This window comes from Uranotaenia lowii, chromosome 2 (genome assembly GCF_029784155.1).
Source record: "Uranotaenia lowii strain MFRU-FL chromosome 2, ASM2978415v1, whole genome shotgun sequence".
NCBI lineage: Eukaryota > Metazoa > Arthropoda > Insecta > Diptera > Culicidae > Uranotaenia > Uranotaenia lowii.
Genome location: NC_073692.1, coordinates 18740195 through 18883734, shown reverse-complemented (window position 1 = coordinate 18883734; position 143540 = coordinate 18740195). Strand labels below are relative to the sequence as shown.

The 143540-nt window shown below is 40.0% G+C and overlaps 10 protein-coding genes and 1 long non-coding RNA gene across 12 annotated transcripts; 8 read left to right on the top strand and 3 right to left on the bottom strand.

The window, feature by feature from the left end:
* The first annotated feature begins 36106 nt into the window (after window positions 1–36106).
* LOC129746267 (dynein axonemal heavy chain 8) lies at window positions 36107–61472 on the top strand. Its single transcript, XM_055739849.1, has 15 exons — window positions 36107–36719; window positions 36784–36964; window positions 42577–44366; window positions 44426–44594; window positions 44661–44915; window positions 44974–45130; window positions 45190–48201; window positions 48263–48418; window positions 48551–50702; window positions 50761–51433; window positions 51498–51631; window positions 51691–55456; window positions 55515–55693; window positions 55751–56296; window positions 60880–61472. The coding sequence occupies exons 1-15, from the start codon at window positions 36195–36197 to the stop codon at window positions 61003–61005; spliced, it is 13821 nt and encodes a 4606-aa protein (XP_055595824.1). The 5' UTR covers window positions 36107–36194; the 3' UTR covers window positions 61006–61472.
* Window positions 61027–62554, bottom strand: LOC129746268 (derlin-1). Of its 2 annotated transcripts, XM_055739851.1 has the most exons (5): window positions 62470–62554; window positions 62220–62399; window positions 61803–62155; window positions 61532–61642; window positions 61027–61457 (listed from the first exon to the last, which is right to left on the bottom strand). In XM_055739851.1, the coding sequence occupies exons 2-5, from the start codon at window positions 62367–62369 to the stop codon at window positions 61301–61303; spliced, it is 771 nt and encodes a 256-aa protein (XP_055595826.1). In that variant the 5' UTR covers window positions 62370–62399; window positions 62470–62554; the 3' UTR covers window positions 61027–61300. The 2 variants fall into 2 exon arrangements, with proteins under 2 accessions (XP_055595826.1, XP_055595825.1); XM_055739850.1 differs by having other exon boundaries at window positions 62220–62552.
* Window positions 62555–68722: 6168 nt separating this feature from the next.
* On the top strand, window positions 68723–69959 carry LOC129749452 (protein ABHD11-like). Its single transcript, XM_055744427.1, has 4 exons — window positions 68723–69047; window positions 69116–69289; window positions 69346–69716; window positions 69780–69959. Exons 1-4 carry the CDS (start codon window positions 68808–68810, stop codon window positions 69916–69918), a joined length of 924 nt encoding a protein of 307 aa, XP_055600402.1. The 5' UTR covers window positions 68723–68807; the 3' UTR covers window positions 69919–69959.
* A 194-nt stretch (window positions 69960–70153) lies between these two features.
* On the top strand, window positions 70154–71361 carry LOC129749451 (protein ABHD11-like). Its single transcript, XM_055744426.1, has 4 exons — window positions 70154–70383; window positions 70460–70633; window positions 70693–71063; window positions 71124–71361. The coding sequence occupies exons 1-4, from the start codon at window positions 70189–70191 to the stop codon at window positions 71314–71316; spliced, it is 933 nt and encodes a 310-aa protein (XP_055600401.1). The 5' UTR covers window positions 70154–70188; the 3' UTR covers window positions 71317–71361.
* Window positions 71362–72370: 1009 nt separating this feature from the next.
* On the bottom strand, window positions 72371–109646 carry LOC129749450 (nipped-B protein). Its single transcript, XM_055744425.1, is given in 24 exon segments — window positions 72371–73252; window positions 73255–73317; window positions 73319–73499; window positions 73501–73622; window positions 73686–73703; window positions 73706–73865; window positions 73936–73955; window positions 73957–74033; window positions 74036–74101; window positions 74164–74208; window positions 74211–74473; window positions 74543–74694; window positions 74752–74987; window positions 75044–75319; window positions 75382–75557; window positions 75623–75798; window positions 75863–76156; window positions 76246–76338; window positions 76409–76603; window positions 76665–79868; window positions 79936–80696; window positions 81257–81616; window positions 81678–81892; window positions 108844–109646. Coding segments are annotated over 23 exon segments (7119 nt in total). The 5' UTR covers window positions 81745–81892; window positions 108844–109646; the 3' UTR covers window positions 72371–73138.
* Window positions 109647–110478: 832 nt separating this feature from the next.
* On the top strand, window positions 110479–112470 carry LOC129741132 (uncharacterized). The gene is made up of 3 exons (XM_055732836.1): window positions 110479–110862; window positions 110921–110987; window positions 111044–112470. Exon 3 carries the CDS (start codon window positions 111298–111300, stop codon window positions 112468–112470), a length of 1173 nt encoding a protein of 390 aa, XP_055588811.1. The 5' UTR covers window positions 110479–110862; window positions 110921–110987; window positions 111044–111297.
* A 13-nt stretch (window positions 112471–112483) lies between these two features.
* Window positions 112484–117358, top strand: LOC129741131 (uncharacterized). Its single transcript, XM_055732835.1, has one exon. The coding sequence runs from the start codon at window positions 112484–112486 to the stop codon at window positions 117356–117358; it is 4875 nt and encodes a 1624-aa protein (XP_055588810.1).
* A 16-nt stretch (window positions 117359–117374) lies between these two features.
* On the top strand, window positions 117375–118143 carry LOC129749454 (uncharacterized). Its single transcript, XR_008738050.1, has 4 exons — window positions 117375–117635; window positions 117700–117758; window positions 117817–117883; window positions 117940–118143. It is a non-coding gene; the product is annotated as an uncharacterized LOC129749454 (long non-coding RNA).
* A 37-nt stretch (window positions 118144–118180) lies between these two features.
* Window positions 118181–120052, top strand: LOC129749453 (methylosome protein 50-like). Its single transcript, XM_055744428.1, has 3 exons — window positions 118181–118412; window positions 118479–119020; window positions 119085–120052. Exons 2-3 carry the CDS (start codon window positions 118704–118706, stop codon window positions 119287–119289), a joined length of 522 nt encoding a protein of 173 aa, XP_055600403.1. The 5' UTR covers window positions 118181–118412; window positions 118479–118703; the 3' UTR covers window positions 119290–120052.
* A 149-nt stretch (window positions 120053–120201) lies between these two features.
* On the bottom strand, window positions 120202–126261 carry LOC129741130 (uncharacterized). Its single transcript, XM_055732834.1, has one exon. The coding sequence runs from the start codon at window positions 126259–126261 to the stop codon at window positions 120202–120204; it is 6060 nt and encodes a 2019-aa protein (XP_055588809.1).
* Window positions 126262–128114: 1853 nt separating this feature from the next.
* LOC129746483 (coatomer subunit gamma) lies at window positions 128115–138518 on the top strand. Its single transcript, XM_055740141.1, has 8 exons — window positions 128115–128370; window positions 128460–128590; window positions 129197–130832; window positions 130894–131078; window positions 131142–131316; window positions 131387–131572; window positions 131651–131803; window positions 137664–138518. The coding sequence occupies exons 1-8, from the start codon at window positions 128331–128333 to the stop codon at window positions 137792–137794; spliced, it is 2637 nt and encodes an 878-aa protein (XP_055596116.1). The 5' UTR covers window positions 128115–128330; the 3' UTR covers window positions 137795–138518.
* The last annotated feature ends 5022 nt before the right edge of the window (window positions 138519–143540 follow it).

The window sequence follows — 143540 nt, the reverse complement described above, 5'->3', positions numbered from 1 at the left end:
TTTAAAACGATTTGAAAATTAAAATTATTTAAAAATGATCAAGATTTAGTTATGCAGGTACCTGTTCAATTTTGGCGGATATAATTCACCTAGTATTTAAAAAAATGTGTTGAATTTCTGTTTCCTTTTAAAACATGAATTCGTTTTATTTTCCCCTTTGATCGATGGTGTCTAAACCCTTTTTCAGGTCTAATAATAGCACGCCCATAAATTTGTCGTTATAAAAAAAAACGTCATGCTCTGGAACAAAAGACAAAATTATGAAAACAAGCTTCTTTGAAATCCAATTGTAAAATTTAAAATTCAGTTTTGTAACTGATCTACTTAGAACCTTCAACAAAGTTTCAAAATGGATACATGACAATTCTCAAGGATACTTAGCTTTGAGGGGCTTCAATACTCAACCCTCACTTGTTTTTCAACAATTTTCATTTGAAAAACCAAAGTAGTTGTATCAGCATAAAACAAGATCACATGTGGGGGACAACAGCAAAAAAACACTTCTCTGATGGTAGAATTACTTTCTCCCCAACCACACCAAACATATTTTGCTTTTCCGAGCTTATACTAACTTGGACTGGAAACGAGTGTGCTCAATTTTTTTTACTATAACCGATTCCTTGTGTCAAGCCCACTTTCCTACATAGCACAACGCGTTTTAATTTTACCAAATCACAGTAAGTACGTTGTAACGCTGTAACACAAACGTCGCATAGGTTCCATAGTTTAGATAACCGACTGAATATGAATAGATATAAACCTGTATTTTCTAGATACTGTCTAAAATCCTTTTTCCAACCATACAGCACAAATTGATTCATTCATTCCTAGGCACCTATATAAATTTTTAAATTAAAAATTGTTTTCTTATTTTCAACCACAACACTAAAAAGTAAAGCTCCGACCAGAGTTTCCTTCATAATTTTTGGTGTTCGGTTCCCTTCAAAGCTACAGAAAGTACAAATTAAACACCAGAGAAGCACTAACAATTCTCTTTCCAGCTGCTCATGATCATACTGAATTCTAGCCTTTTTCAGCTTTATAAAGGTTATGTTAATTGAAAACATTTTCCGATAATCACCAAAAAACACAAGTTTCCGAAAATTATCACGAACGAAAAAAAACACGTGCGTTTGCCGTGGCGCAACGCCTACTAGAGAGCTTGAAGATTAGTATCCTTCCAATCAAAAATGTATTCATTCAACTGATTCTAAAGTAAAACAGCTTAACTCTATAAAAGGGGGTTATTGGGCGGTTGGACGATCGGAAAACTGATATACAATGGATTGTGGGTTCAAGACAGCCGGGGTATCTCGGCAAATTTGGTATCATGAGGTAGGTACCTTAGGCACCCTTTAAGGACATTTTATTTGTTTCGAACATTTGGAAGGGAGTAAGATGAGCCAAACCTGTCCCAAGCCAGTGGTAAGAAACCACTTGCTAGTGGTTCAATCATTGTTGATGAGTTAGACATGAACAATATTTGTATGTACGATCGAAACTTGGGTCGAAAGACCTATCAGCAACTACTGGTAGGTCGAACACATACATACATACAAAAATTCCAACTCATGCTTTCAAACTTTGATTTTCAAATAAAAACTCTGACTATTCTGGATTAAGAATCCTATTTTTTATATTCTAGATATAGGTATTCCTAAATTTTTCTTATTGTTCACTTTTGAGATTGCATCTTCTAACAAACTTAAAATATAGAAATATCTCCCAATAAAAATGGCTTGAATATCCCAATGAAACTGCCCCCTGTTATACGTTTATAGACAAATTGAGTCACCCCAAATGGTGTTTTATTCATGGCAAAATTATACGCCGCTTATCGAAGTTCAATCATCCTATTAAAATGTCACGATTGGAGCAATCGAAGCCTGAGGCACTTTCTTCATATATCACTACCTACCTACTTCTCACAAAGGAACATTTTATCTGGCGGATTTCATCTAATATGTAAATTATCTGCTCACCGATGAAGCAACGAAATAGACAACGTAGTACGTACCAAACCCCAGATCGTTCGCTTAAGGGCGAGGGTGGACGATCCTTCCCAAAGAAAGAGCTACCTAATAAAGTCCTTCTCTGTGAACCACTTTTCCACCAGCAACGTGATAATTATGCACGACTGGTGAGATAACAATTTCATCGCCCCATCGAGTGAGTTGAAGAAATTTTCCGCTAAGGTTCACAAAACGGACAATGGTTGAAGGTTTGCTTGAGGGCCGTCCATAGGCTACGTTATTTTTAATTTAAAAAAATATTACAACTTACTTTCTATTGAATAGTTTAGGTTTTCAACCTAGTAGCAATAAATAGAAAAAATATTTCACAATTTATAGACGCTCCCTCATAGCTCGGCGATGCCCATAAACCGATAAGACCGTGAAAAGCGATGAAAAATTAGCTTTGAGTTGGATGGTTGGACGCGCGTGATTTTGGTCGGATTTCCGCGCGCCAGCCAAGTGAGTAGAGTTCCTATCTGTTTTATCACTTTTCTTCCAATACTCGAGCGAAAAATAGGCCAATCGCGTGACCTATCTGCCCACTTGCAGGTTCGCGACTAGCTAGCTGATACATACTTACGAGGCCCGAGCAGCCGAAAGGTGTAAAATGCGGACCCCTATCGAAAGAATTTGATCCTACTAAGGATCCTCAAACGGGTATTCTTGAGTTGATTTTTTTTCCACTTCTTTTGAGGCAATCCTGAAGAAAAGCTTTAAACAGACAGGTGCTGCGATAAGTTGGAACCTAAACGAAATGAAAAATGTTGGCGCGGAAATGCTTCTCGGAATGAAATGGAATGGAATGGGGGAGTGAGTTGTGCCAAGTGGCCGTGACAGCTGAATTGATTTGTTTGGCAAACGTGCCCTTTTAGCGCTGAACGGCTCTTTTATTACCGATGCAAAGTGAGACCGTTTTTCGTTGCACTCGTATGGGGTTATTTTTTTATAAACGTTTAATGATTTTTTACACGGTACCTGTACTGTTTGATTTAGAGTAGTCTTCGCTGTAATGAAGTCACACCTTTTATGGAATGTTTTGCATAACAGGTATTTTTTGTAACATCTTTATTTGAAACTGCCCATACCTTTAGGCTTTAAGGAGCGAAACTCGTTTTGTTTGTTTACAATTGTGTGCTTGAATCTTGTTCATCACTTTTTATTAGAATAGAAAAGAAAATAGATAGGGAAATATGAAATAACAAGAATCATAGACGAATAGATTAGAAAAAGTTATATTCCGAACATGTTGGCCAAGACTTTTTTTAAATTAAATCTCGGTTTACGGATTGTATTCCAAGGCACGACGAGGCATCGAGTCCCCCCCCCCCCCCCCCCAGTTTGCTACTCTGGGTCCATGGGTACAATGGGAAGCCCTTTTTTTTTGGGGAGTGGGAGGTCTATTCGCGCTAGAGCACTCCAAGGCAATACTCATTATCGAGACCACTTTCAGCAAAACCTCTCATCCTTACGACTCGACGCCTGAACTCTCCTCTAACGACTTGAGAACCGACATCTCCTCGCAATGACTCGAGATTCACACACAAACCTCTCCTCTTTGCGACTTGACGCCTGATCTCTCCTCTAACGACTCGAGATCCGACCCCTTCTCGCATCGACTCGAGGTTTACCTCTCCTTTGCACGATTCAAGGCCCGATATCTCCTCTAACGACTTGAGATCTGACCTCTCCTCGTAACGACTCGAGGTGACCACTTGTACCCCTCCTCTTATTGATACAGAGCCTGGTCCCTCCTCTTACGACTCGAGACCCGACCCCCTATCGTAAAGACTCGGGGTTGACCACACAAACCTCTCCGCCTGGAGGTTCGAGGCCTGACCTCTCCTCTTACGACTCGAAGCCCAACCTCTAATCTCCAGGATTCGAGGTTCGCCACCTTGCCCGTCGTGTGCCAGATCGAGAGCAGCTTATCCTAGACTCGCGCCTGTCACGGCACACGCGCGGGTCTTAACGCAACGACTCGGATGATTCCCGACGAAGACGTCATCCTACTCCGACTCGAATGGTTCGCCCGGCGTCGAGAGCCACTCTACCCTTGGGTATTCCCCGATCGTGGAATAACCCTTTCCCAACGATTCCCAACGGTAAAGTCTTATCCCCGCAGCTTCTGTCGTTGGAAACCGCCCAACTCGAATACTCCCCGAAGGTGGAGCATCCTACGCACGAACGCGGCGCAAGTCCAAGCCTATCACGACCAGCGTTATCTCATTGGAACACAGGATGGTTTTCCTCGGGCCCGAAGGGAGTCTATGAAATTCGTTCTAGCGACAAGATGGACCTCACACGACCAAAAAATACGCTCGATGTCTCGGTAACTTTGACCACATCCACACAAATTGCTGCCAGCAATGTCAAAACGATAGATTACCGCGTCTTAGCAATTACGATTGGACATGAGACGGGAAAATACGCCAATAAAATCCCGGTTTAGGTTCAATTTATTGAACCAAGGCTCACCTTGGGGATAATCGAGTGGAGCCACCGACTTATCTCCCACGTCCCATTTGATCTGCCAATTGACAGGAGAGTTTCTTCGAACCAAAAAGTAAAATTCGTTTAAGTCGATTTCACGTGGATACGAGATCGGAGAAAATGGATTCATTGTTGACATTTTCCTTTCAGATACTCAATGTGGGCTCTCCAGCTACATTTGGAATCGAACCAAACCCCAAGATACTTAAAACACCTCGATTGCGTGATCTTTGCTGTGCGACGTAGTTCCACCTCCCCGTGGTGCAGAGTGGAAACGTGTCTGCAAGTCCGGCGTATTGCAGATGTACGGCCAAGAGAACTACACCAAACCCACTACAGGCCGTCGACGGGTCCCGCCAAACCCGCGCGGAAGAAGTGGTGCACCCGGGTACTTAGGTACCAGTACTTGGGTGTGAGTGTGATGGTCCAACACGCTGTCGGGGGGTCATGACCCTGATATGCGGATGCGACCGGAGGGAGAGCGATCGCCAACTTGTTTTGCGCTTCGGTGGGTATAGACCCGTCTCGCAAAATGAGTAGATGCGCAAAGTGGTGGCCAATGGTGGGCCGATCACTTAGGGACGTGTTTACACGTCAGTGTCCGAGAGGCACATTCTGCCGGAGGTGTCAGGGTTCGACACGCGTTTCGGGAATTGATGCGCCCAAACCGCGAGTGTGACCTGATGAGGGCGTTCTATAGCCCGATCTGCGCTTCGGGTGGTGAAGCGCCCGACTTGAAGATCGGGTAGTTGCGCTGGGTGGTGACTTAAGTCAACACTATTTGTGAGTTCGGAGGAGTCTGAGTCCTACACGTGGCCTAGGGGGCTTACCCCCCCTACCCGCGTGTTTGAACAGAGAAAGTGCCGTCGACAACTCGCTTTGTGTTTCTGGATCTTGGACTGGATTCACAAAGTTAGTAGTTGCGCTACGTGGGGACCTCATTCACACGATGAGATGTCGGGTCCTAACTCGTCAGAGGAGGGGTCGCGCATCGAGTTGTGTTAGAATGAGGCTATGCTATCAGAGGGTTCGGAAACGAGTATTGCCTTGGAGCGCACTAGCGCGAAATGACCTCCCACTATTGAAGCAAAGTGTGTCAAACAGTTCGAGGTGGAAACAAAGGTCAGTGGCCCCAGGTGGACTTTATGGCGTAGGGGGTACAGTGTTCCTTAGCATTGTATCATGAGTCGTCCAATTGCACCCATGGACCCAGAGTAGCAAACTGGGGGGACGCGGTGGCTCGCCGTGCCTTGGAATGCAATCCGTAAAATGGATTTACCACCTGGGTTAACAACTAATAAAAAAAAAGTTCAAAATATTTTACCAACCTAATTCCAAATTTATTTCTCGAAACTTAATGACCCTAAAGGGTGAACACGAAATTATTGCGACACATTCAACAGGGCATAACTTGTTTACCATTGGGTAAAAATCAACCAAATTTTGCACACTTTCTCATTGATGTGTATTGTTTACATGCTGTCAAACTCGAAGTCGTGTTTTTCGATTCAACGAAAATAATGGTGAACCAACGCAAGTCGAGAAAACAAACTTATTCCAAACACCTGGAATTTTCTGAACAGTCGCACCGGCAGTTGGGAAAAATGTTGAACATTCATCATTCAACCGTCTCCAGAGTGTTGAAGCGATTCCAGGAGCAGTTGACGTTGAACCACGGCAAAGGAGCTGCAAGAAAACCGGACCGGAGAACAAAAAGACGGAGGGAAAGGTGAAGCGGATGATTAAAGCAAATCTCAACGTCCCAAGCCGTGATTTGGCTAAAAAGATCGGCATGTCGCAGAGCTACGTCCAGAATGCAAAGGAGAAAGCTGGACTACATACATACAAGGTAGAGAACTTCCCAAATCGCGATGAGCGGCAACAATCGACGGCTAAAACTCGGGCATGGTAGCTCTACGGGAAGATGCTGAAAAAATATGGCTGGTGTGTGATGGACGACGAAACGTATATAAAAGCCGATTTTAAGCAAATTCCGGGGTTGGAGTTTTTCACCGGCAAGAGCAAGTTTGATGTGGACGACAAATTTAAGAAGAAGAAAATGTCGAAGTTCGCCTCCAAATATCTCGTTTGGCAGGCCATTTGTCTTGCGGACTGAGGAGTGAGCCTATCGTGACAAAGGGCACAGTAAATGGCGAGATCTACAAATTTGAGTGTCTCGAGAAGCGCCTTTTTCCGTTCTTGCAGCAGCACGACGAAACTCCGCTATTTTGGCCAGATTTGACATCGATGGAGATCAACACAGGAAATCCCTCCAGCTTCTTGGTAGCTGGGCAACAGGTTGAGAGAGTGGAGTGCTTCCAGTATCTTGGTAGCCAGATAACGCCTGATGATGGTACCAGGAAAGACATCGAAACCCGGATCAGAAAGACCCGATTTGCGTTTGCGAGTTTCCGAAACATCTGCGGTAACGACGCGGAAACTGCAAGTATTTGTAAACCGCTGCCTGCGGAGTATCATCCGCGCTTGATGGCCTGGCAACTGGATCTCGAATGAGGAACTACATCACCGGTGTCATCAAAAGGCGCTAGAAATCGAGATTCGGGAACGTAAGTGGAGATGGATTGGGCACACGCTGCGAAAAGATGAAAACGAGATTTGCAGAGAGGCGCTAGATTGGAATCCAGAAGGACATCGAAGAAGAGGCAAACCCAGAAACTCGTGGCGGCGAAGCCCAGACGCTGAAATCCGAACTGTCGACGAGAATCTTGACTGGGACCAGGTGAAGATGCTGGCTCCGGATCGTCAGCAGTGGAGGTCTTTTACCGTGGCCCTATGCACCGGAGGAACGGCGCGGGAACATTAAGTAAGTAAGTTATCAATAACTTGAAAAATACAATACGACCAGAGTCAATAAGTCATCGCCTACTTCTCAAAAACATTTGAAGTAAGTCAAAGACAGAAAATCTGTTCGTTTTGGTAACGGTTGTAACATGACAATATTTCACCAGTTTCAGAAAATAACGGACCACAGAAAAAAAAAACTCGTGAGCCCTTCCAAGCCTCGGCAGCCTCTCCAGAAAAAGGTATGCTCATTATTTTTTTTCCGTTTATGTTTTTCGTTGCACCAAGGCAGGAGCATGACCCGGTCTGATGTTCTCTCCACTATCAAATGTACACATTATAATTATTTTATCGGCAATTACGGTCTTCGAGATCTGGAAACATGTACCGAGTGTAATGATGGCGTGTATATTGTCCTAGACCCAGAACTGTTTGGTACTCTTGTATATGGAAGGTGCCTTCGTACAAATAGAAATTGCTCGTTTATGATTTCGATCTCGGAGGGGTGAGATTTGCTCTTCATTTTGATCGGAGCGAGAAAAAAAGGCAAACATGTATACTTTCAACTGCTTTATAGAGTGTTGTTGTTGAATTCATTGCGTTCGGTTCAGACCTACATACGTATGGAGGCGCATGCATTTTAGTTTTATAATACAGCGTGTGATGGGCCAGAATCTGGTGAAACAGGAAGTGTTTGGAAGTTGGTGTGCGATTTATTTTCGTTCTCGGGCTGGTTGGGCGTTCTGGAAGTCGTTGATTTGAGTTTGATCCTCTCTCCTCGGTGTGGATGAGTGATTCCCGGGGAAAAAGACCGATCTGGCAGCTGTCGTCAGTTGTTAGCAGTTGTCCTCTTTTTACAAATCACACTGCTGAGCGCGCGCCATATGTGGCGGCAATGGTTCAAATATACAACAGCTTGCGCGTTGCGCCCTTTTTGCGATTACCGTTACGCAGCGCCGCAGCATCGGAGACTTCCCGGGGCCATGACGCACGTTCCAGCCAGAGAGATTTTCGACGGTTTTTCATCCAGGAAGCACCTCCAGCTGATTGGAATTGCCATCAATTCGAGAGGTCTTTTCGATTGTTTGCAGAAATTCTCAGCACTGATACATATTAGATGTGTTGTGTTCTGGAGCTAAAAAAAAAGGAGAAAAAAATGTATGGGAAATGTTCATTTGATGTTGATGCTCTGTTTGATCCGGGAATTTCGTATTGTAATGATTATGTCCCGTGGATGGGTCATTCGGTGGGTTTCCTTTTTTTTGCCTTATTTGTTCCATTGCTGGGAAAAGGGTATCTCAATTGTAAAATATTGTAAATTCAATGAACTCATGCTGGTCGCACTTCAAACCTAAAATCCGGTTGTGCATTTTGGGGAAACTGAAAAATATCGTTAAGACAGTCATTTTTGTTTTCGAGAGTTTAATGAGCATGGAAAGAAGAATTCCTTTTGCGTTCAAAAATTTTTCCTTCACACCCATTCTTTTCATACAACTGAAAAAGTGGTAGAAATTTTGTCACTTTTTGCACATTTTGAAAATTTTGCCATGCAAAAACATTTCAAGATCTGTGGCCTTCAAGTTTTTAAACAACACGTGTTGTAGTTTCTTGCTCTTAGAGCAAGTTCACTGGTGTTGAGAAAAAGTGGTAGAAATTTTGATATTTTGAAAATTTTAGCATGCAAAAATGTTTTCAAGATCTTTGGGCGTTGTATTTTTTATAGCACTGTTTCTATATCAGCGGTATGTGATATAAATAAAGCTTAGTTCTTTTAGAAATGGGACAGTTACGAATGCCTGTATCTAAAAAACTATTTGTTTGAACGAAATACTTTCTATGAAGAAAAAGAAGGTAATGTTATGATCTTTCATGAAAAAATTTGAAAAAAAATATTTACCGTTTTTTGTTAAAGAAATTTCTACTTAATTCTTGGTATCACCCATTGGCCGGCGCACACTTGTTTCAGTCATGGTATTGATCAGTTTCTCCAACTTATACTTCGTAAAATCTATATTTTAGGTGGCTTCACCCTCCTTCTTCAATTTGTGATACTTTCTGGTCCAACACTTCTCTTGAAACTGGAAATTGGAAGCATTTTAGTGGATACAGTTGTTTCGAAATGAACAGATTTGATTATTTTTGACCACATTTTTGAACGTTTTTTTTTTCGGTACCGGTTTCATAGCTTAAGAGCTGTGGAACTATCAAAAAATGGTTGTTTGAGGTTGGATTTCAATTAGTCATCACTAGGCAACACTTTCAGCTTATCGGAGAAAATTGTTTTGGACATTTCAGCGATCTACCCTTAGTTTTTTGTTTATTGAAAATTAAAAAAGCTGCTATAAGACTTGACTTCCTTGATGATCCTTAACCGTTGTTGCCGATCATGTGCTTCTCTCCAATGCTTGATTTGAACTTTGTGGACATTATTGACAGTGTTTGCATACTTATCCACCACAAAAACTCAGTAATTCTTTGAATAATCAACGGTTTTGTCAGCTATCAATTTGATATTGACGCATTTTCAAGGAAACTGTGCAAAATTATTTTTTTCTTTTTCTCTTGCATCGTACATATCTCAAAAACGCGTAAATTTTAAAATTTGAAAAAATTAGGTCGAATATTACTTTTTACAGGCAACAAAATGTTGTCAAAAATTTGGACCTCCGATAACTAGTTAACGAGCTATTAGCAAATGAAAGTGTCCCATTTCTAAAAGAACTAAGCTTTATTGCTATTTTTACATCACAGCATGCGAAACTACAACACGTGTTGTTAAAAAACTTGAAGGCCACAGATCTTGAAAATGTTTTTGCATGGAAAAATTTTCAAAATGGGCAAAAAGTGACAAAATTTCTACCATTTTTTCCCAACACCAGTGAACTTGCTCTAATTTATCAAAACCTACAAACTTCTCGAACCCTTCACTGCAGTCTCCCGTCAGCTGTCAGATTGCATCCGCCCACAACTTCAAACTGGAACATTGTTGTGGTCGTATTGAATCTGGAACCACCTTTGTTATAATCATTTCTCTCTTTATTCCGGAGACAGGCCATGTGCTCATTACTGGAAGCGACACGGAGTCAGCTTCCGGATCGATTGATCGAAACTGCTAGTTTAGTTTTCCTATATGTACATGGGTACTTCTGGACATTTTCAATTGACGGAGCAGCAATCAAAAACGCCCTTCTGTCAATGTGTGACATCTTCAAATCAAACTGTTATCGTATTTAATATTCAGTTATCTCAAACTTTGAGCTCAACTTCGAAATAAAGCAGGATAGGTTTACACCTCTACTGCATGGACTATGAATTCTTCGACAACAAAAATGTCACTGGAAACAACTTTTTTTACTTATAAATAAATCCTTTTTTAGATTTAATAATGGCTAACTGAATTTTTGATGCATTAAAATTGTTTGAATTCTTTTAGAGTACTGAATTATTTATGATGAAAAAATTTGAAAAAACTATGAGGACATACAGTTCCGAAATATTGTACCTCGCGTAACTTAAATCACGAATCGCTCCAAACAACATGTTAATCGATGTAATGTTTGGAATGTTTGAAATGTTTATAAATCATCTTAAATTTTCATATTCACTTTGATGGTTCATCCATTCTAAAATAGCGTGGTCTAAAATTAAAAAAAAAACAAAACAACGATAAATTAAAACGAGTTCTCTTAAAAATATGGGGTAGAAATTCAATTTAAATGACAATTACACCGAGTTTTGAACAAAAATTACATATATGATCAATGATGTGACATAATTCATAAATAAGAAAAATTCAAAAAAAAAATTAAAAAGATTATAAAAATTTTAAAGATAGGTATATTTCACTACCAGAAAAAAAATTGCAAAAATTACAGAAAATAACAAACATGACAAATGACAAAAAACTTGTTACAATTTTTGTTCTATAGTAGTTTTAATTTTTTTCATCATTTTTCCCCTTTTTTGTATTAGTCATATTTGTTTTTTTTTTTTTTTTGTCACTTTTTAATGTTTTTTATTTCATCATCTTTGCATCACTGACCATATTTGCATTATCGTAATTTTGGCGTTTCCAGTATTCTCATCTTTTTTTTTATATCTTCAATTTTTGTTATTCTGTGTGGTTCTAAGGGTTCTAAGTGGTAGAAATTTTGACTTTTACGGCACATTTTGAAAATTTTGCCATCTGTGGCCTTCTAGTTTTTTTACAACACGTGTTGTATTTTCGCATGCTGTGATGCAAAAAGAGCAATATTTCTATCACATACGGCTGAAATAGAAACAGTGTTTCAAAAAAATACAACGCCCCAAGATTATGAAAACCTTTTTGCATGGTAAAATTTTCAAAATGTCAAAATTTATACCACTTTTTCCCAACACCAGTGAACTTGCTAAGCCAACGATGAAGATTGACGGTTTTAGCATTAGTGAAGTGCTAGCCGGGTATACGAGGAGAAGTAGGCGATGGTTTGTTGGTATCGCACGTGTTTTTTTTTTGCGCTCCGTGTCACAGAGGAAATTAAATTTTTGAAGTTTAAGTAGTTTCCTATTGAAAGATTGTGAATTTTTCCTGAATAAGTGGATCAGAGTGATCAATAATTGCATGCTTTATTGTTTGTGCCCGATCCGATTCTCCGTTGATTTCGTCCACCTTCAGCAGATTAATTCGACGTAATCGTCGTACAAATAAGGGGCTTCTTTAAATTATGTTGTGGCTTGGCTTTGTTCATATGCTCGTTTTCTAAATCATGTTCCAGGTTTGATATTTCCTATAGCTTAGCTTAGCTTAGCTTGTTTGACTACTCATATCCAACTTAAATCATTGAACTCGAAATGTTATTTAATTACGTACTTAAAAAAAAAGATGACTTTTTTGTTATTTTTTATCAATTCATGCGCATTTCGAATTCCATGATTACTGGCGTGGCTAAGCAGACAAGTTCCACGTCGCCAATGGTTGCTACTCCGTGATTAATCGAGGACATCAATTTTGCACAAAGTCCAAAAGAATGGTGCTTGGGATTAGCAGTTCATTCTCAATGTACAAAACTCATGCTCTCCGTTTTTGAAATGATTAATAACGGCGCCGGCCACGTCCTAGTAGTCAATGGGGAAAAGGAAGGAATGTTAGTTTGATACTCTTTAGGTTCAACTAGCAACTTCATGCTTCTGCATACTACAAAAATAATTTTGAAATAGTCAGAACCAGAAAAAAGTAAGTATCACCAACTATGCAAACCGTCTGTACGTCTTCGAATCTATATTCAAGTATCAAAGGAAGGGGTTGTGTTAGTTGGAAAAAGGTAAAGATCAGGATCTATTTTGGTCAATGGTGCGATCGTATTTTCCTACACCTTCTATGCTCCTAGACATTTCATAAGTAAACTCCTACTTCTACGAGGCATTCGATAAACGTTAAATAAATATATATTGAGTTAAGTATTGAAAGAAAATTATTACCATCCACATTTCATCCCTATCCAACTAGCCTTTTTTCCCTAACAGCGATCCCTGTTAAATCAAAGAATTATCAAAAAGCTTTTATGGTTGAAAAAAAACAATATTTTGAATTGAATGTATTTTTCATAGTATGCCGACAAAAACTTCTCAAACTATTTTTCGTGATCAATACCATTTTGAAAATTCTTCAATTCTTTCTTCTCTTTGCCTCTTTTTGAGCTTCATTGCATGTACAAAATAATGTTCAAATTTTTTTTGATAGTAAATTATTTCAAAATAAAAAGTAGTTTTGCATCATGGATCAACTTAGAGAAGCCTTATTTTAATAACTTAAATTTGATACTGAGGTATCAACAATGTCAGTTTGAAATAAAAACAGGAAATCTTTAAGATACACTTAATTTAAATACGAATGTTGCATTGTTTCAAAAATAAAACTGAAAAGTCAAACAGCAATAAAAAACAAAAGTGAAAAATGGAACGGGCTCACCAAAAATGTTATAAAATATGCTAAATGTTGATCTGAAAGTCCTCCTTGAAACGCTGGTCCTTGAATCCACGAAGGAGTCCACTTTTTGAAGCTCCGAAGGTGATGGTGGTCACTGAACTCGTTCCATCCGTCTAGATTAACCTATCACTTGATCAATTTCAATCTTCCGGATTTTAAAAATTGTTAGCACTTTTTCAGTTAATCAGGATCAGGATCCATTTTGGTCAATGGTGCGATCGTATTTTCCTACACCTTCTATGCTCCTAGACATTTCATAAGTAAACTCCTACTTCTACGAGGCATTCGATAAACGTTAAATAAATATATATTGAGTTAAGTATTGAAAGAAAATTATTACCATCCACATTTCATCCCTATCCAACTAGCCTTTTTTCCCTAACAGCGATCCCTGTTAAATCAAAGAATTATCAAAAAGCTTTTATGGTTGAAAAAAAACAATATTTTGAATTGAATGTATTTTTCATAGTATGCCGACAAAAACTTCTCAAACTATTTTTCGTGATCAATACCATTTTGAAAATTCTTCAATTCTTTCTTCTCTTTGCCTCTTTTTGAGCTTCATTGCATGTACAAAATAATGTTCAAATTTTTTTTGATAGTAAATTATTTCAAAATAAAAAGTAGTTTTGCATCATGGATCAACTTAGAGAAGCCTTATTTTAATAACTTAAATTTGATACTGAGGTATCAACAATGTCAGTTTGAAATAAAAACAGGAAATCTTTAAGATACACTTAATTTAAATACGAATGTTGCATTGTTTCAAAAATAAAACTGAAAAGTCAAACAGCAATAAAAAACAAAAGTGAAAAATGGAACGGGCTCACCAAAAATGTTATAAAATATGCTAAATGTTGATCTGAAAGTCCTCCTTGAAACGCTGGTCCTTGAATCCACGAAGGAGTCCACTTTTTGAAGCTCCGAAGGTGATGGTGGTCACTGAACTCGTTCCATCCGTCTAGATTAACCTATCACTTGATCAATTTCAATCTTCCGGATTTTAAAAATTGTTAGCACTTTTTCAGTTAAGCTTAGCAGGCCACCAAAAAAACCACTCCCACCGGGCGCTGGAATTTGAGTTTTTTTCTCTCCTACCACATGTTTCTTCCTGTCACAAAACGCACAATCAGGGTACTTTTCAATAATAAGTGGAAAGTTTCCCTTTTTATCACTATTTGAAAAGAAATTTAACTGGATACGCGATTCAAATCGACTGAAATCGTATATTTTTCACAATTCCAGAACGTGCATTTTCTTCTCAAATCTACACAAATGCAAGTTAGAATCCAGTAGCTGTAGTCAAAGCTGTGAACCGTGTAAAAATATATTCACATTGAACAAAAACGCCGATGATGTAAAAGAATTCACTGCAACTTATTGAAACTTGGTCATGAAGGTAATGAAAAAATATATTTTGAGGAATCACGAAGCAAAACGCGACCACGGAAAAACATGCGACCGTACTCGAGCAAGGCCAACTTAGCACTCTGTTCCAGGTTTGATATTTCCTATATTTACCAAAGTTAGTTCAGTTGGCGGTAAGTTATTAATTTATTCGTTATGATTCATATCTACACGCAAAATAATTTGCACGTCGTGGCTACGTGAAAAACTACATAGTTTTTATCCAATTGAACTTCACGTACATGCTACGAGAAGAATATGAAAACGCGCTCCTATAAGAATTGGTGGTTTATGAAAATCACCTACAACTTACGCGAAATTTTAATTGGAGGAAGTGTTCCTGAATGCGCATATTGGGAAATACATATGTGCATACGGCCGATTGAGGAAATGGCTGATAGATCAACATATCAAATCAGTGCAGTTTGAGAGTAATCCGCTTCTGACACATGACATGGAAATGTTATTATTTTACAAAGACAAAAAAAAATAAAAATTCAAACAAGATTTTTAACAGTTTTGTTAAAATATATGTAATCAAAAATGTTTAAAATGGTTATGGTTTATGGTTTTTCTTTCTTATTCATCTGAAAATCAGAAATCCCAAAAATTAAAGCTTTTAGCAAAGCAAATTCTATAAGCTATAATAAAACATCTAACAGAATAGTTTTATTCGACCCAGGGCCGGATTAAGCCATCGGGGGGCCCGGGGCAATATTTCTCGGGGGGCCCCTATGATTCGATTTTTTTTATCAAATGCTATCCCAGAGAATACAAAACATTTCAAATGTGTAAAAGAACTGTAGATGAGTTCAGTATACTGTCTTCATATGGCCATGTTGTCTGCCTAGAAGATAGTTTTTGGTAACTTTAAATAAAAATTGTTAATTAATCACATCCAAACATCGCGGAAGAGTTTAGAAATTTAAAAAAAAAATGAATGCTCTGATATGAGCTGAAAAATGCAAAATTTATTTCTCATTTTTGTTTCATCGGGAAATATTTACCTCATGACAATTCAACCATGATTTAAAAAAATAGAAGACAAAATTCAAAAAAATAAATAAAATAATTAAACTTAAAATCCATAGAGATACAAATATAAAAGTTTAAGAATTCAAGAATAAAAATCAGGTTATATTCCGAACCACAATTTGTTGTCTCAACTCTAATTCATAATTTCAAATTAAGTTTTGAAGAAAAAATATTTATTTAGTTTGAAAAAAAAAGATTCAAAGTTACAATCAGAGCCAAAGCAGAAATTTCACCTCATGTGAACTTCAGTTTTATATCTTTGAAACACAAAAAAAAACGTTTATGAATATGTTTATGAATATGATTCTCATCAGATAAAAAAAAAGGTTATCAAATTATTATTCTAAATGTGACAAAAATTTAATTGAATGCCTTTTAAGCTCAAGTGCAAAAATGAGCGATTGAAAATAAAATCGGAATAGAGATTAAATGTTTAAATTTCAGAATCAGTTATCATTGAAAAAAGGAATCCAAATGAGTTTATTACCTTAAACAAAGATCCTGAGTTCAGGAAAACAAGGAATCTGAACTTCAGTAACTGAAGAAACACCACAAGAAAATCTCAATTAATTGAATCTGGATAAAGATAAGATTAAAAACATTGAAATATTTATGTTAAGAAAATTACTCAATGATATTGGCAATTCAACTATTAGATCGTTTTTATGATAATTTGAGAATGATCATTTGGGAAATGATATACTGAATTCAGAATATTTACTTCAGTAAATGATAAAATTTTGAATTAAATCAGTTGAAAATGTTCTAATACGAATTTTAAGTCTAAGGCAGAATTTGTGATGGAAATTCAATAAAGAAACTCTGTAGTGTCGACCGGTCCAATATAAGCAACTACAGATTTTTAAGCATTTATTTTCAAAAATAGAAAGCGAAAGCGGTTTACAATTTATAAACCAACGGAAAGTTCAATAATAATGATTGAAAGTGATAATTTATAATAATACCCGGTATTAACCCGGATACTGCCCGGGTAAAATTCTTAAATGTGTATCAGAAAGCTTCTCTGTTCTCTATTAGCACTGTGAGCTAACACGTTTCGATGAATAAAAAATGAAAATTGGGGATGTTTTGCCTAATATTCTTTTTTAATTTTTTCGAATTTGGTTTACAATATTTTTGCCCAGATTATGAGCTGAAAATTTTGAAATACAATACCTAAATTTTGATATTCTCATCCCGCAAAATGTGGGAGAACTTCTTCCCTACTTTCTCTAGGGGGCCCCCTTAACTTGAAAAACTTTTCTCGATATTATTTCACGGAGGCCCCTTGTTGTTATATTTCAAGTTTTCGTTCCGGTTTTCTAGTTTTGATTTCTTTCCATAGATTAGAAGAAATTGAAGTAGTATGATTTAAGTAATGTAGAACTTTTTTTCCTCGGGGGGCCCCCCTGAGCCGGGGGGCCCGGGGCAATTGCCCCTTTTGCCCCCCCCCCCCCTTAATCCGGCCTTGATTCGACCTTATAGACATAGCTTTAAGAAATCCATCAGAACTCTCTTAAGACTACCCACAGCTCTTTTAAAACTACATCGTGGAATCTGATAGGAATTTTACTGTGGGAGCTTTTTGTTCCGTGATTTTTTTTTTCTCGTGTTATCACTTACTTTCCCAAGCGTTCGGTGATTTGTGAAGATTCCATTTAAATTATTTAAAAAAAAAATTCATTTCAATATATCTTAACATGAAACTTCCTGCAACCTCAAATTTCTAGTGAAATATATACGAAATAGCATCAAAACATAAGCGCGACTCAAAGAAAATCACGGTTGACAATATTTAAGCATTTTTTCATTTAAAAAATAATAATTTAAGGAACATATTCAATTGCTCTAATGATGCAATTATTGTTTTGTGCATTGAAATTCATTATCTATACAACAAATAGTATCGCAAACATTGTCAAATTTGTTGAAAATGTCTAGTATTTTTCATTTCGATTGAATTCCACAATCAACAGGGCGTTTAGTAAGTAAATATTGAAAATCTTTAAGCAGTTGTGAAACAGTTTTAACATTGTTTTATGCCAGTTAGAAAAATGTTGTAATAAAACAATTTCAATAAACAGTTTTAAGATCGTTTTAAGAGACCTTGAATTACAACTTCGTTCTCTAAATGGAATACACGCTCATGATGGATTTATCCATTTTTGAGTAAGAAAAGTTTGTCGCAATAAATGAAATCATTTAAACTTGTTGCTTGGCAAAAGGCATTCATGCAACTTTTCGTTTTTTTTCCCTTTTGACTATGAGGATGGTCAATTGTCTTGAAATAACAAGTTGGTATTATTATCAAATAACCTCAGACTGTTTTGGAATAGATCAGTGTAAATTTTTTTATATGCAAAGTGTATGTTTGTTTAATTTTTCTTATTCAAAATCTTTGCTTACGCAAAGACATTAAATTGTGGCTGTTTATCATAAATATATATTTTTTTTAAGTTGAATGTTGCTGTTCCTCCTAAATCTGTTCAAGAAACCTGCAAAAGAATCAACACACAAAAAAAGTTCAAATTTGCTTATCTGAAGTATAGGTTTGCTTTTGATTGTTGAGCTGGCCTCTAACCCCTCAAAAATATCATTAATTCTAAATCAATCAATTCAACGGTCGAATTCCTGTTGCATCACATCGAACGTACTTATCCACAGAACGATAAAACAAATAAAATATGAAATATTTCAATCATGTTGTGTAGTGACTGATTGATTCCAATCCCTCTCTATATCACCGGTAAACGAAGTACCGTTTATCATTACTCGAAATGTATATTTCCTAAACGCCAGTAAATCGCAAATAGACGACTCCTGACCTCGCCCGAATCCATCATAATTCAAGGCGCCTGCCGTTTGTCGCCTTCCACGCCACCCACCTCCCTGTTATTTTGGAACGATTTTCGGAAGTCAATTGAGACATCAAATCAACAGCCTTCCAGCTCTTCGACTTCCATCCAGGACGGAAGCTAGTTTTCGTGTTAGCAGTTAATAATCCCATTTCCGTGCCAAATGATCCACCCTCGCGCCAATTCTTGGGAACGAAATAAACCAACTACCAGGTACCAGACAGGCCCTTTAGCATTGGTGCCAGGAACAGAGTCGCACGGAACGATTCAATGTATATTTATGTATGTGGGTGCGAGGTTGGCCGGAAATTGGCTATTGAGAAAGAAAACTTTCCTATATCGTGTGAGGAACATCAATACACCCCGCCTCCGAGTCCAGGTTTTTCCTTCCGGATTATTTTTCCTGGCCACAGCTCCTATAGATGATGAAGTGTGCGAGTGGAATATTGCGAACGACGTTCCGGCACGCGGCCGCTTCCGATAAGCTCATCTTTATTATCTCCGGAACCGGTGTGTGGCAGCAAAACGGAAGTGAGGTTATGTTATTTGCAAATGATTTGTTTGTAATATTGTTTAAATGGTTTCCTCGATTACGGTTGTTTGGTCTTCGCTTGTTGGATCGGTGGTACTCGAGGGGTGATCAATCATAAATATTCCGCGTGCTTCAACAAGAGTGCGGGGTTGTTTATTTTTGGGCAGCAAAGGTGGGGGGCTATATTTCTTCTTCGCCGAGAAGGTAATCAAGCGTTCAAATTTATGAAAAACAATATGCATTGTGTATGTAGTATGGTGGCAATGGATGTATGGGAAAATTTCGTCATCGAATTTCAAAAACCGACCATAAAGATTTTGTAGATTGGTCCAACCAAAAAACTTACCTGTGTAAATTTTCAGCATAATCGCACTTGGGGACAAAAAGGGGAAAATAAAATTTCAATGACTATTTATACCAAGTGTGGAACACAAACGGGAATAAAGAAAAAAAATTACATTTTTTTTTTAAATTCCGAAATGACGGAATTGATTAAAATGAGAGAAATGACAAAAATGATTAAAATGACAATAGGTGGTATGAATAAGAAAATAGCAATTGCTTCGATAGCTTTTACTTAGCTCGAACTTTAGAATGGCAAAATTTAAAACCATTTGCTCAACTAGATATGAAAAGAGTAGAACATTTACTTTCAACCAGCTCCGGATTCAAAATATTTATGCCATTCGAAGTATTTGACTCACAAAACTGCTCGAAAATAGCAAAAGCAATTACTAGAGCTTTATTCATATCAGCCAATATTGAAGAAAATATAGCACTGACAAAAATTACAAAAATGAAAATTATAAAAAAGAATCTAAAATGGCAATATCGATTTAAATAATGGACATACATACACTCTAAATCACTAGCCCTCCTTTAGGAGCTCCTCCGCTCCAAACCAGAGTAAAGAAAAAGAAGATTAAAATAATTAAAACTACATTGATATGAATAAATTGATATAAATCACAAAAATGATAAAAAAGGCCGATATTAAACTTCCAAAGCTGTTCGGGTAAATATAACCCGAAACGCACATTCCAATCATCATAATGATCCAACCAATATACTGAAGAACTGAGATTTTTGACAAAGTATGTTCTATGAAAACAATAATCACATTATCGAGAAAAAACTAAAATTTTAGTTTTTTTTTTATTGATTCATTGAAAAAATGCGATATGGCGAAACAAAGCAAAAGTTGAAAGTTTTTTTAAGCGAGACTTTTTTCTACCGGAAGATCGGAGATAGCGATCAAAACTTTCATTGACCCCAACATACACTGAACGAAATTGGGCGATTAATTTTATAGGGTCACTAGCTGACCCGGTGTGCTTTGCTACACCTTTCAAATTCAAATGATATTTTCAAAAATTATTAAAATTTTTATTGTTTTTTTATTATTATTTTAAATCAAATTTTAACATAACCGCAACCGCTATAAAATGAGGGCTGCAGCTGGAGTTTCAAATTGCAACGCAAAGATAACTTAAACTTATATTCTGAATCTTGCTCTACAAATTTGTGTTAATGATTTGATAATTTTAATCTGTCTGAAATGTCTCAAATTAATCGTTCTCAAACAATCTTATTTATATAATATGATTGTTTTTTCTTAATATGTTCTGGATTCATGCTAAAAAACTGATCAGAGAGCCCTCTCCCCTGTCCTTCCCTTCACCCCCTGCTGAATGGAGGTCGTGATCTTTAATAATCATACCCATTTTTTTCGTTCCCAAAAATTCTCTTATATCAAGTATAGTTCCATTGGTTGATAAGTTTTTAAGCCTTACAACAAAATGTATATGTAGCCTCCTCCTTTCTTCCCCTCTCTACACTGTAAAGCGTAAAGGTCTATAACAATCGTAGAAACATATCTCGTAATCAAGTACCTTTCCATGCCATATTTGTCTTCATTTGTTGGCATCATTAGCATAAATTAAGAACTTATGCTATCAAAATTGTATTGAGCTCACCTCCATTCTCCTATGTAACTACTCACTGAAAGGAGGATGGTAAGTCAGATAATCATAGAATCATACCAAAATGATTTTCCATGTTAAGTTTTGTCCATTTCTCGGATTTTGTAAAAAAAAATTAAATGTAAGCTTCCTCTTCCCTTCCAATAATCCCAATTCCATCATTCTACTGCAAGAAAGGTATTGTTTCACATAGAAAAAGTATTTTTCGTACTCAAATACTTTTTGATGCCAAATTTGGTTTAATTTGTTGGAATTGTATGGAAGCCCCCCTTTCCCCTGTATACCTTTCCACTGAAAAAAGGTGGGGCTTCAATTTATGATAGAAACATTTCTTGTATCCAAATATCCTTACATGCCAAATATGGTTATATTTGCTCGATCAGCTCTCCAGTCAGACTAAAAATTGTAAGGAAGATCTCTCCTCCCCCTTTTCATCCACCTCTTTGAAGGAGTGAGGGATACCAAATATTCATAGAAGCATTGCTCGTACCCAAATATCGTTCCATGCCAAATTTGGTTCCATTTGCTGTTGTAGTTCTCGAGTTATGCAGTAAAAATTGTATGATACTCCCCTCCCTCTTCCCTTTCTCCCCGCTGGAAGAAGGAAGTGGTCTCAAACAATCATTAGAACATGTCACGTTCCCAAATACCCGCCCATGCCAAATTTGGTTTCATTTGCTTTATTGGTGTTTGAGTTATATAAAAAATTATAAAAGAGGCCCCCTCCCCCCTTTATATCTCCCTACAGGGAAGAGGGATGGGTCTCATAAAATCATAGAAATATTTTTCGTATCCAAATACCCTCCCATGCCAAATTTCGTTCCATTTGCTTTATTAGTTTTGGAGTTATGTAAAAAAATAACGAAAGAGACCCCTCCCCCTTTCTACTGAAAAGAGGGAGGGGTCTAAAATAATCATTGAAATATTTTTCGTATCCAAATACCTTCCCGTGCCAAATTTGGTTCCAATATCTTGATTAGTTTTCAAGTTATATAAAAAATTGTAAGGTACCCCCCCTCTCTCCTTCCTATAACCCCACTGAGAGGGAGGGAGGGGTACCTTATATTCATAGAAATACTCCTCGTTTCCAAATACCACCCCATGCCAAATTTGATACCATTTGCTTGATGGGTTTTCGAGTTCTGCAAAAAATTGTCTTTTGTTTGGGAGGCCCCTCCCTCCCTTCATGAGAGTGGGAGGGGTCTCAAATCATAATAGGAACCTTCCCCTGCCTCCAATACCCCCACCTGCCAAGTTTCAAGCAAATCGGTTCAGTAGTTTTCGAGTCTATAGGGAACAGACAGACAGACAGACAGAAATTCATTTTTATATATATAGATTACAATAATTGTTATCATTTACGGTACGCATACAAGCTAACGATTTACTCACAAAAAAAGATAGGGAAATTGTTGCATCTTTTTTCCAGTCAAAGCACAGTCTTCAAATTTCGTGGAGTATTAGTTAGTTAAATAGTTGAACTAGATTTTGTGAAAATTTCATGAAGAAATATCAACCCAGGTCCCAGACTGTCACTGAACGGGCATACAGTACCGACGGCATTGAACACACTTCAGTTTTGATGACTGTTCTCGGATTGAGATACTGCTATAGCAACCTGTATACATATCTCAGGTGGCGCTGTATATCCCGTGCTAAGAGCAAGTTCATTGGTGTTGGGAAAAAGTGGTAGAAATTTTGATACTTGTGGCACATATTCAAAACTTTATCATGCAAAAACATTTTCAAGATCCTCAATTGAGTTCGGCCTTCAATTTTTTTTACAACACGTCTTCTATTTTCGCATGCTGTGATGCAAAAATAGCTCGATTACTATCACATACGGCTGAAATAGAAACAGTGCTATAAAAAATACAACGCCCAAAGATCTTGAAAACCTTTTTGCATGGTAAAATTTTCAAAATCTGCTAAAAGTGTCAAAATTTCTACCACTTTTTTCCAACACCAGTGAACTTGCTCTAAGTCAGTGTTAGTAGAAGTTTTTTTTTTGGGAAACATTCTTACCATGACAATTCGTGACGTCAGTTGCATTTTCAAACAAACAACCAACAGCGAAAACTAGAGAAAAAAAATCATTCTCAACTGCTGTTTGCGATTCTCGCCTAGGATACAAGTTATGAGTTTTCGGCTGTGATATACTTTTTAAAAAAGCAACTATCAATCTGACGGTCAACCAAAAACTGAACTGGTCAATCAATTTTTATTTCTATTTATGTCAATCGCATACATATTTTTCTTACTACTAATGATACGGTTTTCCCACGCGCCGATAGCGTCAGCATAGAATGTGTCTCTGGATACGCGCAGCTAGCGTCAGCATAAAATGTGCCTCTTGATCCCGATGCGTCGCTGGATTTCTTCTGTCGTATGATTTAGGCTGGCTTAGATTGAAATGGTGATAACTGCTCACCCTCTAAGTGTTGAACCTCCTGGTTCAATATTAAACTGCTGATAAAGATGAATGAGCGGAAGCCGGTTGGTAATAATGATAACTTTTGGTTTCTACTGGTTTCTGAGGTTCCTTTGTTTGTTCAATCTGAACGATTGCGCCTTGGGAATGCGATTTTTTCAGAGTGTAAACTATGATCATAATGATAATCATGGATGAACATGAAAATCCTCCTAATAGCGACCAGCCATGTACTGTGGTTGTTGATTTTAGATGATCCAAGTGCTTTAGGTGTTTTTGTTGCATTTGGTGAAGTGTTTGGATATCGATTTTATATTCGATGTTTTCTTGCATCGCTACCAAACTAGTTGATGGGATGAAGATTCGTTGGCTTATTGTTTTGATGATATCATTTGTATACGTGAAGTTTTCAACTGTTATTGAACAGTTTTGGAATACAATGATGAATGATCCTGTTAAGTTTCTGTTGGCGATTCCACATGTGGAATGTAAAGTTGTACTGACATCGTTTACAAGTACTGTCGTTTGGCTCATCTCGACTGTAGGTGCATGTTGAGAGAAATGTTCGTAAGAACAACTGCTTTCGACTCCTTTCACTATCTTTGAAATGCAACGGTCATTGGAAACATCTTCTAAGTCTGATCTGTGACATAAACTCCAATTTCCGAATCGTTCGCAATGGCTTGTTTGGCGGAATAGTTCAATTGATCCTCTGATATAATCGTTACCCTTCAGTTGGATGCGTTGAGAGTTTTTGTAGATTGCCTCAATTTTTAGTTCCTCGTATGTTTCCGGATAGAATTTTGGAATTTTTATGATGTAAAGTAGTGTGTCTTTGTGCGATCCGATGGTGATTCTCGCTAGGTTGAGCGCTTCTTCCAAGAGTTCTAGATGTACGCCTTGACTGCTCATGATCCCGTCAATTTGATTTATCTCCTCCGTTGTTAGTAATTTGTAATTAACTATGCCTATCTTTGCTAATGTTATCGATTCTTGGATAGCTGCTATTTCATCGTTTAACATATTTATGTTTAAAATAAGTTTTAAAATCGTGTTGTCTTCAATAGTTATTTTGGAATTGACTGACTCTATTTCAATAAGTTCATTTATTGTTTTTGTTAAGTTGTTTATACTACTATATAATTGATCATTTATTGATATCTGTTTGTTGCTATTATCGGATATGGAATTAATTCCATTTGTCATCAATATCAAATCATCAGCGTCTGGTGAGCCGGACATCCATTTCCAAGCTCGTCCGAGGGCATCCCAGCGACTTTGTCTTGTTCTGGGTTTAAGCCTTCTCACATTGTCAATTAGGTCATTAGTTTTTTGGTCGAGAAGTCTTTTTAACTCGGGGTTACTAATATTCGTAGATGCAGCTTCGATTTGGTATATAGTGTTTTCTATGACTGTAATGTTTATTGTATGTATAAATTTTTGATATCCTTCAATTATCTTAGCCTCTCCTGTTTTGACAATGGCGACTACATCTTCTCTCACATTGTGAATCTCGATATTTTGTCCACTAATCAGCGGTAGCCTGTAAATGTTTAATATTTATATTTTTGACATTAGATTTGTGTAATTTCGCATTATGTTCATTTCTAAAAGTGACTTCGTTATTTAGTTGTACATAGTTTTTCTTAAATCTCGGCTTGTGTTTAGCTTTAATAATTTTGTCTTTTACAAATACCTTTTTCCCTACTGTGAACTGAGGAGCATCTGCTCGATTTTTATTAACTTTCGATAGTTGATTTTTTTGAGTTTTTGTCAGGCTTGCTAAAACGTCATCGTATCGTTTTTGTCGGATTTCTTCTAGTTTGTCGGGGTCAATTTGTTGGTCAGTATTTCTCGTCTTCCCAAATACAATTTCTTTGGGGGTCATGGATGTTGAGGAATGTATCGTATTGTTATATTTTTCGACGACAGTTTGAACAAGATTTCGAACAGTTGCGTCTGGGGTTATCTGTTTTTGAATACGGTACATTTCGATAACAGTAGAATGGAATCGTTCTACTGCGCCGTTAACTTCTGACTTATGGGTAGGTGTCAAATACACTTGAATTCCTAAATCTATCATCCAACCACGAATATTTGGTGATTGAAGACTTCTTTCATTGTCTAAAACGATCGATTCCGGTACTACATGGGATGTAAGAGTCGTCCACATTCCTTTTTCAATGTGTGGTGCGTTTCTGGACTGTACGGGCACCATACGACCATATTTACTGAACTTGTCAATACTTGAAAGAAAGTATTGTTCTTGAATAAGAAAAATATCAATATGAACAATTTGGAATGGATATCTTGGAATGGGCGTTTCCTGAATTGGTAAAACAAGTGGGTGTCGATCGTATTTTGATTCGTTACAGACGTCACAGACTCTGATAAATGTTTGAATTTGATGCGTAATTTTTGGAAAGTAGAACTCACGCATAATTTGTTCTCGATTTTCATTAACACCGCGATGAGCTCTCAAATGAGTTTCTCTAATGATTTTTTGTTGTTCCTCTGGATCTGAGACGTCTTTCAGAATTCTTTGTGTAAAGCGGATTTTAAGAAGACCAGCCTGACTGAAAAACTGTTTGTATACTTCTTGAAGTTTCCCCAAAATCTCCTCGGAGGTATGCAAACCGTTTAATTTTGTAGGATCAAAAAATTCCTTAAGTAATGTTGCCAAAGTTTGGTCAGTTAAGCAGGTTCTCTTAATGACAGTCCGTCTTATTCCTGGAAAAGGATGTGTTACTATTGTGTTCGGTTTATCGTTTACTTTCTCGATAATTACTTGGTTTCTAAATGCGTTGAGTGGGGCCTCTGTTGATAAAATGTAATTACTATCATCGTTCTCTGCGGAATGTTGCGTTGGCGTGAGCGAGTGAATTTGAATGCGACTTAAAGCGTCTGCTACCACATTGCTTTTTCCGGGTTTATACACGATTTCATAGTCGTGCTCTTCTAAATACGATTTCCAATTCTTCAATTTTGCATTAATATTTCTAGGTGACAATGAAAATGTCAATGGTTGATGGTCCGTGACAATCTTAAATGTCTGACCATAAATGTAATTCCTAAACACTTTAAGAGCCCAGTAAATGGCAAGCATTTCTTTCTCCGTTGCCGAATAATTCTCTTCAGCTCTATTCAATGTTCTTGAAGCAAAATGAATTGGTTTGTCTTTTCCCATTTCACCTTGACTTAACACGGCACCAATAGCGAAGTTTGATGCGTCGGTAGTTATTAAAAAGGGCTTTTTGAAGTCTGGATAAATTAAAATGTGACTTCCAGTTAGTATCGTTTTCATGGTTTCGAAACAATCTCTTTCCTGTTGGTTTAACGTGATTTTTTTCTTGGAACTATTTGAATCCGAATTCCTCTCACCTCTCAAAAGATTTGTTAAAGGTTTTGCTACCTTAGCGAAATCTTTCACGAATCTCCTGTAGTATCCTACCATGCCTAAGAATCCTCTTAGTTGTTTGAGGTCTTTAGGTTCTGGATAGTTTTTAATTACTTCATTTTTTTTCTCATTTGGTTTAATTCCATTGTCGGCAATTACATATCCTAAAAATTCAATCGAGTTATGTAAAAATTCAGATTTGTCCAATTGGACTTTGAGGTTGGCATTTTTTAGAGTTTGTAGGACAACTTTCAAGTTTTGATTGTGTTCTTCTAAATTTTTCCCAAACACAATAACGTCGTCAATATAGACATAACAACGTTTTCCAATTTCTTCTCGAAGGACATCATTCATAGCTCTCTGAAAGATCGCAGGAGCGTTTTTAAGGCCAAATGGCATACGAAGGAACTCGTATTTGCCATAGTTGACAGAAAAAGCAGTTTTTTCAATGTCCTTTGGGTTCATCTTAATTTGATGAAAACCAGAAGCTAAGTCCAAAGTAGTAAAGTATTTGTTCCCTCCAAGTTGGTCATGAATGTTGGATATTTCCGGCATCGGATATTTATCAGATACCGTTTTTTGATTTAATTTCCTATAGTCTATGACCAGTCTAAATTTTTTCTCTCCGGAGGCATCCATTTTTTTGGGTACAATCCATACCGGAGAATTCCATGGTGATCTAGATGGTCTAATTACACCAGAATTAATTAGTTTTAACATTTGCTTGTCCACCTTATCTTTGTACGCCATAGGGTATGGGTATGATTTTTGGTAAATAGGTAAATCATCGATGGTACGAATGTCACATTTAACATTTGTAGTACACGACAGGGTATCATCCGGATCGTGGAAAATTTCTTGGAATTGTTCTAAAATTGGGACAAGTTCTGACACTTCTTGCTTTGTAAGGTGTTTAAGTCGCAATTTTTCAGTAACAAGTGCCGAATTGATTTTTCGTGGCATTGGCGAGGGTTTATAAAAATGAATTGGAATATTCAGCGTATAGCCTTTGCCAAAAACTTGTAGTACTTCTTGATTAGATATTAGATTGAAAGCGTTATTGAAAATAATGCCTGTTCCAATGATTCCGTCAAAAAATGTATGGAAATCAAAAATGGAAAATTCGAAAGTGTCCTTAATTACTGGTTCAAATATTGGAAGATGAGTTACTTCTGAAATAACGTTTTTTCCAGTTACTCCTTTTACAGTTTGTTCTGGAATTTTCAATATATTAGTTCTACTATTATATGCCCATTTTTTTGAAATTATATTAATATTGGCTCCACAATCAACTAGTAATTTTATATCGCCTTTAGTTGTAGGTATTTTTATATATGGAAGTGGGGAAATAGGTTTCAGTTGTACCATTTTGTTACCCAATGAGTTTTTTCTAAAAAATTATTTTCATGTGAACTTGCATTTTCTTCTTTATCTGTGTTTCTTAAATCTAGATTCGCCAAGGATTCCAAATTCTCTTCATAATCAAAATAGTTTTGATTTGATTGAGATTGTTTATCGTACCACTGTTGGTACTCTGCGGAATTGGCGGTTTTCTCTAATGTGTGTGCTGTTCGCTTGGGTTGAGGGTCATGAACTCTCATAGAGTCACTTGCCCTTCGGCGTTGGGCTACTGGCCGATTGCCATAATTAATATTATGAGTCCGAATAGTACTCGTGTCCATAGGTTCAGGACGAGGTTGAGCCTGAGCAAAAGTCCTATTTGGAGCAAAAACATTCCTTTGAGCTTGTGGAATAAAATTTCGATGATAATGACGCGGTGGAGCTTGTGGGTGTGGTCTTTGTGGAAAGTGTTGAATTTGCCGAGGGGGTAGTGGCGGTTTATCATGATAATTTCTAGGAAACACCGGCGGTGCATTGTGCTGCCTTGGTGCTGCTGATGGAATGGGGTGCCAACTTGCGATGCCTACTGGGGCATTTCGTGCGTCTAAATTTAGATAATCAACACAATAACTGTATGCCTGTGCCAAGCTTTGCGGTCTAAAATTTTTGCAAAACCTGGAGAGTGGATCTCCAAGTCCCCTAATAAAAGTATCCAATGCTATTTGGTTATACAATTTCATCAAAATAATTTCATTACCACGCCACTGGTCATCCATCGAGATGGCTGAGCTTATAAGGGTGACAAGCTCCCTTACTCTAGAGTAATAGCTCTCGATGCTTTCCTGCTTGTTCCTGCTCAAAGATTTAAGCTGGTTGTCGAGGGTCATAAGGTCCCTCTTATCAGCGTAATAAAGTTTCAGAACTTCTTTAATATTTTCCCATTGTGTGGGGGTGTTGCTGGTTATGAGCGCATTATTGGCCTCACCTTTTATCTTCCTACGGATGGTTTTGATTAACAGGTGATACTGAAATGTATCCCTTAAATCGTCGAAAAGTTCAAGAACGTCTTCGACGTCCAGCATCCACGAGCTTAAATCTCTCGGATTGCCATTAAAATCAGGTAAATCCCTTACAACTTGAGGGATTTTACCGCGATCTTCAAAACTAATATTCCTATCAACTTGGAATCGGTTATTTTGGCTAGCGGGCCCCGGGTTTGGAACCGAAAGCCGTGGTGGCCTAAGAATCTGGCTAGGTTCCACCATCTCAATAAAAAATAAATATTTTATCGTTATTACACTCGCGGTTCACTATCGCTGTTGCTGTTTGATCGTTATTACACTCGCGGTTCACTATCGCTGTTGCGTCGCGTCGCGGGGAGGTTTTTTTTTTTGTTTTTGTTTGGATTAGTTTGTTCACTTTGTGATATTATAGCAGGTCGCTTACGGTTGGTCCGGGCTTGCTGCTGTGTTATTAGTATGCGATTTCGCGTTTATAAGGTTTTAATTATTTTCAAAAGATTTTTAGTTTGTTTCAACTTTGGTTTAGTAAATCACTTTGTGATATTTTAGCAGGTCGCTTACGGTTGGTCCGGGCTTGCTGCTGTGTTATTAGTAGGCGATTTCGCGTTTATAACGTTTTAATTTTACTTAAAATTATTTCTTTCATGAAAGTTATACTTACAGGAAGTACAATAAAGTACTGCGGGACATCGCTTAGATCCTTTTGGTCCTATTTAGTTTGTCCGGGTTGGTTCCTTTTTTCCAGCGTGCGTCTTTGCCTTCCTTCGGGGACGCAAGTCGATCGGCTTGGCGATGATGGAGCTGGGTCCGGTCCTCGAAGTCCTACTCGGTGGCTCAGGGCAGCTTCGCTTACTAACTTAGTTTTGCTAAGTTTTGGGCTTATCCTTTTACTGGAAGATGGTCCCGACTTTCGGGCGCCAGTTATGAGTTTTCGGCTGTGATATACTTTTTAAAAAAGCAACTATCAATCTGACGGTCAACCAAAAACTGAACTGGTCAATCAATTTTTATTTCTATTTATGTCAATCGCATACATATTTTTCTTACTACTAATGATACGGTTTTCCCACGCGCCGATAGCGTCAGCATAGAATGTGTCTCTGGATACGCGCAGCTAGCGTCAGCATAAAATGTGCCTCTTGATCCCGATGCGTCGCTGGATTTCTTCTGTCGTATGATTTAGGCTGGCTTAGATTGAAATGGTGATAACTTACATAAACATCCTGGCAAGTGACGTAGGCTTCGTTTACCTTTTTACTTTTTGAGTAACGAGTTATGTAATACCTAGCAGGGCTCGGCATCGTCGAAAGGAAAGAATGAAATTGAAATTTCCCTTTATTCGACTCACTCCAACAAATTTCAATTTCGAGCAGTTCACTGTCATTACTCGAATGAAAGTGAATCCTCTCATATTCACTGCTCGGGTGAAAGAAAGACATTCAAAAGTCAGCAGAAGAGAATTTCAATGATGCTTGAAACTGCCCGCAATCAGTAGTCATCAATTTCGACGTCAAACGAGACTTTCAATGCAGCAAAACAGACAGCAAATAGCATACACACAACACACACACACACACACACACACACACACACACACACACACACACACACACACACACACACACACACACACACACACACACACACACACACACACACACACACACACCAGTCGCGTGGCAACAGATTTCTTGATGTGCCTCGTGCGATTGTTCGTATTTTTGTTGATGCGTCTACCGGCCGTGTCGGCCTGGCACCATGTGCGTCTTCAAGCAATTGTTGGTATTTTTTGTAGGTGCGTCCGGCCGTGTCGGCCCGACACCGTGTGCATCTTCAAGCAATTGTTGGTGTCTTCCTTGGGCGCCAGCAAATTGTTGGTGTATATTGTTGTTTTACAGCCGGCATCGGCCGGCTTTGTTTTCGGAGGTATGCGAGTATACGCAATGAAACTTTCACTGAAAGGGATATGCTCGAATTTCGTTTTGAAATGAAATTGACGATTGCCAGTTTCGAACGAAGGAGACCGAGGTGAAAGCGGAGTGAAATTAGCGTTTGCCGAATGTGAAGAGAAGCTGCTGTGAGAGGGAATTGACAGTGAAGCTCTTTCGAATGACGCGTTTTGTGCTCATTTTTGAGTGACGATTGACGATTGAAAGTGAAATTGCCAGGGCCTGATACCTAGTGTGCGTGTTTGTTCATCACTTTCTTTGTACCACATTGCTGCTATTAGGATATATTGATAGTTCTACACGAACACCACCTTAGCAGGAGGCCTCAGCCATAACCTCAAACCATGGAAGAATTGAATCGATTTTTGAGAAGGGCGCACGATAAACGCGGTTTTCCTGTACTTATATCGACAAATTCGTCCTGTGGAAAAGCGATACATAGATGTTCGTGTTTTGATTTTTTTGGGTAATCAGGGTCGCCAAGTGCATTGATATTTCGAAAATGATTATATTTTTTTTTGATTGATTGATTTTCATGAGTACTGAGAATTTGCAACTTTCCCGTATTCGAATGTGAAATTAAACGCATCATTTATCGGAACGAAATTACAACATACTGTATCGCACACTTAAACGATTTAGAGAATTATGTGGATATGTTTAAAATAACCAGAGCATGTAGGCGATTATTTTCAAAGTTAGCATAGACAAGACTTTCATTAATTTACTGCTGTAACAGTGGATGATTTTGCATTCGTTAAGAAGTTAGAAACAACGCTTTTTTAATTTTCCAAGCAGTACATGAGAATATATTTCAGATGTTTTGAAATCACCTTGAAAATTCATTAGCAAAAGATGGCTTATCCTCTTCCATTTAGGGATGCCCCGTAATGAATTCAAACGTTAAGCTGTTGATAGATTAAAAAAAAAATCAAATCAGAAATATTATAATTAGTTTAAAACAAACGAATACTGATTTTAGTAACGCGCCTAGCATTAATGGTGAGGCCGCCAGCAAATCAAAATTTGAGGTTATGACTGAGGCCAATTGTTCCCCAATACTATCGTCCGTATATACCCTTATAGGCGTGAGGAGTGAGATTTATCGAATAGGCGGGAGACAGTAGAACGTAAACAATAGCTTCGTTCAACGGTTGGTAAAAATAGGTTTCAACTGGTTTCTGTCAACTGGTAGGTGTTCAACGAGCCAATGTTTTGGTCAAAACTAGTCAGGTCGTTGTTCAATGGAGCAAGTTGAAACTAGTCGAAACCAATCCAGCTCGGCAGTAGGATTCGTTTCGACCTGGTAGAAATCGGTCGAAGTCAATTGGAAAGAGAAAAATGATCAACTGTCAATCCATTTCTACTTGTTTCGACCCGTTTCGACTAGACTTCATTGAACAGACATAATAGTACCGAAAATATCAATGGTTTTTCAAAACGGTTTGGAGTTTAGGAAGTTCTTTGCACAATAGCAGATTGTTTTTGAGTGATTCTAAGAGCTTGCTCTGAATTTACTAAGGTAGGCCATTGCAATTAAATGGAGTGTGTGCATATCTAACCAAAGACATTAAATCTTGCACTAAATGCGCAATCGGATACTGCAGGCACTTTTCTCTCGAAAGTACACGAATGCTACATTGCTGTGCTGATCAGAGGTGAGAAAGTTAAGAAACCTGCATTGTAACTGAGTTTTCAACAATTTTCATAATTTTTAACAGTTCTTACTAAAAGAACACGCAGATCACGGTTAGTTATGTTTGATAAACTAACCGTGGTTTAACACTTCATAAACAATTTTAAAAAGTAATATCGAAACATTGATGAGTGATAACTTTCGTAACATTGGAAATAACGTCTTCAAACCTGTTCAGTTTTATTGTTCGAATTAAAATACGACAATTTTACTGCTCCACCATCATCAAGTTCATCAACAATTCGTCAAAACAAGTTTTCAATGCTGTTTGAAAATAACCGACACAAAAACGCCGAGGAGCATTCAAATAAAGGAAAAAGGATAAAATAAAAAAAAACGCTTTTGTTATTTTCTTAAATATTTAACCAAACATTAGGTCGAATATTCGGATCACCACAGAGAACAGACGTACAAGCTAGCCGAAACTTGTGTAAAATTTCCAACGACCGTTTTGGACCATTTTTTGTTTTTTGGCTGGGCCACCAGATGTCTCCAAGCACACCTCAGAGAACTGTCAAAACCAAACTGAGAATCAAAAAAAAATTTTGGTAAATTTTGAACAGGTCGTGTGAACTGTTTGGCATGTTTCAAGAAAATAGCTGTTAAAGTTGCGTAACACTTTCGTCACGTTGCATAATGGAAAAATATCTTAAAAGTTATTAGCTATTTTGTTCAAGCTAGAAGTACTGAATTTTGGACAATGGGATGCTAAAAACTTGCTTGAAAGTAATCCGCTCTGAGATGTCTTGAACCAGTTCTGATGGGTAAGGCTAATCGTCAAGAATGTTCTTAATTGACTGGATATAGCCGATTCGTCCTCTAACGATAACCGTTCAAGAAGTGCAAAAACTTATTCCAAAACTGTTAGTTATTTTGCCTGCATTAGAAGTGCAAAATTAAAAGAAGTGAAATTCTGTCCAGTCAAAAGTAACTCTTATTGCATTTATCTAGCAATAAACTGAACCCGTCTATTTTATAGCGGCATTAGTTTAACAATTAATTCCTATACGATTATGCCTTTTTGAAAATCCAAATTTGAAAATTTGATCTGTAACTTTTGAACGGCGCAATAGATGGCAATATTTCAGGTCAATTTTAAACGTATTTTTTTGGATGACAGTATTTGAAATTTAAACACTTTTTTGAAGATTTTTTGTTTGAGCTTGTACGTCTGTTCTCTGTGGTATCACTGAACAGTATAAACTCACTTATTCGCTATCCGCTCGGGGCTTATATACTACCATTCAGTTCAATTCCAAAATTTTCAAAAAAAATCCTTTACAGAATTGACCACACAGTACATATTTTTTCGAAATTCGAAATTACACTATAGCTGGTGTCCTCTCAGGGCTGTTTTAAATCTTCCGCCTTATTCCTGAGAGTTTGTGTTTCCTTGAAGGTTCTTGCCCTTTTACCCTTTTACTACAAGTGCTTTTTAAAAAGCCCTGAAATCTAGATACATCAAGGCTTTTGGGAGTATTTTACTACAGTCACTTTCATTGAATATGGGTGCTGGGGGTCATCGGCATGCCATTTTGGACAAAATAATCACAAGGCGTCTGCCTTGTGATTATTTTGTCTAAATTTTTTCCCTTTGAAAAGTCACGTTATGTCGGAGAACGTTCACATAACCCATCTTGAGTCTACAACTCTATGATTTTGTTTTTACAGTTAGAAAATCACATTGACCTAGCTGGGTCAGTGTTGAACAGTAGTGTGCATTTTTGCTTTGAAGATTAAAGATCTTTTATTTTCCATTGAGTATTCAAGATTCAAGAAACAGATTCGATTTGTTGGAAGCTAAGATCTCTGAAACGGCTTACATGCCAAAAATTTAAACTAACCTTAACACAACAATTTTTAATTTTTTGGTTTTTAAGCTTTTTTTAAGCTTTTAAGCTGTTTTATCCATTCTATTAAGTTGTATATGTACTCTAAAAATCATAATTTTAATTGAAATTACATCGTTTTTGTAAACCCCAATAAATTGTCTCGATGGTATCTTATTTAGTATGTTTTTACATAGTTTAAACTTCTTTGGTACTGGAATTTTATTCAGTTCTAGAAACACTCTATCATTCAATACAAAAACTTGCTGGTAACACCACACATCTTCCCACATACATACATACCTACTATAAGCTGGTAACGAGCAAAACTAGCCTAGAAAAGATCAACGTTATATTTGCACATGATCCACTTTTTCTCTTTCCCAACCTAACATATGCTCACACTGACGACGGTATTGCTCTACTCATTCGCACATTGGATGGACTTTTCCTTCCCAGCCTGGAGGTAAATAAACCAACTCTATTGCATTGACATTTTCAGCAAAAAAAAACCACAGAATGACGACAAGATTTCCCTTTTCCCTACTTTCTTTCAATAAGCTGTGTGGCATCTGTGCTAGATCTTTTTTTAAGAACTTGAAAAGCTGCCATTATCAACTTTTCTCCCTCCATTCGAGAAAAGAGAGTAAAACACAAATCAAAGTGACCAAGAAAGAGATGGACTCGTCAAAGTCAGCAAAAAAAACATGGAAACAAGGTATCAATTTATCGCAGCAACAAGAGGAAGCGAGAGGGCTGCATAGGTCCTATATGTATCTTTTTCGGCAGCGCACCACATTGGCCACGCCCTCTGAAAACGGGAAAATTATGATTAAACATCGCACCGTTCCATCACTAACACTGTTGCAGATCAAGGTTCGATGTTTAATTTTCCACCAAACGTCTGTATGCGGTCGGTCGCTCGGGCAAATATTGTGCAACAGTTTGGAATTTTGCTTCTTAATGAACTGAACTCGTGCTTGATGGAATCAATACTTTCTGCTGCAAATACCTAACTGGTACTACGTCCGATGAGTAATGATTCTTTGTTTCGGGAACGACTGATGAAGTTAAGATGATTTTTTGTGGGTAGAACATATTTAACTTAACTGGATAAATGACTGAATATTGTCCAAATTATTAAGCTAATTAATTCAATTTGATGAAAAACTTGATAAAATTGCGACTTGCAGAGTACCTACATCAACGAAATAAATGAATCTAATTTAAGACGTTTGATTAAAACATTTTACGGTTTTATTTTAACAGAAATCAATCAATTTTGTATGGAATTTTTAGATTTTTATTCAGAGCACTTTACAAAGTTTCTAAAGGGTCATAGCAGTCGTGGCGTTTGCAACTTTCGGTTCCGTCAAATGAGCTCCGGAAGATAAATTTTGCTAGTTTTTTCGCTCCAAAGAACTTCTGCCGCTCCGTTTAACCATGGATCCAGAAGTCGATCCGGAGAAGCACCTCCGCAAGGTGTACGAGGTGGTGGGAATCTCGACGGTGGTCGATGGCTTGGCCCAGCTAGTGAAACGCCGTCGAGGAAGTCCCCCAAAGATCACCAAAGAACAGGAGCTGCAACAGCAGCTGGAGCGTGCACGTTTAGAGCGAGGCGGCCGGTTGAATGCCATCGGCCCGAAGCACCGATTCGTCCTCGAAACCGCCGGCCATATCCTGAACCTGGAACAGGAGTTCTTGATCGATTGCACCGCCGACAATAACTGGTCAGTCGAAATGATGGAGCAAATTTTCGAACAGGAGGGTACGAAGGGTTTATTGCTATTCTATGGGATGTATCCGGCTCCTGGAATCGATTCGGGTCGTTACAACCCGAAGCTGAAACGGCAACAAGTTATGCAAACGCTAGTTACCAATGGTGCTGATTTTAAGGTTACCGAAATTTGCGTCGGCGTTTATAGGCATAACAGCGCAAGGCCAGTTGAAGTTAAGGGTTTGGGGGAGGTAAATTTGAACAGTTATAAAATTTAAACAAGAATTTCTTAACCAAAGATTCTGGCTATTGCAGGAAATATTCTTGATAACAATATCAATCCCCGAAGGGTCTTCGGTTATCTTTACGTTGACTTCCCTGCTCGAAAATATCCTCAAGCCGGCACTCGAGAGTATCAAGGACTACGGTCAATGCTCGGACCTGCAGAAAAGCTACTTCTTCCATGGAGTAGAGACGTACATGAAGTTCTTGAAAAGTAGGTGACATTTATTTATCTATAATTATAGGAAATACAGGTAACAATGGGTTCCTCTTCAATGGGTGAGGTTATAATGTGGGCGAATAGGACATTAGACAAATTCGACAACCGAACAAGCTAATTGGGTCAAGTGAACCATTTGGTTGAATGTCCATTTTAGCTTGAAATTTCAGTCGACTAAGAAGTTACGACTTTCAACCCTCCTAGTTCCAGCAAAGATAAACCTTCAGAATTGTTTTTTTAGCTTGATGAAAATCTTCAGAATGAAGATTTGACATAATACAGAACTGTGTCCAAGCAATCAAGAATTCCGTATTTACTTAACCCTTCGCTCCAAATACTAACAATTTATTCACAAAGGTGGACCTATAGGTATTATTTATATGCTACAGGCTGATCGCGTACGAACTTCGTTGTCGCTTTTTCGTTGCATGGTTATCCGAAATTGAATACCTAAAATTCCCGAAAAATAACTGTGTTTAAATTTTCCTCATCGATCCTGTGCATTAACTTTCAACTCATAACTCCATAATACGGATCAATTTGTCATACGTGAAAGTACCATAAACAGTTAATATGGACGACCCCCTTTGCAGATCCTTTACACCAAATTTGATACCTGACATCGATTGATCGACAATGAATGATAACGTTAAAATTGCAAAACAGTGATTAGGTAATACAGAAGCCACTTTTGGAAAACCCTTGTCCCGAAATTGGATAATTGGAATCATTTTTTTGTTACTAAAACTCCTGTGTGTCCATTTTTATCTGAATCCGGTGTATAATAGCGTCAATATCGCAAAAAACAGTGAACAGGTAATATTGACGACCCATTTGGTCGACACCTTTTACAAAATTAGATAACTGAAATCAGCTGCTCATCTTTTAAAACCTACATGCGTGAATTTTCATAGCATGCCTGAAATAAAGTACCTCACTTAACTTTTGATCCAATCGATATACCTTTTCAAAAACTTCAGACATGCTAGTTCATATTTCAACAATCACTCTGCAAAATTTAAAGAAAAAATGTAGCGTGATTTCTGAGATATTGCAGTTTGAATGATAAAAGTCCAAAAAGTCCGATTTTCGTAGAAATACTGTATCTCAGGCCACACAAACTCCAGAAAGCTTAAATTTTGTGATATAATAGTGTGATAGTTGGTCTATCTAACGTAGAAAATTTGATCAAAAAACACCATCAGAGTAAATAGTTACTGAAGTTCAAAGTCAAAGTGACAGTGCGCGTGCTTTGAATTTCTATACAATTAGGAACGGTACTGTACATAGATTTGCATGGACGCTAAAAATATCAAAAAGATGAGCTACTGTCGTACGAATATAATTCAAAAACAAAATCGAATCTTATATGTTAAGTTTATGTTTTACAAATAAGACGTATCGACATTGCACAGTGGTCCAAATCAAATATTTAGAAAAAAAAATTAATAACGCAAAACCGGTGCATTTTAGACAAATCATTTGTTCTACACCGTTACTTCATATAACAAGCACATTCTGAAAAAAAAGTAAATTACACTAGTTAAAAAATTTAAAAAAAATCGTGAACTTGATTAACTGACCAATATTTTTGATGTAAAATCGGGCGCTGAATCCGAAAATGAAATTCAAAAAAATCTCAGTAGAACCGTTTTTGAGTTATGCTCCAAATTTGAAATTTAGGAAAAATTAAAAAAGTTCTTGTACTTAGATTAAAATATCTCGGACGACATAACAGAAATTTGAAATCCCTCTATTGCATATTGAAGGTGAATAATTTTTCTATCGATCATCTGAACATTGTTTTTGCGTTCGACCAACAGTTTTGTTGATATTAGTGACTTTATGAGAAAAAAATTTTAAAAAAAGCATTTTTTTAGAGAAAATTTTGTTTCAACGAAAGTTTTAGACTCGATGGTAGCATTTAAAAAATCTGCACCGCAATAACTTTTCCGTTTCAAATCCAATCGAGTTACAGTCTTCGGGTGAAATATTTGTCTCAACTTAGGCTTTAAAAAAAATTAACCATAAAAAACAATCGGCTAGTGATGAAAAAAGTTATTGATGAAAAACCAGTATTTTTTGTTCCTCCCGGGCAGAAAACCTTAAAATTTTATTCATGTTTGAGACTCAAGCAACCCCTCCCTATGGTCAGATCTTCCTGAAACTTGGCATGTGACCTTCTGGTAAGCTAATAAATAATTTTGACTTGGACCGAGTGAGATTTACCATGTGTTATTCTTCCTATACTATTATAAGTGTACTGCGGTTCGTTAAATTATTAAAAACTGCAAAAATTACAGTTATGGTAAAGTAGCCAAAACTTCTTCAATTTTCAACCGATTTTGATAAATAACCACTTGAAATCTTTGTTTTAAATTGACATTTAAGCGCAAATGAAAATCGGATTTTTTAAATGCTACCATCGAGTCTAAAACTTTCGTTAAAACAAAATTTTCTCTAAAAAAATGCGTGTTTTTTTTTAATTTTTTTTGTCATAAAGTCACTAATATCAACAAAACTGTTGGTCAAACGCAAAAACAATGTTCAGATGATCGATAGAAAAATTATTCACCTTCAATATGCAAAAGAGGGATTTCAAATTACTGTTATGCCGTCCGAGATATTTTAATCTAAGTACAAGAACTTTTTTAATTTTTCCAAAATTTCATGTTTGGAGCATAACTCAAAAACGGTTCTACTGAGATTTTTTTGAATTTCACTTTCGGATTCAGCGCCCGATTTCACATTAGAAATGACCTTCAGTTTACTGAGTTCAAAAATGCTGTAAACCAGTGTTATTAGTCTGTACCATGTAAATTCGTGATACTAATTTCTTAGAGCAAGTTCATTCGTGTTGAGAAAATGTGGTGGAAATTTTGACACTTGTAGCACATTTCGAAAACTTTACCATGCAAAAACATTTTCAAGATCTTCAATTCAATTCGGCCTTCAATTTCTTTTACAACACGTGTTCTATTTTCGCATGTTGTGATGCAAAAATAGCTCGATTTCTATCACTTACAGTGCTGTAAAAAAATTTACAACGTCCAAAGATCTTGAAAATATTTTTGCATCGTAAAATTTTCAAAATGTGCTACAAGTGCCAAAATTTCTCTTTCTCTTACGGTGAATAGATAGTGTATAGAAATGTTCGGCAGATCTTTTGCGGCGGTGGAGGAGATCTACCGCAAACTGAAACGCGAAGCAGGAAGAATTGGGTTGATGATTAATACGTCCAAGACGAAGTACATGCTGGTCTGCAGATCCGAGACCGACCGAACCCGCTTGTCCAGCAATAACAAGGTCACAGTCGACGGCGACGAGCTGTAGATAGTCGAAGACTTTGTCTATCTTGGCTCACTGGTGACGACACACAATGACACCAGCCGTGAGATCCGGCGGCGAATTATCAGCGGATGTCCTGCCTACTATGGACTCCACAACCAACTGCGGTCGAGAAGACTTAGCCCTCGCACGAAGTGTAACCTGTATATGACGTTCATTAGACCGGTTGTTCTCTACGGGCACGACACGTGGATATTGCTCGAGGAGGACCTACGCACACTCGGAGTATTCGAGCGACTAGTGTTCAAAATCATCTTCGGCGGAGTGCTAGAGAACGTAGTTTGGAAGCGAAGGATGACCCACGAGCTAGCGCGATTCTACGGCGAAGCCACTATCCAGAAGGTGGCGAAGGCTGGACGGATACGCTGGACAGGACATGTTGCGAGAATGCCGGACGACTGTCCTGCAAAACAGGTGTTCGCCACGAATCCGGTAGGAACTAGACGAGCGGGGGCGCAACGAGCGAGGTGGTTAGACCAAGTGGAGCGTGATCTGGCAAACGTGGGGTGCCCAAGAATTTGGAGAACGGTTGCAATGGACAGAGTGAATTTTTAGCAATTTAGTTATGTCGTGAGACGGAATACTATGTAAATAAAATAAATAAAAGAAATGTTTTGCAAAGCTATAGATTGTATCTTTTAAAGGACCATTGCTGAACATACCAAGGTTGTGCAATGAAACGGTATCCTCCATGATTTTTTCAATAGTAGAGCTCGTCTAAGAATATGTTTTTAGTTTATAACTTTTTTTTATTGAAACTCAATAAGTTTTATGTATTCTAAACACTGTGCATGACTATCGTATTGTCTTATAAAGCTAGGAGCATTATTGTGTGAAAATTAATCGATTTTTTAGGTGCTATAAAATCTGCCCTTTGTTGCATCAACTAGATTGTAATAAAAATATAAGAAACTGAAAAAAACTGGAGATACTTTTTTTGTTTAACTCGAGAGTTTTATTTTTAAACATTAGGTATTTATTTTCATGTTTTTCTCTAACAAAAATATCAATTCCTTCTCTAACTCCTACTATTTTTTTTGGCTTCTAAAGTTTTAAAAAGATTTCTGATTTAATGCAGATAATAGTCTTAGATAGCGCAAAATCAGGTGTATTATTTTGTATATCATGTTTGATTTTAGAGATGTGTTCGATAAGGTGAAATGGAAGTTCCATACACCCGAGCAGACTTATATGACACGTCCACATCGTAATGATTTACTTTTTAAAAAGAAAGCTGTTATATGAAGTAACTTTGTTGAAGGAATGATTTTTCTAAAAGCATCGATTTTGCGTTATTAATTTTGTCTCGCTAAATGTTTGATCTGGACCACTGTGCATTGTTACTTTAGGTCGAACAAAAAGATAGTTATCATTGAGAAATAGAAATGACTCCTACACTCAATTGACCGATTTCTTTTTAATACGGTATTACTTGAAGCTTCAATTATGAGATTAAACAGCTCATTCCAAGACCGTATTTCAATCAGAACCACTTATGTTTAAAACAGTTAATAAGCTTAAAGAATCAGCTTTCATCAGACTAAATAAAATAAAATAATAATACTTTTTCTTAATTAAGTCTTAAGAAGCTTATTTTTTGGGTTTGGGGTTTTGTTTCTGTTTAAAATAACTAATTGGTTTTGAGACCATTCTATTAAAAATACACAGATTTAAAACCCCTTGATTGCCAAAAACCGGTAAATGGATTTCCTCCCTAATATCATCTTCAAGTGTCAAAAAATTTAATTTATAACGTCCTAAATAATCTCCGTTTGAATCGAAATATTGCAAAAGGAATTTACAATTCGTTATTTAATTATTTTTAAAACAACGCTGGTCTAAGGTTTAAAATGCTTTATAACATTAAAATGAGTCGCAATGAGATTGAAATTACTTTTAATTACATGCCTATTCTTAAAAATTCCGCACATGTTAGTTTTTTGGACCAATCAACAAAATGTTGTCGGTTTTTTTTAATTCGACATGATAATTTTCACTGCCACCCTGTATACATAGTTTCCTGGGGACTAATCTTTGATTATTCCAGTTTTAACATCTTTGACTTTTATTAACGGTACAGATGGTAGAAAGGCATTGAAAACCTTATCCGGAACAACTTGATTCGATATTTACTTTCGGGCTCGAGCTCACGGCCATAAGCTCAGAAGGCAAATGTTCTACCACTGAGCTATGGCCGGAGTCACAGTCAATGCAGATTCGATTTAGTCTAACAAATTTCTATTGACAAAACTTCCCAGGTACCGAAAAAGACATATCCGGACGCATAATGTTCGAGGTGGATCACGACCTATACAAGGGACACCTGCTTGCTCCGGTTCAGGTAGAGGAATCGGCACGGATACCGGAACGAGTTTACGCGGCCGAGCGTGCCTTTGCCCGCTGGATGCGTCAGGTTCAGTTCGCGCTGACCCAGGGCAACCAGATTCGTCGGGATCCGTACAATGTGGGACCGCTTCACGAGCTGGAGTACTGGCGCAGTATGCTGACCAAGTACACCTCGATCGCGGAATTTATCGATTCGCGTCCCTTCCAAAGCTATTATATGTGTTTGAAGCTGTCCCGCTCGAAGTTGCTCAAGAAATGGAAACTTATGGACCAGGAAGTAACCTGCAAGTTGAACGAATCTAGGGATAACGTTCGATACATTAGTTCGATTGAACGCTTTTGGGATCCGCTGTATCGGTGTGGCCCGGAGGAGGTTGCAGCAGATATTCCTAGTTTATTGACGATTATAAGACAAGTGTACAAAACTTCTAGCTTCTACAATACCTCGGAAAGAATCACTGGACTTCTGTCAAAGGTGACCAATCAGATCATTATGAACTGTCAGATGTATATTACCTGTAGAATGAAACAAACTATATACGACCAACCGAAGGAAACCATCCTACAGAAGATCAAGATCTGTAAGGAATTGGATATGATATATCGCTTCCACTATTACAAAACTGTGAATGACATGGAAGAAGCAGAAGATGAAACTCCATGGGAATGTTCCGACATGTACATTTTTGGAAAGCTCGACACGTTTAATGCACGGCTGGACAAAATCAAAAACATGATGGAGTTGGTCCTCAAGTATCAGGTTATTGATCAGATTGGTATCTCGGGAACGGAAGTGTTTTCCAGTAAGATTGAAAAAGCTTTCGATGTTATATCTTCTAAGACCTATGACCCCCTGGTACATCGAGAGCACCAGTTTGACCATGATTATGAGATATTTTTGAAGGAGGTAGAAGCCGCGGAGATCGGGTTGCAGAAGTATTCCAAGGAAATGGTGAATTCTGTACCCAACATTGAAAGTCGTCTTCTGGTGTTGAAGCGTTTTGAGCGACTACAGTTGGAATGCTTGTGTTTGGATCGACGGTATCTAGATATTGCTATGCTGTTGGAGACGCAGATTTTCGAGATAAAAGACTATTACAATGAAAATCGTGCTACGCCACCGATTATTTGGGGCGTGCCGAATAGCGTTGGACGGATAATGTGGGCTCGATTTCTATTTCGGAAGATGGATGATACCATTAAGGTTATCAAATTTCGAAGTTGCGTAGTCGAAAACCGAAAGGCTCAGCTCTGTATCAAGTATTACAACTACTTAAGCGAAGTTCTGCTGCACTACGAAATGCTACATCATCGGGCATGGTGGGATTTTGTTGATCAGGCTAGACAGAAGCTGGAAGTTCCGATTTATCGTAAGGATTTGCAGACCAACTGGATGGTGATCAATTTCCATCCTTTCCTACGACAGACAATAAAAGAGGCAGAAAACGTTTTGAAATGGGGTTTAGCAGCTCCAGATTTTGCTGTTCTCCTCGTACTTCAGAAGGAAAAACTTTACTATGCATATGAACAAGTGAAAGATCTGCTGAGGCGAAACAATACAGTGAGACTTCAAATTCCAAACATCTTCCTTCCGTTGATGAGAACTATGTTGATCAAATTGGAAGAAGTTTTCCTCCCCGGTTTGACCGTTGTGACGTGGATGTCGTTAAACTTGAAGGAGTATCTGGCAGAAATCGATTCCGTAAGAATATTTTTTAAAATTTCGGAATGCATTTACTTATTGAACATTTATTATTCCAGGTATTAATTAAGGTTGAAAACTTTGTGAAGGAAGTTAACGACATCAAGGAAGCGCGAATCGAAGATGTTTTGCAATGCTTTAGCAATATCGATTTGATTGTTTTGCCGAACGGAGCTGTCGAAGCCGTTGTTTTTGCTGATATGAATGTCAAATATCGCCAGTCTGTCGGTAAGAGGATGTCATAATTTAGTTGTATCTACATTTGCATCCCCAAATAACAATTTTGTTTTTCAGAAAAATACATTGAGAAAAAATCCCAAGCCATGGAGAAGGCCACCATTGAGCTGATAACCAAGTTTGTGGACAAAATTGAGATTGCCGAATTCGACGATAGAGGCAACCGGAAGTTTCAGCTTCCGCTTGACCAAATCAACGATCAGAACCGGAGGCACGAGGAGTCACTTCCGATTGACAAGTATGATTGGATTATCTTTGAAAAGATTTACAAAGCACTCGCTTACCCGTCACCTGAAATGCATCGGAAAGCTTGTAAGAGCTTATGATGATTTTTTTAAATCAAATGAAAAAAACAAATTTGAATTTGCAGTGTTCCAAGATTACGCGGGACTGAATTACGATGTAACTCTACTTCACATAGATTGTATGGAGCTTTTTGCCTACTTCAACCACAGGATTATAGCAGTTTTTGTACGAATGGTCAAAGCTTCTTTGGAAAAAATACGAAATCGTATCAAACTAACCAAGTATGTTTCCGTTTGCGTTTTTAGCTATTTTTTTCAATCAATAAAATGTTCCCTTCCAGTCTTCAGACTAACAAGGCGGCCACGTTACGGGACATCAATCCTCTGTTACTTACTGAAATGGAACTTCTCGAAAGTGAATGTGTTATTCGACCATCGCTGGAGGAAATCGAGGTGTATTTCAAACGAGTAATCATGAACGTGGTAGAAACATTCTACGCCGTTTCAACTTGGGGTCGACAAGCCAAAACAGAAGCCAGATCCCTCCGGAGGCCGATGCTGGATGAACAACGTCATGAGAGATCGTGGTTCAAAACAATTTCTGAACATAAGGAAGTATCGAGATTTATTCACGAATTCGATGGAGGTTTACTGCTGATTGAACCCGATATCGCAGTTGAGTTGCGATCCATGTACAATTATTATGAATATTTGTGGAAAACTGATCTCTTCGAAGTTTCGTTAGAGGAGAAACCGGCCTTGTTCGAAAAAATTCAATTCGATTTGGCAGACATGCGCTTTTTAACCCATGTTGGACCACTCGTCATTCATTCCGGGCTGGTTATCAAATCCGTTCTCTCCAAGTTCTTGAAATTTTACAACAAAAGAATCGCTGAGATATCGAACTTTATCACTGAAAACGATGCTGTTCTGAGTAGGAAGCTGAAAGATCTGGATGACATTAAAATGGCGATGGATTGTTTGCAAAAGGTTCAACAGCAGTTCACCTTCATAGACGTCGATCTTGGTTTCATAGAAGCAACATACAGAACACTCTCAGAGTTTGATCTCGGCATCACAAAGGACGATATTTTCCATGTATACAGCATGCGAGAAGTCTTCAAAACCATGGCGAAGAAGGTGGAAGAAGTAGAGAATGAAATCATTGCTTTACAAGTACCACTTACACGAGAACTGTCTAAGGGAGTCGAAGAAATGGTCGCCGAAATGAAGGAGTTCGACCGAGAATTCGACGACCGAGGTCCCATGGAGGAAGGTATTTCCGCGAAAGAAGCTAGCGACCGAGTGCTGATGTTCCAATCCAGATTCGATGAATTGTGGAGAAAGTTCGAAACCTATGCCAGCGGAGAAGCTTTCCTAGGCCTTAAAGTCAACGATTATCCCATTTTACACAAACGAAAGAAGGAACTCAATTTGCTGAACAAGTTGTATTCCCTGTACTTGCAAGTAATGCGTAGCATTGATGAGTATTATGAAACGCCATGGGCTTTGGTAGACATTGAGAAAATCAACAACGAACTTCAAGATTTCCAAAACCGTTGCCGCAAACTGCCGAAAGCTATGAAGGATTGGTTAGCATTCATTGATTTGAAGAAGAAAATTGACGATTTCAATGAAAGCTGCCCTCTTCTCGAACTTATGTGCAATGATGCCATGAAGGATCGACATTGGGAAAAATTGGAAAAATTACTCAAAACTAAGTTTGAAGTTGAGTCGCCCGATTTTACTCTGGGGCACGTCATGCTGGCTCCACTCCTTGAAAACAAAGATGATATTGAAGATATATGCATAGGGGCAGTCAAAGAGAATGACATCGATACCAAACTCCGTCAAGTCATTGCAGAATGGTCAGTCGTAAACTTACAGTTCGCCAACTTCAAAACACGTGGTGAGCTGCTCATAAAACCGGGAGAAACCTTAGAAGTAGTTTCTCAACTGGAAGATAGTATCATGATTGTCAGTTCTCTGGCTTCAAATCGGTTCAATGCTTTCTTCAAAAAAGAGATCATGCTGTGGTTGAACAAATTGGTAAACACCGGAGAAATATTGGAAAAATGGCTTCAAGTACAAAACTTATGGATTTACCTTGAGGCTGTATTCGTCGGTGGAGATATTTCTAAGCAGCTGCCTCAAGATGCAAAGCGATTTGCTGGCATTGACAAAACTTGGGTAAGGATCATGTTTCGCGCCAGAGATAATCCCAATGCTGTCGAATGTTGTACTGGCGAGGATACAATGGCATACACTTTAAACCATCTGTTTGAACAACTTGAACAGTGTCAGAAGTCTTTGACCGGATACCTTGAATCCAAACGTCTACTATTCCCTCGTTTCTTCTTCATCTCGGATCCCGTGTTACTGGAGATCTTGGGTCAAGCTTCGGATCCAACCTCGATCAAAGCCCATTTGCTGAGTATTTTCGATGCAGTTGCCTCGGTTGATTTTGATGAGAAAGTTTTTGGCAAAATCGTTGCCATGTCATCTGATAATGGCGAAAACGTAGCTTTTGCAAGACCCGTCTTCTGCACTGGAGGAGTCGAAATTTGGCTGAATCGGTTATTGAAAGAAATGCAAGACACAATTAGCGATATCCTAGCAGTTATGGCACAAAACTTATCCAATCCAGAATTCGATTTCATAACCGGGTTTCAAACATTCTGCGGTCAAGCTGGTTTAGTAGGTGTTCAACTGTTGTGGACACGGGATGCTGAATACGCTCTTCGAAAATGTCGCACAGACAAGAATGTTATGAGGAAAACAAACCAAAGATTCCTGGACCTACTAAATAGTTTGATTGAGCTGACGGTGAAAGATTTGACAAAACTAGAAAGAATCCGCTTCGAAACTATGGTTACCATTCATGTTCACCAGAGGGATATTTTTGACGACCTCGTACGTTTGAAAATCCGTACAGCACAGGACTTCGAGTGGCAGAAACAGGCACGATTCTACTACATTGATGAAACTGATGAAGTGATTGTCAAAATAACAGATGTAGATTTCATCTATCAGAATGAATACCTGGGCGTAACGGAACGTTTAGCTATCACACCGCTGACAGATCGTTGCTACATCACTTTGGCCCAGGCCATTGGAATGTCGATGGGTGGAGCTCCTGCAGGCCCTGCTGGAACCGGTAAAACTGAAACCACCAAAGACATGGGTCGAGCCCTGGGTAAGCTGGTGGTCGTGTTTAATTGTTCCGATCAGATGGACTTCCGTGGCCTCGGTCGTATATATAAAGGATTGGCCCAGTCTGGATCTTGGGGCTGTTTTGATGAATTCAACCGAATCGAACTTCCCGTTTTGTCTGTCGCTGCACAACAAATTTAGTAAGTTGGCTTGAAAGTTCTTCAGTTGAGAAAAAATAATTAAATTGGTTTCATGTTTCAGTATTGTGCTTACAGCTCGCAAGGAAAAAAAATCGGAGTTCATTTTCAGTGACGGAGATACCGTTTCACTGAACTCGGAATTTGGCCTGTTCATCACCATGAATCCGGGCTACGCAGGTCGCCAAGAGCTGCCCGAGAACTTGAAGATTATGTTCAGGTAAACATACATTATATTTTTAATAGCGTTTATAAAAGTAATTCTTAGAGATTTAAGGACAAGGGTTGTCTCATTACGTCAATGAAATTGTAAAAACACCAAATAAATCCCTTATTTGGTTTTTTTTTTTAGATCTGTTGCTATGATGGTTCCTGATCGGCAGATCATTATGCGTGTCAAGCTGGCCAGTTGTGGTTTCAAGGATAACGTCATTCTGGCTCGTAAGTTCTTTACGCTGTACAAACTTTGCGAGGAGCAGCTTTCCAAGCAGGTGCATTACGATTTCGGTCTCCGAAACATTTTGTCCGTCCTGCGAACCTTGGGCGCCCAGAAGCGAGCCAACCCATCCGATACAGAGGAAACAATCGTGATGCGTGTCCTGCGAGATATGAATGTTTCCAAGCTGGTAGACGAAGATGAACCTCTGTTTATTTCGTTGATTGAAGATCTTTTCCCGGGAATCAAGCTGAGTACTTCGACATACAAAGATTTACAGAGAGCTATTGGTAATAGTGCTGAAGCACTCGGACTAATCAATCACCCCGAATGGAACCTAAAGGTTATTCAACTATACGAAACGTCCCTTGTGCGACACGGTTTGATGACATTGGGACCAACCGGAGCTGGTAAAACACGTTGCATACACACATTGCTGAAGAGTTTTACGGAGTTAGGGTTACCTCACAAAGAAATTCGTATGAACCCGAAGGCTATCACGGCACCTCAGATGTTCGGCCGTCTGGATGTTGCAACTAACGATTGGACAGATGGTATATTCTCCACATTGTGGCGTCGAACTCTCAAGATAAAGAAAACAGAATTCGTCTGGTTGATTTTGGACGGGCCTGTCGATGCTGTGTGGATTGAAAATTTAAACTCCGTATTGGATGACAATAAAACACTCACATTGGCTAACGGTGATCGTATCACAATGGCACCGAACGCAAAATTAGTTTTCGAACCGGATAATGTGGATAACGCATCTCCAGCTACCGTCAGTAGAATGGGCATGGTGTTCATGAGCGCTTCCGTTTTGAAGTGGGAACCGTGTCTGAATGGATGGCTTAAGAAAATACCCGCAGACACTGCCGATATTTTGCGGAAATTTTTCAATAAAATTTATGATGATCTTCATACGTTCGTTCAAACTAGGCTCGATGCAAAAATGAAAATACTTGAAGCCATTTACATACGCCAATGTTGTGACATACTTCAAGGTTTACTAAAACCCCCGGAAGATGGAACTATCAGCGATATTCCCCATGCTCAATTAGAACGAATATTTCTTTTTTCGGTCATGTGGTCTTTGGGCGCAGTACTGGAGTTGGAAGATCGCGATAAAATGAACGATTTTGTTATTAAACATCCATCTAAAATGCATTGGCCTAAGGTGCAGCCCGGCGAATCGATTTTCGAGTACGTCGTATCAGAAAGTGGAAAATGGCAGCACTGGAACGAACGTGTCGAAGAGTACAACTACCCTAGCGATAGTGTACCCGAGTTTGCCAGTATTCTTGTTCCGAATGTGGACAATGTGCGAACTGCATATTTGATTGATTTAATAGCTGCTCAAAGCAAAGCTGTCCTGCTGATTGGTGAACAAGGTACGGGCAAGACAGTGATGATCAAAGGTTACATGTCTGCCTATGACCCAGAGTTTCATTTATCGAAGAGCTTCAACTTTTCATCGGCTACGACTCCAAACATGTTCCAAAGAATTATCGAATCGTACGTTGAAAAACGCGTAGGCACAACTTACGGCCCTCCGCAACAACGTAAAATGTCCGTTTTCATCGATGACATTAACATGCCGATTGTGAATGAATGGGGCGATCAGGTCACAAATGAAATTGTTCGACAGATGATGGAGAACGTTGGTTTCTATTCGTTAGATAAACCCGGAGATTTTCTCACAATTCTGGATATTCAACTGCTGGCAGCCATGATTCATCCAGGTGGTGGCCGTAACGACATTCCTCCACGACTGAAGCGACAATTTTGCATTTTCAATTGTGCTATTCCTAGCGAAAAGTCGATGGATAAGATTTTTGGAAAACTAGGTGAAGGATACTTTTGCGATGCAAGGTTCAACGAAACGGTCGTTGGATTTATTCCGAAGTTGATCAGGCTTACTCGTAAGCTCTGGCAAGCTACCAAAATAAAAATGCTCCCAACTCCGGCCAAGTATCATTACGTATTCAACCTACGCGATTTATCCCGTATTTGGCAGGGAATGCTAACGATAAAACCTGATGAATGTCAAACTATTCAAACGGTGTTGAATGTAAGTTTTGTAGCTTCAAAGTTTTGCAAATAAGTTTGATCTAATTATTCTTTCCCAGCTTTGGCGTCACGAATGTGTAAGAGTTATTGCGGATCGATTTACAAACTTCCCGGATCGTATTTGGTTTGTTGCTAAGCTGCAAGAACTGGCCACGGACTTGCTTCCACCGGAAGACATGGAGCACTGGCAGGAGGAAGAAACCTTTTTCGTCGACTTCCTCAGAGATCCTCCGGACCCAACTGGCGAAGAAGGAGAAGATGTTAGTTTGGAACCACCAAAACTGTACGAAGAAATACCCAGTTTTGAGGAAACAACGGCGCGAGTTCGCATGTACATGGAACAGTTCAACGAGTACATCCGTGGCGCGTCAATGGATTTAGTCTTCTTCCGAGACGCGTTGGTCCATTTGATGATTATTTCTAGAATTATAAGAACCCCTGGAGGAAACGCACTATTGGTGGGCGTCGGTGGTTCCGGAAGACAGAGCTTAACCAGACTGGCTTCCTTCATAGCTGGGTACAAGTTCTACCAGATCACCTTGACAAGATCATACAACATCAATAATTTGCTTGATGATTTGCGATATCTGTATAGAACTGCTGGCCTCGAAGGGCAGGGTATATCATTCATATTCACCGATAACGACATCAAGGATGAAGGATTTTTAGAGTACATTAACAATGTACTCAGCTCTGGGGAAATTGCGAACCTCTTTTCGAAGGATGACTTGGGTATGATTTGCTCCGATATTTCAATAGCTTAATTTAAATATTTTTTTTCCTTTTTTTTGTTCAGATCAAATATGTAATGAATTGATCCCAATAATGAAAAAGAACGCTCCAAAACGAATTCCGACCATGGACAACCTCTACGAATACTTCATTCAACGGGCAAAAGCCAATTTGCATATTGTTTTATGCTTCTCACCGGTATAATAACTTCTTACCATCCGTAAATTTCAGTTGTACTAATAGTACTGCTATTTCAGGTCGGTGAAAAAGCCCGTAGCAGATCACTTAAGTTTCCTGGTCTGGTTTCGGGTTGTACAATTGATTGGTTCCAGCGATGGCCCGAAGATGCGCTTATTGCAGTGTCCAACCATTTCCTCAAGGATTACGATATCGTTTGTAGGCCACAGGTCAAGAGGGATCTGATCGAGATTATGGCATTTATCCAAGACAAGGTGGCATTTGTTTGTGTAGAATATTACGATCGATTCCGCCGGCAGGCACACGTGACCCCCAAATCTTTCCTTTCCTTCTTGGATGGGTACAAGGTTATCTACAAGGAAAAACATGACAACATTGCAGTTCTAGCCAGCAGAATGCAAACCGGTTTAGTGAAGCTGATTGAAGCAGCCGAATCGGTAGATGTTCTGAGAGTAGAACTTGAAGAAAAAGAGAAGGATATTATAATAGCAACTCAGGCCGCAGAAATTGTGCTAGCTTCAGTAACGAAATCACAGGAAGCTGCTGAAATTGTGAAGGCCGAGGTCATGATTGTGAAGAATAAAGCCGATGTTTTGGTGGAACAAATTGCTGCTGAAACTACTGTGGCAGAGGCAAAACTTGAACAAGCTAGACCTGCATTGGAAGCTGCAGAAGCTGCATTGAAAACTGTTACACCAGCAGATATTGCCACAGTTCGTAAGCTAGGAAAACCGCCATACTTGATTACGTTGATTATGGATGTAGTATTAATTTTGTTCCGAAGGAGAATGAATCCGGTGAAGCCTGACCCTGAGCGTCAGTTCATGTTGGCTTCGTGGGAAGCTTCACTGAAAGTCATGGCTGATACAGGTTTCCTGAACAAGATTGTTCGCTACCAGGCCGATTTGATCAATGCAGAAACGGTCGACTTGATGATACCTTATTTCAAATATCCCATGTACACGTTCGAAGCAGCAAAAGCAGCTTGCGGTAACGTAGCCGGGCTTTTGCAGTGGACAATGGCAATGGCGAAATTCTACGATGTAAACAAAGACGTTCTGCCGTTGAAAGCAAATCTTGCCCGCCAACAAAGAAAACTGGATATTGCTACTGTTCAGAAGCAAGAAGCGGAACAGCAGTTGATAGCCAAAGAATTGGAGCTGGCGCAAGTACAACAAGAGTTCAACGACGCTATGACCAAGAAGCAAGCTGTCTTGGACGATGCTAAGATCTGCCAGGACAAAATGGATGCAGCATCTGCGTTGATCAACGGTTTGGCAGACGAAAGAATTCGATGGACAGAGCAACTTTCGCAGTTCAAGAGTGAAACTGATCGTCTAGTAGGAGATGTAGTAATTCTTACTGGATTCCTCTCTTACACCGGGCCCTTCAACCAAGAATATCGAAACGTACTTCAACGAGCGTGGCAGTCAGAGCTACAGAATCGCAAGATACCTGTTTCAATGAACATCAATGTTATGGAAAATCTAACCGATGACGCAACAGTTGGAGAATGGAACTTACAAGGTTTACCCAATGATGAACTGTCTGTTCAGAATGGTATCATTGTCACCAAAGCTGCTAGGTATCCACTATTGATTGATCCACAGTCACAAGGAAAAATCTGGATAAAAAACAAGGAAAAGGAATTCGGACTAATTGTCACATCTCTGGAACATCGATTCTTCAGAAATCATATTGAAGATTGCGTCTCGCAGGGCATTCCATTGCTGATTGAGGACGTAGCCGAAGAACTAGATCCGGTATTGGATAACATTTTGGAAAAGAATTTCATCAAGATGGGCAACACTTACAAAGTCAAAGTAGGAGACAAGGAAGTCGACGTTCATAAGGATTTCCGAATGTACATTACAACCAAGCTCCCAAATCCATTATACACGCCAGAAATTTCAGCCCGAACATCTATCATCGACTTCACTGTTACTATCAAAGGTCTGGAAGACCAACTGCTAGGCCGAGTCATTCTTACTGAGAAAAGGGAACTTGAGTCCGAACGAACAAACCTGATCAAAGACGTTACGGCCAACCGAAGGAAAATGCAAGAATTGGAAGCAAATCTGCTGCACAAGCTATCGACAACGCAGGGAAGTTTGGTGGACGATGTAACCGTTATCGTGGTACTCAATACCAGTAAATCAACCTCGATCGAAGTTCGTGAAAAGCTAAAGATTGCGAGAGAGACTGAGATCAAAATCAATAAAGCCCGAGAGGAATATCGTCCAGTTGCCACAAGAGGCAGTGTACTGTATTTCCTGATCTGCAGCATGTCTATGGTAAACACCATGTATCAGACTTCTTTGGTTCAATTTTTGGAACGCTTCGATATTTCCATGGCCCGGTCAGATAAACATATTGTCACCTCAAGACGCATCAATAACATTAACGAGTTTCTAACCTACGACATCTTCAAGTATATTTGCCGCGGACTTTATGAGGTCCATAAATACCTTTTCGTTCTGTTGATGGCGTTGAACATAGATTTAGAGAAAAAAGCAGTTACACATGAAGAATTCCAAACATTTATAAAAGGGGGAGCTGCTCTGGATATTAACACCTGTCCAGAGAAACCATTCAAATGGATCGTAGACATGGCGTGGTTGAATCTGGTTCAATTAGCCTCCATTCACCAGTTCAGCGAAGTCCTTAATCACGTGACCAACAACGAAAAGGGATGGAAAAATTGGTTTTCCAAGGAAGCACCCGAAGAAGAAGTTATTCCTGATGGGTACAACAACACCGATGCCTTCCGCAAATTACTTTTGATACGCGCTTGGTGTCCGGATCGAACGCTTTCTCAAAGCAGAAAGTACCTAGCCATGTCTTTGGGTCAACGATTCGCCGATCCAGTGATTATCAACTATGACATCATGCTGGAAGAAAGTCGACCATTAACTCCCCTTGTTTGTTTCCTCTCCATGGGTTCCGATCCGACTCCAAGCATTGAAGCGCTCGCCAAAAAGAATATGGTCAAATGTCGATCAATTTCTATGGGTCAAGGTCAGGAGGTTCATGCAAGAAAATTGATTGCCACATCCCTCGAGGAAGGCTCATGGGTTTTGCTGCAAAATTGCCATTTAGGATTGGAATACGTCAACGAGCTGATGTTGCTCATTTTGGAATTGGAGAAAGTTGGAACAGGATTCCATCAGGACTTTAGGGTATGGGTTACGACTGAACCTCATCCCAAGTTCTCTATCACTTTCCTACAAACATCGGTGAAATTCACAAATGAGCCTCCTTCAGGTGTTAAAGCTGGACTGAAACGTACCTACGGTTCAATGTCAGTTGAAATGTTTGAATACAGTGAATCGCCGTTTTATGTGCCCTTGATTTTTGCCATTTCGTTCCTGCACACTGTGGTCCAGGAGCGGAGAAAATTTGGTCCATTAGGATGGAATATTCCCTACGAGTTCAATTCGGCGGATTGGTTGGCTAGCTGTATGTTCGTTCAAAACCACCTGGATGATCTAGACCCGAAGCGTGGTATAAGTTGGAAGACGGTTCGCTATATGCTTGGTGAGGTTCAGTACGGTGGCAGAGTTACCGATGACTACGACAAACGGCTTCTGAATACGTTTGCCAAGGTGTGGTTTTCCGATGCCATGTTCTTCGAAGAATTCAGATTCTTCCGCGAGTATGGAATCATGAAGTATAAATCATTGGAAGATTACATGGACGCTATCGAAGGGATGCCTTTGGTGGATCCGCCTCAGGTTTACGGACTCCACTCCAATGCAGATATAACTTACCAGAGTAATACCACGACCGAGATTTTGGATACGATCATATCCATACAACCCAAAGGTACTTAGCCCTACCAATTTCTTCCGAACTCACCTTACTGGAAGCCTTATTTTTGCAGAATCCAGTGGAGGCGGCGGTGAAACTCGGGAAGCAACTGTAGCACGTCTAGTGAAAGACATGTTGAAAAAGGTACCTCCACCGTATGATCCATTCGCGGTTAAAGAGCGACTGCGAATCATGGGACACCTGGGATCGATGAATATTTTCCTGCGACAGGAAATTGATCGAATTCAAAGGGTGTGTAGATTTTCTTTTCAAGTGAATTTTTCTTCTTATGACATTTAAATTTTTCAGATCATTCACTTGGTTACGGTAACCCTCAATGATCTACTCCTGGCGATAGATGGTATTATCATCATGAATGAACAGTTGCGCGACGCCTTGGATAACATCTACGATGCCCGAGTGCCAGAAGTATGGAAACGTGGCAGTTGGGCTTCCGCTTCCTTGGGCTTCTGGTTCACAGAGCTCATTGAAAGGAATACTCAGTTCTACACGTGGTGTTTCAGAGGTCGCCCTAATATGTTTTGGATGACCGGATTTTTCAATCCGCAAGGTTTTCTAACGGCTATGCGTCAGGAGGTAGCACGGGCGCATAAAGGTTGGGCCCTGGACGTTGTGACACTGCACAACGATGTCACCAAAATGCTCACGGAGGAGTGCAAAGTGCCACCGAATGAAGGGGTCTTTGTTTATGGATTGTTTTTAGACGGAGCCGGTTGGGATCGCAGGAACAATCGCCTACAGGAGGCAATCAACAAAGTTCTCTACACTGCCATGCCTGTTGTGCACATTTACGCAATCAACTCAACTGCTCCCAAGGATTCCAAACTGTATGAGGTAAGTTAAAACATGCAGTAAGCATAAAATATCACACTGTACATTAGACTGCCCCAAATTTGTATGGGAAATTCAAAACCTGTGAAATGTTATGCGCTGCAGGCTAAAATTGATCCTAGGCCTAGTACTAGATCTCATGCCAAATTTGGGCCAGATCGGATCACGGGAAGGGGTCGCTCAACGAGCCTGAAGTTTGTATGGGATTTTGAGACATTTTGTTCGGGAGAAACATGAAAAACTAGTTTTTAATCAATAATTTTGGTTCTTGTCGGCCGATTTCTTAAAGCCTAAATTATGAAAAACATTTCATCCGAAGACTGCATTTCGATAAGAGTTAAGACAAAAAAGTTATTAGGCTTCCAAAATGGGCTAACTTTTTTAAGGATGGTATTCATCACTGTAAATGAGTCGGGGCGGTCGAACTTATTGACGCCTCATTAGCAGTGATGAATACCACCGTAAAAAAAGTTATCCCATTTTGGAAGTCCAATAACTTTTTTGTCTTAACTCTTATCGATATGCAGTCTTGGGATGAAATGTTTTTCATAGTTTAGGCTTTAAGAAAACCCGTTTTTGGAAGAAATCGGCCGACGGGAATCAAAGTTATTGATGAAAAACTGGTTTTTCATGTTTCTCCCGAACAAAATGTCTCAAAATCCCATACAAACTTCAAGCTCGTTGAGCGACCCCTTCCCGTGATCCGATCTGGCCCAAATTTGGCATGAGATCTTGCACTAGGTCTAGGATCAATTTTAGCCTCAACCTCAATTGCAGCCTGCATAACTTTTCCAAAAGTCGGGTCATTTGGGGCACTCTACTGTACATATGCGACATGAAACTCGAGTCATGAAACCTGAGACATTAAAGATGGGATTTTAGACTAGAGATTGAGACTTAACCATGAAAACTGATGAATGAATGAAGTCCTGAAACATGATACAGGACACATGAGAGATGAGACATGATTGATTGATTGATTGAATTGCGTTTATTTGGGAGGGTGCCGTGCGCTTAGCGATTAAGCACCCTTGTTTCGGTATTTACATGTTTTCCTAACCTTAAACATTAGATTTCTTTCAAAAGGTCTGTTAATCTTAAAAATTTCAGCACTTTAGTTTCTCTAGCAGCATCGTAGGATAGTATAGACCCGATATCACCTTCAAGTTCAGCCTCGTCACGTGCATCTTGGTATAAACGGCATTCAACCAAGATATGTTCCACCGTCATTCGTACTCCACAGGATTCACAGTCACCACTCTTTCTTTCGATGTAGCAGGAATGGGTTAGTCGAGTGTGGCCGATTCGAAGTCTTGCCAAAGAACGTTGCTCGTGCCTGTTTTCTCGGTCTTTCCAAGCACAAGGAGTCGGTTTAGTTTTAAGGATAAACAAGTCTCTCTCAGACAGGAAGTGAGAGTTCCATTTACACCACAGGACTTCATTGAACCAACGAACAGCATCCGGTGCTGGAACTTCTTGGGTAAGTAGGTCCCCGCTGCGCCCAATGTTTGCCAGAAGGTCCGCTTTTTCGTTGCCAGGAATACCGCAGTGGCCGGGGACCCAGCAGAGCTTGGTTTCGGTGTTTTTAAGAGCTGACCTGGCCTTCATTATCCAAGGGTGTGAAGATTTTCCGGAACTGATTGCATCTATGCAGCTTGCAGAGTCGGAAAAAATTATTTTTGGTTTGTTGGAGGGGAGTTCGATGGCAATAAGTAGAGCTAGCGCTTCGGCCGAGAAAACAGAACAATGTTTGGGTAAGCGTCCTTTGATTTCAATTTCTTCACTGTAGCAGCCGATGCCCACAGAGCCGTCTGAAGCAGCAGAGCCGTCGGTGTAAATCGCATGATGATTTTGGTAGGTGCTGTTTATCAGATGATTGAACAAGGCTTTTGCTTTACTAGGGGGATCGCCTACACGGAAGGCGTTTTTCATGGTAAGGTCGCGCTGCGGATTTTGATCATACCAAGTGAGCGTTGGTGGTTTGTTGGCAATACATGGAAAGTTCTCCTCAACCATTTCTTGGGCCCTTTTGAGCAGCGAAGGGGCAATATTCAGACCATTGGCAAGTAGATTTGATGCTTTGCGTAGAAGAACTCTTTTGGCTTCGTAGGGAAAAGGAAGCACACCAGCCTCGGCCATAATAGCGAGTATTGGGCTTGTGCGAAACGCACCAGAGCAAAGTCGTATTCCGGTATTGTAAACGGGCTGAAGAATTTTGATTATGGGTAGACCTCCACTGCTAACGATGCCCCACCCATGGAATATCTTAGGAAGTACCGTGGCTTTGAAGATCGTCAAAAGTGTTTTTCGGCTTCCTCCAGTCTTTTTTTGGCCAATAGCTTTCAAGATGTTTAGTCGAGTTTGAATGTTCTTCTTGAGCTGCCTGGTGTGTCCAGTGAAGTTCAGGCGTCTATCGAAACTGATCCCTAAGATATCGATCGTGGGATCCATGTATATTCGGTTTCCGTTGATTAGGATGGTGGTAGACTCTTCAGGATGTTTTCGACATTTACAGAAATGAGACCATTTACTTTTTGAGCCGGATATCGTCATTCCTGAAGCTTGGGACCATGAGAAATGAGACTTTTAGACCTGAGGCCTAAGACATGAAGCATGAGACACAAGATGTTAAATATGAGACGTGCAAAATGAAACGTGAGACATGAAAAGTAAGGCATAGAGAGATCTCATGAACCACATCTCACGCTCCTTTTCTCACGTACCACATCCTTCTTTAAACGACTCACTTTTCACGGCTCACTTCTCACGACTCACGTCTTATCTCTTTTTTCTAAAGCCTCATAAAATTAGTTAAAAAATCAATCGTACACCCAATTTGTTTTCTTTTATTCCGGTTTTTAAGGCGTTTGCCATGAGTTCAAATCAACTTTTACCAATGTTATAGAAAAATTTTTCATGATGCCAAAAAAAAAATTCAAAACCCACTACTTTCAATTCTAATAATTAACCAAAAACAAGATGTGTTTTCTGAGAAAACCAGGAAAAATAGTAAACAGGTTGGATTTTACAGAGTTTTTGACCTGCCTCTACAGATGCTCCACGACTTCGATATTTGACAGTTTCAAGGCATGCTGAGGCGCTCAAAGATATTTTACAGTAGTCTATTTTGACGTGGCTGACCCAATTTCTTCACGAAACCGGTACAGGTTATGTTATAGGATATTCAAAGAATCCATTTGGAGAATCGTTGAGTAGGAAAACTCAAAGCTTTAAGATGTACCTACAGGCCTCTGATGAGATCTGCGACATGAGTACAGAGACAAGAGACTTGATGACTGAGCGTAACTTGAGACCTAAGAAATAAGGCATAGGATATTGCACGGTGTCTTTTTTAGAACAATTTCAAGAAAAAAGGTAAAACAAAGACACTATGGTTGAACATAAGACAAGAGACAAAAGAAATGATGCGTAAGACGTGAGTTCAGAGAAATGAGAAATTGAAACGTCGGGCGTTAGAAGTGAGACGTATAAAGCACGTAGAAGTGAGAACTGATACGTGGGTATTGAAACGAGAAAAATAAAAGTAAGACGGAAGTCGTGAGAAGTGAGACGTAATATGTGAGAAGTAAAAAATGAAACATGAGCTGAGAGAAGTGAGACGTGAAAAGTACGTCGTGAAAAATGAAAAATGATACGTACTAGGTGAGAAGTCCTATTTTTCAGGTCTCAGCTCACTTCACACGTCCCATATCTTTTTTCTCACGAATCATTTTCCACTTATCATGTTTTACGTCTTATACCTAACTTATCACGTCTCACGTTTCACTTCTTACATCTCACATTTTACTTCTTATGTTTCTCGTCACAGGTCTACCTTCACACGCCTCGTTTCTAACTTCTTCAGCCTCACTCCGAGTCTCTCATGTCTCAGGTTTCTTGTCTAAGGACTGAAGTCCCATTATTAATGTCTCATCTCAGGTTTCAAATCTTAGTCTCATGTCTGAGGTTTTAGGTCTCAGGTCTTCTTTCTTATAACTCATGTCTTATGTCTCAGGTCTCATATCTGATGTCTCAGCTTTCAAGCTCCAAAACAAAGCTTCTCCCAACATCAAAAATATCTAACTGTTTTCTGTTGAAAAGGAATAGGTTCTCTTAAATACCGTGTTCGTTTCTGAAACCGTACAAATTGCGAAAAACCGCACAAATAAACGTCTTAAACGATTAAAAATGGGTGGATTTTTGTGCTACCTTTATAAAGCATTTTTAAGTTGAACGAGGATGTGATATTCTTACGAAAAACAGAATTTCGTGATAATGAGAGAAAGATAGAGAAGGCTAGTCAATAAAAAAGATGCGTCGAGAGCATGAGTATGTACAAATGATCCGACATACGGATCATAAATACTTCAAAGTCTGAAATCGTTACAGTGGAAAACAGATTTCATTCTACCTATTACTATCTGCAGCTAGTTAACTTAGGTCTGTGCTGATAATCATACCAGATTTTGGACTTTTTTAATCGAGTCTAAAATATGTCTTTGTGTCTACCTTAAGAAAATCTCAGTGTCCAACTCAAATTAAATCCCATAAAATGATTATAATACATTTTGTTTTTCTTTCCCCAGTGCCCCGTCTACAAGAAAGCGAACCGAACGGATCTCAACTACATTACCCCGCTGTGGCTGCAAACCCTCAAATCACCGGACCATTGGATTTTGCGCGGAGTTGCGCTGCTCTGTGATATAAAATAAGCATCGACCATATCAACCGGATATTTTCATCAGTATTATATTTTTATCATTCATTGGTTCATTTCCACGTATTAAATCGCTCCTCACAATACACCGACATTCAGATTATTTTTCTCCCACGAAAGCTGAGAGGACCCTATTTGCTAAAACGTACACTAGAAACATCCCGGTAAATGACGAGTAGAATAACTCCATCCGATCAAGTAGTGATCGAACAAAAAAAAACTCTGTGTGTGTTCAAATTTCTATTGTGATTGCCGCGTTTCCTATAGAAATGTAAATTGTTACACCTACCTTACTCGCGACCTAACTGTTGTCCGCGACCCCAGGCATGACGAAAGCCGAAACCATTGCCCTGCTGTTGCTGTTGCTGTGCATTGGCAGCTCGTTGGCCGACCGGAGGTACACCGAACCCATGCACTCCACCGGTGACATCCGGGAAAAAGCGTTTTCTGTTGGTAGAAAATTTGAAGTTATGATTATTACCTAAAAGACATCTTCGGTAAAAGAGGGGAGACTATCTTACATAAAGAAGGGGGTTTCGATTAAGCTTGGGCCGCCCAGTTCCTGCGGATATATGAACTTCAAGAAGTAGTAAGCATGACCGACCAAGATGCCAACGATCGAGAAAATGCTTCTGGAATGACAATTACAAAAAAATACTTAGTACAATCTTTTAAAAATAAGCTTTCAAATTAGGCATTTTTTAAAGAATTGCCTAAGGGTTTCTTCTTCTGTTCAGCCTTCCGACACATCAGTGGATGATGTGTTCGTTCCTCGACTGCTCTGGCACTTACCCCGATGAAAGGATCAGATTCATTCCTAACAGTACCCATGGAAGGTACATGGCCTTGAAACGGGTTCCGAACCAAAAGTTGACGATGACATCCTTGTTCAGTTTGCACCAGACATACAGCACCGACAGAACCATCGGATCCATGAGGATCGGAAGATCGATCACCAGTCCGATGATGACGCATAGAATCCAGTTGAAGAACAGCAGATAGAAATAGTCGCCCGGTTTTTGCTTAAAGTGATCCGTTTCTAGTCGCAGCGAATAGTTGTACAAGAAGAAACAGTTAAGCATGAAATGAAAACCGGTGGCCGGATTTAACGGGTAGAAGAAAACCGCAGTCATGGCTCTCCATAGCTAGAACAATTTGATAGAATGTCAATTCAGTCTGAGGGATGCTTTTCGATTAAAAAAAATTTACCTGCAGTTTCGAGAACAGTTGCGGTGTCAGGACCAGATACTGCGGTGGAAGTATTCCGAAGCGGGCCAGCAAACTGATGCCAACTGTAGCCGATAACCAGATCCGGGTGAAAATGGGCACCTGTTTGTACCATGTTTGGATGTCGCTCATTTTGAACTGCGGAAGTGTTGAAAAACCTTCCTGTGTGACAAATGGGATGTAGAACTAATTGAGGGTGTTGCTGGTTAAACTTTCACAATTGAATTCTCACATCTGAGACGGAAAATTAACTTTTTATGGGATTGAAATTAGATGCGATTTTGTTTTGATCCCGTTTGATTTGCCGAGTACGTGTTGTTGTTGTTGTTGTTGTGTTTTCCGTTTAATTGGCCTGAGGAACGGAGCCTCATATCGCCAGTGCTTGCTTCTTTTTGTCAATTGACATTCGTTAAGTTATGTATGTTTGACGGAAGACCGTCACACACGTAGTCTCGCCATTTTGATGAATTTTAAAATTTCTTTCAGTTTTTCGACGCTGTACGTTTTTGTTGAATCTTTTGTAATTTCGCTCAGTTTGCGGTGATTTTCCCAGTCAAAATGATTCCGAATGTGATTGTATTTTATACATACAAGTAAGGCGTGTTCTGTGGTATTTCTAACTTGGCATATTTCGCATTCTTCATAATCCACTATTTTCATTTTAGCCAACCAGTAATCGGAATAATCATGGCCGGCTAAAACACGGTTCAGCAATCGGATCTCTTCTCCATTGAATTCAGTATCCCAGAACCAAGGTCTGATGGGAAAATTTGAGAAATATTCAAAAAATTTCAATCCCTTCTGGTCAACAAGAGCCATATTCCTGTACCATTGGTTTGTGTCTACTGCTAAATCATTTTTATAATTCCAGATTGCATCGCTCCACAGTAATTTATTTATTACGATTGCGTTTGAACCTACTCCGTCTTTGGCCAAGCGATCCGCGTGTTCATTGCCTGTTATACCGATGTGCCCCGGTATCCATTGTAGGACTGTTCTCGTCTTTTGCAAATTACAACAAATCTCACCGGTCAACTGGTCCCAGTTTTTCTCTGCTTGGCAAGTTAGTAGCAGTTGGCATGCAGATTGGGAATCGGTGAGTATTACGTTTCTGTTTGGTTCTAAATTTGGTATTTCTTTTAGAGCCATCTGAATAGCAATAAGTTCTGCTGTCATGATGCTTGTTGTTTCGTCGAGTCGTAAGCTGATTGTTATATTTGAATCTGGTTCAAAAACACCGATACCACAACCATCCGAAGATTTTGATGCGTCGGTGTAGATTTTTCTCCAAAGGAGATATTCGTTGTTAATATGTTCTACAGTTATTTGTCGCATGGTGGATGGAGACATTTTCTTCTTATTTATTGGAATTCCCGTCACTTGTGGTCGAATGTCAATTTCCAGTGTTTGTTCCATGTCTACATCCTCGTAGACCTTTTTAACTGCTTCTGTGTTTGCCAAGTAGATTTTTTCCATGAACGAGTACATTCTAGATGATTGAAAATCTTCTGTCGGTTCGAGAGATTCGAGTTGTTCAGCCACAACATCTCTTTTCTTGAAATGTTGCGTAATCTTTTTCATGGTGTAGTATTGTCGTTTTAGGGTAAGTGGTTCTTCGTTTGATAGAGCTGCAAGAGTGTTAGTAGGTGTAGTCCTTGTGCATCCTGTGGCTATTCGCTGACATTGTCTGCTGGACACCGCTAACATTTCCTGATAGGATTTAGGTGTGTTTCCGTAGATGGCACTACCGTATGCTAAATAGCTTCCGTACAATGCCTTGTGGAAGAGAACCATTACCTTGGGGTTTGCTCCTTTCTTAATACTCCCGATTATTTTGAGCATGTTTTGGCGATCTTTTATTTTTCTTTTTAGTTCTTTAATGTGAGGACCAAAACTGAGATTGTGATCTATATGGACACCCAAGTACTTGTAGTTTCGAACGTTTTCTATTGTTGACCCCATAACAGTTAGTCGCAGGTCTAGAGGTTTTCGTATGAATACTATTGCTTTTGTTTTATTAGCATTTAGTTGTAGGTTCATTGTCGAGCTGTAATGGGAAAATCGGTCGATGGCTAATTGGGCTTTGGCTTTTGCTTCATTCAAAGATTTTCCTCTCACTATTTTGACGAAGTCGTCTGCAAATTGGACTGTTACAATGTCATCTTCTTCTGGATCGGTATAATGTAACCCTCTCGTGTATAGGTTGAAGAGAGTGGGGGACATAACGTCACCTTGAGGCAATCCCGTTGATACAGTTGAGGTGACTGGACCCTGGTCTGTCATTACAGTCAATCTCCTATTACATAAAAAGTTTTTTATCCAAACTCTTACATTTGTAGGGAACAGCATTTCAGTAAGTGTTGCGTCTAGTTTATCAACATTGACAGCATTGAAGGCATTGCTGAAGTCGAAGAATATTGCAATGTTAATCATGTTCTTTCTTCTGCCATCCATAATGTGGTTTGTCACAAATGCCAAGCAATCTTCGGTTGATTTTTTGGCTCTGAAACCGAATGACAGATTCGGGAGCAATTTATTTTCCTCAGCGTGATTTTGGAGTAAATGTAGTACCGCAGTATTTGCTGATTTGGTTATAGTCGATAAGCAAGATATAGGCCTGTATGATTCAGGATTACTGGGGTCCTTTCCTGGTTTTAAGATTGGGACCACTTTAATCGTTTTCAAATGTTCCGGTAATGTACCGTTGTTAAAATATGAATTTACCTCTATAACCATCTTCTCCTTTACCTTTCTGTCTAGACTGCGTAATAGTTCGTAGGTAATTTTATCGGTCCCGGGTGCTGATCGAGCTTTCTTTTTGTGTATTATTTTGTTCCACTTTTCTATTGAAAGAAGTGGTCGTTGTTCGTCAAGCTGAGGGGCAGGATCAACTGGAGCCGCATACAATTGAGTTGGGCCAAAGTTGTGGATTAGGAATTGACTAGTTTTTTCCTGAGATATCAGTATTTCATTGTTTTTGGATATATTGTTGTGATGGTATTTCAAATTTTTTACCAACTTCCAGTTAGCTCTAGTGTTTCTAGGATCTATGTTTTTCGTTATTTCAGATAGTTTTTCTTTCATTAATAGTTTTTTAGCTCGCAGAAACATCGCATTAGCTTTTAACATTGTTAAAAGATTGGTTTCGTTAGCAAGGCCGTTGTATATTTTTCGACATTTCTGTTTATTTTTGTACAATTCGTCTAACTCTGGGCTCCAGTAATATTTTGGAACCAGAGTACTTGTGAAGCTGTTTCGTTTCACGGATGTTGCTATTAACGATTCTAGATCTTTCAGATTTGTAAAATCATCTGGTGAAATATTCGCTATTTCCTTATTAAGGCTTTTATAATTAATAATTTTTCGATGATTTTTTGAAGATATTTGTGGGATTTCTATTTCTATTACCATATGTGCGGATCCTCCTAAGCTGTGATCCAACACACTCCATACGATCCCACTGAATATATCCGGTGAGCAAAATGTCAAATCTATAGCGCTAGGTGAAAAACTCAATGAAGCTGGTCTGTGTGTCATTGTACCGTCATTTAAAATTAATAAGTTTGTGGTACTTATGAGGTCGTATACCGTTTTTCCTTTTCTATTAGTGCTGTTGCAGCCCCAGTTAGTATTGTGTGCATTGAAGTCACCCCCTATGATTAGACCTTTCATGTTTCTTGACTCATCCAAAAGTTTATTTAATCTTGTCTCTAGTTCATTGTTTGTTATTTTTGGATTTATATAGACAGATATTAGACTCATCCCTTTGCTTGGAATTTCGATTCCTATAGTTTCAAATAAATCATCTGAACTAAGTTGATATATCTTGTAATTATAAGAATCTCTAAGGTAGATTCCAACACCACCACCCGATGAAGTGAGGCGTGGTTGCAAAATTCTGTGATATCCAGAAATATGTAAGGAACTTAAACTATCTTCCTTTGCCCAGATTTCTGCGAGTAGTACAGCGTCATATTTTTTAATATTCAGTTCATGTGACAATTCTATTTTATTTTTAATCAAGCTTTGAATATTGTGTTGAATTAATCGGAACATTTTGATTTTTAGTTTGGTTTGCGACCAGTTGATCGTTGTGGCCTAGAACTTTACTCATCTCTTTTAATACTTCCATTACTACCAGACGTCCATCTTCTATATTAGCAGACATTGCATTTGAAAGGATTGTAAATGATTTGCTCATTACCGTCTTGAAGTTTTCTTTTTGATTTGCCAGGTTTTGTACTTGTTCTTCAAACCGTTTTCGCAATTCCAGATACTGTTGTACTGGCATTTGTTGCAATTGGTCTTCTTCATTGTTCTCCTGCATCCCTGTGGTTTTCCTCTTCTTTGGTTGTGTTTGGGTGTAACTATCCTCTTCGACTAAGTTGATACTTTGTTTCGGTTTTTGGCTTACGGTCTTTTTGCTGTTTTCTCCCCTCTCAACTGAAGGCTCAGTTGCTTTTCTCAGTTGCGTTTTTGTGGTTGGCTTCCCATTTTTAGCAGTTATTGTAGCAAAGCTCTCATAAATAGTTGGGAATTCCCTCCTATTGGATAAAATGTCGAACCCATTTCTAGTTTCTAATTTAAACTCATCGCGAGCTTCCTGATAAGTCAGGTTCTGACACGCCATCAGTTTTTTAATTACTTCCTGCTTACCTCTTTCAGGACATTTAGGGTCGGTCGCTTTGTGTGTGTTTTTGCAGTGCACGCATTTTGTCAGATTCGTGCAGATGTCCATACTATGGTCCTCACCTTCTAGTGAACCGCAATTAATACAGCGCTTCTTACCTTTACAGTTTTTAGCAATGTGTCCATAACGTAAACATGTGAAGCACATTACCGGTTTATTAACATAAGCTTCCACTCTCATGTTGACAGAATAAATTCTAATGGAGTCAGGGAGTTTATTATTTCGGAAAATAACACCTACCTTGCGAGTTGGAATCTCTTTCTTATCCACATACCGATGCATCCGAAAAACTTCTAAAATTTCCTTGGGTGATTCAATTTCACTCTTGAGCTCATCTATATCGAGATCCTCTGGGATACCACTTATAATACCCTTCACCGTAATGAATCCCTTTGGGATGTATGCGATGTAATTTTTAAGAACCAAATTTCGACAATTAATCAGCCTGTTTGCATCCTTCCAATCTACCAAGTATACCAAAACCTTCGAACGACCAAGTTTCCTTATATCCATCACTTCTTTGGAAAAACCGTTTTGCTTCAACATTAAGCCGACAGAAATTTTATTAATGCCATTTTGATTCACATTTACATTCTTTTCCAGATTCTTTTCCATATTCTTTTCCAGATTCTTTTCTACATCCTTTTCTTCTTTCCTTTCCACGATCACTCTATAGGGTCCACTGTCGCCATACTTGTATAAAAACTTTTCAAACCGCCTCTTTCCGCCATTTTGTTTTTCTCTTTGGGTCGATGGACCGCCATTTTGTTCCGTATTAAGCATTTCTCTTCTATCATTTTCATCACTGTCTTCCATCGGTGCCCCAATTGGGGCACCAGGCCCAACACTCATCACGATGCTCCAATAATCAATTCAGTAGTTTATTTGTTTTCGCCGTGAAGAAATTATTCAATGTCGTTAAACTTCGGAACTAATTTAAAATACGCTCTTAGGAGGTTATATTGCCACACGTCTGTTCGCAACGAACACACCCGAACGAATGGAAATGAAAAGTTGTGTGTGCGAAACTTTTTCTGCCGAGTTATAAATTATAAAAAAAGGTATAATTTATCTTTTTGCTAGGTGAATGAAAAAAGGTAAAAGATGGGTGGAAAAAAAAAAAAAAAAAAAATCACCTTTGCTCCTCGGTAAATTTTACCTTTTTTTATTTTCCGTGCGCTTTTTATTTTCGAAATGCATGATGGGCTAATCTGTAGTCAAGACACATTTGACCAACTAACGTTTTCTCTGACATCTCGCGTTTTTACGAATCATCACTAACGCGTTTCTCTCATCTGAACACGTGCCGAGTACGTGTTCAGATGAGAGAAACGCGTTAGTGATGATTCGTAAAAACGCGAGATGTCAGAGAAAACGTTAGTTGGTCAAATGTGTCTTGACTACAGATTAGCCCATCATGCATTTCGAAAATAAAAAGCGCACGGAAAATAAAAAAAGGTAAAATTTACCGAGGAGCAAAGGTGATTTTTTTTTCCACCCATCTTTTACCTTTTTTCATTCACCTAGCAAAAAGATAAATTATACCTTTTTTTATAATTCATCTAGGAAAAAGGTACATATTAAATGTTTGCTTCTATTAATGAAGTAATATCAAATCATAAATAAATACACTTGAGTTATGAAAATATGTATTGAGTTATAACTAATTTTTAGTCGAGTGCAGTAATCGGGTACCGCTGCAAATAAATTAGTTTAGACACATCCAAAGTTTTCTTGTTCCAATTCATACTTAAAGATGGCTCTGTTTGGAAATCTAACGTCTTCCCTTACATCATTCCTGTTTACGTCCAGGACGTTTTGGGGTAGTTTCATCTTCATCCCATCCCCCGTTGAATCTGCGTAGAACGTTCCGTTCAAATATGAACTTAGGAGCTGTTTTTTGTTTCCACCGGTTCAGGTTGTTACCTAAACGTTCGTTGAGTACGTTCGGGCCCCTCAGAAATCTGGTTCCGGTAGAATTGTCCTACAACGTATACGAGAAGACCAAAAGCGACCCACAGACACCCCCTTTGCTCATATTGCACGGTCTTTTTGGATCCAAATCCAACTGGAACAGCCTCTCGAAAGCATTCAACCAGAAAACGAAACCCGTTCGGAAGGTATGGAGGGATTTGGTTTGATTTGAGAAATGAAATTTAAAGGAGAATTTTGAATTCCTTATTTTTAGATTTATTCTATAGATGCACGCAACCATGGGGAAAGTCCACACTCGGATTTGCACTCGTACGAACACATGATAGCAGATCTGGTAGCTCTATACCGGAAACTGAATATCGAGAAGGCATCCGTGATTGGCCACAGCATGGGTGGGCGCGCCATGATGCTATTGGCATTGAAACATGTAATAATGCATCTTGAATCGAATGAATGAAATCATTTAAATTTGTTGTACCCTAGCCCGAACTGATAGAGAACGCGATCATTGTAGACATTTCGCCAACGCCAGGTCTGGGCACGAGCAACACCGACATTCCGCTTTTCCTTCGATCGATGAAGTTGATAAAGATTCCCGCGGAGCAAACTATTCACCAGGCGCGAAAAACGGCAGATCTGCAGCTTGCCAAAATTATTGCTGAGAAACCGTTGAGAGATTTTCTGATAACCAACTTGGTTAAGTCGGATGAAAGTGGAGAATTTAGGTGGCGCATAAATTTGGACTCGTTGGAACGCAACTTCAACTCCGGGGTGGCCAAATTTCCGGACGTGACCGGGATGCAGTTCACGGGACCCACGCTCTTTATTGCTGGGGGGAGATCTGACTATATAAAGTATGAGATGAAAATATAATTTTATTTTTATGATAATCAAAATTTGACAAAAATCGATTCCAGAAAATCCGATGTACCAATCATCAAGCAGCTATTCCCAAACTCGGATATTCGCTATGTTGAGGGAGCTGGACATTGGGTGCACAGCGAAAAATCAGCTGTGTTTGCGGAAATCGTTCTAAGCTTTTTGAACAAAAACTGATCCTTTGTTAAAATTGTACAAAATAAATACAGCTGAATCAATCGTGCATTTTATTGAAAAATATGGTTTAATAGTCTTGAAAATATATGAGTAGTTACTAAGCAATTAAATTTCAGGCTGTCGAGGTGGACAGATTTTGGTTTCAATTTTTTTTTTTCGGTATTTCCACTATTTTAGCATACATATTTCTTAAAATATTTTCTGTAATCTTTGAAATCCAAGCAATCCACTGAACTTGATGTCTGCCATGTCGATTGACAAGGATGAATTATGTTTTCACGCTTCAAAACATTCAATAGAGTTTGTCCAGTAGAGTTGTCTTACAAAGTGTATGGAGACAGTGCCGGTAAAACCCGTACCTCCTACGGCCTTCCGGTTCTCGTACTGCATGGATTATTCTCGAACAAAGCGAACTGGCATGTCATGTGCAAGGTGTTACAACAGAAAACGAATCCCGTTAGAAAGGTACAAATATTTTATTTTAGCCGATTAGAACTTGAGCTTTTATTGAATGGGAATGTAATTTCTTTATAATTACCAGATTTATGCAATAGATGCACGAAACCATGGTTCAAGTCCCCATACAGATGAACATTCGTACGAACACCTGGTGTGCGATTTGGTGGAACTTTATCGGAAGCTTGGTATTGAGAAAGCTTGTGTAATAGGACACCGGATGGGTGGCCGTGCTATGATGCTGTTGGCACTGACTAATGTAAGTCTTGTATTCGAATGCCTTTTTCAACTGAACCAATTTTCCTACTCCCCTTGTAGCCGCAGCTGGTGGACCGTGCCATCATTGTTGACATCGCTCCCAATTCAACTGTGCCAGATAACGACCTGCTACTCAAGCTGCTCAGCACTATGAAGTCCGTGGATCTCGAACCGGGTGGAACAATGAAAGAAGTACAAACTAAGGTCAATCTGGCATTGAAACAGATCATCGAAAATAAACGGATCAGACGATTTTTGCTAGCAAATTTGGTCAAGAAGACCAATGGATTCACCCGCTGGCATGTTAATTTGAATGCACTTGAAAAGAACTTTGACTGTGGCATTGCCAAATTTCCCGAAGCCTTGGATGACGATATCCAATTTGAAGGACCAACGATGTTTGTGCTTGGTAAACAATCCGATTATGTGACGTAAGTAAAAACTCTTTGGTTTAATGTAAATTTAAAACAAAAACGAAACTTATTCCACAGTGAACAGGAAATTCCTTTGATCAAAAAGTTTTTCCCGAAAGCAAGTATCGAGTATATTCATGAAGCTGGCCAATTGATACATTCCGAAAAACCAGACGAATTTGCCCATCTTGTCCTCGATTTTATAAATGATGCTAAACCACCTGATGAAAAGAAAACTAATTCTGCAGAGGGTGAAACTAAACAAAAATAACTTTTAGGACCGTTTGGAAATGTTTCAAGAGTTTTAATAAATTTATCATCGATTTTTATTTTATATTTTTCTTTTATTTTGACTTCGCTATACATAAAAAAAAACAAAAAATATCTGTCGAATTATTCTTTTAAATTTCGAACATGATTTTATGTGGTACCTACTTGCTTGTTTTTTATGTTGTGTAATTTTTGCCATTTTCTTACACACTAAATTAAATTACAAATTCATCTGGATTTAAATTTTTGTAGTTTTTTTTCCTTCGTTTTGTATAAATAATTTATCTAAAAACTCGTTTAAATAAAGTCTCTGCCATTTGTTGCCGTTTTCCATGTATTTTTTTTATCTGTGTGTTATACTTCCGCATTCGATTAACTCTCAAACACTAACTCATGGTCAATTTCCAAAGACTTTCGCTTCTTTCGCGTGTTGTTTTTGTTATATGCATAATGAGAAACGCCAGATTGGGGATTCTACTTTACTATATTTACACGAAAATGTACATCTATTCTCGCATTTCGCTTTCACTCGCTATCAATCACATCTACTAATGGTTTTTTTTACAGTTTTTAAACCTTGCGCTCGTTTAATTTTTTAAATTTTATTTTAGAGCATTCTTCGCTAGAAGCGATGCACTGGTATAAATACTTCATCTTTCTTTTACAAACGGAAATAATTGGATCTTTAAAGAGGTTATTACAACTATATGGTTAATAGTTTTTTTTTCGCAAACACGATTATTACCGTTCTACACTAAATGCCTAGACTCCAAAAATGTTCGGTTTATATATTATTTTCAATATACATCCCAATAAAACCATTTTTTTATCATCCAATATTCTCTTCGCTGCAGATTCACAGAAAATCGATGTCTCCGGGTCCGTTCCCTTTCAATCATTATCTTTATGAATCAGATGATCAAGGTTGATTAACACACAATTAAGTTGTTTTGCGGATTATTTTGCTTTTTTGCCCAAAAAGGATGTCACAGAAAAAAAAAATCTGTTGCCGAAAATTTTGGTCGTTCCAAATCACACCTTTTTGATAAAAGTACTTCAAGTTCTTCACAGATGTTTTTATTTTATAAAGATTTGTATGTTTTATTTTGTTCACAGTCAACTGGTATTTTAATATTTCTTTCGAAATTTTCATATTGTTTCTTCTTAGTCGTTTGAAATAAACGTTGAGATTTGTCGAGCACGAGTGGATAGCGAAACGTGTGCAGCAACCTAAAACCATTTAAATTAATCTAATTTGAACAAAAAAAAAAAACAAAAAAGACTATTACACATCTACACAACAGCGGAAAAGTAAGAGTACAGTGTGCGAACTATTCGGATTCCACAATGAACCAAAAATATACTTAACGCGTTGATAATTGCTTGAAAATATTTATGACTGGGTACCTAAACCAACGATTTCTTCCCGTAAAGGATCTGATCTTCATGTCAGTTTATGGAACCTGTTCTGAGTTTTATTTCGAACCAACCAACAGTTGCCAAACAACTTGAGTAAGCAACGAACATTGCCAGTTGGTGGATCTCAACAAACATTTTGATTTGAGATCTTCAGGATAGAATCATCGTTACTAGCTCGTTACAGCTGTTATTGTTCGGATAAGTAACAATCTTTCTTCACAACGTTGAATATCAAAGTTATTCACGGCGCTTTTCTGTTCTGCACTCTGTTAAACGGATAGATGTATTGCTAATCAATGTGGCGGCGACTTCTCCAGGTGCCCAGAAAAAATGTAATTCAATATCTCTGAATAATACAATATATTATATGCATCTATGTCTTTGTAGGTCTGATCTGTTGATTTTTATCTGGTTAGATGAATTGGGGTGTAAATTTTGCTTTCTCCTGGATAGGAAAGTTGCAAATTATGTATGTTTCGTTTTTTCAAGTCATAATCCATATCACTGATATCGCTTTCTCTTCGTCCTCATCACTGGACAGTTTCCGTCGTTTTTTACGCGCACTTCGTGAAGGTAACGATTTTCCTTACGGACGACGAATTGGCGGCTACTGCAGCCGCTCTGGTAGATTTGGGAGTACGGGTCACCGCCGGCGGATTACTATTACTATTTACATTGTTGACATGTGGCGGGGCGTTGCTGTTGTTAGTGGCAGGGGTCGTTGCAACCATTTGCCCCTCCTCCACCCTCATCTGGTGGTTGCCCTTTAACCGGTGTCGTGGTCGTTGAATTCGATTCTGCCGTTCCCTGCCCTTTAGGGGCGGCTTTATCGTCCTCATCAAGCAAATCGGGATCATCAGGATCCAGTCGGAGCATCAATTGTTTGAACTAAAACGTAGAAAAAATATCGTTAGCATTTTACAAATTATGATCTACAATGAAAATACTTACATCTAAATACCGCTGCACACCAACTCTACTCGATCTTCTTCGCTCTGCTCGGCTTTCACGTCTCTATTCTGCCGAAGCAGATCGATCGTCGCCTTCGGATCAAACAAAGTATTTGACCGTCGCTGCATGGCCTTATCGTAGATTTTAGTCGATTCGGACGGTGAGTATCGAGAAATTTTACTGGAATAAAGAAACAAACAAAAATGGTTAAATTCTGACTTCTGGTTAAACGAAATATTAAAATACTAACCAATCCGTGATTCCGTAAATTTTCTTTCAAGTGTGTTTTGAGTATTAACAGCAGGATGCAACCCTGTGCTGATGTGATGCAAGTTTGAAGTTCTGTGTATCATCCGGTAGTCGTTTCAGAATCTCTTCCTGATCTTCGTCATCGTCATCTTCCAGTGGATTTGGTGCTGTATAACATAAACAATTTTCAATAAGTTGAATCAAAAGGGTAGGGTGGTGGTGAACTTACGTTGATCGGGATTATTTTCCGCGCCAGGCGGAGGTTTCAGTCCTCCCGAAAGGTTGCCAACAAGTTAGTGCCAGTAACCGAAATCAACACATCAATATGATGGATTATGTATAATGGTTCATCCTGCACCATATACGGGAAATAGGCGAGATTGTCTGCCAGATAGAGCATCTGCTGCAATGAATGTTTTCCATCATCAAATTGCTTCGTAATGGACTGCACCAGTGCTCTCCGTTGAGGTTTGGTATTCCGCAACAGGGTGTACAGAAAGCTGTTCATCGCCGTCGGTGGCTCTTGGGGATCCTTAACTCTGTGCGTTTGAGAAAAAAAGGCAAATGAAATTAATTTGACTTTTTTGTTGCAACAATGGACGACTTACCTGTAACCTCTTACTATAGTGTTGTTACCATGAGCTTGAAGTGTGACCTGCAATTCATACGAGTACTGCATTCCAGCATGAGATTTCATATTAACAAAGCCAGGGTACTGCTTGTCGATTTCTTGAAGATGTCGATCCGCACTATGTGCAACCTTAAAAAAATAACAAAAATTATAAAATGCACTTTTTAGCCAATAAAACAGATGTACCTCTTTCTCCGGATCCGTGCTTAAACATATAAGATAAGGAACTATTTGCACAGGATGCACTAAACCTTGCCGCAACACTATCTCGACTACTCGCATAGCCCACATGCGTACACCGGTGTCTCGATGCAGAAAACATCGTAAAATCTCCTTCAGATAAATCTGGATCACTCTACTCGCCATGCCAGATGAAACGTCTCCCATCTCCTTTAAGTCTTCTGTCAGTGATTGCTTAGCCCCTAACAAAAGGCGATTGATAAGAAATAATTTAAACTGACATTTAAAAACAACTTACATTCTTTATCGTTCCGAACCATTTTGTTTTCCTCTTCGGTGAGATACATTAGAATATTTTTCAGTACGGTTATCTTCATGTCGGTTAGCACCGTGTCCTGTGTCAGAAGATAGTGATAGTATTCGCGCAACTCTTGCTTCGTGAGATGCTCGAAATTCTTCACACAGAAATTTCCCATCGACAAAAGAGTTTCTTTGCAAATTTCACTGTGACTGCAGGACAGAAAAAATGCCAACGTGCTGTAAACGTCCTCACAAATGTTGGCCGGTAATGCACCTAGTTATAGATTTTAAATTACCATCAATCTATTACACAAATTATATGTTATAATATCTCACCTTGTGCATTTTCACCACCTCCGTAGACATCCGATTGCTTAAAATCAAAGTACCGCATAATAAGTCCGACGGTATAGATGCTCCTTCGAAACTGAGGCCGATAGAGCTGCTCGATTGGTATTGATGAATCGGACATGAGCTTTTCTTTGCTAGATACTAAACCCTTATAGTAAAATCTGTAAAATTATAAATCAATCATTAGCATATTAAGAATAAACTGTAATCCACCTAGAACCCATACTTAGAAAAACAGTCTCGTATCAGTGCGTAGTTCTTGGTAATCTTATTTACAACCGACGACAAGCAGGATACGCAGCTCAGTACGACGGCTTGACTTTGAGTTACAATCAACATCATCAAATGTGATTCCAGATCAGCTAAGAATATTTCACTCGGATGCTCCATCAATGGTACCACCTGTTATTAAATTATTATAACGTTATTTCATGGCAAACATTGGCAGGTGATCTAAAAAACAAACCTGTTCCAGAATCTCCGCTACACTGCTAATAAACTTATAGTTGATAGCGTTTTGGCAGCGTATGTTGAGGTACGGTTCGAGGGTCATTGCGTGGTTCACCAGCAGCTGTGGTTGAACCTTGGAAAACATATGCAGTGCCGTGATGCAGCCCACAAGTTTCTTGTTTTCTGAACTTTCCAGCTTCATGGTTGCATCCACTAGCCCGTCTACGATCTGCTGGCAAGCTTTGATGAGCGTTCGAGGAATTTCCTTTTTCGCCTTGGAATCCTCCTTGTTTTCTTTGGGCTCGAATATCTGAGAAAAAATGGAAAGCAAGAATTAACGAGGAACTTTGTTCAGTCAGCCAAACAGAATTAATAAACATATCTACTATCGATTCTTACCGATTTTAATAGTGCATCAAAACCTTGAGTACCAGTATCATGGGAAGAGCAAACTACATCGATAATCTGGGTGATTTTTCTGCCCATAGCCGCCTGAAAAATTAGAAAAAAAACATATGTTATTATTTGAAGAAAAAAACAGCTAAAAATCCGCAAACATTACCTTATCATTGGCATTGCACGGAGTGAACCACATGGTCATGAATACATCCATAACCAGCTTCTGAATTCCTTCCTCGTCGTTAACTCGCCGTATCATCTTTACACAAATATCTGGAATTTTATCTTGTTCCGGATACTCGATGCAGATATCTCGTAGAATTTTAATTACCCGTTTCCGCACCGAAACACCCGTGTCCTAGTAACATACAAAACAATTCAGAAAACAATCATCAACACGTAAAACTTAATAAACATACCAGTATCCGCTGGGATATCATTTCATAATACTGATCAATCAAATCTGGGTCGGACAGGATGTACTTTCCTACCAGGTCTACGGCAGCCTCCCGGACCGAAATGGCCGTATCTAGCAACTTCTGGTGGACGCCCATCTGCATGTCCTTCCTGGTTAAAACCATCTGATCTACCTCGACGATGTTACCGAGACACTTCATGGCGCGGGTTCGGATCGCCACGACCGGTTCCCGTACCACCAAGATGATTTTCTGCAAGTATTTGTCGAAGCTTTGAGAAAAGGAGCGCTTGCTGGCCAGGTACTGGGCTATCAAATTTGCATTGCTATAATCAATGTAGGTCTTAATTTCGCTCGCCATTGCGTTCTTTCCCCCGAAAGGACATATTTGTGTCAGGTAGAAGGATTTTCGATTGTCCAGCAACCGAAAGATTTCACTGTTCAGTTCTTGGTCGACGCCTGGTTTGACTTCTTCGATGTCAGAGTCGCCACCGTCCGAGTTTTCTGAATCACTTCCGTACTTTCGTCGTTTCTTGGCCTGCTTCTTGCGGGATGCGTAGCCTTTCTCACCTTCTGCGATGCTTTTCTTTCGTTGAATGATATCCCGATACCACTGTGTTATGTAGAAATGCCTCGAATGACTCCAAACGGCATTACCTTCCTGTGAGTTTGCAGCCAGAAAATCAAGTAGAATTTTCTGCAGAAATTCGGTACGTTCTTCTTCTTCATCAAGCTTAAACTTTGAGTTTTTGTTGAATTCATCACCTTCTTTTTCTTGTTCGATTTTGATGTATTTTATAAGAGCATCCATTGTTCGAACCTTGCAATGCGATTCAACAGTATCCTTTCTTAGGCGAGCTGCCACAATACCGAGATACTCCAGCGAAACTACCCGAATGGACTGTTCAGTTCCTTTATCTGACATTTTCTTCACTAACATGGTTCCGAGCAAGCTGAGTAGGAGCTCAGAAGCGGGCCATTCCGGCTTGTTTACCGTTGTTAGTAGATCGTGTATGAAATTTTCGAACAGAGGACGGAAATCGGTTTCACTCGATCGACTTTTACACTTTTCCAGAAATGTGGCCAGAAAGTTACCACCGAAACTAAGTGCCGTGTCGTATTTTCCAATTATAAAAAGGTCGGCGGATTTGGGATTGGTACTGTTGATAGGAGCAGCGTTGTCGTTGTTTTGTTTCTTCGGATTGGTTTCTCCAAGGCCCTCCGGAAGCATCACAGCACACTGAATCAACTGCAGCACGAGAGCTGTTATCATTTGGATATTACCAGCGTTGTTTACTAGCTTGTACGGCCGAAGGTTACGCTTTGAATGTGGAAGGCGATCGAATGACGAGAGAATGTCCGCAACGATGTTTCGGCGGTGATGAGAATACTTTTCATTCTGGAAAATGCTCGTTACCAAATCAAGACACACAAATTGCAGTGTTTCGATGTTGTCCACGAAAAAAGGTTCTACGCCTAGGGCTGAAGCATGGATAACGATTGTATCGACAAAGTGAAATTTTTCGAACATCGTTACCAGCAGTTTACCAAGCTCAACGATTTTTGTGTATAGAACCGAGAGTCCTTTTTGTTGGTAGCTTGGAACTTTCTTAGACTTTTTCCCGTCCACTTTTTTCTTAGCTTCAACCGAATAAACCGGATCGTACGAAGGAAATACTGTTTCTCGCAGCTGAAACTGCACAAACTTTATAATGGCATCAATATTATCTTCTTGTAGAAATTTCGTGTTTTTGCAAGTGTAGATTGAACAGATCAAAAGTGCTGCTTCAACGGCATTAAGGATTTTTTCGATACATTCATCGCCAACCAGATCATCTTGGAGTTCAGTACCGCTGAGATTTTTCGCAGAATGAACAGATCGCATAGCGTAGGTGATGAGCAAGTTTAGCTTATTTTCTGGTATGGCATCGATGGCATTGCGGGCCTTCAATTTTGCAGCTTCTGCTGCTATATTCGTTAGCATACTTGTGGGGATACAATCAAATTGTTCCTCTCCATCGTCCATATTTGGGGCTTCTGTCTCATCCAGTTGATCAAAAATTTTACCCATGATCGTCATAAATCTTTGATACGTGTTGGTGTTCATTAGTTCTTCCTTCGACAATTTCTTTACGATAGGAGCTGAAATCCGTTCAACACGCCGAAGCTTTGGTTTGCTGAAATAATCTTCAGGATTACCCGAATCTTCCTGAGCTTTCCTTTTGGCCAACAAACTTGGGAATCTTCGTTCATCTTCCTTCATTTTGCTAAAGATCATTTCGTTGCTCTTCTTCAATAGCCCTAGCCGCATGGCTAGTTTTGGTTCTGCTACCTTGAATTTTCGTATATCAGTTTGAAGCATTTCGATTTGTTCTTTGGTCAACTTTTCCAACCGTGCCGAACATTTCCGCAATTTCAAACTGTCTACGTCGGCGAGATCCATCATACGACAAAGTTTCTTGAGATTTACTCGTTCGATTTTAGGTTCGGGTGGTTTACTATCTGTTAGTGGTCGTTTCTGTCCCTGATTGGCAGCCGGAGTTGTAGGAGCGCTCGTTGTAATAGATGGTCCTTTCATCAGTGCGCCACCAACACCAATAGACGTGACCGGGGTAACTGTTGCCGATTTTTGCAGATTTGCTCGTTGTAATGCTCCCGCCACAGATATTGGCCTTTGACTAGCACCTATTCCGGGGGTTGTCAAAGGTGGTTGTCCAGGTGGCCTTGGAGTTAAAGGAGTGCCGGGTGCGCCCGATGTTGGTGGACCACCGGCAACACCTGGAGGCCGGGGTTTGTTTGGGGTCACTGTTGTAGATTGTTGTGCTATCCTTTGCATCGGAGTAGCAGCTTGTTCTTTTCGCAGCTGTGTTTGTGCGGGATCTGTTTCAGGAGCAGTAGTTCCTTGGGCAGGTGAAGGACGACCCCGTGAGTCTAAATTTTTACTTTGTTGCTGCTGCAGATATTCACTGTTCCGAGGTGCAGCTTCGGGCGTTTTGATGATGTGATTGGGATGCTGTTGCTGTTGAGGTGGTTGTTGCTGCTGTTGAGGATACTGATGATTATGAAGGGCAGTGGTACTGCCATTTTTCAACTGAGATTGTTCGAAACCAATAGGATGGGATTGTTGTTGCGGCTTCATGATCCCTCCTGTTGTTTGATGATTCTGTTGAACAACGTTGTTGGTCATATGCTGTGGTTGATGGGTAATCTAAAAATAAAGGTGATTAATATTAGAATGGAAGAGTCATTACATTTGTAGAACCAGTCAAACATACCTGCTGCTGCTGCTGCTGTTGTTGTTGGGTAACCACCACATGGTTCAGCAAATTGTGTTGTGGAAGCACGTTCGAGGAAGTGCTAGCAGCTGCTAAAGCGGACTGTTGTTGCTGGGGAACCGATGACTGTTGAATTACGGAACGATGCGGTTGATGCAACAATGGTTGTTGTTGTAGTTGTTGTTGTTGCGGAAGCTGATTGTGAAACTGATGCTGCTGTTGTTGGTTTTGGATGACCGATGGATGAGATACGATAACGTTTGGTGTCTGCTGTTGTTGCTGTTGAAGGAATTGTTGCTGCTGTTGTTGGAAGATTTGTTGTTGTTGCGGCTGTTGACTGTTTTCTGAGGAGTTGGAGTAAGCAATATTGGGTAGATTAATGATTTGCTGTCGGACGATAACTTTTTGTGGCTGAGCTTGCTGCTGCTGCTGATGCTGCTTTGGATGCTGATAGGAAACTACAGTGGCACTGGAAGCGGGTTGTCCCAAATGGGTCACCTGCACTGCCAACGGTTGTTGCGGCGTTTTGTGTAACGCCTGCGAATGAACAACTACTGATTGGGCTGTGTTAGGATGCTGGATAATTATAGGAGACTGGCTTAAAATAATCGGCTGCTGGTTATGCTGTTGTTGTTGGACTGGTAGCTGAATTTGATTAGTGAAAATAGCCTGTTGCTGCTGCTGTTGGTGAAGATGTTGTATCGGAACGGAAGTATAGTGATCACTTGAAAAATTTGAATGTTGTGTTTGTGATGTGGATACTAGAAAAGGGAAAAACAAAAAAAGGTAAAACAAATAAGAGAATGTTCCATCATTACAGAAAAGTACAATTTGCGAGTTCAAGCGCACCAATGGATTGTGTTAGAAACAAAAACGCAAAAATGGATTGTTTTCGATGAATGTTGTTTCGATTAATATTTCAGAGAAAGTTTCTTCGAATCTAATAAACGAAAAAAAGGAAAGCTCTAAAAGCTGATGGTTGCACAAGCATGTTAGATTCGATTAAATATTATCGAAATCCACCTTCTAACTAATCAAATTGAAAATTTTCAAATGGAATGTTTAGCAACCAAATTTTTTTTTCTACTATCGTTTTGAAAAACTATGGAACATTGATGAAGCCTAAATAAACTTTAGACGTGTTGGCCGATATCTGAAATCTATGAAATATTCATGTTATTAGTGTGAATGGTGTTTTTTCATTTAGGGAGTTAGTAGTATTTTTTTTATAATTAGTGATCGCAAAAGCACATACAGTCAGTCAGCAAACGTGTTATCAGACCAAGCATTACCCAATAAAATTGAATCAATTTAAATTTACTTAGTTTTTGTTGCTGTTGTGCGCTCAATATCTGCTGCTGTTGAGATTGCTGATGATGCGTCGACACCTGAGGTCTGTTAAACACATCCGGTCGGCAGGAATGGATCGCTTGGAGCAGCAGAGGACCTTCCTGCAGATGTTGCTGCTTACCGGGAGAATGGTGGGCATACTGATCCTTCAGTTCGATGTGATCTGAATTTGTTTGCTCGATAGCATTAGCCAGCTGCCCAATGAGACTGTCATCTCTGGTTGCGAGCAGGTTGTTGGCCTCTTCTGCCACTCGTGGATGGAACAGCAGCGATCGATTGAGAGCCGTTGAAATGGTCGATAAAGAATCGGAAATAGGAAGCTCACTTAGTACTAAAACGGGAAAAAAAAGATTAGTGTTTATGTTTCCAATATTACTTGTAACAGCACTTACAATCCGATAAACTGGTCAGACCAGCCAGTGTAGTGATTGGGACGCTTGGTACATCGCGATCTCCCATTGCGTTAGATTTAAGACAACACTATCAGAAGAAAGTAATTGTCGATATTTGATGAAATTTTTTGTTGATGGAACGATGATTAGTTTTTCACCATCGACGATTTACGAGTTTTGTTTTCTTCACTGAAAGGTGTGAAACGACCATACTGCTGAAATGACACGAAAATACAAGAATCACACATAAGTAAAAACACACAGGCAACGCTACAGAAATTAGTGTAGCCAAAGGTGTATGCAACCCCATAAGCGATGTATTAGCCCGGCTTGAATTTGATGTATTGTCTCCACAATTTGGATTTTGGTAAATTTAAACTTAAAAATATATAAAAAAAAATTCATTGGATACAAAGATATAAAAGTTTTTGAGTAGCTTAAGCACTTGGTAAACACACAATCGTTTCATTCCACTAAACCGGAGTTATGATGAAGTGAAAGAGCTTTGACCACCAAATTTAAAAAAAATAAAAACGATTGCCTCTCTTTCAACAAGATGCTTTTGACATTGTTTGTAACACGATAGATTTATACAAAAAATCCCCCTTCGGCTGCCTCCAATACTGCAATCGCATACACGCTTTCTCTATTCGGCAACAAAGTCAAAAGTTTTCATACTTTTATGCAGCCGAACCAGAAGCAGTAGCAGCAGTCTCATAACAATTGCCATCATTGTTTTTAAATTTCCTCCCACAGGCGCGCACACCAATCGGCGCACATCGCACGAACAGGGCAGTGTATGTGTGCCCGATGCTCACGCGTTTGTGTGGGTGTGGTTATCACATATTTTTACTGCACACTTTTTTCTGGCGGGAGTGGGCCTCTCTGACTTCATAACAAAGGATGAAATGTAAATGGTCTTCGAAAAAGAGGTTTTTCCCTTGAAGTCGTCCGTCTTGTGGTACCCCTGTTGGTCCAACTCGCGCGAAAAAGAGGTTTATAAAACCCTAATTGACTTTAGGCCAAACCGAGATTGCCAAGGATTACCGAAAGGTGATAGAGAAACAACAGAGAGATCAATAGTGGGAAAAGAACACATGCGAGATATACATGGAGTACCGATAAAAGATCCAGCGGTCGACCGACGGAATTCGACATGTACGCATACTGGCACCTATTTGACTACGTTCACCGTGGTGTAATTAGCTAAGGCGCCGTGTACTGAAGCGGAAATTGCAGGTTCAAGTCCCTACCAGTGAGCCGTTGTATCTTTTTCGAGAATTATGATATTTACGGCTTATGTTCTTTCTTTCTTTGATATCTCATGTTTCTCTAATACTTCCCTCACCTTTAAAAATGTCATCATTTTCAGGTACGAAGCTGTACCAAGGCGAATTGAAAACATTAGATTTGAATAACAAGGTCACGATCGGCAGCGACGAGGAGATAGTCGAAGACTTTGTCTATCTCGGCTCACTGATAACCGCAGACAATGACTCCAGCCGTGAGATCCGACGGCGAATGATCAGCGAAAGTCATGCCCATACTATGGACTCCACAAGTCCTAGAATACTTAGTCCTCGCACGAAGTGTAACCTGTACATGACACTCATTAGACTGGTTGTCCTCTTCGGGCACGAGACATGGATATTGCTCGAGGAGAATCTGCGGTACACTCGGAATGTTCGAGTGTTAAGAACCATCTTTGGCAGCGTACAGGAGAACGGAGTGTGGAGGCGGAGGATGAACCACGAGCTCGCACGACTTTACGGCGAATCCAGTATCCAGAAGGTGGTGCAGGCTGGCCGGATACGCTGGGCGGGACATGTTGCGAGAATGCCGGACGACTGTCCTGCGAAACAAGTGTTCGCTACGAATCCAGTAGGAACAAGACAAGCGGGGGCGCAACGAGCGAGGTGGTTAGACCAAGTGGAGCATGATCTGGCGAACGTGGGGTGTCCGAGAAAATGGAGAACGGTTGCCATGAACCGAGTGAATTTTAGGCATGGTTGGTCCGCACTTCTCAAATCAAACAGTGCGCTGTGTAAATCGCACCGTTATCTTCTACGATTTGTAGAGCACCACACTTCCTTCCGAAATGCTCTACACTCGTTTCCGAGTACAACCGAAGCCGAGTGCCGAGCAAAACCGGTGCCCCAATAGCAACGCTACTGTGTTAGAAGGAGAAATCCCGAAACACACAACTGAAGTGCAATTTTTTCCTTCTCTTCCTACCACAGTAGGCAAACAAACAGCACGAAACGATATTTCTTCTTCTTCCCTTTCTTTTTGGGAACGAACCAAACCTACTGAGTTGCTTTAGCGCTGCTCCCCTACACTTATAGAGAATTCGTTTTCAAGTGGTGGTGCACCGGGGCACTACCGGTAGTGCACTTTTTGCTGTTTTCATGCTCGTTTTCACGAAGAGTAGTCCACTGGTAGTGCACCATAAAGTGGACGGTGGAACACTCTGATAGAGAATTCGTTTTCAAGTGGTGGTGCACCGGGGCACTACCGGTAGTGCACTTTTTGCTGTTTTCATGCTCGTTTTCACGAAGAGTAGTCCACTGGTAGTGCACCATAAAGTGGACGGTGGAACACTCTGAAAATATTCGGTGTTGCTTGCGCTCTCACCAATACTATCATGAATTTCGACAGCACGTGCTTCCCGATGTAAACAAATATCAGCTGGTTGGTTTATTTCTATACCGCAAAATTGCGTTCGAGCTGTTTTTTTCTCTTTATTATCCCGAAGAACGGAAACTTGTTCCGGATTCAATACCAGTGCCGTTTCCAACAGAGGCGGAGAATTTCACCTAGATGGCACGTTCCAAAGCAAACAACGCTCCCAAAAAGAAATGTGCCCAGAAGGCTTGCTGCAATCGGTTCCAGGCGATGCCGGAAAAGAGCAGCAAATCCGAGTGCAAAAAGGCCAACCCAAAGATTTGGTAGAATCGTCCAAACCGAAAAGTTTTCTTGTTCGGGAGGGTCCTATAAGTTGGTCTCCACAGCGTTCAGCTGCATCGAAGCTACTCTGCTACAAGCCAGCTTCGAGCTGTGCCTTTGGGCGACGATGCTCGGTTGCGCCAAGTCCCGGATTCCCACCCGTTGCCCTTCAAAAACGGTAGTTCGAGACTACACCCGCATTGGGAGCTTGAATTTCGTTCGTTTCGGTCTGTTAGCAAAACTTTCTCCCCAGACTTCCGCGATCCGAGTTCGCCATTTTGACTTCCAAGAATTTTTTTGTAATCTGAAAACGGAAATAGGTACTCGAACGAAGATGAGATTTGCGAGGAATAAACGTTCAAAATACCGGAACTTTCAAGCTGGGGTAACTGCAGTCTAGCAGCAGCAGCAAGCATAGACCGCCCAGAATCAGCCGGTATTGCAGTTGTCATCAGAGCCAGAGGCGAATCTACCAAGCAAAATAAATCTGAAATCTTCACAATTCAACATAATATATAAATTCATGCTAAAAGTTTCATATTATTTAAAAGACAAAGATCAACTAAAGTCAATTTCATTTCAATTTTCGAAGTCAAACGAAAACAGATACCAGCTGTATTTTGACAGCTTGATGTTTTCTGTTGACACTACCGATTTCACGCACACCAACAAAGGTGAGTGCAAAACTCGATTCATGCTCGTTTTCAGCGTGGATGGTGCAACACTTTCGGGTGGTGAAAACGAATACGGTATTAATGTGATGATTTTTTTTCTCTTGCTCTCACCCTGGCGAAGCCTTCTCTGCTCCTAGATTGGGTGGTGCGCCTGGCGTCTTAACAGAGCAGGGCAAGTGTTTCAGAACGAAAAGTTCACTGAGTTGCACTTTCCAAGCCGCTCGGGGAGGAATGGACAACCATGATTTTAGGAATTAGGCTGATGTCATGCTGAAGCTACAAGCAACGCAACACGTTCACACGTTCCAATAAGAAAGCGTTGCAACGCATTGGGATGTCATGCTGGCGCGACATGCACGCTCTTTTTTTTAACTCAAAATTAAGTAGTTTTTGTTCAAAACAGCACTTTAGTGGCTTCCCTCAACTTTGAGTTTGTCTGAGCAATAGCAAAACTAAGTTCTAATAGGCATACTCAATACTAAGTTCGGCTGCCAAACTCGAATTTATCCTTTTTTTGGAGGGTAGCTTATTTTCAGGGAATTAAAGGGTGATTTAAATTTGTTGTACCCGGATGTTGCTGTTCCGGTACAATGCATTGCAATTACAGAGCGGTGGAAAGTTTTGACACTCCCTATCAAAGAAAACTTCCGGATGTTACTTCCTATGGAAAGTAAACAACATCCGGAAGTTTCCGGACATTCCAAGCCGCTCACCGTATGGTGACAATGACGGACAGAATTTTACGCTGACACGGTGAACATGCATTCCATTATGAAGTTCCTTCATAGACTTCCAGTAATTGTTCCAGAACGACCAAATTTTGCGACGTGTTCGTTGGTTGCTGTTCCGGTTCGAACTGAACTCGCTAAGTGTTTTCAGTCCAACGAAGAGAGTTCAATTTTTAGTTCATCAGGTCGAACTCAGCTTTGCTCCCTCGCCGAAGGAAAAAAAGGATCAATTTTGAGTTTGCAGTTCGAACTCCATTTTGAACCATCGCAAGGAGGAAAAAGGGTACTTAACTTAAAGTTCATAGAATCAAACTACACGGGATTCTTTTTTTAAACGATCTTAATTTACACGGTTTTATTTTAAACGACTTTTTTTAAACGATTCTCTCGAAATAAGACGATTTTCGAACATGTCAAAAACAGGTTCTAGATCACTGTTTTAAAACGAGAAAAAACAATATTCCCATTGGATTTCCTACTTGTCGCGCTACAAAACACCCTGGCATCAGCTTTGTCGCGCTTTCCAATGCGCTCAGCATGACCGGTCTGCGCTTTTTCCATGGAGATCAAATGAGAGCTGGTTTGGCGGGTAAACGTTGCGTTGAAGGTTGCGTTGCTTGTCGCCTCAGCTTGACACCAGCCTTATGTTCGTCAAGTTATGTCGTGAGCAGGGTTGTCAGATGGTTTTTAAAAAAATCTGTATCGGCTTCATGAAAAAATCTGTATTTATCTGTATTTGAACTTAAGTCACCAAAAACTTCTATTATTGTTTTCTATGTTAGCTTATTGCTTAATGTGCAATTTGAAAATCAGTTTTGTTGGTTTTAACGTATTCATTATTCAAAAATTGATTTATTTTTTGATTTATTTCATTTATTGAGCTTAATCTAGAGTGAGAAAATGTTAGTTACAAGTTTTTTTTTTGCTAGATATGAAAATTATTACTAAAGGTTAATTCACTCGCTACAGATGGAAAAATGAAATTTTGTTGGCCGCAACCTAACAATCCTGGACCAAATTCTTGAAGTTTTTCATATTTGAGCAGCATTTTGTTGAGCATCCTTTCATTTTAATACATAAAACTTTTAAACTATTTCTGTTTACTAAATTTTCTTGACCTTTTTTTCTAAAATCTTAAAATTCAAAAATGTAAAAAAAATTGAAATCAAGTTATGGATGAAAGTTAACCACACAATTAGTGATTAACCAAAGTCAAACCTGGATATAAATATGTTATCGGTAATAAAAACGAAACTTGATTTTCGAATTTACATTACACAAGGGAAAGTCAGTTTTGGTTCCTATGTTTTAATAATTACAGTCCCCCCACAATCATGGGTCACACACAATTATTAGTCACCGATCATTAGAACTGCTGATATCTACTAAACCAAAAGAAATTATATCATTTTACTATTTTTAGTTAATCGACAATATCATCAAAATGCATTAAAAATATTATTTGTGCGTTAGATAACAGTAAAATTGTTGTTTGAATACTTTTTATCAAAGGTGAACTATAAGCTGTGGAACTATCGCATAAAATTTCAATGTTATAAGGTTGACATCTTAAACCGTTAAGCCCCTTATGCGGGTATTTCATAGATTCTAACCAAATGAATTGGTCCCATATAAGCACAAAAGAAGAGTTTACATTTTCCAAATAAAACTGAGCGAATGAAATGCGAAAATTCAATAATATTTAGCAAAATAAATGTGACCCATAATTGTTACAGAATCCACCAAGTTCCACACAATCATGGGTCACTTTTTCGCAAGCAAAATAAAACATTTCTTGGTTGCTAGCTCAACCCAATTGCCCCTTGAACGTATACTAGCGAAGAATGCCCCTGAATGTTTGCCAGAAACTTGTTGATTTTCATGTTGATATTCGGGTGTTGCCATGGACTTCTATGTGACTAATAATTGTGGGCAATATGACTAATAATTGTTACAAGCTTCAATTTTGACCCATAATTGTGGTTTTTAAAAACGTTGATTGTTTCGGTAAATTATTTTATTTATCAACAAAATTGGAAACAAAATCATTTTTGAAATTAAAGAAGGAATATTTAATGACTGAAATTCATGCAAAGCTTGATGTTTGGTCCACTAACACCCGAATGAACGAACATTTTGTGGTGAAATAATACGTAAGTGACTAATGATAGTGGGGGGACTGTAATAGATTTTGGAAGATTTTGGGTTCCTAATTTCAAATCAATCAGATTTTAAATAGAAATTTTAATATTTTCTTTTTATACCCAATAATAAATCTACATGAATACGTACAACAGATTTTAAACCTTTCTGTTATCTTTCATTTATTCAATCGTTCATATATCTTGCTTAGATATTTTAGTTTCAGAAACACAACGCTTTAAAAAATTAAATATTATCTATTTCTGACATCAATCAAAAAGTCTTTGCAAATCATATTTTAACTTATTTCCCAACCTTGCCGAAGTCTACAAAACGTTTTGACTCATGCCTCAAGAAAATGAAAGATTGTATTTTGTTCATTAAATTTAGGTAAAAATTTCCATTTTTGTTGAAATGGAATAAAATTGTCAAAACGGAAAATCCCCCGAAATCAAGATAACTCGCGGTCCTCGGGAAAGTCGATAACTGAATCGAAACTATTTTTTTTATATCTTTGTCATGTAGTTTGCCGGCGCATTAATTTATTGAATGCTTTTTTTAACCTATTTTTAGTATTTATCTCTAAAATGAGAGCTTATATTGCTTGAAATTTTCTGCCATGTGTTTTCGACAAAATTTTTAAATCTAATTTTTAAATCTGTGCCACATTTAGGACTAACTACGAAAAATTTAGTCTTATAAACATCACGCCTGATGTTACACTTAGAAAACTAACTCAAAAACTATAAATACTTATAACTATTTTACAATATTCTGCAAAATAAAACTCGACACATTAAGTTAAAAATATGAAATGTAATATTAACTTCAGTGATTGTCGAGATGTAAAACGTTTAATTTCAAAATCTATTGATAAAATTTTATTAATGAGTTAATTTCAAATCACTTCAAATCCTTTTTGTTATCATAATGAAATATCGAAATTAAATTTCGAGAATTTTTTCCTGTATATATGACATGAAACTCGTTTCAATAAGTGGGCTGGCTTAAAAAGATTAACTACATATCTTATAGAAAATGATTTTTTTTAAATTCTAAAGTGTTCTTCTACTTTATTCTGTGAAAGAGTTTTGAATTAAAAAACTGAAGTAGCAAGCCTAATTGAATCTGAAATGAGAGTTTTCTATATGATTCTGAAACTCTTTTCTTTCTAAAACTCTTTAAAAGTGATAATCTTAAATACCACCCTACTTTATAGATATCAATCTTAAGGAGAAGAAATTTTATGCTGATTTTATTATCAAAATCTGTATACTCTGTTAGGGGGCCATCATTCGCCGTTAAAACAATTAGGTAAGTTATGCTGTTGAGAAAAAGAAACTATTGAAGCTCCTACTAAGCTAGAATGAATGATAAGTATATGGCTATAATCGTCACAAAAACTTACTTGTAGAAGTAAATGGTCTGAATAAATTATTTGCGCTGTTGCAAGCATTTGCGGTATCTTGCAATTGAAAAGATAAAAGTTCAAAAAGATTTAACTCAGTTAGCCCATGGAAACCGGTTGCATCGACAATTGAATTTGATATTTTTTATTTTTGAAAAATCTGTATAAATCTGTATCATTGTTCGAAAATCTGTATAAAAATCTGTATCTGTATCTTATCTGTATTGACGTTGAAGAATCTGTATAATACAGAAAAATCTGTATATATGACACCGCTGGTCGTGAGACGGAATACTATGTAAAATAAAATAATATGTCAATAATAATATCTGTCAGAAGAGTCTGATGACATTAGAACTTCAACATTAGAATGATTCAAGTAAATTATCAGAAATTAGAAAAGGTTTAAGACAAATTAATTCAAGTTTTTTTTTTGTATGGGTGTATGAGCTACCTGGCTGACCCGGAAAGGAAAAACAGATCGGGGGACAGAAGAGGAAAATTAACATGAGAGTAGAATAGCTTAGAGTAGGATAGCGGCATCAGAGCCCGAGGGTTCTGAAGCACCAGTTGAGGGAAGCGTTAAGATAGTGTTCGACGGATTGGGACAATTGGGCTACTTAAGCTTTGAGTTAACCTAACCTCCAATTCAACCGAGCAGTAACAGTATGTAGCAAAAGTTATCGTATGCTAACGTCTCGATATCATTGTCAGAAGGGTTCACTATCTTACCGTAGTTTAGTTATCCTTACCTGTTACCTAACCTTACTCGATTCAAGAACTTTGAATTTATGATCGTTTTTCCTCGAGATTAACATAGATTGACTAATTAAACATATTTCCCGAATTCAGAACAAAACAGCTAGATAAGAAGCTATCTCTCAATGCAGCAATTAATAGAATTTCGCTAAACACAAATAGTAATTGTACCAAATTTTTTGGAAAATGAAAAAATAAAATAGAGATACAATTATGAATGGCATGATCAATATCTTGTGTACTACACAGTAAACGAAAATTACCGAGTTCCAGCGTTGCCAGATTGAAAATCGCTCAAGTCTGTAGATTTAAGGAAAATCGAAAAATGTACTGATTTCGGCAAAATTAAACTTGATGACCTTTTTTTTTTGATCGTCAGGTAGAATTTTCAGTTATCCGAAGAATCTCTTGAATTTTTTTCGATAATCCGTGAAAAAACCGCAGGAAATGCTAAAAATCCGTAGATTTCGAGCATCGATCAACTGTTCGGTAATTTTTTCGGTAAAAAATAAACGAATATCGGTAAATCGATTCTTCATTTCGTGGTCCGCGTATAGTGAGAAGATGAGAAGACTATACATCGATAGATGCGTTCCTTCTTCTTCTTCTTCTTCTCTCTACTTGAACTGCATCGCAGTTCGGGTTGAAACGGCCAGTGGATAAGACTATATGCCCGATGCGTTTCTGAGTTAAAGGGAGTATATCTGAGCAATCACATATCATCTTTTTGTTCGTCCGCACTGCAAGTTTTTCATTGTGAGGCGGACCACGCTTGGCCTACTAATGTGTGGTGGTAGATGCAACTCTAACTGTATCTACCGCTTCATAGTAGTAGGCCTGTGAGTAACAAAAATTTGATATGTGATATTTTTTGTGGCGTTTAAATAGCTCGGGGAGCTGACGCTGGAAATGAAAATAAGAGATAGTTTGGAGAAGGAAATTTTAAAGTTTAGAGTAGGCAGCGTAGAATAGAAAGCGATTATGAGACGTTGGTTAGACCATCATGCACTTCATTTTATCCATTCCGGCTGGATATGGACAGAATTCAGTTCAAGATAACAAACCAACCCCTCCTGATACCAGTTGAAGGAAGGAAGGGTTCGAGACTGGCCTCTACTTACTCCCAGGGTTGGTAAATTTCGCCCGTCACGCTTGACCCGACTAGATCATCAAACGGCCGGCACCGTACTCAATTGACGGAGCCTCACTACTCGCATGGCGGATAAAGCACGACAACAATCAACATTTCTTCGTCATGCGACTGGCGAAGCTCCTACACATGGTCAAATTTCTCCTGAGGCTGATGTCATGCTGAAGCAACTAGCAACGCGACCTACAACGCAACGTTCACACGACTAACCAGCTCTCATTTGATCTCCATGGAAATCGCGCAGACCTGTCATACTGGTCGCTTTGTATAGCGCGACCAATCTGATGCCAACGTGTTTTGTAGCGCGACTAGTAGGAAATCCAATAGGAATATTGTTTTTTCTCGATTTGAAGCAGTGATTCCGGGTTTTAAGCACAATAGTACGAAGATCTGTCCGAACTTGTGATAATAAACTAGAAAATATCTTAATCGGCGAGAAAATTTTCATGAATTCTTAGTTCCGGCAAAAAAAACAAGGAATTTTGTCGGTTACAATTTTGGCATTCTTGCAATCCGGGTCGTGATTTGATGAGTTTTTGATGGCTCCCGAAAGAAAGGAGACGATTCAAAGCATTATCAGATGTATAGAAGTGATGATTTGTAGGGAATTTCAAAGTCACAGGTCGCGCCAGCATGACATACCAATGCGTTGCAACGCAATCTTATTGGAACGTTGCGTTGCGTTGCGTTGCGTTGCGTTGCTAGTTGCTTCAGCATGACATCAGCCTGAGAGTGACTGGCAAATCTCTTCACACTTCGATCGTCTGCTGACGGCAGGTACAACTAATTGAACGACTTGCTGGCAGAGAGCAACAATAGCAATAAAAAAACGAAAACGGGCTTGCTGGCAGGAGCAACAATAATAATAAATGCGTTTCTTTTTCGACATCGGTCGTTTGAATGCGATTGCTTGACTAGGTTATTATTTTAGCTTCAAATGACTGGGGAATGAATGACTGGCAAACGAAGTGACTGGTCGTTAAGGAACAGTCACATGAGTTTGACGGACCAAGAGGCTCAACAGTCACAGTCATTTGACTAATGACGTTGAATGATGCCAACCCTGCTTACTCCCCAAGCATCTCACCTGTCGGTAACTTATGGGATTCGAACCCAAAAGTTTTTCTTGCCGATACCGGGAATCGAACCCCCAGTACGCCTGGGTTACCAGACTCGCGCCAGCCTATCCACTAGATCACATCAGCGCTAAAAATTTGATATGTGATGATATGCTTCTAAATAAATTCTACCCGCTCATTTTCAACATCTTTCATTTTCATCTAACCTTCTATCCACCTATATATATAAAAAATTCATAATCTTTAAATGTCCCTACTAAAAAGGACATCACTTTTCACCGCTAGGCCGATAAATTAAATCTACAAATACAAATCACGGTGATTTATCCTTCATAAAGTTCTAAATGTTGTAGTCATTTTGAAGTTTTCAAAATTGAAGGTATAATATTTCATAAACCAATCGAACAACTCAACAACAGATCCTACACCTACACAACGAAAATGAAAATATTGGTTGGTTGTGTTTGTTTACGATTTTACCTGCATAAGTATTAGTGATGCTGTTTTGTTTAACAAGGGAATGTAGTGAAGGCAAATTCTACAGATTCTACAGTAGACCGAGTAGACCAAACGAACACCACCCATAATAAGAAAGCTATCATCATCGTCATCATCACCATCATCGTTATTATGAGCGCCGCGTTGATGCTTTTACCTGATGACTTGTGTGTAGCGACAAAAAAAAACTGTCACTGTTGTTTGATGATCCAAATTTTCAAGCGGCTCTGCTCTTATTACCACGAAAACCATCACTTTAATTACGAACACCAATATGCACGCACCATCACAGTATAGTAATTAATCAAACTAACTAGTGGTAGCTCAATGGATTTTATTATTCCTTTTCATTGAGCCAACAATGATTTCCCTTTAATTATTTTTTACACCGTAACAGTTCTGGTTAACGGTATCGGAGCTATATACTCCCGAACTTTTCGCCTTTCTGTTTTCGCCGATGAATTCTAAACAATTTACACGAACCCAAGTAGATTCTCGGTATAACACTCTACACAGACCGTCCGTCCGTAAAGCACCGATTACAAAAATTGCTTCCAGCAAAATTATAGTATCGAGATCACACACGTCAACCAAAAACAACACACCCAACACACTTGATTCTCGTTTGCTTTTCGTTTCTTCCTTCTTTCACATCACGTTTGTATGAATGTACGTGCTGTTGGCTTCGTACGGCGGCTGGCTGGATGATTGAACGGTTGATTTTCTGCTTTCGTGGTCCGCTTTGAAGAGCTCCGTTATTCTGCTCTGCGGTTGATCAAACTCTTCTCTTCGTTACCCATTAACTGCACCTTGCAGGGATGCCAACAGTCTATCAGGTTGCTAGTTTTGTTTGAACATTAGTCACTGTTTTGCTTATACTTTACCCCAGAGCAGTGAAAAGGTTGAGACATGCAAGATGTTCTTACAGACTGCACAGACTGAACGCCAATGCAATTAAGGGTTGTACCAATTTTTTTAAGGGATAACTTTTGATTGCGTGGAAAGAATTTAAGGGAACTTATAAATAATGTAATGTTTACATGGGCAACATTTGGTGACAATCTGTTAATGGGTTGCTGTGAGATAGCTTCTGAACAGGAACATAACATTTTTTGCGCAAGGTTGTGATGAACCCAGATTAGTCCCACAGGTAGATCTTGAAATAGCTACAAATCAACAATTTAACCATTATCATAAAATCCACCTAGATCTAGTGAACCCAGAAATGAACTGCAAGTGGAATAAAAGCGTAGTTCACCAACTCTGTGAAGGCAAGGAAGGCGAGAGGTTAATTCAGGCCCAATACCTTTCAATAAAAAAAAAAAAGTCAATTCTGTACCAACACGTGAAAAGGATCTATCTCCAAAAGTAAACAAAAACCATTTTCAATACCTCGAGATAGGCCAACATTTGCACTACTTAACGGTAAAACCCTTTTGAGAAAATAATATTCCGTTACATTAAAAACTCCATTTGAGTAAAGGATCTATAAACATTCTAAAGCCAGAACTGCCAGAACTTGGATATACACCCTTTACTCCGGAACCATTTTTCGCTGCTACTCCGCAAACAAACTCGAAATAATCAATTTAACTCTTTATTCAACATAAAAACATTGTTTCAAATGAATGCGAGCTTGTAACTAAAGCTAAAAATAAGAAAATAGCAAAGGGTGTTTAAACAGGTTAGACAAAATGTTACGTGAAGTAGGTTCTATCTACGATAGCGCGTTATTTTTTCATGAAAATTGATATTCCTCTATTCTAACATATAGAGGATGCTTCTAAAAATCGTTTGCCTTTCATAAAAATCAAAAATTTCAAATGATGTTTAATTAGCGATTTGAAATAGGTTGTATTTTTTTCAAACGCGTTTTTATCGATACGCCATCATAGGATATAGATCCCTTTAGTGTGTTGGTAAATTTTTGACACTTTATTCAACATAAAAACATAGTTGCAAATGAACGCGAGCTTAAACTAAAGCTAGAAATGAGAAAATAGCAAAGGGTGTATAAACAAGGGAGATAAAATATTACGTGAGTTAGGTTCTATCTACGATAGTGCGTTGTTTTTTCATGAAAATTTATATTCCTCTATTGTAACATATAGAGGATGCTTCTAAAAACAGTTTATCTTTCATAAAAGTTTTAAATTTCAAGTAATTTTTAATTAGCGATTTAAAATAGGTTGTATTTTTTTTCAAACGCGTTTTTCTCGATTCGCAAAATATGGAGATAGATCCTTTTCACGTGTTTGTACAGAATTTTCCTTTCAGTTTCGTCCAGCAGACATAGAATCAAGCCGCATTTGATATCTACAAGCTAAATCAATGGAGTTCGAGGCCAGAATGTCGGGTTTCGAGAGGGTACTGTCGCTGTCGTCACGAGCCATGCTACGGTTAGCAGCGTGAGTTCATTTCTGACGGCCGAGAGGAGGACTCTCGGGATATGTAACCAGGATTGGTCAGATCCTAATGCTCGAGAAGCTACGCTACGATCAGTACGCGTGAGCTCATCCAAGCCTACAGTTTGATTTTTCTGTAGCTTTGGAGGAGATGTTTTGGGCGACGCACACAGGAGTATTTTACCCCAAATCTTGGCTAAAGCCTCGAAATTAAAATTTAAAAAAAAATCTATTTCTTTAAGGTTTTTCGGTTGTTAGATATTTGTTATATATTAGTATTGTCGATTTTAAACCATCGGTGTAGTGAGTTCGTAATGGCATAACTCGAAACATTGATGTATCAAAATTATAAATTTTGTCTTCCAAAATTTGGTGTAAACACGTACAATTACAGGCTGCGTAACTCAGAGCGTAAAAAAATCACCGTCATCAGTCATACAACTGTGACTGTGAAAGAGTTAAAGCAGTCGCATTTATAACAGACGCCTTCAAATGAGTAACCAAGCAAACAATCTCGCCTCAACCTTCAGTCAAATGAAGCGTCGGAATAATGACGGAATAATGTTTAGATAAGAAAAACATCTTAAGACGACGCCGAAAAACACAAGTTTCGTTATGGTCGTGGCTGAAAAAAAAAAATCTGAAAACAACGATCATCGTTTCCGTTTTTGGAGATCAGTCCAGGATAGTTCGGGACCGTGATATTTTCGAACGTAACATCAACTGCCACGACCGATGAGAATTTGCTAGGGACTAGAAGGACAATATCAACTACGCGCAAAAAGAATTGCCTTTCATAATTATCTATTTAAAAATGCCTTTACAATATTTTAATTCCGCAATTGGTAGTATTTTTTTAATCTGAATTTTACAGGGTTGCTAGCGATTTTTCGTTTTGAAATTCCAAAGTTTTTCCCGGTTTTCCCCCGGTTTATTCCCGGTTAAAAAGATGATTTTCTTGGTATTTATTATACTCGTTATTGAATATAAAATCAAGGTGAATAAAATAATTGTTAAAATGCCTAACATTTTTTTTTATTTTTTTTTCTAATCTGTTAACCGGTATGAAATCATGACAAATACTTCGACGTCTTTCACGCACGTTGGCCCTTATTCTGCGCCGCGCGTGACGTGATGATTGTCACCTCACCTCGGAGTCACCGTGAGATTTGTCACCTTATTCCCGGAGTCGATATGGGTAAAGTGACAGAGGTTCATTCTAGGTGAGTGGCCAAATGAACACACCTGTCAAAATGGTAGAATTTAGCTGGTGCTGTTTTGAATTTGCTCTCGCTTCGGATTTTCCGAATTCGTTTTTAGTGTAACGGGTTGGAATTTCGGTTCGAAAATGGCCATCATCGGATTGTACGGTCACAGCAAGCTGCTTGAGGATAACAAACGGACGATTTGTGCGAGGTAAGTAGAAATTTCGCTCATCAAAGCTGGGTTCGGATCTGCATGGGTGTTATTGCCGAAAAAACAAAATCAGATGCCGACGGCTCCGAATAATGCCGGTTTATATATTTTCCCCAACCGAGGTTACCACCGTGGCATGCCGGAAATTGCCGATCCGAACAGTTAGTTGATTGTGGCGTACTGATTCTTTACTAATTGATTTTATTGTTATTTTTTAGATTTGGAAAAGTGGTCGCAATCTTAGAACTGAACAAGAACTTACGACATGACATCGCCATCTTCGAGGCTGCGCCACAGGAAAGTCGTATTCCGTCGAAAAAGCCTTCAGCCGATTTTTTATAAAACCCGATCGAAGCCTGTGTTGTATGTATCTTAGAAGGCATCACTTCCATCTACATTCCCAAACTACCGACCGACCAAATCAAACTTTCCGATACGAACAGGCCATGACTCAAGAACGGAAATAAGCCGGAAAACATTGAATTTGCGGACCATTTGAGGTGGAACAACAAAAGTAATTTTTGTAACATATGTCGGGAAGGGTTTCGAGGAAAATAATAGTGAAAATAAACGGACTAATTTCTAATATTTTATTTTCAAACTGTTCGTGTTTTCACGTTTTCACATTTTGAAAAAAAAATCAATTAATGAAAAAAAAAATCATACATATTTGCTCTATCTTTTCAAAACTATCATTCTTTATCATTTAACTAACTATTTAAAGCCTTTCATTCCCATGTACATAAATTTTCTGTTCAGTTCCTTTTCATCACAATCTGAAAAAGTACCGACAATCCTCATCGATTGCCGAATTAGTTCAGCGAATCTAGATTTGTTCGTGAAAATTGTTTTTAAAATGGTCATACTTTAATGTTGTTGAACTTTAAGAGCCAAATTATTCCCTGTTTCATAAATTTTTCATTGAATTTCTTTCTCGTCGCCACCTGAGAAGGTACCGACAATTGTCACCTAAAATCGTCACCCGAATGCGACGATTCTCACCCACGGTGACTACGAGAATAGGGTAAGAACTCACAAAGTTCATCCGAAGTGACGTTCCTCACCTAAACCGACTGCTGGAATAGAGTGACTTGGGTGACTCTACTATCGTCACGTCACTCGAGGCGCAGAATAAGGGCCGTTGTCTTTTTACATCAAATTGACAGGTTATCTTAAATTTTTAGTCAAATCCAAAGTAATTGAAATAGTCATTGATTTGCTCCACAATTTGAACAATTTGTCAAATTTTCACTGTTTTGAGTTTCTTTTGAGCCACTATGAATATTCCAGTTTATCTAAAAATTTTACAGAGTTGAAGAAAAAAATGTACAGTTTATATAAAAATAAGTAGAAAATACATCGAAGTATAATATTAAATCATCTTGTCAACTAGAATGGGAATTTGCCTTACAAAACATAAAATCATCAGATTGCAAGGACATTTAGTTATTTTCTTACTGCAGTTATATTTTTATACAAATCCAAAGACAGGTTATAGAAAAAATACTTTCTTCATACAAAACAATAAATTCAGTAGTGCCCTAGTCATTTGAACTTAAGATTCGTGAAAATATTTAAAATTGTGAATAACACAGGGCTGAACTAGAGACCTCAGATTTCGACACGATTTTTACTATTAAACATATATTCCAGCTCAGCAAACTTTAAGCAAAAGTTAAACGTTGGAAGAATAAAAAAAAATCAAAACATTTGCGATATCGGCATCGCTAATCAGGCCAATTTGAACGAAAAACAGAACAACAAAAACAACAACATTACAAAAAATATCTTTTTATGGCAAAAAAGTTATTGCTTCAAATTCATTTCAGAAAAATGTTACTCTGCTGTAAAAAGTCTAACGCTGCCAAAATATTTGGTTTCTGCATGAATTTAATGAGACGTGTTTATAGAATACGAAAACTAAAGCTGGTAGTCTTTAACTAGAAAACATTAAAAGATTTAGGTAACATATTAAGGACCGCGAAAAAATCTACGCCTAGAAACACCGAAATTCGACACTCTATATGTACATCTGTTTTAAAAAGCCACTAGACCCATTTCTACAAACATACACAGAAAGAAAAATGTAATCTTACATTGCACGTTTTCACATCATCGCCACGAAAAAATATGAAAAAGAGTATAACATTTAAAGACTAAGATGAACTTTACATGTCACCGCATGCAAAATCCAGCGTCAACGTCAGTTTGCCAATTCTGTTTTGTTTTCGTTCCTATTGGATTCCCAACGAAGGCAAGCTTCATCATAAGCTTGCAATTTCATGTAAATCTTATGCCATATTCGTTTTCATTCTGGTGGTGCACCGGTAGTGCACCAAGTGCTGTCAAAGCGTTTTTTTTATATGAAGTTGACAGCAGTTGGGTGCACAACCATCTTTCCACCAGATGAAAACGAATATGGCATTAGCGTTCGCAACGTTCGATCGTATTTTGTTGTACCTGCTCGTGTGCTGTTCGCTTCTGTTCGAATAAAGGTCTGAGTTTGAAAGCAAGTAAGTGAGAAATAAAACTTAATACCCTTCTAATTATTGTAGTTATTATATCAAATGGTCAATTTTATTTGTTCCAGAAAAAATACCACTTGAATTCAACGAAATCTCGGCTACCTCAAGTGCATGACAACTTATTTTCCTACCAGCATGTCAATCGTCGTTGCCGTCGCGGGGGAATAGCACCAAAAGAACCAGTGTTCGCGAAAATTTATTGATACCAATTTTTCTTGTTAGGATCAAATAAAATGTATGTGTAAGATATTAAAATCTCTTATCGACAAATATCGATGCTTTTCTTATTGGATAAACAACCATACCAAAAGAGTGACTGAAAATGTAGGTTTACAGTAAACAAATCAATTGAAGGCGATGGGAAGTTTACATGAATTAAGCCGTATTGATACATGTAAATACCGATTCCCTTCTACCCATGCAGTTGCATGTAATGTTACAAGGATTTTTCTAACTGTGTAGTATCATTAAGTCACAAACGTTTTGTGTTTAGCTTTGTCGATTATAGTTTAATCATTAAATTTAGATCATTTAAAATATACTTGTTAGTGTAGCACACTTGCTGAGAGCAAAAAAAAAGAAATCTCGTATATGGTCCGCAATGAGTTAGGAAAACTATTTAAACTTTGTTTGTTACTATTGAACGAAAAAAGATTGCCGAAAACTGCCTGAAACTCCGTGAAAAAATTACTAACAAGACAATTTTCCCGGTGATGTGCCGAAATTCCCGGTTTTTTCCCCGGTTTCCGGTGATAAGATGAAATTCCAAAGTTTTTCCCGGTTTTCCCGGTTTTCCCGGTTCGCTAGCAACCCTGATTTTATTTGTTTTTGACACTGGCAAATCGCTCAATAAGCAATCCAAATACACAAAATTTTTCGAATTATACATAAAATGCTTTGAACCGACGCTGTCAACTAGCTTGACGACCGTCGTTTGAAAAATAACATCCGTCACGTGAACAGAAATCCATGACGATAGTCAAGCTTTTCCAGTCCCTTGAAGCTTGACTAGTAGTCAAATGAGATTTGAAATGTGACGATGAAGGAAAATCAGCAACCATGTCAACTTGAAAAATGTCTGCTCTGTGGGTAACACGCAGAATAATGTGACTATTAACAAAATTTCTTCTACAAATCTTCAGTTATAATATGACCAACGAATTGTGGTTGAAATTGCGTTCATTTCTTAATAAACACATGTAGTAGAGAAGCTAAACAAAATAGTGCAATGTTTTTTCAACAAACTTGTATTGTTTTTTACAAATTCGTGTTGATGTTTATCTTCCGGGCTCCGCCGGGAAAAAATTCACATATAACACGAATGCTTCTAACTTCCTTAAACGTGTCCAAAAGAAAACTCGTGCGCATACTTGCGAACTCGAGCTATTTTCGATTTTGAAATCTAAAAATTTGAGCGATTTTTGTCCCTAATTTTGTTTCAGGTAGCGAGCATGCCATGTATTTACTTTGTGTAATACAAACGTTTTTTATTGCGTTTGATTTGTTTGTTAAAAAATTGGTATTTTTCATCATTTCTGATAGTTGGTCGGCTGGTTTGCTTCAAATTTGCTTGAAAACAAACATTTTATAAGGGTGCAGCGAGTGACCCAAAAAGACCAAAATTAAGAAATTTAAAATTTTGGTTAAAAATGAGTTGTGTATACTTGAAACACAGTTGTGTTATACTTGAAAAAAATTTTTTTAATCATTTTAACCCTCATCCGCATTAAATTTCATTACCCTAATCAGCACTAGGAGTGTCAATTTGACACTCCAAGCTAAAATCGTCATAACTCTTTTTATATCTTAAGCCCGGTTTACAGTTCTTGTGAACTCGAACTCGAACGTGAACGTGAACTCACCACAGTGAAAAAATATTCCGCTGTGAAATGTCAAATCGGTCAAATCTTCAAAATTAGTAAGAGGTTTGTTCAACTGCGGGTAGAAATTGGTTTCGATCGGAAAATGACAGATCATTCAACCAATGTTTTGATCGATACTTGTCGAACCAATGCTCAAATTTAAATTCAAATTTCTCAAAAAACATATTGTTCTTCTTCAAAACATATTCAGCTTTGAAAACGATTGATTTAATCAAATAATCCCAAAGTTCTTATCTTTGAATACAATGAATTTAAATTAAATTTTATGAATTTAAAGTACTCCCTAAAAAGTATTTATCGATCAAGGAGTAACGAGCTTTAGCGATTCGTTTCTTTTGAAAAACTTATTGAAAGACGTTATGAATATAACTTCTACAAGATAGCCATTTTTTGTTCTTGATTAAAAATTGACAAACAAAAATTTCAAAATTACTTTTAATTAGTCAAACAATTGAAAAGGTTTTTATTTAATTAAAATGCATCAGTACTTTTTTGTTTGTTAATTTTTCTGCTTTTCAGTTCTCCTTAAAACACATTATTTTGAATGATTTCATAAATTTTTATAATTATTTCCATACCTTTTCTGAAACACACATTTGAACAAAGCGGAATCTATTTTTTTTATTTCAATGGAATCTAGCCATTTGATGATCTTCATTTACATTTATTCGTTGAGAAGCTCTTCCAACAGGTACATTTATTCGTCGCGAAACTCTTCCAACAGGTGCAATTAAATGATGCCTGGAGATTCAGAATCTAATTTCGTGGTTAAAGAAATGTCAGCATACGGTCAGTGTATCATCGACCGAAGCTGAGATTGGAGCCCTTTTTGCGATGCGGTAAAGGAAGGTTTGTGGCTAACAAACTTCCTGGATGAATTAGGTGTGATTAATACTTCTATCGCGGCTTACGGCAAATCCTCCAAAAATGCCGGGAACAAAGTCCCTACGCACCATCTTTCATCGACTTCAAAGCCGCATACGACACGATCGACCGTAACGAGCTATGGAAAATCATGGACGAGAACGGCTTTTCCGGGAAGCTGATCAGACTGATCAAGGCGACGATGGATGGAACGCAGTGCTGTGTGCGGATCTCGGGTGAATTGTCAAGTTCATTCGAATTGCGCAGGGGGCTTCGACAAGGTGATGGTCTATCCTGCATGATGTTCAACGTGGCGCTAGAAGGTGTTACTCGACGAGCGGTGGGCGAAATGCGGGGAACGATTTTTAACAGATCTAGTCAACTTATCTGCTTTGCCGATGACATTGACATAGTCGGCAGATCATCATCATCTGCGGCGGTGGAGAAGATCTACCGCAAACTGAAACGCGAAGCAGGAAGGATTGGGTTGATGATTAATACGTCCAAGACGAAGTACATGCTGGCGTGCGGATCCGAGGCCGACCGAACCCACTTGTCCAGTAATAACAAGGTCACGATCGACGGCGACGAGCTGGAGATAGTCGAAGACTTTGTCTATCTCGGCTCACTGGTGACCGCAGACAATGACACCAGCCGTGAGATCCGGAGGCGAATTATCAGCGGAAGTCGTGCCTACTATGGACTCCACAAGCAACTGCGGTCGAGAAGACTTAGCCCTCGCACGAAGTGTAACCTGTATATGACGCTCATTAGACCGGTTGTTCTCTACGGGCACGAGACATGGATATTGCTCGAGGAGGACCTGCGTACACTCGGAGCATTCGAGCGACGAGTGTTAGGAACCATCTTTGGCGGCGTACAGGAGAACGGAGTGTGGAGGCGAAGGATGAACCACGAGCTCGCGCGACTCTACGGCGAACCCAGTATCCAGAAGGTTGGTTAAGGCTGGCCGGATACGCTGGGCGGGACATGTTGCGAGAATGCCGGACGACTGTCCTGCAAAACAGGTGTTCGCCACGAATCCGGTAGGAACAAGACGAGCGGGGGCGCAACGAGCGAGGTGGTTAGACCAAGTGGAGCGTGATCTGGCGAACGTGGGGTGCCCAAGAAATTGGAGAACGGTTGCTATGAACCGAGTGAGTTTTAGGAATTATGTTCGTCAAGTTATGTCGTGAGACGGAATACTATGTAAATAAAAAAATAATAATACTTCTATCGCATTAACTGGTGACAACATCTCTTGCATGCATTCTTGGGGGAGACGCGGATCAATCTGCGGATAAAGTATGAATAGTTCTTCAGATAGATCGTAAGAAGCGGTCAGCACTTTTGCGACACATCTCTACTGAGGGCAAGCCAGCTGATGCGTTCATGAAGGCGTAACCTACGATATGTAACGCTGTGTTGTGTAATGTAACAGACAAATAATAGCCACTGTGGGCTGAGTTTTGTTGTTGCGATGTGTAATGCTGTGTTGTGTAATGTAACAGACAAATAATAGCCACTGTGGGCTGAGTTTTGTTGTTACGATGTGTGATGCTGGACTGTGTGATGTAAGGCTGATGTCATGCTGAAGCAACTAGCAACGCAACCTGCAACGCAACGTTCACACGACAAACCAGCTCTCATTTGATCTCCATGGAAAAAGCGTAGACCTTTCATACTGGTCGCTTTGTAAAGCGCGACCAATCTGATGCCAGTGTGTTTTGTAGCGCGACTAGTAGGAAATCCAATGGGAATATTGTTTTTTCTCGATTTGAAGCAGTGATTCCGGGTTTTAAGCACAATAGTACGAAGATCTGTCCGAACTTGTGATAATAAACTAAAAAATATCTTAATCGGCGAGAAAATTTTCATGAATTCTTAGTTCCGGCAAAAAAAACAAGGAATTTTGTCGGTTCAAATTTCGGCATTCTTGCAATCCGGGTCGTGATTTGATGAGTTTTTGATGGCTCCCGAAAGAAAGGAGACGAATCAAAGCATTATCAGATGTAGAGAAGTGATGATTTGTAGGGAATTTCTAATAGTGTATTTGTTTATGCCGAGTGTTGCACTAGTGTTGCACTGGTGCACCACTAGGTGCTGTCAAACTGTTTGTTTATTCGGACGGTGTTGCACTGGTTTTGACCTGTCGGAGTTATGCTTACGGACGGTGGCCCACCGATAATTTTGCCAGTGTTGCGAGAGAGCGTGTGAGTGAGGGAGGTAGCAATACACTGGCGACGATTTGTGTTTGTTTTTATCGGGTACGGTGGAACACTCCACGAGTGGAGAAAACAAATACAGTATAAGCAACATGTCGCGCCAGCATGACATACCAATGCGTTGCAACGCTTTCTTATTGGAACGTTGCGTTGTGTTGCGTTGCTAGTTGCTTCAGCATGACATCAGCCTAACAGACAAATAATAGCCACTGTGCACGGTAAATTTAGATTATTCAGAAACTGATTAATTTCGGTTCAGCGGTCGCACCATGTATGAAGATGAAAACAACTGAGTTAAAATCAATCAAAATTTTGAGTTGTTTTCATCTATTGACTTTCAAAGCCTGGAACTTAGCAAAGACGCATACGTTTTCGAACAAAATAGATGAAAACAACTCAGAGAGTTCCAGAAACCATTGTTGATTGTTTGGATTTTGGATGCAATGGTCGGAAACAGTTGACGAAATAATCAAGGTGAGTACAACACTTAATTACATTTTCTATTAGAAATTAAGTGGTGTCGAAAGGATGAATAATAAAATTAAACAATTTTATCTTTTCTTCCAGCAATCTCTACGGAAGCCATCATTCACAACTGTAAGTATAATTTTCTCATAATTTTAAAGTGTAAATCTTTTTCACCTATGGTGTTTTCTTTTTTCTTGTCTTTTCAGATCAGCTCAAATTAGGCATAGTGTACTGGCGGGTGAGCGTGCCAAGTGGGACAGCACAAAGTTCCCCCGGCTGGATGCGGTCAGATGGCCCGGTGGCAATAACTTTTTTTGTGATGAAAAAATAAAACCAACCGGATAAAAATGCACGCATCCATCTTCTAAATACACCGTACAATCGTCTTTTTATTTTTGAAATCAGAAATTCCATTCAAAACCGCTTTGAATTTTCATAAATATTTGATTTTTTTTTTCATTCAGTCGATCCATGAACAAGCCTAAACAACCCTGAACAAAAACAACTCAGAATTCGCGAAAACCCCTACAATTCATTTCTGAGTTGTACCGCTCTAATCAAAATTTGAGTTTTCCTAGTTTTGGCGCATTTTGAATTATTTTCCTTCAAATCTGAGTCGAGGAGAATTAGAGTGTGGGCTGACCTTTGTTGCTGCGGTATGTTATGTTATGTTGTGTCATATGTTTAGTAAACATATAATGTGTAATGTAATATTGACCAATTAACCACTGAATGACGTGTAATGTAGTGGAAAGTGTATATTACCGGTCAAACAATCATTACTGATCTGACCAATGAATGCTTGGTGGGGCGTTTGTAAAAAGCCCTCGGGCCAACACCATATCTCAGTTCACTTGCATTCTAAGTTAATACTAGTTAATAACTTAATATTTAACACCACCACGCACCACAGACATCAGACTTTGAAAAATTTATATGATGAAGAAAAAAATTTAAATCACATATACTGCCGTTCTAAGCAAGAATGTCCCATGTGACTTTTGGGTCATTTTCACTTTTTTGCTGGAAACGGTCTCTTTTAGTGTTAACTTTCGAATAAAAACACAAACAAATATACTTTGTTCTGAACTTATACGAAATTTTCATCAAGGTGGTTGTTTCTATGTTGATAGTTCTACGCAAGAATGTCACACTAGAGAAAATTGTATGAAAAATGCAAATTTTATCAAAAATTGTCTTAAAATGAGTTCAAACTGTTGAATTTAATGTTATTCACTGAAAAGAACACTAAAGTAGAGGGCAGAGCAGGAGCGAGAAGCCTTGAGTGTTTTATTCAGGGAAATTTTCACTAAACACTTTTCGGTAGGCACTACTTATAGGACCATACTCAACTATACATTTTTATAAACAAAGAGGAACGTATTTCTCAAATTACGGTTTAGCATGAGTTTTTGGGAAAAAAATAAACTACGCAGGCTTTTAAAATAATAGAAAAATTGTAACCGTGTGACAGTTTTTCGTAGAACTAGCATCGGCTTGCGTTCTGATTCTACGCAAAAGTGTCACACGAAGCATTTTTGGCTCTAATGTGGCGTTCTTTTTTGTAGGAAATGTAGTTTTTTTTGGCAGAAAACATTGTAAACTGATCAATTTGAACTGTTCACTACGAAAAAACTGTCGGTGAATTTTTAGTTTGAGAAAAAAATTGGAAATATAGCTGATATTTCAATCGCGTTTTTCTCGTTTGCACGTTTTTCCACATGGGACAATCTTGGTTAGAACTGCAGTATATTTCTATGGAAAACATGTTTTTCTTAAATTTAAAGTACACCATATGAAAGCTTCTATTAAAAGCTATCATTTGAACCATTCAAAAATTTTACACACTAAATTGATCTATGATGAAAATGGGTAAATAATTTTTTTTTTTCAAAAGTCAAAAATTTTAAAGCCTTGCCAAAAAAAATCCCCGCATTTCCCCATACTCTTTTGACTATCAAGATTTTGTTTAAAGTCCTAAAAATACAATGAAAGAAATTCCAGGCACCTTAAAGCAACGTTTTTTGAGTTATAGTAAAATAAAGCTGAAAATATCATACAAATGGGTAATTTTTACCCATTAATGAGTATAAATTCAACAAAGTTGATGTTGGTTTATCATAAAAAATGTTTCTCATGATTGATCAATCATTTCACACATTTTTCTCTTGAGTTTCATGAAATGTCTTGATGTTTTTTATCATTTAATGATCAATTAGTCCAAAACCCGGTTTTCAAAAGAAATGAAAAGTAGGGTCAAAAATAACACCAAGCATCGTACTTTAAAAGTAATTTATACAAAAATTTTGTTAGAATTTATTTTAAGTTAGTTAAATAAAATAGTAATTTTCATACAGCATTTTCAAAAATAACAAAATAGTCCAAAACACCTAATCATACTTTTTTCCGCCTCATTGTATGGAACAGCCCCATAGTGGGATGGTAGGGGTTTAGGACATGTCCACGTGGACATTACGTCGTTCGTTTTAGTAAGCTACGAATTAAATGAATTTTTAAGGCGATTTGTATACATACTGTCTTCAGGTATTTTTATCCGTACCATCGAATCATCGTTTCGGCGGTCAACCCCAGTCTTGGAAAGTTCTTTGGCGGTAGCTTATGAGCAGATGCAAGGACGATTATACAGCTTAGTTTGCTTTTTAGTTACATTTTTGAAGCTCTTTCTAAGCATTGTGGATGTTTTTATAGCTACGAAAATACAGACTTTCCTCATTTCGCCAACACCATTTGACCAAACAAATGGAGAGGACCTGCAATCTCAATCAACCCTTGAGGAAGAGAAAGTTTAGTACAATCAGAGGTCATCTTGACCTTTAACTTCGTCAAGGAGAAGTGTTGGGTAATTGTACAACGAAATTGTAATTGGTAATTCGATAAGGCAGTTAAAAAAATTTAATTCGCCTCCCAACCTTTCTTGAAATAAATTGCTTAAATTTCACTGCGTGGCTTGTTTGCCCATTTTCCCTGTAAAATGTATTTTGCGAAAATTTACATACATATAAACTTCAGCTTTGATGCTCAGATTATCAGATCATCTTCAGAACCTCAAAGAAAGTAAACCTGATAACAGCCCTACTTTCCACTATGACTCAATAGAGAAATATCACATACGGTGCAATTAGAATACGACCAGAGGGCCGCTAAAATTACCTTAAAATTTGCAAATACAAAAATAATTTTAAAATTGAAATTTGTAGTTAATCTTTTTTATATTGTGAACAATCAATTATTGCAGTTTGAAAAAAGAAATTGATATGTGCTCACATTTTAACGAATATTATGGTAAATATTCAAACATGTATCTACCTATGTTTCTTATTCTGTAAAGTATTCAATTTATCTATCAGATCAGGAATCTCCTGAACAACCAAACTATGAATCTACACCACATTTTCTATTATAGGGACTTTGAGTAGGCTCACAAATTCATATTTTGATTCTTCAGACCTCTGATAGACAATATTAAAACTTAACAAAAAAATACAACGTGAAATATTTTGTAAAATTGTATGTCTTGATGGGTCTTTTTCGAAAATCGATACCGTTTTTTTTTTTCAAATTCCCTCTCCCCGTATTGCATTTGCCAGTCTTGCTCCCGTGGAACAAAAGCAGATTCGTCATTGCATAGAAACTGATTATGCTTGGTAGTCGTCCACCACCCAAAAACTATCGTTGCTTATGATGGAACATGAATGAACCATGGAACGGGCGGATGTTTTCTGTTACCGTCTGGTTCTTCTCCTTCTCTTCGGATGGTGCTTCGCAGAAAAATTTGTAACCACTATCAGCCTAGCCTTTTAGCTGCTTATTCAAATGAGACCCTTTCGCACCTCACTTTTCTTCTTAGGAAAATTCCTTTGTTTGGTTTGAAAGGTTTTGAATTTCCCACCTTTTGACTGCACCAAGGCTATTTTGCATTTTTCACTTATGGTGTTGCACTTGTTATTCCCCATTACGAGCCCAATCAATACTAACCTTTTTGTTGTAGTTTGTCTGTTTGTCTGCCTAGACAGCAGAAAAAAAAATCTTTTAATTTTCACTCTATGACATATTTGTCTGTCGTCGCAAAGTGCGGATTTTCGCTGCGTCCGAATTTTCTCAGCTGGAAAAGCGCCCAATTTTTCGACACATAAACACCACTGGTAGGCATTTCACACATTTTCTCCTACTTTTCCTCCTTCTTCACACTGAACTGCTGCACGGGTTTCTTCTTCCCTCACCAATCTTCTTATGCTTTTCTCATTTTAGCTTTTCCACACGGGCTTCCGATGAAATGGGTTGACTTTTCCTTGATTCCTCGGGTCCAAATAACAATATTTTCCACCAAGGATTTCGGGACAAGGAAAACACCAGGCCAATGGTTGAATTGACGCGAAAGTAGAACGTGTAAATTTCGAGAAAAAAATCTCTATCCAAGCAGTCGACGACTGAAAACGGCCAGACGAAAAGACGAATAATGGGCCAAAAATGAAAAAGAAACTTTTGCTCACATTCTTTTCCACCGTCACCGACCGACTTTTTCTGAAACCAGTGTTTCAGTCAAATATTATTTTACACACCGGAAACGCGAGACCCGGTCCCGAATTCAGATGCTTCCGGTGCCCACCGGAACTGGCCACGGTTCGCACCAACTTTCGACGGAGTTAAACAACGGGTAAACTCGAAATTAGCCAACAAATTCCACTTTTCACGCGAGATATTCGAAAAGCCCGAGCACAGTCGACGAAAACGACGTCCTTCTTTCTTGTTCGGCTGCTGGTGTGTGCGAGTTTAACAAAAATGGCGAACGCGAGAAACGCGACCCGAAACGAAAAGATGACTGATGACACGCACACACCCGGGGTGCTGATTCCGTGTACGGATACGTCGTTGAACGACTTCGGGTTGGTAGTGTGGGTGCATGAAGTTACCCGTGCGAGGGATCGAGCGAGCTTTCGCTTGAGGGAGTGGCATCTGGCGGAAGCTTTTGACGGATTTCAACTTTCCAATTTGAAAGCTCATGCGTGGGCCGATGCAAGGTGTGTTTATGACAGTAAAAAATGTTATCAAATTTTAATTAAAATTGGATTTTTATTTTCTAATACATGTAAACAGATGAAAAGTAAAGACATTTTACTATAAATATTCGATTTATATTTATTGGTTTTCGTATCGAACATTAATAAAGTGCAACTAAAAATTAAATGTCGAAAAAAATAAGATTGTCAAAACTGATTGAATTTTCACGAATGTTTTAAACCTACTTCATGATAAGTACGCCAATGTATATGATTAAATTTTAAAAATAAAACTATTCCAAACTATTCAGTATTAACATTTTTTTTGAAGAAATTGGAAATTGGTTAATTTTTAAGCCCTAAACGACCACATTAAAATTAGAGTGTAGAATCCCTACGAATTTTCTTATAAGAATCCAGGAAAACAAAAGTTTACCAAAATTCTTGAAAAGTTGCTTAATTTTCAAATAAAAAAATGAGTTCGCGCAATCGGCTAAATCTAGCGGAGATGTTTCAGACCCCACCTGAATATAAACCGCCGGGGACGGCAGTTGAACTCGCCGCCAGCCTACATTATCCGAACCACAATTCCCAACAGTACCGGTGTCACTGAACTGACTTTCGATACCGAAAGTGCCATTGAACGCACTCGCGCAATGACAGCAGGAGAATTCGAAGATGCGTTCGAATGTGTAGGTGAGAAGTGAGTTCAGGAGTATAGGCGGGAAAAATAAATCGAGATAGATTGTAAACAAAACAAAGATTGTGGAATTTCAATGCAAGTAGTATCGTTTGGTGATCAGAAGAAAATTAAAGCTAAGTTCGCAGTGGTTATTGTTGAGTTTGAATACTTACCCTAAATTTACGTGCTAAGGTAGGCCTAAACACCAAATTGAATTGCGTAACGCAAATAATAATTGAAAATTATCCCAATCTAGGCATTTGCAACTTTAGTACGAAGGCGCGAAGTGAAACTGCGCAGGGAAGTTGAGCACAGGTATGCCTATGAAAAGTGATTAAAAGTGATAGTTCTAATGCATTGTTAATTAATCTAGGCTACAATACCACGCAACGAAGCGTTTTCAATTAGGAATCGCCAGATTGAACCGAAATCGAATTGAGGTGAGAAATTGATTGAGAAAAGTGGTAATTGAATCTCTAACCTAGGTTTATTAAAGGTGTAGGGACTAGCAGCGGAAAATAGCTGGAATCGAGACGGAAGTAAGCGATAGGAAGTTCACTAAACGTAAGCTTGAAAATTGTTCTTAGTGTATTCCAAAATTAATTTGTATTCAAATCGTAGGAATTTAAAACGTGTCCCGGTAGAGCTTCGAACGGACAAATAAAAGGGAACGTTACGAATCCGAAAACAAACTTTCGTTGTTACCACGATCCGGAAGTAACAATTTACATTTTAAATTCGTTTACGAAAATGTCCGATTCAGCCAGCACCGCAGCCACTGCTGCCCAAAAAGGTAAGAGCTTAGCGAGTAGTTCCCCTAAGGCGAAAAGTGATACCCCCCCTCAACTCAAGTCCGTTGCTCTTGGCCCTAACACTGAGAACGGCAAATCGAAACCAGGCACGACAAAAACCAAAAAGAAAACCTCTTCCGAAAAACAATACCCTATAGCCAATAACAATACTAGCCATACTTCCTCCGCGAACACGGTCGTTAATGTCGGTCACAGTTGTGGAACCTGTAAGTCGGTCGATAACAGCCAGATGGTTCAGTGCGATGATTGTGATGGATGGAACCATTTTAGTTGTGTGGGAGTGAACCAAAGTGTGGAGAATAGAAAGTGGAATTGTGCACAGTGCCAGGCGAAGCAAAAGAAGAAGAAGACGGGTGCTACGAAGGTTGCCAGGAACACCGCTGCAGCGAAGAAGGTCGAAAAGTCGAGGCCGGAGAAAACCAGCGACGGGAAGAAGAACAAGACTTCATCAGCGATGAAAGAGATGGAAGATTCTTTGCCGAGGAAACCCGTGGGAACCACGAAACCACCCAAAGCAGCATCTGTTAAGTCAGCGGGATCGAGAAGGTCGGCGAAAGCGCACTTGGAGCTGCAATTGCAGAAACTCGAAGCAGAACAGAAGCTGCTAGAAGAGAAAAAGAAGCTGATGGAGAAACACTTCAGCATTCTGGAGGAGTTGGTCGACCTGGAGGATGAAGAAGACGCCGATGAAGAGGAAGTGGACGCTGATACTAAGGTGCAGAACTGGTTAGGCGCCACTGGTGGAAGGCGCCAAGAAGAAGAAGAGGAATCTCCTAGTGCGGATGAAGAAGAAGAGTGCTCCGACGACGAAGAAGAGGAAGAAGGTGGAGAAATGGATTCCAGCGATGATTCCGAGGAGGAAACGGTGACAGACAGCAGCGATGACTCTAGTGAGGACGAAAAGGGAGGAACTAACGAATCCAGCTTCAATCCTAAGGGTCGTTCTACGCCAGCAAAGAAAGGCGAAAACAGGCGAAAAGACGTAACCAGTAGCCGGTTAACTTGTAACCTGACGCGCAATCAGCTCGCCGCTCGCCACGTTGTCGCTAAGGACTTGCCTGCGTTCTCAGGGAATCCCGAGGAATGGCCGATGTTTTTCTCCACTTTTTGAGAGCACGACCCGGATGTGCGGCTACACAGACGACGAAAACATGATTCGACTGAGGAACTGCCTGAAGGGAGATGCGTTTGCTGCCGTTCGAAGTTTTCTTCTCCATCCGAAGACAGTGAACAGGGCGATGGATGCGCTCAAATTGAAGTTTGGACAGCCAAGGTTTATCATCGAATCTCTGAAAGAAAAGGTTCTTGCCATTCCACCGGTCGACCCTGAGTCGATGAACGCGATGGTCGATTTCGCGCTGGACGTCCAGAACCTGACGGTGACGATCGACGCCTGTGGTCGGAAGGAGCTCAAGCAGGATGCTTCGTTGCTGAACTCACTGGTTTCCAAGCTTCCGGGACCAATGCAACTACAGTGGGCGAAACACTCCAGAAGTATTCGGAAGGTTAACCTGAAGACTTTCGGCAAATGGATCTACGAAATAGGCGAAGACGCATGTCTGGTTTCGAAGCCGCGTCAGACCAAAGTATCGTCTCACAACCAGGAGCCACGCAGGAGAACTAAGGCATACGTGAATGCTCACGTTGAGCACCAGGGGGAGTACCACGCTCATTTGCCAGGAGGTAGTACATCATCAGCCGGTGCCAGAAGAGCCTACCCCACAGCGTGCATTGTCTGCAGGGGATCTTGTGCATCTCTCGCGAACTGCCAAGGCTTTCGAGAGTTGTCATACGATGGGCGGTGGGCAATCACACGCGAAGCCAAGATGTGCCGGAAATGCCTAAAGCGCCACAGAGGAGGGTGTGTGTCCAGGAACTGCGGAGTCAACGGATGCACAAGCAAACATCACCCATTGCTGCACAAGCAGCTAAACCCAGAGTCCGAGCCCATGCAGCCAAACTCAGAGTCTACGCCCATCCAGACTGGAGACAACGCGCAACGGGAAGAGCGGTCCTGTAACACTCACCTGTCCGGGTCCAGCGCTGTCCTGTTTCGCTATGTTCCAGTCTTGGTGCATGGAAACGGGATAGTGATTCAATGCTACGCCTTCTTGGATGACGGATCCTCGCTGACGCTTATGGACCAAGACCTAGCGGATGAGCTGAACCTAAAAGGAGAACTTCGTCCCTTGGATCTCAAGTGGACTGGAGGAACATATAGAACAGAGGACAACAGCCAAATCGTCAGTTTAGATGTGTCCGGGCTTAAAGGAAAGCGGTATCACCTGAAAGATGTAAGGACAGTCGAGGAGCTGCAACTACCATCTCAAACGCTCGACGTGAAGCAGCTTCAACAAGATAACCCCTACCTACGAGGAATTCCCGTAGACTCGTATATCGATATTCGACCTCGTCTGCTAATTGGAGTGCAACACGCGAACGCGACGCTGGTTAGAAAGAGTCGAGAGGGCGAATCTGGTCAACCGATTGCAGTTAAGACCAACCTGGGATGGACGATCTACGGAGGAGCGCCGACGGGAGAGTCGCATAGTATGGTGCACTATACGTACCACGTTTACGCCTGTGACAACCAGACGGAAGATGACGCTGATGAGAAGCTGGATCGCGCGGTGAAGGACTTCTTCTCTCTTGAGAGTTTAGGAATAACTGCACCCACCAAGACGATGCGCTCCGCCGACGATGAGAGGGCCCTCAAACTACTTCGTGAGCTAACCAAATTCGATGGCGAGAGATATACAACCGGCCTGCTTTGGAGATACAACATCACGCATCTGCCAGACAGCAAACCGATGGCGCTGAAGCGGTTCTTGAATCTCGAGCGACGTATGGCGAAAGACCCGGAGCTGAGGGGAGTACTGCAGCAGAAACTGGCTGATTACGTAACGAAGGGCTATGTTCGGAAGCTTACGAAGGAGGAACTGGAGGAAAACCACGAGCGTGTCTGGTACTTACCAGTTTTTCCGGTCATCAACCCCAATAAGCCAGGAAAAGTTCGACTCGTCTGGGACGCCGCAGCAACAACGCATGAAGTTTCGCTGAACTCTTTACTACTCACGGGACCGGATCTTACCACTCCGCTGGTTTCCGTGCTCTTCAAATTTCGCGAACATCGATTTGGTATTTGTGGCGACATCAGGGAGATGTTCCACCAGGTTGGAATTAGAGGCGAAGACCAGCATAGCCAGCGATTTCTGTGGCGAGAGGAGAGAGAGCTAGGTGAACCCAGTGTTTACGTTATGCAGGTGATGACGTTCGGGGCGTGCTGTTCTCCATCCAGTGCACAGTACGTGAAGAACATGAACGCGGAACGTTTCAGCGAGCAGTTCCCAGCGGCCTCTGCGGCCATAGTGCAGTGTACGTATGTCGACGACATGTTGTGTAGCACAGAGACCGAAGAGGAGGCGATTGAGTTGGCGAAGACTGTTTGGGACATCAACAATCGAGGCGGGTTTGAAATCCGCAATTGGATGTCCAACTCCGTTGGCATACTATCAGCGCTTCGTGGAGATTCCTGTGCAGAGAAAAGCCTCGACCTGTCATCCAGCTTAGCGACCGAGAAGGTATTGGGAATGTGGTGGTGTACTAAGACCGACTGTTTCACCTACAAAATCAACTGGGATCGGCTAGGACGTGAGCTGCTGGAAGGCAATCGTTGCCCTACGAAACGTGAGGTACTCCGCACCCTGATGACCATCTACGATCCTCTAGGTCTCATCGCGCACTTCCTAATGTTTCTCAAGGTACTGCTACAGGAGATCTGGCGGACCCGAGTAGGCTGGGACGAAAACATCGACGATAAGTGCTTCGAAAAGTGGCGAAAATGGCTGCATCTTCTTCCGGACGTTGAGAACGTCAGTATTCCGCGGTGCTACAGGATGTCTTCATCGATCGGTCATCACACCGAGATCCAGTTGCACACCTTTGTCGATGCTAGTGAAAATGGCACGGCGGCAGCTGTCTATCTTCGATTCGTGGAAGGTGACAACATCGAATGCAGTCTCGTCACCGCTAAGAGTCGTGTAGCACCACTCAAGTATCTCTCGATTCCGAGGCTCGAACTTCAAGCGGCAGTAATTGGAGCCAGATTAGCTGCGTTTGTCATGCAGGGACTATCGATCAAGGTTGCCCGTCGAGTTTTTTGGTCAGACTCCCGCAACGTTATCGCCTGGATACGTGCCGACCACCGCAAATACAACGCATTCGTCGCCGCGAGAGTCAGCGAAATCCTAGATCTCACGAGCGTATCGAGCTGGAAGTGGGTCCCAACGAAGTGGAATGTGGCGGACGAAGGCACGAAGTGGCAGTGTCAACCCTCCCTTACGAACGACAGCAGATGGTTCAAAGCACCAGAATTCCTGTGGCAAGCAGAAAAAGAATGGCCAGATACCCCGGAAAAACTGACAGAACCGGTGGAAGAGCTGCGAGCGTGCGTCAACGCGCACTTCCAAACGGAAAGCGAGATCATCCCCGTTAAAGATTTCTCAACCTGGAGACGATTGGTCAACACAACCGCCTACGTTTTTCGGTATCTACGCCAGCTTCGACCAAAGAAATTCATCCGCACCATCGAAATCCTTTCGAGCGAGGAGATACACCAAGCTGAGGACTACCTTCTCCGTACCGCACAGCAAGACGTCTTCCGAACCGAGCTAAACATTCTCCGACGCGACGACCGCAACGCAACGATTCCCAAGCAAAGTCAGCTGTACAAGCTCAACCCGTTCATCGATGAAAAAGGATTGCTGCGCATGCACGGCAGGACTGGAGCGTGCAAGTTTCTAGCAGTGGAAATCGCCAACCCTATTATCCTTCCGCGCGACCATCCGATTACGAATCTCATCGTTGAAAGCTACCACCAGAAGTTTCATCATCAAAACCACGAGTCAGTCATCAACGAAGTTCGCCAGAAATACTGCATCAGTTGTCTACGCAGAGTATACGCCAAGATCAGGTCCAACTGTCAACGCTGCAAGCTGCGGGAAGCTCGTCCCCGACCTCCAGCAATGGCTGACCTACCAAAGTGTCGACTAGCAGCTTTCGTTCGACCGTTCACACATACCGGCATCGACTATTTTGGACCGATGGAAGTGGCTATAGGGAGAAGGGTTGAAAAAAGGTGGGGGGTTTTATTAACTTGTCTCACTATTCGCGGGGTCTACCTTGATTTAGCTAGCTCTTTAACAACAAGCTCGTGCATAATGGTGATCCGCAACTTCATTGTGCGACGAGGAACACCTTCCGTTTTCTACAGCGACAGAGGAACTAACTTCATCGGAGCCGATCGGGAGTTGAAGCAAGCCCTGCAAGACGTCGACCAGCACAAGATGGCTCAGGAGTTTGTTTCGGCGACCACCACTTGGTGTTTTAATCCACCGGCAGCTCCCCATATGGGGGGGAGCTGGGAACGACTCGTGCAGTCCGTCAAGCGCACCTTAGTGGAACTGCAGCTACCCCATCGCCCGAAGGAGGAAGAACTGAGGAGTGCTCTGGTCGAGATCGAAGGCATCATCAACGCACGGCCGCTTACCCACGTACCCATCGAAGACGATGCCGCACCAGCGCTCACACCGAACCATTGGTTGCTGGGTAGTTCCGACGGATTCAAACCATGGACCGAACCGGAAGTCAACTCCATCGCTTTGAGTCGAGGTTGGCATCTATCGCAGCAGATCGCGAACCACTTCTGGAAAAGATGGCTGCGGGAGTACCTGCCGGAGATCACCAGGCGTTCCAAGTGGCATCAGAACGTACCACCGATCAAAGAAGGCGACATCGTGGTCATCGTCGACTCGGAGCTGCCGAGGAATTGTTGGCCCAAGGGACGAGTTATCGGAACGGTAAACCGAGACGGGCAGGTGCGTACCGTAACAATAAAGACGGCGAAAGGTGTCTACGAGAGACCGGCGGTAAAGGTTGCAGTGATAGACGTAAGAGCTAAGAAGGAGTTTGCTGACTCAGAGGCGGAGTCAGCAAACTAGGGAGGAGTGTCACTGAACTGACTTTCGATACCGAAAGTGCCATTGAACGCACTCGCGCAATGACAGCAGGAGAATTCGAAGATGCGTTCGAATGTGTAGGTGAGAAGTGAGTTCAGGAGTATAGGCGGGAAAAATAAATCGAGATAGATTGTAAACAAAACAAAGATTGTGGAATTTCAATGCAAGTAGTATCGTTTGGTGATCAGAAGAAAATTAAAGCTAAGTTCGCAGTGGTTATTGTTGAGTTTGAATACTTACCCTAAATTTACGTGCTAAGGTAGGCCTAAACACCAAATTGAATTGCGTAACGCAAATAATAATTGAAAATTATCCCAATCTAGGCATTTGCAACTTTAGTACGAAGGCGCGAAGTGAAACTGCGCAGGGAAGTTGAGCACAGGTATGCCTATGAAAAGTGATTAAAAGTGATAGTTCTAATGCATTGTTAATTAATCTAGGCTACAATACCACGCAACGAAGCGTTTTCAATTAGGAATCGCCAGATTGAACCGAAATCGAATTGAGGTGAGAAATTGATTGAGAAAAGTGGTAATTGAATCTCTAACCTAGGTTTATTAAAGGTGTAGGGACTAGCAGCGGAAAATAGCTGGAATCGAGACGGAAGTAAGCGATAGGAAGTTCACTAAACGTAAGCTTGAAAATTGTTCTTAGTGTATTCCAAAATTAATTTGTATTCAAATCGTAGGAATTTAAAACGTGTCCCGGTAGAGCTTCGAACGGACAAATAAAAGGGAACGTTACGAATCCGAAAACAAACTTTCGTTGTTACCACGATCCGGAAGTAACAATTTACAACCGGTTAACGAGCAAGCAGACTCCCGCAAATGGATTCAATCCGTGTTTGGATTTCGTGGTGCAGAATAATAATGGGCTGACTATTGTTGCCGGTAACGATTTCCAAGGTCGACGATGGAATTCCAATTTTTACGGTTGGGAAGGATTGGATTATTTACCAGACCAGTCAAAGTCGTGCTTCAAACAGCAGTGCCGATACAGCATAACGGGGCTTAAATTTACAAAGGATCCAAATCTGGTGACCAATTGCTTAAAAGAAATGTTGAAATAGATTTTAACTGAACAAAATTTAATCTACTTTCAGTTCGTTTTAGGCAATGACAAAGGCTCGGTCGAACTATGGTCTGCCTTTAATCCAGCGCGAGGTAACAATTTTTCGCTTTTCCAAGTGGACGGTCAAGCTGGGCATGCCGAAGGGGTCTCGGCAATGGATATTTTGGAAGCCGAAGATAACAAATTGGTGACCGGTTCCAACGATGGATGTCTGACGGTTTGAAACTCGGAAGCTTATTTGCGGTCTGTGAGCACAATGCGTGGAGCACACGCAGATGAAATCAAGGGTTTGTCAGCCAACCGGAAGGAACGATCGCTATTTGTCAGCTGCTCGCTAGACAAATCTTCCCTTTTGTGGGATTTGAGAATTCCACGACCGGCATCGGCTCTTTTCGAGCATCATCGATATACATTTAGCACCATTTATTGGACTTCCAAGAATGAGGCCAACCGTTTGGTTGCACTTGGCGATGACGCGGGCTATGTTCACTTCGTGGACACCCGGAAGCCGAATGTTTTTCAGCGTTCCGAGAAAGTTTTCGGGAAACGAATTCATAAAATTTCCTTCAAAGGGTAATTTACTTCATTTCTTAGAATAATTGAACACGTTTAGATGAAAATTGTATTTTGCCAACAGGTCCCAGTTTGCAGTTATTGGTTATACCAACAAAATCAAGTTCTACGATGAATGCTTCTCGCTACTGTATGAGTGTTCTCCAGCACCAAACTACATCCGTGACGTGCTGTGGGAAACGGACTTGTCCCCAGAGTTTGAATCTAACCATTCCACAAGTTGTTGGTTAATCGGCTGGGACACGTTTTTCCAACGATTGGAATTTTAGAAGGTTTCCAACGTCGAACATCAATCGATGGATTTACCCTTGAACGGTAATGGACAGATACATCATACGTATGACTCTTCCCTATTTTTGGTTATATGATTACTGAGACGCTTCTTGCCATTTCAAGAAATGGACTATATGAAGTTAGCTGAACTTGATGTTCATTTGGAGGTACTTTTAATGAACTATGATTACATTACAAACGAACGACCTGTAAATTTTCAGAACAAGTATAAATCTATAACATGAACGCGATTCGATCTAACAAACTACAGGTAGATGAGATTGGAGCTCAATTCTTTGGACCCGTGGCCTTTAATTTTTTATTATTGTTGTGATAGGGCGGCAAATGAAAAGCGATGCACTGGTACTGATAGCAGACTATATTTATAGTTTTGTAGTGCTTCAATTCTATGGAATAAAAGATGAGTTATTACAAACATGGTTCAAAATGGTTTTATAGGTTAGAACTTACAAATCAGTGACCCTAGCTATTCAGGCCCTAATACAACTCAGTTCAACCTCGTATCGAGAGCAAAGAGTCCTGTGGACAATATTCTGGGTAATTTGCGGCGTTATACAATAAAATTAATTAAAAATTACCGATTTGCTACTTTTAGCACTCTGTTCAACAGAGATGTTCAACCCAATATCAGCGCTTTTGCCTGACACTAAAATACAAAAGTTAATAACGAGCCACTCCAAACTACATGTATACCTACATGATCCTACGCTCCTGATTCCAAAAATCAACGATAATAAACAAAACGGAACTTCGAAATTTGGCTTTCAGTACAAAACAAACTTTCTGCTTCTACGCAGTACGCAACTCGATACAAAATGGCTAACAGAAGTGAAAATTTTCCTCGTGCGGTCACTTTTGGCGGCAACGATGACGTTTTGTTTTCGCTGTTATTTCTCAGCGACTTTTGAACAACCGCGGACTGGCACGGTGGCCAGTTTTCCAACATTCTCCCCCCGATGGAACCTACGGCTGGCCTCGGTTTCATCACTTCCGGAATCCTCGTTCACGCCTTCATCGTTGCTCACTATGGAGCCCCTTTCGCAGTCAGGCAACTCTCTGGAACCACCATCTTGAGACGACACTTCAAGGATTGCTAGCTTAGCAATCGGCTTCCGATACACACCATTGCCCGTTCGAACCCAGGCTTGTCGAATCCGTCCATCCGATGCAGCAATAAGTTCCACGATCAACCCTCGCTCCCAGGAATTCCGCTTTCCTTCGTTGACTATGAGTACCACATCTCCGACAGCAATATCTCTCGTTTCATTGAACCACTTGGTACGTTTGGTCAGTGTTGGCAGGTACTCCAAAACCCACCTTCGCCAGAACTGGTCGAGTTTCTTCTGCACCTTAGTCCATGCTCGCTTCAGGAGATCGTGGGTACATTCTTCCGGAATCGTAGGCTGTCGCACACCATTTGAGCTTCCCAAGATCAAATGATTAGGCGTCAATGCTTCTTCGGTTTCTGAGTTCAACGGCATATATGTAAGTGGCCTGCTGTTAATTATTAACTCTGCGTCGACCAGAAAAGTGTAAAGGGCTTCATCATCTAACAACTCGTTCTCGCAAGCAGCATACAGGGCCGTCTTCACCGATCGGACCATTCTCTCCCAGGCACCACCCATGTGGGGGGCGCCAGGGGGGATGAAGAACCATGATGTCGTTGTGCTGGTGAAAGTGGTAGCTAACTTATTGTTGATTTGTTCAAACAGCAGTCGTTCGGCTCCTTGAAAATTCGTAGCGTTATCGCTGTAGATCTCTATCGGAAACCCTCTTCGAGCGATGAAACGCCGAACACACATCACACAGGATTCCGTGGACAAGTTGTACGCTACCTCGACATGTACTGCACGGACAGTGAGGCACGTGAAGATCGCTATCCACCGCTTTACTTGGCTACGTCCAACCTTCACATGGATGGGTCCAAAGTAGTCCACTCCAACATAACTGAATGGCCGTTCAAATGGAGACAATCTAGCCGGAGGGAGTGCCGCCATCCTGGGCACCACTGGTTGAGCACGACGAATCTTACATATTCCGCACCTTTTGGAGATCTTTTTCACCAAGGATCGAAGTTTCTGGATGTGATATTTCTGTCGGATTTCGTTGACCGTAGTCTCATCAAATCGGTGCAGAAATTTACGATGATAACTATCAATTATCAGTTCGGTAAGTACGTGTTTACCTGGCAATATGATGGGGTATTTTGTTTCCTTTGAAACACGTTTAGCAGCTACGATCCGACTATCCACACGGAGAATCCCGAACTCATCTAGGACCGGCGAAAGTTGTTCAAGTTTGCTGGTTTTCGGTAAAGCCTTCCATTTCTGTCTTGGGAGTTCGGAGTTTTCTTTGAGTATCTTCAAGTCTTCCGGATACGTATCACGTTGAATCATTCTAATAAGGCAATTTTCTGCGAGAAGCAATTCTTCTTGGGTCAAGTTATCAAAATTGCGAACACTGTTCTTCCTCGAGTTTCGTGAGAATCGATACATGTATGCCGTCACTCGCAGCACCTTGCTCCATCGCGAAAATCTTCCCACATCGATCGGGTCTTCTAAGCGGATTGATTCTGCATGCATGTTGCAATGACGAAGTTCTTCGGTTGGTTCACTTAATGCTTTCCTTGTTGGCCACAGTTCTTCTTCCTGATACAAAAACTCTGGGCCTCGAAACCAGATGCTGGAATCCGAAAAGTAAGGACCCACACCCCACTTAGTTGCTTCGTCTGCTGGGTTCAATTTCGTCGGAACCCATCGCCATTCTTGTCGCTGCGTTGACTCCAAAATTTCTCCCACACGAAAACGAACGAACTGTTGAAACTTCATGGGGTCGGAATTAATCCAACTGAGGGCTGTGTTAGAATCACTCCAGAATAACCGCCTCGTAAAGGAGAAGGAATGCCCATTTACGACGAACTGAGCCTGCCTCGTCCCGATCACGCACGCCATCAACTCCATCCGTGGTATTGTCATGGGCTTCAGAGGAGCCACCTTCGTTTTCGCCGATACTAAAGCCACATTGATTGTACCATCTTCGTTTATTCGTCGGAAATACGTCACACAAGCGTAAGCCACCTCACTCGCGTCCACGAATGTGTGGATCTCAATGGTGCCGGGCGTTTCAAAATTGCCGAAATAATAGCGAGGTATCTTGATGTCGTTGATTCGATCCACAATATCGATCCATTTGAGCCACCGCTGGAAGCTACAATCACTAATCTGCTCGTCCCATCCTACACCAGAGCGCCACAACTCTTGGATCAGAACTTTTCCGTGGACCAGATACGGAGACAGTATGCCCAGCGGATCGAAAAGCGTCATTACGCACCTCAAAACTTCACGCTTCGTTGGTTTTGTGTTCTCTTTAACCAGTTTTTGAATATCCGCGCTCATCGTGGTGGAAAATTGGAGAGTGTCGTTTGTTGTCACCCACATCATACCCAACACTCTCTCAGTATCGTCGTTTTTATCAACACCAAGAACCTTTGTTGTTGTCTCAGCTTGTTCGTTCAGATATGTCAACAATTCCGGACTGTTGGAGCAAAAGTTTCGCAGCTCGAAACCACCTTTCTGGTGGATTTCCTTCACCTTCGCCGAAATTTGCTGTGCCTCTTGAATGGTCGGAAAACTGCTTACAAAGTCGTCAACATAATGCCCATCAACAATCTCAGCGACTGCTCTCGGTGCTTCATCTCGGAATTGGAGAGCATTGGTGTTTTTCACATATTGGGCCGTTGCTGGGGAACTAGCCGACCCGAAAGTGGCCACATCCATTATAAACACTTCCGGCTCATCGGTTGGATTCCTACGCCAGAGGAATCGCTGGGCATCTCGATCCGCCTTGCGGATCCGCACTTGGTGATACATTTCTTTTATATCGGCGCTCACGCCGATCGTGTGCTGCCGGAAACGAAATAGGACTGCCGGTAATGACGTCAGGAGGTCCGGGCCTTTTAACAGCATCGTGTTCAGGGCGACGCCCTTCACAGTGGCGGCAGCGTCCCAAACTAGGCGGTATTTCCCCGGCTTCCTGGGGTTGGTCACAACATTGAGTGGCAGATACCACGTCTTCCGCGGATCCGCTGCTGCCAGCTCGGCTTCGGTGGCGCGATGCGCATAACCCTTTTTCAGGTATTCGTCGATTTGTTGCTCAACATTAGCTTTCAATTGTGGATTTCTTTGGAGCTTCCTTTCGAAACACTCTAACCGTCGGAGTGCCATCGGGCGACTATCGGGAAGTTCAACCATGTCGTGTTTCCACAATAGTCCCGATTCATAGCGACCGTCCACTTGGATTGTGGTGTTTTTCAAAATAGACATCGCACGGGCATCTTCTTCTGACCCCTGATACAAGGTGGGTTTAACTCCTGTTTCTTCGACTGCAAAATACTTTTTGATTGAATCCTCAAGATTCACGTCGCAATTACATTCGCACTGGTGAAAGTTCAACGCGAAAGGCATCGAATTTCGTTGTCCTCCATACACGTTCCAACCCAGCCGAGTTTTAACGATGGTTGGTTCTCCTTTACTTCCTTCTCGAACTTTGAGTGGCACGACCAATCTCAGATGGTCCACGCCAATCAGTATCTCTGGCACTGCATTCTGGTAGCCCACAACCGGAACACCTCGAAAGTGTGGGTATCGTTTCTGCAAGTCGCTGATGGGTAGGCTTTGAACTGGAAGATCCAAAGACTCGATGGTACTCACATTGGACATTCGGAATCTTTTCGGTTTACCCAATGCGGAGATTTCAAAAGACACTCGACGGGAGTTTTGTTCTGTTCTTGTTACTTGTGACGTCCACGTGATACAAAGTGGCTTCTTGCGTCCTTGCAAACCAAGCTTGTCAGCCAGATCGGTATTTAGCATACTAACAGACGACCCCTCATCGACAAAGGCGAAAGTGTCGATGGATCGTTCACCTTGATGGACCGTTACAGGTACGATGCGGTAAAACAGTGATGGAGTAGAACCAGCCGTCTGATGATTCATAGCAGCGTTTAGCGTTTCCACGGTCGTCGTAGGTGGCTTTTGGGGTTTCTGATCGGAGTGCAATAACGGGTGATGCCGTTTCTCACAGCCGTTGACTTCGCAGCGTTTAGTGTTTTTGCATGGTCGACGTCCATGTCTAAAAAGGCACGTAAAACAGAGACCAAAATCCTTCACACGTTTCCAGCGATCTTCTACGGATAGCGCTTCAAATGTTTTACACTCCCTGGCTCGGTGATTAAGTTTCTTGCAAACAGCACATTCGATTGGTTTCTGCTCCTTAGCAGCGGGTGTATTCAATCGGCCGGGATCGCTCCCCCCGGTTTCGGTATGCACGTAAATGCGATTTGGATTCTTTCCTCGGTCGCGCTTCACTGATTTCACCTCCTCAACAATCGACCTTGCACCAGTTACACGGTAAGCGTTCTTGACAATCCGGTTCATAAATTCTCGGAACGTTTGCAAATTTACTTTCGCCAGTGGCTCACGGAATTCAGCCCACTTCATTCTGTAGTCAGGAGGCAATTTTTCAACTAGATCCTTCATCAATTGCGGGTTGGCCAAATGATCAGTCAGTTCAGCAGCAATTATGTGGTCGCAAAGAGTCTGCACCTTCTCCCCAAAATCTATTAGGGTTTCCAAACGATCCGCTCTGGGTGGCGTCGTAGATTTCACATTGTTGATGAAAGTCTCGATCAACAATTCGGGACGCCCAAACCGCATCTCTAACGCGTCGATAACCGCAGGAACCAATGACGGTATGACTAGCTTGCTTCTGACTGCCTCGTAGGCAGGACCTTTCAGACAACGCTGTAAGCGGATCATATTTTCTCCGCAGTTGAAACCACACGCCTCTGTGGTATAATTGTAGTTGGCGATAAACACCGGCCAATCAGCTGGATTGCCGGAAAATATTGGGAGGTCTCGCGAAAGTGCCTGCCTGGCAGCAATCTGCGATGCCGATGGTGTGCTCAAAACAATTGACGAATGTTGAATTCGATTGCCAGACAAGCCTGCCTGTGGCGAGGGTGTCAAATTGCTTGGCATTACATCACGTTCGGGTGCTATGTGTTGCGGCACCGGTGCGTTATATCCGGGTTCCACCTGCGGATGTTTCCGATAACTACATTGGTTCTGCATAGAATATTCCGTGCTGTCAGGAAAGACATTTTCTTCTCGACGCTCATACTGCTCGAATGTACGGGGAGCAATCGGCGGAGCCAGCATTCGGGTGCTTTTTGGCACTGTGCCTGTGTAGGGTGTGCCACTCACTGAAGCGTTATTTTGAATTTGGCACGCCTTCAGGATAACTTTCAAGTTCGCATACAATGGATCTGGCTCCTTCTGGCAGTTTGCCACCTTGCTATTGAGCTCGCGAACAACACTATTTACTTGCTGAATCTGTTCAGCTTCAATCGGCTGGGCGTCGGTACGCCCCTCGTCGACACCACCAACAGCTCCTTCGAGCCTTTCCGAAACGTTGCTTGTTCTGCTGGACACCCAGTCCTCCGTTCGTTGCCGTCTACGGTGATATTCTTGGCGGCTTCCTTCGCTGTCAATGTCATCATCGACCGCGGCAGCTTCCAGCAGACGATATTTTTCGTCTAAACACTTCTGCTCCATTTCGAATTGCTTCCGTTTTAGATCCTTCTCTTCCTCGATTCGTTGCAATTTGATTTCGAGGAGGGCCTTCCGCACCGTCGAAGTGGATCTGATAGAATTTGCTCGACTTGGAACCGGCAAACATCTGGGGCATGTCCAATCACGGTCCTTAATTGACTTGGTTACTCCCGCGCAACACTGATGCCACCAGGAATCACACAAGTCGCAGGCAACCATATCGTCAAAACTGTCTGGTTTGCTGCAAGCCACGCAGCTGGAGTTTTGATCGACAATAGTGGTGTCGTTGTCAGCTTCCGGACCAGTTCCGGTCTTGGGTTGAAATTCTCGTTCCATCTTTGTTGGCGAACCTCGAACATAAAGTTAATTTCGACGATTCCCAGTTGCTCGACGAATTTCGACTTCAATTTGATTTAATTGAAGAATGTTGTGATAGGGCGGCAAATGAAAAGCGATGCACTGGTACTGATAGCAGACTATATTTATAGTTTTGTAGTGCTTCAATTCTATGGAATAAAAGATGAGTTATTACAAACATGGTTCAAAATGGTTTTATAGGTTAGAACTTACAAATCAGTGACCCTAGCTATTCAGGCCCTAATACAACTCAGTTCAACCTCGTATCGAGAGCAAAGAGTCCTGTGGACAATATTCTGGGTAATTTGCGGCGTTATACAATAAAATTAATTAAAAATTACCGATTTGCTACTTTTAGCACTCTGTTCAACAGAGATGTTCAACCCAATATCAGCGCTTTTGCCTGACACTAAAATACAAAAGTTAATAACGAGCCACTCCAAACTACATGTATACCTACATGATCCTACGCTCCTGATTCCAAAAATCAACGATAATAAACAAAACGGAACTTCGAAATTTGGCTTTCAGTACAAAACAAACTTTCTGCTTCTACGCAGTACGCAACTCGATACAAAATGGCTAACAGAAGTGAAAATTTTCCTCGTGCGGTCACTTTTGGCGGCAACGATGACGTTTTGTTTTCGCTGTTATTTCTCAGCGACTTTTGAACAACCGCGGACTGGCACGGTGGCCAGTTTTCCAACAATTATTGTTAATCAATCGTTCTTAATTTTAAATCGTTTATTTACCTTTTTCTCGACCTTCTCAACCCAAGGGTTACGTTTTTTTTAAGTTTTTTTATCAGTTTGTAATGTAACCACACTAGAGAAAACAACCTTTTTTAACCTGCACTTTCGATATTATGTTACACTTGTTTGTTTAGAACGGCTCTTAGCTTTAGGTTTTAAAGAGCCGAAATCGTAATTTCAAATTCATTTCCAATACCCCCCTATAAACCCTCTCCTTAAGGAATTCCCCTTATTTAAAAAGTTCTAACAGTTGAGTCGCCGCGACTATTACGACCCCCTTCCCTACTAATCTAGTGAAACGAATACACTCGGCACATTGAAACTTTGTAAAAGTAAAAGGCCTTTAATAAACTAGTTGTTAAATAAAAAAAAATCATTTTCAAAAACTAGTTGAAACAGTTTTTAGCATAAAAAAGAAGATACGAAGGGAAACATGAAAATAAAAAGAATTATAAACGAAGATCGATAGCTTTTAGGAATAGGACAGATTTCGAACATGAAGTCCAAGTGTGTTGCGCAGTCAACACAGATTTCAGGCGCGAAAAGATGTTAAAATTTGTAAACTCTGTACGGAGTAAAATAAAAAGATTTTAAACTCTATGGAGTATAAACGCAAACCTGCTGGTCACTCACTTGTAGAAAAATAAAAACTAAGCGAAGAATATAATTTTGTAGTGAATTAATTTTTTATTTTAATTTCCGATCTTACTCATTATAAATAACTTTTTCTCAGTATGCAAAATAATTTAAATTATGTTTAAATTTATCAATTTTATAGCTAACGTCAAATGTGCGTGCATAAAGTGTCAAAATTTTGCATCATGTATTGCACTGGAATAAACGTCATTCAAAATTTTTCATGTTTTTATATTCAATCGAGCTACCTGAACTTCGTTTTACCTTTCGATTATGAAAGTCTTTCATTCACATCCGCCGTTTGGAAGTTTGAAAAAATTACTGTATTTTTAACGAGTTTGTTCCGCATTTAAAATAAAATAAATTTTTAAATCAAACACACAAATAAAAGCATTATTCTCAACAGTTGTTTTATCTCAGTGCAGTTTCATTCCGTCATCCGCATTTCGTCGCGAAAGACGGACCGATTTGTACGTGTGTAAAACATCAATCGTTGTGACGTGGTGAAAATTTTCCTCTAAAATCAGCTTCAAAAGTGGTGCAGTTTCCGGCAAATCCGTGTTGAGTGACGGGCGGCATCCTTACCGACACAGCAGACACCAGACCGGGAGGCAAAAGTGGTTCTTAATAAGTTGGATTTGAGCGGTTTTCTCCAGCAGAATGAGCTCCTTCAAACGGGACAAAAAAGAAGAGGAGGAAGGTAAAGAAAAAATGGACACCCGCCCGTGTATATGATAACATCGAATTTTGATGTTTCTAAAATATGAATGTTTTTTCGGATTTTCCAAGGTGGTAGCAATCCCTTCCAGAATCTGGAGAAGACGTCGGTGTTGCAAGAGACCCGGATATTCAACGAAACTCCGGTCAATGCGAGAAAATGCACCCACATTCTTACCAAAATTTTGTACTTGATCAATCAGGTGAGTTGGTATCACGAGAGATTTTTTTCATTCGAAAATGTTTTCAGATTAACAGCTTGATTGCCCTACATTAATAGTCGCATGTTAAAATTTAATGCAATCCAAAAGAAATACAAACTTAATAAAATGACTCATATTGCATCAGACGAGCAAAAGACATGCAAAACTGAATCCGAATAATTAATTTCGATTTTTAACTTAAGTGCATTACAAATTGTCAAATCTGGGTTCAATTTCCAAAAGTCATCTAAGAACTAGACGATTAATTTAAATCAAAACATTAAAACCACCTTCTTTCAAGAGTTGTATTAAAATTTTATGAAATAATAAATATGACCAAATGGCTTCGAAAAAACTTTGCTTTTCAGTAAGCTCGTTTACTGCAAAGTCAACCAAATATAAACAGTTGATAATATAGTTTGTTTTTCTTTTAATTATTAACACTCAATAAGTAGAATATTTTCGAGAATTGTTTTCCTTAACCTGACTATAAAGTTAATTGTAACTAACAGGCTACGTTGAAGTTGATAATCAATAAAATTACAAATTACAAATATAAACAAGGTTACTACAACTTTTATTAATGGTTTTTTCCTCAACTTTCAGGGCGAACAGTTAGGTTCTCGGGAGGCCACCGAATGTTTCTTCGCCATGACAAAGCTGTTTCAATCGAAGGACGTCATCATGCGTCGGATGGTCTATCTGGGCATCAAAGAGCTGAGTCCCATTGCGGAGGATGTCATCATTGTGACCAGCTCGTTGACCAAGGACATGACCGGCAAGGAGGATCTATATCGGGCTCCGGCCATTCGTGCCCTGTGTAGCATTACCGATAACACGATGCTGCAGGCCGTGGAGCGTTACATGAAGCAGTGTATCGTGGATCGAAATGCTCCAGTCTCGAGTGGAGCTCTGGTCAGTTCACTGCATTTGGCTAATACGGCCGGAGAAGTCGTCAAACGTTGGGCAAACGAAGCCCAGGAAGCTTTAAACAGCGACAACATAATGGTTCAGTATCACGGATTGGGATTATTGTATCACATTCGTAAAGCTGACCGATTGGCCGTCACAAAACTCGTAAACAAGCTGACGAAGCAAAATTTGAAGAGCCCGTACGCTGTTTGTTTCCTCATACGAATCGCATGCAAGATTATTGAGGAAGAAGATGCTGCCGGCAATTCCAGTGCAGAATCTCCATTGTTCGATTTCGTTGAGTCCTGTCTGAGAAACAAGAGCGAGATGGTTGTCTATGAAGCGGCTCATGCATTCGTCAATTTGAAACGCACGAACCCGAGAGAACTGTCCACTGCTGTCAGTATTCTTCAGTTGTTCTGCGGGTCTTCGAAGGCCACACTTCGCTTTGCCGCAGTTCGAACGATGAACAAAGTTGCCATGCTTCATCCACCGGCTGTCAATGTGTGTAATCTGGATTTGGAAGGTTTGATTGCCGATTCAAATCGTTCTGTGGCCACTCTTGCCATTACCACTCTGTTAAAAACAGGAGCCGAAAGCTCAGTAGAACGTTTGATGAAGCAAATTGCCACCTTCGTCGCTGAAATTTCGGATGAATTCAAAGTTGTGGTTGTACAAGCCATTCGAGCCCTGTGTTCTAAATTCCCTCGCAAGCATGGGGTCATGATGAATTTCCTCAGTGGAATGTTAAGAGAAGAAGGTGGCCTGGATTACAAAACCTCCATCGTGGATACCATCATTCTGATCATTGAAGAGAATCCAGAAGCCAAGGAATCGGGTTTATCACACCTCTGTGAGTTTATCGAGGATTGTGAACACACTTCTCTTGCCGTTCGCATTCTTCATCTGTTGGGCAAAGAAGGGCCATTTTCAAAATGCCCATCTCGTTACATCCGGTTCATTTACAATCGAGTGATCCTGGAAAATGCAACTGTTCGTGCAGCAGCTGTGGCCGCGATTGCTCAGTTCGGTGCTTCATGTCCGGACCTTCTCCCGAATGTACTGGTTCTGCTTAACCGTTGCCAGATGGACACCGACGACGAGGTTCGAGATCGGGCCACCTATTACCATTCCATTTTGACAAGTGGAAATATGGATTTGAACAAATCCTACATCATCGACAGCGGTATTGTTTCGTTGCCTTTGCTTGAGAAATCACTCAAGGAGCACTTGAACGGACCATTGACGGAGCCGTTCGATCTTTCGGTCGTTCCAAAATCCCAAATTGTGCAACCTGAAGTGACCGATGAAGTTATGATCATGAACAACGGTGAGCTGTTCAGTTGGATTTTAGCCAAACTTATTAATCTTATCGATAATTTTCATTTCAGCGCTTCCCAAGGTTCCACGTATTACTCGCGAGGAAGCGAACACCGAGAAGCTGTTACAAATTCCTGGCATTCACCGGTTGGGAGCGCTCCACAAATCTTCGATTCCGGTCCAATTAACAGAAAGCGAAACCGAATACACGGTGTCCTGTGTGAAACACTGCTTCGCCCATCACGTCGTTTTCCAGGTTTGTTATCCTTTTTTTAAAGAGCCGTTTCACAGTACTTAACTAACCTACTTTGGATTTCAGTTCGATTGCGTCAACACGCTAGCCGATCAATTACTCGAGAATGTACGAGTCGATCTGGTCTTGCCGGAAGGCTTCGTAACCCGGGCAGTTATACCGTGCACAAAGCTACCGTACGGCGAGAAAGAATCCACTTACGTTATCGTTGAATACCCACCTGATCTGCCGAACTCAATCGGTAAGTTTGTTTTTATTGTTCGCTTAACATGAAACATACTCTATAACTGCTTTATTGTTTTTTTAAACAGCTGCTTTCGGTGCCACCCTGCGATTTATCGTGAAGGATTGCGATCCGACGACCGGTTTGCCGGACTCGGACGAGGGCTACGACGACGAGTACATGCTGGAGGACATCGAAATCACCGTCGCCGATCAGATACAAAAGTCCAAGAAGCAGAACTTCAACGCCGCCTGGGACAGTGCCGATACGGAAGGTTTGTTTCAATTCGGAATAATATTCCTCTTGGAAGTAGAATGAGGTCTAACTAACGCTTTTATATTTTTTTTTGTAGAATGGGTTGAATCCGAGGACACCTTCGTTCTGTCCACCGTCAACAGTTTACAGGAGGCGGTGAATACCATTCTGAAATTCCTCGACTTTGCTCCCGCCAATTTGTCCGAGAGGGTTGCCGACGGTGCACACACGCACACGTTGCTGTGCTCGGGTGAGTAACTTAAGTTTTCTTCACGGTATTCATTTGGTTTTATTTATTATTAGTTGTTCTTGACCAATATCATGAGGAAACATGTGTTAGTTACCTATACAAAAAAAAAAATCAATGTTTGGAGAAGAAATTAAAACTTGGAGATTCGTAAGTTGTAAAGGTTACGTCGATAATTAATGCTAAATGTTAGTCTCCGAGAAACGTGCATGCTGTGAAGCATGACAAAACTCTAGGGACAGCGTCATTGAAGGTATAATTTTTCCAGGAAAACAAACTGATCTGTTGTTACTCTCCAACTGAAAATTCGTTATTACATAGTTCTCTTCCGGTCGTACATGGTTGCAGATGAGCCTCGACAATATATCGGCATTCCCAAATTATGCGGTCGAGGGCTTGCAAATATAATCTCGAGGCTTTCGCGGTCGGGTTAGCTGTAGTTTTTGTCTGCGTGAGATAATGCACGGGATGTTTGTTGAATCACCTTCATGGTGCCACCAGTAAACTAGCTAGATAGCGGCCCCAGAATCAACCGAAGATCCATCTGCCGACACATCTATTTTGAGTGCTGGGTCACAAAGTGTATGTTGAAGGTGCAAATTCGTTTGAAGCTTATCCAGAGGAAAACGTAAGTTTCTTACTTAGGTTACAAAATTGCCTTAGCAATGTGTTGCCCCCCAAAAAATCAGCGCGCTTCGAAGACATCTGATGGGGCTATCATGGACTGGGTTGCATAGACCTTGTCAGGGTCTGGACGAATGACGTTGCTATCAAGGATATAATCTAATACTTGCCCTGTGATTTTGCAAAACTATACTTCTCGAGACGGCTCGTGAAGCCAAAATCTTCGATCCGTCGTTGCACCTCGTTGATATTCGAAAATTTGCTTAAAAACCTCAGGAGCTGTTTTTACAACAGGAGAAAGACGATTCTAACGGGTGAGGCACCGGTGTATGTTTACCGTAGAAGGTGCCTGCCGCCTTCTTAAACAAATTTTACACTCAATGGTTGGAATTGGGAAATCCATTTTTTTAACTTGATTTTTTTTAACCGCATGCTTAAGAAACTCCGAGAGGGAAAAATTATCAACGAATATCTGCGGTTTCTTTTGTGTTTTGGCAAATTTTGCTTATCTTATTTGAAAAAATTATGTTATTTTATGAAATTTATAACTCATTTCTCGTTCCGAATTCTCACTTTCTTCGCATGAACAATAACTTACCTTTATTGACTCGCTATCAAGACATATTGTATTGGTCATCTTAAATAACATTCTTGCATTTCAATTTCAAGTTGTTCTATAAAGCTCCCAAGCTATTTTAACAATTCACATGACTTAAATTCGTTACACTACTCCTGCAATCCTCTCTTTTTTTATTTTTAAATTTTCGAGTTGTCCTTTCAATTCAACTGGAATTCAAAACAATGTATCCAAGTAATTCTCTTGACTTGCATCATTATTCACATTCATCCCAAGCTGTCTCCTCACCTCGCTTGGTTATAATTTCTATGAGATACCAAAGCTGATCTCTTAACGCCAAGTTGTAGTTTCAGGTTGTCTACTTGAACTCGCTTGGAATTCGTATCATCCGTATCGTTTAGCTGTATTCCCAACAAACTTGTCAATTTTATATGATAAGTGCAAGCTGTTCCTCGACTTCCATTATTGCTTATTCCTATTCAAAGCTTACTTTTCAATCTGCTTCTTTATGAATTTTTGTAGATTTATGCCTTCTTTGCTGACTTCTATCAGGCTTATCTTCCAAAGTTCGCTTGACCAGGCCACCTTCCCCTCACTGTGGAAAGAAGCTTACATGTTCCCGGTTCATAAAAAGGGAGATAGGAAAGATGTTTAGTAATTACCGGGGAATTTCAGCTCTGTGTGCTATAGCAAAACTTTTCGAATTGATGATTTTAGATCCCATTTTCATGTTCTGCAAGCACAACCTCTCCAACGACCAGCATGGATTTATGCCTCAACGCTCAACTACAACTAACATTTACCTCGTTTGTGCATGAAAGTTTCGCAAAGAAATCCCAAACTGATGCCATCTATACCGATCTGTCTGCCGCATTCGACAAGGTGAACCATGATATTGCCATCGGAAAGCTCGCGCGTTTAGGATTTTGTGGATCTCTTATTGGCTGGTTCCGCAGTTACCTTACTGGACGTAAATTGACAGTTCGTACGTAACTGTTTTTCCAGGCAGTTCTCAGCTTCATCAGGCGTGCCTCAGGGAAGTCATTTAGGGCCGTTAGTATTCCTAATCTACTTCAATGACGTGCTGCAACTCCTCGATGGACCAAAATAGGATTGGCTCCGAAGATGTGAACTTCCTGCAGAACCAGTTTAACCTCTTTGCCTCCTGGTGTGATGCCAATTGCCTACCTTTAAACCGTAATAAATGTGTAGTAATATCATTTTCTCGCAAACGACGCCCGTTCTCAGCCATTTATTTCCTTGGAAACGATGCAATCTCTCGAGCTCAACACGTAAAAGATCTTGGTGTGATCCTCGACGCGCGGCTGGATTTTAAGAATCACACCAACTATATCGTTGACAAAGCCTCCAGAAGCCTGGGTCTTCTTTTCCGCATGACGAAGGACTTTAGCTGCTATCAAAATTACATTGTACCTTTTAAAATGTCTTTCGAAACTTGTAATTTAAATTTTAAATCAAAAATTTACGTTCAACTTAAAATTTGTGGGTTCTTAAGTTTATATATTTTTTAAATTTAATAAATCTGCAAAATTACAATTACAATTTTACTACGCTATGAAAATCAAAAATAAATGTTTCTGGTTTTTATTGATTTACGCTAATAAATTTAGATATCATAATTTTGTATTCTTTTTGCATTTTATTTAAACATTCATTTCAAAATGTTAAATAATCTCTAAAACTGGTAATTCAAGACGGCGTAATTCGTTGTCCATTTTTTTTTTAATTTTTGAAGTCAGAACTCAAAATAGAGATCATGATTTCCATGTTCTGCATTAAGAATCTTTTTGAAACTTGGCTGAAAACAGAAGGCAAGTTTTTCGGAAAAAGTTTATACTTTTTGGGTCTTACATTTATCTGTTCAGTACCCAGATGAATATGGGGTAGTAATGAACACTGTTAAAGGCTGGTAAACGGTGGATAATGTGCAACACGAGACCCCATAGTGGTCATATCACCTCTTATTCACAACTCCTCCCCGCGGTGCCGGCTGGGGTGCGAGTAACCTAAGCGGAGATCGGGTACCCAACCCCGGTGGATGCTTTGGTCGCATGCAGACTGAGAAGGTGGCCGCACGCGTCTGTTCCCCAGGTCAGGGGCGGCGTGCAACAACAACCGAGCGTCTGTTCTCCAGGTCAGGGGCGGCTCAAACAGCGTCTGTCTTGCAGCAAGCGGCTGAATTTATGAAATGCGGCTCCCGCCAGCTAAGTCCAAGATGGCAGCCCCATCGCGGGATAGGGACTTTAGGCTAACAACCTACTGCTCCCGATTTGAAATTGTTACGGAATCCGAAAGAAATGACCGACCTGGAACTTTGGCGACGACTTTTAGCATGAAAACACGGACACGAATTGGAACTTGGAATGTTTTAACCCTTGCCCAACAAGGCAAACTGGAACAACTTGCTAGAGAGGCTAGCCGCCTCAAGCTTGAAATTCTGGGCCTGAGCGAAGTCCGTTGGCCTAATACTGGAGAACACAAGACACAATCCGGGCAAGTCCTGCTTTACTCTGGCATACGAGGAGAACATGCTACTCGGGAACGAGGAGTTGGTTTCCTGTTAAGCTCGCAGGCCTACGCGGCCCTCATTAGATGGGAACCGATAAACGAAAGAATAATCGTAGCCAGATTTAGAACACGAGTTAGAAACCTTACAATGATCCAGTGTTATGCACCAACTGACGTTGCCGACTTGCAGGAGAAAGAGCAGTTTTACAGTCAACTGAACAGCGTGGTTGAGAGAATTCCGAAGGGTGACATTCAAATCCATTTGGGCGACTTCAACGCAAAGATTGGCTCCGACAATCAGGACCTCGAGCGCATCATGGGGCTCCATGGTCTAGGACGGATGAGCGAAAACGGAGAGCTGTTTGTAGAATTTTGTGGCAACAACAACATGGTGATCGGTGGATCGCTCTTCCCTCATCGACCAGCACATAAGGTCACTTGGGTATCCCGAGATGGCCGAACAGAAAATCAAATTGACCACATCTGCATCAGCCGAAAATGGAGAAGGAGCCTTCTTGATGTCCGCAACAAGCGAAGCGCAGACATTGCATCTGACCATCACCTCGTCCTTGGCGAGATACGACTGAGAAGGACATCTACTGCCTGAAGAGTCTTTACTGCAGTCTGGTTCGATCGATCCTCGAATATGCTTCTGCGGTTTGGTGCTCATATTATCAAAACGATTCTGATCGCATCGAAGCCATGCAACGGCGTTTTTTGGGGTATGCCCTTCGACACTTAAACTGGCAAGACCCTTTTCGACTTTCCAGCTACGAAAGCCGCTGCCGCCTGATCGATATCGACACGCTGCAAGCCCGCAGGACCGCCACTCGTGCTTCTTTCGTCGCTTTCATCAAGAATCGACTCTCCCGCACTTTTGGAAGTTCTTCCACTTAGCGTCCGACCTCGTGGTTTGGGGAATCGGGATCTTCAGCTCTTCGTTCCTGTTAGACTAAAGAATTACGGGGCCAACTCTGCAATAATTGGCGTCATCAAGACTTTCAACTGCTTCTCAGAGCATTTTGATTTTGACGTTTCGAAGGTTGTATTCCGAAGAAGAATTCTTAGTGTTCTAAGTTCAGTGTAGATTTGTATTTGTAGTTAGTCTCTTAATTTATAAATATCATTTGGATCAATATATGATCTGTTGATTTAATAATAATAAATAACCATGATAGGTATATGGATTCTGTATGAATCATAAAATTTCGTGTATTTGGATTGCTTGTTCTGCGTGTCCTTTTCGTAATCTAAACAATATTCCGTCACAGTCAAAATGACGAGGACGAACAGAAGGTGACTATGGTTATTTCGACGCTTCATTTGACTGATGATTGAGGAAAGTTTGTTTGCTTGATTACTCATAAGAAAGCGTCTGTATTGAATGCGACTGCTTTAACTTTTTCATAGTCACAGTTTTTTGACTGATGACAGTGACTTTTTAACTCTCTGGATAGTTGCTAGTCATGTGTGACGTCACGTTTATCCTGAATTCTACACAGTGAATGAGTAAATGAGTAAATGTGAAACTTTTTCTGCCACCTGGTCACAGACGAACATTTATGATTCAAATTGACCGGGTCGAAACGGAATTCCTTCATGTTTTTGGCCAGAGGCAAGATTAATTTCCGAATTTGCAGGCATCTGAACGTTGATGGCTAACAGGGCGTCTCGGAACTATCTGTAGAGTTCATTACACACTTGCTGTCGTGGCATCAGCTGGTAAGATGTACCGAAATCTGCACATTGACACCAGAACTTTTTAGAATATTGAAAAGCGGATCAACATTGAGACGTTTAAAAAGCAACAAGGGCCTTTAAGAACTGCTACCCGGCAAGAATTTCCGAATGATATTTTGCTAGTAAAATCATTGCGATGCATTTTTTAAGTTGTCCATGGAGATGATGTTCCGGAAACGTGTATAAATAGAAAAGTTTACTAAGAAGATGTCGATGTGGCAAGCGATTTGTTCGTGTTGCTTGAAAGGTTCTGCAATTTTCACAATGAGCTATTTACTATCAACGGCGAGGTTTACAGGACGTAGAAAATCCAGAAACATCAGTTGTTTGGGTCATCAGCGGTCAGTTTTTTGTCACCAATCTAAAAGATGCATTTTTTCTCCTATTCCGCAGGTACATTCCGTGGGGGTGTCGACGTGATGGTTCGCGCCAAGCTTGCAGTGTCTGACGGTGTGACCATGTGCCTCACGGTGCGATCGACGGATTCGGATGTGGCCGAACTAATCAGCTCGGCCGTCGGCTAAGGAGGCAGTCTCTGAATAAAAAGAGAGAACGTTTAAAAAAGAGAGAAGATTAAGAGAGGGAATTAGCAGTTAAAGTTGACCTTAAACAAAAAATAAAAAACAAATAACAAGAAAAACAATCCACACACATTTCTCACCTAGAAACAAAACGTACATATACCGGCTTGAAAATGCAAGTTTTCTTCTTCTCCTTTGATGCCCTGCGTTCCGAACGAATGTGGCGCCTCGTAATGATTATTTGTGCAAAATGTTGACCCTATTTTAGGCTATATTTATCAGAAATCATTTAATATTTTGTATCGACTGGAAAATTTAGTTTCACAGTGATTTTCCATCTTGTGGGTATTCGTTTGTAACGCTATGATATGATATATTATTACATGGTAGACATTTTAGGCAAAATACAGATTATGTTGGAAGTATAGTTTCAAAAACCGTACACACAGTAGTGATCTTATAAAACACTCCGACTAATGAGATACATCTGATAGCGAAGTAAATCGATTAAAAATGAAGCCAGAAATACACACACACATTGTTAAGATATCTTGTTTACTAAAATAGTTGTACCAGAAACAAACTACAAAAAAAAAATGTGAATGATTGTATTATGCATGTAGCAAAAATCACACGGCATTCTGAATGAAGTGAACAATATAAAACTTTTTCTTTTAATCCAACCAACCGACAAACATATTAAAGCTACAAATAGTCACCAACATTATTGTTTAGTTTGATTTCGAGAAAGTAGAGAAATCCAATTGTGTCCCCCCTTTCGCTCGCGTGAATCACGTAATTTAGTCTGCGGAGCTCTAAAATGCACTCGGATAGCCCGACACGCCCAATTTGCATAAAATATTTAGCACCGTACAATGTTTTAAAACATTTATTATGCGAGCGACGACGACGACGACGTCAGTAGTAGAACGCAAGGAGGATTATTCCCGAATACGTTCACCATCATTCAACTCGAAGCCAAGTCAGCCGCAGAACGATAATCGGCTGGAGCCTGGCGACGATGCTGCCTGATGCTCTGAATTCGCACCGGGGAGCTGATGATTTTCCAAAAATGAACCGGCAGCGGCAACGCAGGCAGCAAGGATAATAAATTATTCGACTAGGTATGTGGAAAATTTGCATCCAAAACCTTAACAACAGCGGGCTTCGAAGCGTGGCGTTGCAAGCTTTTGGAAGTTGCACTTTCAACTTCGTTTGTACGTTTATGTATGTGCCGGATTGTCGTCGTCGTTCTAGTCGCGCAGCGAAAACACACCAACCGCAGATAATAGAAAGAGAGAAAACATATCTATAGAGATAGGGGCGAGCTGCAGGCTACCCAAACTTTGCATAAAACGCAATAAACAACAATTATATTAAATCCCGTATACGAGACCGCACTGGCAGCCAAATTGCTTAATGTAGCGTAATAAATTCTTGATCCCACACCCCCTGCCCCATTAGACGAGACAACTGACAAGTGTTTTGGGGACCTTAAACGGATATATGGGTACATGCTATGCTCGCTCGGTAACAATGGTGTTTGAGGCTGTACTATTTTGTTGAATAAAGCAGCGGAACCAATTTTGTTAGAAATCATGGAGAGCTGTTGTTTTATACAAACAACAATAAAAGTGGGTTTTCTTATATGTTTACAAAAAGAAGATTTTTTTAAAATAAACTGAAACAAATTGCACTGTCGACGGAAATCCCTACTGGTATTACCTTTGAATAGTCGTCAAAAAATCTGTGTTTCATGTTTTATAAATGTTGTTACCATCAGGCGGTAAGCTGTTAATATTGATGAACTCCCCTGAACAACGCCTCAGGGTCGGCTTAAGCTCGAACGATAAAGCTAGCCAAGAAAACACATTGCTCACTATTAAACCTCCCACGTTTATTGATTTGTGTACACTCGTTGTTAGACCCACCACTTAGCTATCTCCTACCTCTTGTTCTGCTGCACTTTTGGGGGAAACTTTCCGTCGTTATGGTGCTCAGCTGTGGGCACGTTGGTTGTTGGATGGTGACGACACCCACACCGGATGATGACGGAGAGGAATCTCGATTCTTCGTTGCAGCACCTGGTTCCAGTATGTAGATTGGCGAAAGTCGGGCGATCGGCTGGGCGGTCCGGACACGGGCTGACGTACAAATGACGACGACGATTATGACTCGGGTATGGTAATGACCTTGGACCTTCTCCCTAGGTCGGTCGCGGTTTTACTGGCTCGTTGCCGTATCAAACGAGCGAACTCAGCGGTTTGAGTTGGCTGATCCACTCGCAATGGCGGACTCGTGCTTAGGCCGCAACACTCAGGCGGACTACCGGATGTGGACAATGGTTTGGTAAGTCCAAGACTACGGTGATGAACCGGGGTGTCCGCGCGTTGGTCTCAAGCACACTCTCGGGTACGCTGTAGCGTGGTGGCCGTCAAAATACCGGTGAGTATGGGTAAACTTAAGGGGCCCTAGAATTCAGGATAGGAGGGGTTTTAATTGACGGCGATACTGGAGTGCTACGGGGAGTGGGTCGAAGTTTACCTGGAAATCCTATGGCACTTCCGGATTTCAAACACTTCACCACTGGGCACAGAAATTATTTTACGGCGCGCTATTTTGTGCTGTCGCCTTAAGCTTTCAATGATGAAATGGCCGATCATTGACCCCGTAGCTGCCCTGTTCTTTCGCCTCCTCATCCTGTGCCACATTTCGCCTCGCCTAACATCTTCGCTTCGCCTCGCCTCGCCTTACATCTTCGCCTCGCCTCGCCTTTCATCTTCGCCTCTTCTCATCGCCGCGCCTTTTCGCCCCGCCTTCTCGCTCTAGTAAAACGCTGCCATCTGGTGGTGGGGATGTCGTACTCGGCCCTCGAGGTTGACGCGTAGAGGTTTTGGGTTGGGTGAACGTAGGGTGATTTTCGCTACGCAACGCACTTTCTCGGCACATTTAAACTTCCGCGGACAAAATATCAACGATATTGACAGAGAACCTACCCGTTGGTACAATGTTGAGATGCCAAAATATCACATATTATGTTAACTTTCCAGTTCAATTTTCAAAAAGTTTCTATAGTTACCGGAACAGCTTTGGCGGTTGATTCATTGAAAAGTACGGTTTTTACACCACTGTTTTACATTCTTTGAGGCCACGATCTTAATAAACTAAAAAAAATATTTCCATATGTGTAACATATAATTTCTAAACTCAGCTTTCTCAGCCACTAAGTGAATTTTTATTTAATCTCTTAATATCTAACTTACAGCCTCTTTGTCGAAGCATGTTTTTTTTCGGATTCTTTTTCTTAGTCTTTGAATAACTTTATAATAGATGACTGTAGCTCAAATATTGCTTGAGAATCATATTTGATTCATGTTACAAGCTTTTCAAAACTATAAATTTTGTAAAAATCGGTTAAGAAACAAGAAAGTTTTAACGGAAAAAGTGTTAGGATCTTTTAACCTCCGGCGGTAAAAATAGGTGTACCACATACGTTTTTCGAAATCTACAAGTTTTTCAAAAAAAATACAACAATGAAAAAATACGTGCATTTTGAAAATAAAAATAGTTATGAAGAAAAATTTGCGAACAACATTAGGAGTGATTTGAAGTAATTATTCAGTTAAGATTCCGGTCGACCTACTCCAAATTGGCGAGACTTTCGTTTGACGCCTGCCATCAGATTTTGTACAATCACCTTATCCACTTTCTTCGGCGCAGAACGCCAGTTTGCTTTGAACTGCTTCTCGCTGCTTACAGGTTTTTGGGTCTTCTTATGGTTTTGCTTAATTATCGTCCAATAATTTTCGATTGTGCGAAGTTCTGGTGTGTTGGGAGGGTTCTTATCCTTGGGCATAACCTGAATGTTGTTAGCGGAATACCACTCCATGGCCTTTTTTTCATTATGACAGGTCTGGCCAAAACAGCACAGACAAGTCATGTTACTTCAGGAAAGGCAGCAAACGCTTTTCAAGACACTCTTTTTCGTAAATTCCCTGGTTGACGGTCCCGGCTGCAACGAAAATGTCGCTTTACAATCCTCAGGTACAGATAGCTTCCCAAACGAGATATTTCTTGGCAAACTTTGATAGTTTGATATGCTTGAAAATGTCTGCCACCTTTCCCCATCCGGTTGCTGTATGAAACTCTTATCCCAGAAACTGTCTGAAGTCTGCCCTGGCGTAGGTTTCGTCGTCCATTACCACGCAATCAAACTTTGTCGTATGCAGCTTCCGAGATCTGGTTTTTGCCGTAAGGTTTTGCTTATCGTTGCGATTTGGAGTCACTTCCTTCTTATAAATCTATAGTCCAGATCGTGTTTTAGCTTTACGAACGGTTGTAGCAGGTATTCCCAACTTATTTGCGACATCTCGAACGGAGATGCTGGGGTAGCCACTCTTCTGTTCGTCACAACGGCTCCCGGCTTTCGATTTCCCTCAGATCCAGGCTTCCTAATTGGCGACAAAGGTTTCCCAAACACTTTTATTACTTTGGTGACAATTGATTAGGCTACATTCAGCGATTTTGCTATTTCCGCGTGCTTGTAAATTTTGAATCGTATGCTCCTTTTGCTTCGACGCCATTTAGATTACTAAAGATCTAATGTCAAAATCCAAATAGAAGCATCTTGTCAGTTAAGTTGAAAAAACAGCATAAAGAGGATAAGAAGAAGAAGAAATAAAAGCATAATTCTTCAGTCTTCACACGCATCCATAAAATGAGGGGTGGTCTGGTTTTTGTATGCATGACTAGAAAAAAAACGGCGAATATAAGTTGATCACTTTTTGATCCGAACACCTAGGAAAAAAAAAGATTCCCAAGATCGATTCAGCTGTGGTTCCAGGATCGATCCACCTAAAAAGTCAAAGCAAAAGAATCGATCTGCAAGATCGATCTTTTAAATTTTTTGCAAGGAGTGCTACGTGAGGTCTGCTTAATGCTGAAGTAAATAGTGAAAAATGATCAGAACGATTAACTTTTCATGACTTTGTTTGTAGCCAGATAACGCCTGATGGTGGTACCAGGAAAGACATCGAAACCCGGATCAGAAAGGCCCGATTTGCATTTGCGAGTTTCCGAAACATCTGGCGGTCACGCCAGATCTCTCTACGAACCAAAATCCGAATCTTCAACTCAAACGTCAAATCCGTATTGCTGTACGGGTGCGAAACTTGGTGCACATATGCGGTAACGACGCGAAAAATGCAAGTATTTGTAAACCGCTGCAAGTATTTGTAAACCGCTGCCAGGCCTGGTGGCCTGGCAACTGGATCTCAAATGAGGAACTACATCGCCGGTGTCATCAAAGGGCGCTAGAAAACGAGATTCGGGAACGTAAGTGGAGATGGATTGGGCACACGCTGCGGAAAGATGAACACGAGATTTGCAGAGAGGCGCTAGATGGCACATGGCTATAGCTAGATCTGACTCAAAGAAGAAAATCCTTCCTTCACAGAATCCTAGATCTGTAGTAGCTTTACATATGTGTGAATCTGGTCACTCTATTGATCGAGGAAATGTCTCGCTGATCCGGTCTTTGAATAGTAATTCGCTTAAATTGGATGTTGCTGAAACCATTGAAATCTTCAATGAAAAATCATCTCTTAAACGGACACACCGGACCAGGGCACAGTTGGTTGTTCAAATTCCTAGGTAAAAAGAAATACAATAATTTACCTGACAATGAACAGTGGTCCAAAAGGGCCTAAAATGGAACTTTTTTCCTGGTGCCTTTGTCTTTGATTTTAGC

Excerpts from the sequence above, each read along its gene's own strand:
- LOC129746268 (XM_055739851.1), bottom strand. The coding sequence starts at position 62,369 with ATGAGCGACATCCAAACATGGTACAAACAGGTGCCCATTTTCACCCGG. Across the intron at positions 62,156-62,219 it reads AACTGTTCTCGAAACTGCAG|CTATGGAGAGCCATGACTGC; the intron begins GTAAATTTTTTT and ends AAATTGTTCTAG. Across the intron at positions 61,458-61,531 it reads ATCGAAACCCCCTTCTTTAT|AAAACGCTTTTTCCCGGATG; the intron begins GTAAGATAGTCT and ends TTCTACCAACAG.
- LOC129741131 (XM_055732835.1), top strand. The coding sequence starts at position 112,484 with ATGTGCGGCTACACAGACGACGAAAACATGATTCGACTGAGGAACTGC.
- LOC129749453 (XM_055744428.1), top strand. The coding sequence starts at position 118,704 with ATGCGTGGAGCACACGCAGATGAAATCAAGGGTTTGTCAGCCAACCGG. Across the intron at positions 119,021-119,084 it reads CATAAAATTTCCTTCAAAGG|GTCCCAGTTTGCAGTTATTG; the intron begins GTAATTTACTTC and ends TTTTGCCAACAG.
- LOC129746483 (XM_055740141.1), top strand. The coding sequence starts at position 128,331 with ATGAGCTCCTTCAAACGGGACAAAAAAGAAGAGGAGGAAG. Across the intron at positions 131,317-131,386 it reads TGATCTGCCGAACTCAATCG|CTGCTTTCGGTGCCACCCTG; the intron begins GTAAGTTTGTTT and ends TTTTTTAAACAG. Across the intron at positions 131,573-131,650 it reads GGACAGTGCCGATACGGAAG|AATGGGTTGAATCCGAGGAC; the intron begins GTTTGTTTCAAT and ends TTTTTTTTGTAG.
- LOC129746267 (XM_055739849.1), top strand. The coding sequence starts at position 36,195 with ATGGATCCAGAAGTCGATCCGGAGAAGCACCTCCGCAAGGTGTACGAG. Across the intron at positions 36,965-42,576 it reads GTACATGAAGTTCTTGAAAA|GTACCGAAAAAGACATATCC; the intron begins GTAGGTGACATT and ends AAAACTTCCCAG. Across the intron at positions 50,703-50,760 it reads CTATTCAAACGGTGTTGAAT|CTTTGGCGTCACGAATGTGT; the intron begins GTAAGTTTTGTA and ends ATTCTTTCCCAG.
- LOC129749452 (XM_055744427.1), top strand. The coding sequence starts at position 68,808 with ATGAACTTAGGAGCTGTTTTTTGTTTCCACCGGTTCAGGTTGTTACCT. Across the intron at positions 69,048-69,115 it reads AAACGAAACCCGTTCGGAAG|ATTTATTCTATAGATGCACG; the intron begins GTATGGAGGGAT and ends CCTTATTTTTAG. Across the intron at positions 69,717-69,779 it reads GGGAGATCTGACTATATAAA|AAAATCCGATGTACCAATCA; the intron begins GTATGAGATGAA and ends AATCGATTCCAG.
- LOC129741130 (XM_055732834.1), bottom strand. The coding sequence starts at position 126,261 with ATGGAACGAGAATTTCAACCCAAGACCGGAACTGGTCCGGAAGCTGAC.
- LOC129741132 (XM_055732836.1), top strand. The coding sequence starts at position 111,298 with ATGTCCGATTCAGCCAGCACCGCAGCCACTGCTGCCCAAAAAGGTAAG.
- LOC129749451 (XM_055744426.1), top strand. The coding sequence starts at position 70,189 with ATGTTTTCACGCTTCAAAACATTCAATAGAGTTTGTCCAGTAGAGTTG. Across the intron at positions 70,384-70,459 it reads AAACGAATCCCGTTAGAAAG|ATTTATGCAATAGATGCACG; the intron begins GTACAAATATTT and ends TATAATTACCAG. Across the intron at positions 71,064-71,123 it reads AAACAATCCGATTATGTGAC|TGAACAGGAAATTCCTTTGA; the intron begins GTAAGTAAAAAC and ends CTTATTCCACAG.